At 41.9% G+C, this 144179-nt stretch overlaps 1 protein-coding gene, 1 long non-coding RNA gene and 1 other non-coding gene across 4 annotated transcripts; 1 reads left to right on the top strand and 2 right to left on the bottom strand.

The window, feature by feature from the left end:
* The first annotated feature begins 25628 nt into the window (after nucleotides 1–25628).
* Nucleotides 25629–140392, top strand: gfra2a (GDNF family receptor alpha 2a). Of its 2 annotated transcripts, XM_060931092.1 has the most exons (9): nucleotides 25629–26375; nucleotides 44400–44711; nucleotides 94484–94570; nucleotides 101357–101720; nucleotides 126788–126897; nucleotides 127345–127485; nucleotides 132531–132646; nucleotides 136828–136881; nucleotides 137206–140392. In XM_060931092.1, exons 1-9 carry the CDS (start codon nucleotides 26339–26341, stop codon nucleotides 137314–137316), a joined length of 1332 nt encoding a protein of 443 aa, XP_060787075.1. In that variant the 5' UTR covers nucleotides 25629–26338; the 3' UTR covers nucleotides 137317–140392. The 2 variants fall into 2 exon arrangements, with proteins under 2 accessions (XP_060787075.1, XP_060787076.1); XM_060931093.1 differs by lacking the exon at nucleotides 136828–136881.
* On the bottom strand, nucleotides 78211–78301 carry trnar-ucu (transfer RNA arginine (anticodon UCU)). The gene is given in 2 exon segments: nucleotides 78211–78247; nucleotides 78265–78301. It is a non-coding gene; the product is annotated as a tRNA-Arg (tRNA).
* On the bottom strand, nucleotides 96906–103026 carry LOC132892741 (uncharacterized). Its single transcript, XR_009655478.1, has 2 exons — nucleotides 102936–103026; nucleotides 96906–97623 (listed from the first exon to the last, which is right to left on the bottom strand). It is a non-coding gene; the product is annotated as an uncharacterized LOC132892741 (long non-coding RNA).
* Nucleotides 140393–144179: the final 3787 nt, after the last annotated feature.

Genomic DNA, 144179 nt, shown 5'->3' with positions numbered 1-144179 from the left:
TTTGCACAGCACTATATGGAGCCTCTTCTAAGGATATTTAAATACACTCATTATATTTAACCAGTGCTTGAGTTCTGTAATACATACCTTCATACTAATGCATTCATTAATAATTTAAAAAACGCTAATTAGTTATTAATGAGAGATAAAAAGTTGTTTCTGGTCCACTCACACGTGTGTGAAGTGAGAGACACAACACTGATCACATATCGACTTCACACACCTCATTTCTGTGTTCGAGCTGATGGAGTGAGACAGGCCAAGTGTTAATCTGGTCTCAGGGCACTGCTGGATTAGAAGGGTGTGCGTGTGTGTGTGTGTGTGTGTGTGTAAAGACTTAAAAAAAAATACCTACAAGGATTCACACAGGATCGTGACTGAGCAAAAATAACACATCTTGAGTGTTTTGCATTTTTCTACATCACAGTGAGAAACAGTGAGTGATAGTAAATAAATTCATTTCCCACCTGCAGTGTGGTTTACTGTGACTTCAACCTCACAGAACAACACTGCAGAGAAAGAACCACAGAACAAATAAAACATTAATAAAAAATAAATGAAGTAAACTTGAAAGGAAGGACATCACTCAGGAGCTGGAGATGGAAAGGTTTTTGGAAATGGAGTCAAGTCAGTATCGTGTTAAAAGAAAGAAAGAAAGAAAGCCTGAACTTCAAGGCTGTAGCAGTGCCTGATTCTGTGTCTCATCTCAACTCATCTCATCTCATCTCATTATCTCTAGCCGCTTTATCCTGTTCTACAGGGTCGCAGGCAAGCTGGAGCCTATCCCAGCTGACTACGGGCGAAAGGCGGGGTTCACCCTGGACAAGTAGCCAGGTCATCACAGGGCTCTGATTTTGTGTGTGTATTAAAAAGTTTTGGTTTATAAGCCTGTGCCACCTGTTGCCAGCAGGTGGCACAATGATGATGACTCGCTTTTGGCATGTGATTGTGTCCCATACCTGTGTGATTTGAACCTCATCTCATGACATCATCCTGACAAAATTTGGTTTCTGATATCTGATGAAAAAAAACAAAAAAAACAAAAACAGTTACTTCTTTGAGGTACTTCTCAAAACCTCACAAAATACAAAATATCCAACTTCCTGTTGGGCGGAGTTAATGGATGGGATAAATTTGTCTGTCTTAAGGAGACCCAGGAGCGCAGGTGGCCAAGTGGTTAGAGTGCTTGACCACTAAGCGAACGGTCCCCGGTTCAAGCCTCGGCTCGACGGGGATCTGGGGCTCGCTCCCTGTCCACCCAGCAGTGAATGGGGACCTGGTGGAAAAACACTGGGGAAGTCAAAGGCGGCGAGGAAAGGAACTGGCCACCCTACCTCACCATGCCGACGGCCTAGACAGAGTGTGTTCTCTAACAGGCACTCCCCCAACGTACGTACCCAAATGTATATATGGGACTCTTTGACTCGCTTGAAGGAGACCCATATGTCTGGTGCATGTAGGTGAAACTGGATGCCTGGAAATAAGAAAAAATTCAAAGGGGGAGCTGTTGAGCCTCAGGGTCACGCCCATGTCCAGAGCTTGAAGACCAGAGTTTCTGATCTTTGTGCCAAGTTTCGTGACTTTTCAGGTACACCAAGTATCGCAAAAAATGGCCAAAGTGTTGAAAAATAATGAAAAGACCATTAAGAAGAACAAATAATAAAGCATTGATCTGACCTCTAACTTTATACCCGACCTCCAGCTCTACATCCGACCTCCAACTCTACACCCGATCTCCAACTCTACACCCGACCTACAACTCTACACCTGATCTTCAACTCTACACCCAACCTCCAACTCTACACCCAACCTCCAACTCTACACCTGATCTCCAACTCTACACCTGATCTCCAACAATACACCCGACCTACAACTCTACACCTGACCTCCAACTCTTAAGTTGACCTCTGACCCTAAACCTGACTTCTGACCCTATATCTACAACTGTTGTAACTTCAAAACCTAAATCTAACCTCAGTCCTCAATGCCTTTGAGTTAGTCACGTCACAATAGTATAAAAGCTGTTAACTGCAGAATGCTGCTGAATTGTAGAGAATTGCATTGAACTGTAGAGAACGGTGAACTAAAAGCTGCAAACTAAAACTGAGACTGTCATAAAAATGGAAAAAAAAAGATCTCATGCATACATAGAACTAAAAAAGGGGTGTGACACGGTGGCTTCCTAATGGCTGATAATGTTCCCTAATGCATCGTGACTCACTCAATTTAACATACACACTTTAATGTGCACACACACACGCACACCCTGAATGCTGTATTATACAGTAAATCTGATATGGCAGGTGTGGGATTCTGCTGAATACTTTAAAGCACTGTGAGAAGAGGAAGTAGAATTATCACTTACAGTTCTGTGGGAGACAGAGTCCATTAGAAGGAACTTTTTATTTCATCAGTATTAATCAGAATTTCACTGATATTACATTGAAAATGAAAAAAAGCTTGATGTTGTCCCATTAGATTTCTGAATAAAACGATTCTTCACTAATGGAGATGTTAAACAGTTTCTCAAGCAGCCGCAGACAAAATTCTGAGAAATTATACTTCAGTGAAAGTCAAAAAGTCACTACTATTAAATCTTGTCAAGAATCAACAATGTACCGCCGTCCAGCCTACAGCTGAGCAGCTCATTTAGTAGCTGTGTAAGACATACCTTTGTTCATCTGGGTTCGAGATGATATTAGTAACCAGAGTTGCCAGAAGTGGAACCAGATGAAAATCTTTAGGCATTGCAAAATGGAGCCATTTTTACTTTTTCTCAGCCTTTGCATGGGGAAACAAGTATTTCACACATTTCTGATGAACAGATGTATTTTATCATTCTGATTATTTGCTCTAAAATAACAACTTGGTAGCCATGGAGTATTTTTACACAAGCCAAATCGGTTGTAGAAACCACATACCTGGCAACCCTGCCATCAGTGTTGCATTCAACTAAAGGTCAGAACTTGTAACTCAACTAGGGAAACCCCCTTCAACCTGGGAATTCAGGACAGTCTCGTCCACCTCGAGTTCAGCAAGTGATGTCAAATCAGCATGGCGGCTCACAGCGTCAACACTAGCCACAGTGGATTCGACATTTCCCTGGTCTGAAATAAAATACATCACTCATCACTTCTGAATACTCTGCTTAGTCTGTGTTTTTGTTTGTTACAGATGAAGTTTTTTGTCTTCTTTTACCTCAGGGTGCTCTGGTTTCCTCCCACAGTTTGAAGATATGTAGATTAGGTAAAATACCCAGCCACTGGGGTTGCACAAGCCAGTGGATACTTAGTGCCGGTTCCAAGCCTGGATAGATTGGGCAGGGTTCCATCAGGAAGGACATCTGGCATAAAAAAAACCCTAGGCCAAATCAAATATGCAGATCATGATGATCTGCTGTAGCGACCACTAATTGGAGCAGCCGAAAGGAGAACTACTGTAAGTACCTCCTTTTCATCTTCACTAATAACCTACAACCTCCACACACATCTGAAGATTGCAACTAGAACTTCTGAGCTTCTTTCTGAAGTTGCTGTTGTTCATTGATTTCAGTTTGGTGTTTAACACCATAGTCCCCTTCAGACTGGTCACCAAGCTCAAGGACCTGGGCTTGAGCTCCTCACTGTGCTCCTGGGTCCAGAGCTTTGTGACTGACAGACCACAGGTGGTGAAGATTGTAAACTGCACCTCCAGCACCCGAACTCTCAATATTGGCAACACCCCCTCCCCCCCAAAAAAAAGCTGTATCCTGAGTCCTCTGCTCTACTCCCTTTACACCTATGATTGCAAAGCTACACGCAGCTCCAACTTCTTCTTCTTCTTCTTCTTCTTCTTCTCAGCACCTTGTGGACCATGAGGTGAGCCACAGATCTTTCCACCTGTCCATGGCAGCACTTCCTGCGTCCTTCCAACTCTGACATCCCATTCTGTCCCTTTTTCTTTCTGCTGTTCTTCTACACGTTTCACACAGCTCCAACATCATTGTGAAATTCATGGATGACACACTGGTGGTTGGCCTGATCTCCAACAACAACCAGACAACCTCCATGGATGAGGTGGAGGTGCTGTCATCATGGTGTAAGGACAATGACATGGACCTGAAATAGGTGGTAGACTTCAGGAAGGAGAACTACACACCACTCAAGATCTATGGAACCCCAGTGGAGAAAGTGAGCAGACACAAAATGAAGTTCATATCTCTGATAACCTGACATGGTTTACACACATTACCACCCTGGTGAAGAAGCCAAGGAAGCGCTCAGATTCCTGAGGAAATTCAAGATCTCCAGAAAAATCCTACACCACCACAGTAGAGTCTGTGCTTTCCGGAGGCATCACTGCTATCAATGAGACAGTGATTGCAGCTGTCTGGATAAGAGAGTGATCCGGTGTTCTGAATGCATCACCAGGACATGACTGTACTGCCTCCAGAACATCTACACCAGGTGCTGCAGGTCCAGGGCAAGCCAGATCATTAAGGACATCCACCACCACAACCATAAACTGTTTCAGTGGCTGCTGCCCTCTGGCAAGCGTCTCCACTTCATCATGGCCAAGACGGAGAGGCTGAGAAGGAGCTTCTTCCCCCAGGAGATGTACGGACCAGAAACAATGCAAATGTTCCATTTGTATTGTAATGAAGTATTGTTACTAAAGTATTTTCTACTCTCTACCTGGGGTGAGTGTGAGAGCGTGAGGAACTGAGCTGGATATTCAGACAGAGAGTCTAGTTTAAAGTCCGTAGACTTAATAAAACCAGACTGTGAGGTTTAACGCACAGTCTGTAGTGTGAAGCTGGTGTGTGTGTGTGTGTGTGTGTGTGTGTGTGTGTGTGTGTGTGTGTGTGGTCTTCCTGCTGACAGAAAGTATTCGACTTGAGAGAACATGAGATCAAATGCAATGTTTGCGCCTCTTTACTCTGCCTCTCCGGCGGATGGTGTGATCACTCTGACAGAGAGATAACAAGGTCAGAGATTGCAAATTGGAATTTGTATGTGTGTGTGTGTGTGTGTGTGTGTGTGTGTGTGTGTGTGTGTGAGAGAGAGAGAGAGAGAGAGAGAGAGAGAGAGAGAGAGAGAGAGAAACAGACAGACAGATAGACAGAGACAAATAGAGAGAGAAATAAAGAGAAACACCTGCATGTGAAAGCACTCATGTTGTCCATTGTGAGTGTGATGTGACCTTGTGCCTGTACGGAGGACGAGTGGAGCTGAACAGAGAGGATGATGGGACTTTTGGCTCCTGATCCCATCCTCCATATGACAAAAAACGACATCTGCTGTGATTACGGCCGAGAAATGTCTAATCACTGTCTCATTCTGTGGTGGGTTTTTTTTTTCTGGTTCAGACAGAAATTTGCATATATACCAGATCACAAAACAGTCTCGACATCACGCTGGAAACGATCCTGAACAACCTGCTCTGCGTTTATAATCACGCTGTCACAAATACTACCTTATCGTTTCCATAGTAACATCTCACTCTCCGTGCAGGAGCTCGGACAGCAGAATGGGTTTAAAAAGTGACTTTTTGTTTTCTGTATTGAGATCGTGAGTTTGTTTAGCATTTATGGACGGAGTCTCCGGTGCCAGAGGTAAAGCTGGAACATCTTCAGGACAGAGGAGTTTACACTTCTTTGTGGTTCCTTTGTTACATGACAAGTTGCGTTTAATTTTTGTTTCTTATTAAGGAAAAAAAGAGGAGGTCGCAAGGTGGTAGTGTAGTGTTGTGGTTAGCACCGTCACCTCACAGGAAGAAGGTTCTGGGTTCAAGCCCAGCGGCCGGCGAGGGCCTTTCTGTGCGGAGTTTGCATGTTCTTCCTGTGTCTGTGCAAGTTTCCTCCAGGTGCTCTGGTTTCCCCCACAGTCCAAAGACATGCAGTTAGATTTACTGGCTACTCTAAATTGTCCACATGTGTGAATGGTTGTTTCCCAGGACCAGAAATGGGAGGGTTGTGGCAGGAGGGGCAACCAGCGTAAAACTACACTCCAATTAACATGACATATGGATCAATAGGGTCCATGTGGCAGCAATCCCACACACATAAGTAGGACAAGCTGAAAGAAGTGAGAAATTAAAGCGAGACGGCCTTTCAATTTCATAAAATCGGTGAAATTTAGTTCCGTCTGAAATGTGGTGATTGTGATATCTGTTTATTTCTGTAATATCTCACAAAATATCAGGCCATTCTGTGGCTGGGAAGTTATTTAATTTGAGGGGATTAAAGCAAATAATGTGCATGAAATCGCTCGCTTGGCGCAGTCAAGCAGACAGAGGAAGTCCGTGTGCGCATGCGCAGGTTTACCTTCTTCTTCTTCTTTTGGGTTTTACGGCAGCTGGCATCCACAGTGTTGCATTACTGCCATCTACAGGTTTCCCTTTGAGCGTGCACTGACAGTTCCATCATTCTGTCACTAAAAGAACAGCTGATCACACCGAGGTGCTCGCTGAGCGCCCATATTTATTAGTTTGGTCCTGCGTTTCCTTTCCTTCGTATATAACATAACGTCTTTTCTCCTCGCTTTCTGTTACTGTAGTCGCTCTTTCACGTTTCATTCGCACACTCACGTCCTCCATTTTTCTCTCCCGTTTCAAATTTGTATCCCATAATGCCTTGTGTGAACGGGGAAAGTCCACCACGGGATGCATGACGTAGTATCTGGTATTGGTTCATGATGAAGCAGGAAAAAATAGTGCAGAATTTAGGGCCATGTGGAGATAAACTCATTAATTGTTCTATTTTAAAAAACCTAATACAATTGGAAGTCTGTGATTTGAATTCAGTAGCTTTCGGTCACTAAACAAAAATAATTGGGTGTCAGGAAAATTCTTTTCATGACCTACACTTGAAAAATCTGAAAGTCAGTACAGCTTTCAGGAAAGAAAAAGAGACTGGTGTGGGAATGACTGTTTATAGCTGCTATAATACATTATTTACAGAGATTCCACAAAGGATAAGACGTATGATGAGTCATTGATTAATAAATAATGAATCAACTGTGGTATAAAACAGTGTGGAATTGTTTCTGTGAATGTGGAAAACTGCTGAATAAAACATGTGACATGCTGTTATAGTTCACTGCAAAAAATATGTTAGCAAGTCAAAATATCTTGAAAATAGTTTAAACGATCGAGCATTTCCTATTAGAAGAATACAAGACACCAATTCTGAGATTATTAAACCTAATTCTAGATTCCAACCGACTTATTCTAAAATGTCTCGTCAAGTAAAAATATCTGTCCATGCAGAAAGATAATTTCACTAGTGTTAACTAATTTGCTCCTCAAATTCAGTTTTCAATTTTTTTGCAGTGTACAGTAACAGTAACTCTGCCCTCTCTCTCTCTCTCTCTCTCTCTCAGGTACAGCTCTGCTTGGAGGAATATGACAGATCACTTTCAGTAACAGGACATGGCGTAAACATTACAGTCCAGTCATGTTCTTTTTACGAAATCAAATTCCCCCCTTGAACCTGATTGCATTTCTCCATTACGGAGTTACAGGGCGGTTAGCTGTTCCAGATCATCTTCGTTTGCTTCACAAATGCACCATTTCTCCGCCACTGACAGGACGGAGGGATATCAGAAGATCAGGAAGACACGCCTCTGTCCAGTGCCTGGGTTTATTTTGAAAACCTGAGATGTAAAATCTGTGTGTGATTCGATACATTCTGGTTTTGTGTGTGTGTGTGTGTGTGTGTGTGTGTGTGTGTGTGTGTGTGTGTGTGTGTGTGTGCGTGCGAGAGATAGAGGCTTGCATGTCTAAGGTTACGCATTTAGCATCTAGGAAACAAGAGGCATCTCCAAAACGCTCCGATAAAAATAAACCACTCAGCGTGATGCTGCGAAAGAAATCCTCAAACGTTTCCATGCAAAGTAGATCTTTTGTGTGTGTGTGTGTGTGTGTGCGTGTGTGTGTGTGTGTGTGTGTGTGTGAGATGCCTGCCGCTCTATTTATTTCATGCTTCCAGGAACTATAAGTAGACTTTTCAACATATTGTAAAAGTGCCTCATTAAAAACGATCTCTTGAAGGAATGAAACAGCAAACATCGAACCTCCCTGTTTGTTTTTTTGTTTTGTTTTTTACGTGCGTGAATTATTTCAGCCATTACGCTCATTTCGATTTGCTTAGTGCCACGTTGACATTTAGTTGTTTGTACAGATGCTTTTACCCAAAGTGATTTATGGAGTGTGGTAAAGTCCAGAGCTTTTACAGCAGAATGACGGTGAAGAAAACAGATACGGCTAAAAGGGAATGTTTTCACAACATAAAACTTTTGGCATTGCAGAAATAATAATGTCCAGAAAATCCTTCATCACAGTTGTGAAACATTGTTTCAGCAGCAATGCTTTGTCAGAGAAAAAGACAAAGGATCAAAAATGCTGCAGGAACATCACAGAACTGTTTAGCTACATCATCATTAAAGCATCACATTTCATTTTTTTTCAGTAAGAACTCATTTTATAATACTGTACCACGTCCTAAGCTCTAAATGAGCAATAATTTGGAGTTAATAAACAACTGTGGTTCTTTCAGGATTTGTTGGATAATTATGGTTCTTGGGTTTTCACTTGGAACTTGGAACCAAGTAGAACAGTTTCAGCAGGCTAAGAACTCTTAACTACCCAAATCACCCTCAAGGAACCCTTGAAGAACCATTTTTCTAAGAGTCTACCAAGGATCTTAAGTACATGACTGGGTTCTGAGTGTTTAAAGAGAAATAATAAGCAATGATTCTCAGGTAATTCTCAGGTAATACTGGTTTCCATAAGGGGTTCGTTGTGTAAATAAGGGCTCTGGGTCTACTTGGAATATTAGAAAACATTCTTGTCAGACTCTACCAATAAAATTCCATCTGCCCTGCTTTGGCCCCTTTCCAAGATAGATTGTGTACATGGGTGACAATACTTTCTGAAGCGCACCAGATGGGCTACAATCACCTATAGAGCGTCTTGTTTGGCAGGTGGAGCTTAGCAAACTGTTTCCTGAGTGTATTAAGGCAGGGTTACAGTGTATTTGTGGTGATACGGTACTTGTTTGGTGTCTATTTTGGGTTTAGTGGCCTTCAGAGAGATGATGAAGTTTTTAGTGACACTGTGGTGCTGGAATATTTCTCATCTAACAATAGAGGATGAAACCCGAACCAAGGACACAGACGGAGCTGGTGTACAGAGGGATATTTCTGTCTCGCCCACCATGGCACCAGCTGGAGAGCAAAGGGAAGGGTGAAGCAGACATCAGGGATGATGTGGGATTAACACACTGCCTGATCCATGGCGAGATGGATTAACCCCGTCTGCCTCGGCACTGGGGACTGCTTCAAAATAATAAAGAGCCTGGCAGATGGCTCTGGTTATGTGTCTTATCAAAATAACAAAAAATACAAGATTGCTTGCTTAGACAAGACACATTATTACTCAGGAATACACCAGGATACCAGAGTTGGCTAAAGGGGCAGAGCTGGAACTGGATAAAACTAATGTCTTCTGATGTAATTCTATTAGCACAGTGCTAAGAGTGCTCCAAAACAGCTTTACATAACCAACAGGAGGAAGAACCCTTGAGAGGAACCAGACTCACAAATGGATCCCGTCCTTTCCTGGATGACTATTGGGATCCTGATCACAGCCATTTATTCAAGTCTGAGATCTCAGTGTTATTAGAACAACAATTACACAACGTTGCCAGAATGTTTGTCTTAATGTTCCCAGAACGAGTGTCTTATACAAAAAACCTCCTCAGAACAACCAGAAAACCAAAACTTCATAGAACCCTAACATTCAGAAAATCAGCTCTGCCAACTAAGGCTACATCCACACGACAACGGCAATGAGATGTTATTTAAAAATATATCGCGTCCAAATGGGCAACGATCAGTAAAATATCAGGTCCATATGGCAATGCAACGCTTGCTGAAAACAATGCAATACACATGCCACACCTCTAGGGGCGCTGTAGGATGGTCCCTTCGGAGACACCAGAACAATAGAAGTAAGGACGCATGCGCATAAACTATTATGCGCGAGACTTCATATTAGCCACAAAGTCAGGAAAATCTGTTCGTAAAATTACATTATAATGACCAAATACAATGAAAAGTATTTTTCCAGTCTCACCTGTGAAAGGTAATCCCATGTGATCTCGTTTGGACGGCAAACCTGTTGGTACAGTTAAACGCAGCTAATCTTTATTCTCCGCTTTGACCTATCCAATATGGCGGCGAGGATGACGTATGATTCTACGCGGAAGGCGGCGTCTTTAATGGTCCGGAATAAATTGAATGCTACATGTTGATGGATTAATTTGCTCTTCTACGCCCTTTTTGAGGAATGTATTGTAGGACTTAAACCCACATCTGAAGAGGTGAGATCGCTCCTTTTTTTCCCTATTTTTGCTGGCGGGATTGACTCTGCCCTAAGGGCAGAGTCTCTCTCTCTCTCTCTCTCCCTCTCTCTCTCTCTCACTTTGCACCATTACACAATAAATATTCACAGTGAAAATATTTTGTAAGCGCGTTTCATGAACCAAGTTATAGGATTTGTTGACAACTCGCATCGAGTTCGTTACACTTCTACCCGGCGTGAAGCACTGACAGTCATGTGGTTGTGACGTCATCATAAACAAATCCGTTCTACTCATCCAGACGACTTCACAATGGCAACGTTGCCAGATCTTTCCACTCTGGAACCCGTTCTCAAAAAGATTGCGTTTTGGGCACGTTTTTGCCGTGTGGACAGGGCCTGAGAAGAACTATCTGAGTGCTAAACTCAGAATTTTTTTCGATCATTATAGATCACGAGAAGATTTGTAGATTGTTGAAGCTCATCAGAACATGAAGAATGTCTGTCTTCAAGTTTATATTATGTATATAAACTTTATTTCTCTATTTAGAACCGTTAACTGTTCTTGAGCTGAGGGAAATGGTTCTTCAGTAGTTCTTCAAGGATAATTAAGGAATCTTACTTAGAGTCTTCTCCTCAGAAGAAGGAAATGTTTTGTTGTGAATCATTTAAGGGTTTCTCCAGAAGGACAAACAAATGAACAAACAACCCTCAAGTGGTTCTTTTTAAGAGTTCTTTGGTTGTCCCTCTGAGGAACCCCTTAAAGGAATAATCCGGGGTGATATGCTTTCTAGGTCTATTTTCGCATTATTGGGAGTGCATATGTTGACTTGCTACCACAATCATGTCAATCAGATGTGTTTTGAGACAGTTCGTTTTTGCGATTTCAATCGGAAAGCACTAACACGGCAGTGCAAGGGGCATGTCTTTTTGCCGATACAAAACGCTAGTTTTAAAACCATTGCAAAGCTCAAAACAACATGACAGTTCTGTGGAAGTGAGTAGAGGGTTCCTACAAACAAATCGAAGTGTCCCTAGCTCTGCAAGTGCATGGACAGAGTGTGTAGAAGAGTAAATACAAAGCCAGTACCTTACCTAAAGTTATTCTTCTCCAGGCGCCATCTTCGGGGAAAGTCTGTAAAAGTTGAATGCCAAGTGCAGAGCCCATCCTGCTGGAAATGCACAACATACAATTGTGCATTTCCAGCAGGATGGGCTCTGCACTCGGCACTTGACTCGAGAACCATGGCCTCGGACTTGGAGGTGCTGATTCTCATCCCAGCCGCTTCACACTCAACTGCAAACCACCCCAATGCATGCTGAAGGTTCTGGTTTGAAGAAGCCAACAGGACAACATCATCCGCAAAAAGCAGAGATGAAATCCTGTGGTTCCCAAACAGGATTCCTTCCGGCCCCTGGCTGTGCCTAGAAATTCTGTCCATAAAAATTATGAACAGAACCGGTGACAAAGGGCAGCTCTGCCGGAGTCCAACATGCACTGGGAACAGATCTGACTTACTGCCGGCAATGCGAACCAGACTCCTGCTCCGTTTGTACAGGGACTGGACAGCCCTTAGCAAAGAGCCCCGAACCCTATACTCCTGAAGGACCCCCCACAGAATACCATGAGGGACACGGTAGAATGCCTTCTCCAGATCCACAAAGCACATGTGGACTAGTTGGGCAAACTCCCATGAACCCTCGAGCACCCTATGAAGGGTATAGAGCTGGTCCAGTGTTCCACGACCAGGACAAAAACCGCATTGTTCCTCCTGGATCCGAGGTTCAACTATTGGCCGAATTCTCCTCTCCAGTACCCTGGAGTAAACCTTCCTGGGGAGGCTGAGAAGTGTGATTCCCCTATAATTGGAACACACTCTCCAGTCCTCTTTCTTAAAAAGAGGGACCACCACCCCAGTCTACCACTCCAGAGGCACTGTCCCCGACCGCCACGCGATACTGCAGAGGCGTGTCAGCCAAGACAGCCCCACAACAGCCAGAGACTTGAGATACTCAGGGCGGATCTCATCCAACCCCGGTGTCTTGCCACCGAGGAGCTTGCAAACCACCTCAGTGACTTCGGCTTGGGTAATGGATGAGTCCACCTCTGAGTCATCAGCCTCCGCTTCCTCATTGGAAGACATGACCGTGGGATTGAGGAGATCCTCGAAGTATTCCTTCCACCGCCCGACAATGTCCCCAGTCGAGGTCAACAGCTCCCCATCCGCACTGTAAACAGTGTTGGCAGAGTACTGCTTCCCCCTCCTGAGGTGCCAGACGGTTTGCCAGAATTTCCTTGAGGCCGACCGATAGTCCTCCTCCATGGCCTCACCGAACTCCTCCCAGTTCCGAGTTTTTGCCTGCGCAACTGCCCGAGCTGCAGCACACCTGGCCTGCCAATACCCGTCAGCTGCCTCAGGAGTCCCAGAGGCCAACATGGCCTGATAGGACTCCTTCTTCAGCTTGACGGCATTCCTTACTTCCGGTGTCCACCACCGGGTTCGGAGATTGCCGCCACAACAGGCACCAGAGACCTTGCGGTCACAGCTCCGAACAGCTGTGTCTACAATGGAGGTAGAGAACATGGTCCACTCAGACTCAATGTCCCCCGCCTCCCTCGGAAGCTGGGAGAAGCTCTCCCAGAGGTGGGAGTTAAAGACCTCCCCAACAGAGTGCTCGGCCAGATGTTCCCAGCAGATCCTCACCATACGTTTGGGCCTGCCAGGTCTGTCTGGCTTCCTCCTCCGCCAACGGATCCAACTCACCACCAGGTGGTGATCAGTTGACAGCTCAGCCCCTCTCTTCACCTGAGTGTCCAAGACATAGGGCCGGACATCAGATGAAATGACAGCAAAGTTGATCATCGACCTACGACCTAAGGTGTCCTGGTGCCACATGCACTTATGGACACCCCTAGGCTCGAACATGGTGTTCATTATGGACAAACTGTGACTAGCACAGAAGTCCAATAACAAAACACCACTCGGGTTCAGATTGGGGAGGCCGTTCCTCCCAATCATGCCCCTCCAGGTGTCACTGTCGTCACCCACATGAGCGTTGAAGTCCCCCAGTAGAACAATGGAGTCCCCAGTCTGAGCACCTCTCAGTACCTCTCCCAGGGACTCCAAGAAGGCCGGATACGCTATACTGCTATTCGGCCCATAGGCACAAACAACAGCAAGAGCCCTCTCCCCGACACGAAGGCGCAGAGAGGCGACCCTCTCGTTCACTGGGGTAAACTCCAACACATGGCGGCTGAGCTGGGGAGCTATAAGCAAGCCCACACCAGCCCACCACCGCTCACCATGGGCAACTCCAGAGAAGTGGAGAGTCCAGCCCCTCTTGAGGAGCTGGGTTCCGGAGCCCAAGCTGTGCGTGGAGGTGAGCCCGACTATCTCTAGCTGGTACCTCTCAACCTCCCGCACAAACTCAGACTCTTTCACCCCCACTGAAGTGACATTCCATGTCCCAACAGCTAGCTGCTGTGTTCGGGGATCAGGTCGTCGAGGCCCCTGCCTTCGACTGCCACCCAATCCACACTGCACTGGCCCCCTACGGCTACCTCTGTGGGTGGTGAACCCACAGGAGGTCGGGCCCACGTCACCACTTCGGGCTGAGCCTGGCTGGGCCCCGTGGGCAAAGGCCCAGCCACCAGGCACCCGCATACGAGCCCCAACCCCGGGCCTGGCTCCAGGATGGGGCCTCGGCTGCGCCATACCGGGCGACGTCACGGTCTTTGTTCTTTTAATATCCATAAGGGATTTGGTGAACTGCTCTTGGTCTGGCCTGTCACCTAGGACCTGTCTGCCTTGGGAGACCCTAACAGGGGCGTAATGCCCCCAACAATGTAGCTCCTAGGATCATTCAAGCACACAAACCCCTCCGCCACAATAAGGTGGCAGTTCTAGGAGGGGACAATTAATGTTTTCCTTAGAAGGCATAATGGCTAATTAATGTATAATTCTTAAAAAATATAACTTACAGGGTAAATTGGATTGGTAAATAGGAAACGATGTGGGACATGAAAGAGGAATTAGCTTCTGGTTGGTTCAGCAGGTGGTTCAGCTGCTCGAGGTGAACTCTAACCCTGTGGACTATGGTGCTGATGAATAAAATTACTCATTATGCCTTCTAAGAAAAACAGGCGGAGCTAATTTAACTGAAATATAGACAATAGCATAAGCAAATGCATCAACTATACTCACCAAGGAGCTGCGCAAACAGGAAAACTCCACTGATTCCAAAGGAAAGCTCTGTGTGGTAGAACTACGGTTCCATTCCTAAGCTTCCATTTAAGCTACTTCTTTGGAATGATGTGAAAATTTAAGGTCTACAAACGTTTTGCACTTTTCATGTTGAGAAAATTCTTCATATTCTGTTCAGTGAACATCTGAACCACTAAATTTCCTCTAAAATCAAGTTGCATTGAACTGCACTCACAGAAAAACCTTCAGCATAGAAAAGTCCAATGGAACGGCCATTCAACTCGGAATTCCCAGTCAGGAATGTTGTCAATATCGAACTTCTCAAAGTTTTCTGATGTAAGGCAAGGCAAGGCAAGGCAAGTTTATTTATATAGCGCATTTCATACACAATGGCAGTTCAATGTGCTTTACAGAAGTAAAAACAAAAACAGTAAACAATAGAGAAATAAAATTACATAAAATAATTTTATTTTTAGGCGGCACGGTGGTGTAGTGGTTAGCGCTGTCGCCTCACAGCAAGAAGGTCCGGGTTCGAGCCCTGTGGCCGGCGAGGGCCTTTCTGTGCGGAGTTTGCATGTTCTCCCCGTGTCTGCGTGGGTTTCCTCCATGTGCTCCGGTTTCCCCCACAGTCCAAAGACATGCAGGTTAGGTTAACTGGTGACTCTAAATTGAGCGTAGGTGTGAATGTGAGTGTGAATGGTTGTCTGTGTCTATGTGTCAGCCCTGTGATGACCTGGCGACTTGTCCAGGGTGTACCCTGCCTTTTGCCCGTAGTCAGCTGGGCAAGGCAAGGCAAGTTTATTTATATAGCACATTTCATACACAATGGCAGTTCGATGTGCTTTACAGAAGTAAAAACAAAAACAGTAAACAATAGAGAAATAAAATTACATAAAATAATTTTATCTTTATTCTAAAATAATTAATTAAAAGAATTAAAAGAATTAAAAGAAAATAATAAGAATTAAACAATAGTAGAAATAAAATATTAAAATGCCAAAAAGAAAAAGAAAAAGGAGAAAAAGAAAGAAAGAAAAAAAAACTAGCAGAATAAAATAGAATAAAGTTAAAGTAAATTTAAAACATGCAGAGAAAGTAAAGATTATAAAAAATGTAAAAATATTAATTATTTAACAGAAAGCATCTGAAAACAGCTTGGTCTTTAACCTAGATTTGAAGCTGCCAACAGCAGGAGCATTTTTAATGTCCTCTGGCAGTTGGTTCCATAGCTGTACTGCATAGTAGCTAAAAGCTGCTTCACCACACTTTGTTTTAACAACTGGTTTTAATAGTAAATTTTTCTGTTGCGATCTGGTAGATCTGATTGGGTTAGGCCGCTGCAACATATCAGAGAGGTAATTGGGCCCTGTACCATTTAGAGATTTGTACACCAGCAGCAATACTTTAAAGTCAATTCTGTAGCTTACTGGAAGCCAGTGAAGGGACCTTAGAATCGGAGTAATGTGCTCTGTTCTTTTTGTTCGTGTGAGAACCCTCGCCGCTGCATTTTGAACCAGCTGAAGTTGTTTGATGGTCTTTTTTGGCAGGCCTGTGAAAAGGCCATTGCAGTAATCAACCCTACTAGAGATGAAGGCATGTATTAGTTTTTCCAGATCATGTTTTGACATAAGTCCTCTTAGTTTGGAAATGTTTTTTAGGTGATAAAATGCCGTTTTAGTGATTGCTTTCATGTGACTGTCAAAGTTTAGCTCGCTGTCAATGAAAACACCAAGATTTTTAACCATTTCTTTAGTTTTAATCCCTTTTGTGTCAAGAATAGTGGTAATCCTGAGTCTTTCATCTTTTTTTCCAAATAGAATTACTTCTGTTTTATCTGTGTTCAGCTGAAGAAAATTTTGTGACATCCAGCTATTGATTTGATCGATACACTGGTAGAGACATTCAAGGGGGGCATAATCATTTGGTGATAGAGCAAAATAAATTTGGGTATCATCTGCATAGCAGTGATACAAAATTGAATTTTTATTGATAATTTGCCCAAGTGGGAGCATATAAAGGTTGAAAAGTAATGGTCCAAGAATCGACCCCTGGGGGACACCACAGGTCAAGGGCATTGACGTTGAGGAACAATTTCCCAGGGTAACAAAGAAGCTTCTATCTTTTAAGTATGATTTTAACCAATTGATAACTTTACCAGTCAATCCAACCCAGTGTTCAAGTCGATATAGCAGTATGTTGTGATCAACAGTATCAAAAGCTGCACTGAGGTCCAGTAATACCAGGACCGATGTTTTGCCTGCATCAGTATTAAGACGTATGTCATTTATAACTGGGATATATATATATAGCTGGGATAGGCTCCAGCTTGCCTGCGACCCTGTAGAACAGGATAAAACAGCTACAGATAATGAGATGAGATGAGAATTTTATTTTTATTCTAAAACAATTAATTAAAAGAATTAAAAGAATTAAAAGAAAATAATAAGAATTAAACAATAGTAGAAATAAAATAATAAAATGCCAAAAAGAAAAAGGAGAAAAAGAAAAAGAAACCAGCAGAATAAAATAGAATAAAGTTAAAGTAAATTTAAAACATGCAGAGAAAGTAAAGATTATAAAAAAATGTAAAAATATTATTAATTATTTAACAGAAAGCATCTGAAAACAGCTTGGTCTTTAACCTAGATTTGAAGCTGCCAACAGCAGGAGCATTTTTAATGTCCTCTGGCAGTTGGTTCCATAGCTGTACTGCATAGTAGCTAAAAGCTGCTTCACCACACTTTGTTTTAACAACTGGTTTTAATAGTAAATTTTTCTGTTGCGATCTGGTAGATGTGATTGGGTTAGGCCGCTGCAACATATCAGAGAGGTAATTGGGCCCTGTACCATTTAGAGATTTGTACACCAGCAGCAATGCTTTAAAGTCAATTCTGTAGCTTACTGGAAGCCAGTGAAGGGACCTTAGAATTGGAGTAATGTGCTCTGTTCTTTTTGTTCGTGTGAGAACCCTAGCCGCTGCATTTTGAATCACCTGAAGTCGTTTGATGGTCTTTTTTGGCAGGCCTGTGAAAAGGCCATTACAGTAATCAACCCTACTAGAGATGAAGGCATGTATAAGTTTTTCCAGATCATTTTTTGACATAAGTCCTCTTAGTTTGGAAATGTTTTTTAGGTGATAAAATGCTGTTTTAGTGATTGCTTTCATGTGACTGTCAAAGTTTAGCTCGCTGTCAATGAAAACACCAAGATTTTTAACCATTTCTTTAGTTTTAATCCCTTTTGTGTCAAGAATAGTGGTAATCCTGAGTCTTTCATCTTTTTTTCCAAATAGAATTACTTCTGTTTTATCTGTGTTCAGCTGAAGAAAATTTTGTGACATCCAGCTATTGATTTGATCGATACACTGGTAGAGACATTCAAGGGGGGCATAATCATTAGGTGATAGAGCAAAATAAATTTGGGTATCATCTGCATAGCAGTGATACAAAATTGAATTTTTATTGATAATTTGCCCAAGTGGGAGCATATAAAGGTTGAAAAGTAATGGTCCAAGAATCGACCCCTGGGGGACACCACAGGTCAAGGGCATTGACGTTGAGGAACAATTTCCCAGGGTAACAAAGAAGCTTCTATCTTTTAAGTATGATTTTAACCAATTGATAACTTTACCAGTCAATCCAACCCAGTGTTCAAGTCGATATAGCAGTATGTTGTGATCAACAGTATCAAAAGCTGCACTGAGGTCCAGTAATACCAGGACCGATGTTTTGCCTGCATCAGTATTAAGACGTATGTCATTTGTAACTTTAATCAGCGCTGTTTCAGTGCTATGATTGGCATGAAATCCTGACTGAAAATTATCAAAACGGCTGTTTGATATCAAGAAGGCAGTTAATTGATTGAAGACAAATTTTTCAAGGATTTTCCCGATGAATGGTAGATTTGATATTGGCCTGTAGTTATTTAACACTGAAGGATCCAGATTATTTTTTTAAGAAGGGGCTTTACAACAGCTTTTTTTAGGGACACAGGAACAACGCTAGTCTCCAAGGATGTATTTATAATTTGAAGCACATCTGTAATTATAAGATGAAGAACAGACTTAAAAAAGTTGGTGGACAGAATGTCCAGTTCAGATGTTGAGGAACTGAGATTTTGTACAGTTTTTTCAAGAGTCTCATAATCAATTAAACAAAATTCTGACATTGTGTTAAAGTTATCTATCTGTGTCATTGGTGATTGCAGTTTTTCAATTTTTTGCAACTGAGATATATTATGAGAAATATTCTGCCTTATTTTATCAATTTTACCTTTGAAGAAGGATGCAAACTCATTGCATTTATTAACTGAGAGAAGTTCAGGTGCTAATTGTGGTGGGGGATTAGTTAGCTTCTCTACTGTTGAAAATAGCACACGGGCATTGTTCATATTCCTGCTGATGATGTTGGAGAAGAAAGACTGTCTTGCTTTACGAATTTCATAATTATAATTACAAAGCATCTCTTTATGGATTTGATAATGGATGTGAAGGTTAGATTTGCGCCATTTTCTTTCAGTCTTTCTACATTCTCTCTTTAACAGTTTAACAGCCGGGTACTGCTTCCATGGTGCTTTCTGCTTATCATTGACTCTTTTTATTTTGAATGGAGCAATATCATCCATAATTTGGGTCATATTTAAATTTTAAAATTCCAGTAAATCATCTACAGAGTCTGACATTTTGGTTGAGTTCTGAGAGAGCTTGCTCAAAAAGAGCACGTGTTGTCGTTTATGACTCTCCTACCTATAGTCGTTGAGCTATTCTGAATGTGAGGAGACATAGAAACTTCAAAGAAAACACAGAAATGATCAGATAAGGCCAGGTCAACAATAGTATAAGAAACAGTAAGACCCTTTGTGATGACGAGGTCAAGAGTATGACCACGAGAGTGGGTCGGTCCCTGTACATGTTGTACCAGGTTAAAGTTATCAATAATTGCAAATAGTTCTTTGGCATAAATGTTATCAGTATTATCTACATGCAAGTTAAAATCCCCAGATATAATAAGACAATCAAACTCTAAGCAAATGACTGATAACAGTTCACCAAACTCTTCAAGAAAGACTTTGGCTGAATGTCTCGGAGGCCTATAAATAGTTAATAATAATATGTTAGAAGAGCATGTAACAAGTGCACATAAGTGTTCAAAGGACATAAAATCACCAAGTGAGGATTGTTTACATTGAAAAGAGACTTTGAATATATTTGCGATCCCTCCATCTTTCCCTTGTCGGGTAACATTCAAAAAATTAAAATTTGGGGGAGCTGCTTCGATAAGGGTGGTAGCACTATTTGCTTGATCCAGCCAGGTTTCAGTTAGAAGCAAAAAATCAAGATTGTGTTTACAAATAAGATCATTAATTAAAAATGACTTGTTTAAAAGTGATCTAATGTTCAGAAGAGCTAGCTTTACAGAAATTCTAGAAGTAATATCTGCTTGTGCACTCTGATGCTGTTTTAAAACAGGAAGGAGATTAGATTGGTTCACCCCCAGGGTTAAATGTGCTCTATGTTTTCTGTTTCTTATCAACACAGGAATAGTGTCAACATCGGGTCCCAACTTTTTTTCAACATTACATCCATTTGCAGGGACCCAGAGTACATCAAACAAGACTTTCTAAATGTTCCATTTGGTTTGAGGGTGAAAGGATTGGAGATGACATGTATCTTTTGGATGGTGAAAAAGATTTGTAGCCAGCTGAAAGTCCTGGACAAACACAACTTTGATGAACTGGGTACACTGCTTGTCGCGACAGATTTGGGCTGGAAAAAGAAAGTGTAGCCATTGGGAGCAATTTTTTCATGCTATTTGGGAAATCCATCCGAGGAGAAGTGGAGTCGTCTGTCCTTGAATGTTGGGAGGCCTGCAAGTCAGATGTTTGTGTGTCCTTGATGACGACTTGCAAAGATGATTGTTTAGGCTTTGTAACTATGTCAGTCTGTGACATCTTATCAACTGTTTTCCTCGGTGCTGGCTGAGAAAAGATTGCAAGTTTGTAGTGGTCTGCTAAGACTTTGGCTCCAATCCAGCTGAGTTCAGTGCTATTTGGTTTGTAAAATTCTTTGCGATTCCAAAAAAGGTTAAAATTGTCTATGAAATTCATACCAAATGAAGAACAAGTTTTTCCAAGCCAGGTGTTAAGACTGAAGAGTCGAGAAAAAGCAAAACTTCCTCTCGCTGGGAGTGGGCCACTGATAAAAGATTGAATTCCAGTCTTATAGAGCTCAGAAAAAAGTTTTCTGAAATCATCTTGGACAAACAACTGTTCTCTAAAAACATCATTTGCTCCCACATGCACAACAATACGTTTAATAGTTTTATGCTCGGACATGAGTTTCAAAATGCTGTCTTTGGTGTCAGAGATGGATGCATTTGGAAGACAACAAATAATCATCTCATAACCTTTTAATTGTCTTACAGTGGAATCACCAAGAACAAGGGCTGTGGGATCAGGTGGTGTTACGAGCTGCTTTTTGCCTCTTCTCACAGCTCTTCGATCTTGGTGTGATCTCTTTTTACTATGTGTTTGTCCACTTGACAAATCCTCTTCCACATCCCTGAGGCATTCAAATTTGTTCTGAAGCCTTATGGGCTGTGGATTTTCCATAGGATTGTAGATCCTATTGTAATTTGTAGAACGAGCTGGTGTTGAAGTAATTACTCTTCTGTTTTTGGGCTTAGCACCCATCATTTGCCAGTTTTCAGTACTCACAGGTTGAGTTATGAATTCTTCCACTTGGTCTGCAATGTCCTCAGTCTGTCGGAGTGCAATCTCTGCATTCTCAGCCACTGTTTCAGTACTCCTTTCCTGAGATATTGCTTTTAATTCATCCGTCTTTGGCAGAGCATTAATCTTTGATTCCAGAATAGAAATCCTCTGTTCTAATTCCATGCATTTTCTGCAGGATTTTTTGCTTCCTGCAGAACTGTAAACACACCTGACATCACAATGACATGGCAACTAACACAATCTGTTTAATCTGTCTCTCTCAAAGACACGCCCACCTGTCTCTTCCAAAGACACATCCATCTGTCTCTCTCAAACACATGCCAATCTGTCTCTCTCAAAGACATGCCCCACCTATCTGTTTCTCTCAGACGTGCCCACCTGTCTCTCTCAAAGACACGCCTATCTGTCTCTCCCAAAGACATGCCCATCTGTCTCTCCCAAAGACATGCCCATCTGTCTCTCTCAAAGACACGCCCACCTGTCTCTCTCAAAGACATGCCCATCTGTCTCTCCCAAAGACATGCCCATCTGTCTCTCTCAAAGACACGCTCACCTGTCTCTCTCAAAGACACATCCATCTGTCTCTCTTAAACACATGCCAATCTGTCTCTCTCAAAGACATGCCCCACCCATCTGTTTCTCTCAGACGTGCCCACCTGTCTCTCTCAAAGACACGCCTATCTGTCTCTCCCAAAGACACGCCCATCTGTCTCTCCCAAAGACACGCCCATCTGTCTCTCCCAAAGACATGCCCATCTGTCTCTCTCAAAGACACGCCCACCTGTCTCTCTCAAAGACACATCCATCTGTCTCTCTTAAACACATGCCAATCTGTCTCTCTCAAAGACATGCCCCACCCATCTGTTTCTCTCAGATGTGCCCACCTGTCTCTCTCAAAGACACGCCCATCTGTCTCTCCCAAAGACATGCCCATCTGTCTCTCCCAAAGACATGCCCATCTGTCTCTCCCAAAGACATGCCCATCTGTCTCTCTCAAAGACATGCCCACCTGTCTCTCTCAAAGACACATCCATCTGTCTCTCTTAAACACATGCCAATCTGTCTCTCTCAAAGACATGCCCCACCCATCTGTTTCTCTCAGACGTGCCCACCTGTCTCTCTCAAAGACACGCCTATCTGTCTCTCCCAAAGACACGCCCATCTGTCTGTCCCAAAGACATGCCCATCTGTCTCTCCCAAAGACATGCCCATCTGTCTCTCTCAAAGACATGCCCACCTGTCTCTCTCAAAGACACATCCATCTGTCTCTCTTAAACACATGCCAATCTGTCTCTCTCAAAGACATGCCCCACCCATCTGTTTCTCTCAGATGTGCCCACCTGTCTCTCTCAAAGACACGCCTATCTGTCTCTCCCAAAGACAGGCCCATCTGTCTCTCCCAAAGACATGCCCATCTGTCTCTCCCAAAGACATGCCCATCTGTCTCTCTCAAAGACACGCCCACCTGTCTCTCTCAAAGACACATCCATCTGTCTCTCTTAAACACATGCCAATCTGTCTCTCTCAAAGACATGCCCACCTGTCTCTCTCAAAGACACATCCATCTGTCTCTCTTAAACACATGCCAATCTGTCTCTCCCAAAGACATGCCCATCTGTCTCTCTCAAAGACACGCCCACCTGTCTCTCTCAAAGACATGCCCATCTGTCTCTCTTAAACACATGCCAATCTCTCTCTCAAAGACATGCCCCACCCATCTGTTTCTCTCAGACGTGCCCACCTGTCTCTCTCAAAGACACGCCCATCTGTCTCTCCCAAAGACACACCCATCTGTCTCTCCCAAAGACATGCCCATCTGTCTCTCTCAAAGACACGCCCATCTGTCTCTCCCAAAGACATGTCCAACTGTTTCTCTCAAAGACACACCTCTCTCAAAGACACGCCCATCTATCTCTCTCACATGCCCATCTGTCTCTCTCAAAGACACATCCAGCTGTCTCTCCCTTTTGCATTATTTATTATTTGATAAAGCCTGGCTTTATGTGATTTGTAGCTTTTGTTTTGTGAAAGCGTGTTCGAACAGCTTTGCAAGTTTAGATTTGTAAGTTAATTCAGCTCTGTTTTTCCATCATTTCTATCAGCAAACACGACCACAACAGGTGACTTTCAGAGACAGTTGAAATTCCAGGACTAACCATACAAATGTTCTTGCTCTGAAGCTGAAGCAGTGGGGATCGTGTTTAGATCAGACTTTCTGAATTCGGAATACAATGGATTGCAGCATGTCATCACATCAGGACATCCCATAATCATGTGACTTTGGCTCCATCATTACAAAGAAAACAACAACAATGACAACAACAATGCAAACATGACTGCTATGTGAGAGTGTGATCTTCCTGCGAGATCTTACTGCAGCAAAACTATTCATTATAACAAGAAATGAAATGAAACAATTTCCAGAACCATCTCAGTCATGTCAGGAGATCTGTGTGATAATAACGAAAGAAGATGAAAAGAAAAGTAAATGCTAATTAATGAGAAAGTCAGGAGAAGTTGAAGAGTGAAGTGATACTCGAGGATAATCATCAAAACTCTCGATACTTTACAACGTCAAACCCTCATTGAATTTTCATCTGCAGAATTATAACTCACGCTGTTTACACTCTGAGCTCTCAGACACCTTAATAATTCAGTCTTCAGTGAAGGAAGGTGAGTTTATACTGAATCATTTGTTCAAAGTATCATCAGTACGCTGCCTGAATTAGCACAGTCACTGATGGGTGAGAAAGAAATCGTTTTATCCCACAGCACGCACTTCACTTCTGGAGCCTGAGTTCGCTGGAAGGGTGCCAATATTTCTGGAGTTGATTGTGTATATTGCATGTGAAATCTAAGCGTGGGTCGAATACACAACTATCAAACTCACTACACCTGAAATAAGTGCACTACATAGGGTAGATGACTGTCTCTCCTACACCCTACACCCTCTACAGTGCCCTACGGTAGATAGGGGATAAGACTGTAGCTCCTGCACCCTCTACAGTGCCCTAGATAGGGGATAAGATTGTAGCTCCTGCACCATACATTCTCTACAGTGCCTTCAATAGGGGATAAGACTGTAGCTCCTGCACCCTACACCCTCTACAGTGCCCTAGATAGGGGATAAGACTGTAGCTCCTGCACCCTACACCCTCTACAGTGCCCTAGATAGGGGATAAGATTGTAGCTCCTGCACCATACAGTCTCTAAAGTGCCTTCAATAGGGGATAAGACTGTAGCTCCTGCACCCTACACCCTCTACAGTGCCCTAGATAGGGGATAAGACTGTAGCTCCTGCACCCTACACCCTCTACAGTGCCCTAGATAGGGGATAAGACTGTAGCTCCTGCACCCTACACCCTCTACAGTGCCCTAGATAGGGGATAAGACTGTAGCTCCTGCACCCTACACCCTCTACAGTGCCCTAGATAGGGGATAAGACTGTAGCTCCTGCACCCTACACCCTCTACAGTGCCATAGATAGGGGATAAGACTGTAGCTCCTGCACCCTCTACAGCGCCCTAGATAGGGGATAAGATGGTAGCTCCTGCACCCTACACCCTCTCCAGTGCCCTAGATAGGGGATAAGATTGTAGCTCCTGCACACTACACCCTCTATAGTGCCCTGGATAGGGGATAAGATTGTAGCTCCTACACCCGCTATAGTGCCCTGGATAGGGGATAAGATTGTAGCTCCTGCACACTATACCCTCTGTAGTGCCCTAGATAGGGGATAAGATTGTAGCTCCTACACCCGCAATAGTGCCCTAGATAGGGGATAAGACTGTAGCTCCTGCACCCTACACCCTCTACAGTGCCATAGATAGGGGATAAGACTGTAGCTCCTGCACCCTCTACAGCGCCCTAGATAGGGGATAAGATGGTAGCTCCTGCACCCTCTATAGTGCCATGGATAGGGGATAAGATTGTAGCTCCTACACCCGCAATAGTGCCCTAGATAGGGGATAAGACTGTAGCTCCTGCACCCTACACCCTCTAAAGTGCCCTAGATAGGGGATAAGATTGTAGCTCCTGCACCCTACACCCTCTAAAGTGCCCTAGATAGGGGATAAGATTGTAGCTCCTGCACCCTACACCCTCTAAAGTGCCCTAGATAGAGGATAAGATTGTAGCTCCTGCACCCTACACCCTCTTTAGTGCACTGCATACGCGATAAAATCATGAAGACTGAGTTGTTGGTCCCTGACTGAAGCGCTGGAGTGAAGGGCCGCATGTAGTGCACTTTATGCTCGTTTGGGATGAAGCCAGTCCCTCCTTCAGAGGGAAGCGCGCGCGCGCACAGATCAGCCCTCCGCTGTGCGCGCGCCTCTGGAGCGGAGTTGCGGGTGCGGCGGTGAGAGAGTGGCGGCTCCGCGCTCGCGCTTCAGTCTACAACTGCGATTATTATTATTATTATTATTATTATTATTAATGAACGGAATTATTTTTGGTTGTTTGTATTTCTGCTGCCGGTGTGTGTGATGTGAAGGGGTTCGGAGCGCGCGCGGGTCATGTCCTGCCCTGTGGTGCGGATCGCGGCTCTTCATCCTCGGCATGCTGGGGATCCGAACCCGGGACTCAACCCTGCACCCTCCTGCTGCTGCTCCTCATCCTCCTCTTCCTCTTAAACAGGAATAAATATTTACACCAAGAAATAAAACAGAGAAAAGTTTACATCTTTATGGATTTATTACAGCGGGGCATGATGATGATGATGATGATGATGATGATGATGATGATGATGATGATGAAGGCTGCGCGCGCGCTGGAGGCTCCTCGGGATTTTTAACATTTTCAGCGCAGTTTCCGCTTTGGGGGAATAAACTACACAGAGTAAAGAGCCGGTGTGTTGAGATTTTGGGGGAATAAACTACACAGAGTAAAGAGCCGGTGTGTTGAGATTTTGGGGGAATAAACTACACAGAGTAAAGAGCCGGTGTGTTGAGATTTTGGGGGAATAAACTACACAGAGTAAAGAGCCGGTGTGTTGAGATTTTGGGGGAATAAACTACACAGAGTAACATCCAGTGTGTTGAGATTTGTCTCGCGCTTCCATCATGCGTCTGTATCTGTGCAGCTTGCTGCTCCTGTTAGGTGAGTGAACTTCAGAAGGACTTCCATCACCAACACACACACACGTACACCATGAGGCGGATTAAACACGACGTGTGTGTGTGTGTGTGTGTGTGTGTGTGTGTGTGTGTGTGTGTTTTTGTATCTTGGAGACAAAAAAAAAAGTCCTCAGACAGAAGGAGAGGAAGGAGAGGAGAAGAAGGAGAGGAAGGAGAGGAGAAGAAGGAGAGGAAGGAGAGGAATCTGAGGAGAAGAAGGAGAGGAGAAGAAGGAGAGGAGAAGAAGGAGAGGAAGGAGAGGAGAAGAAGGAGAGGAAGGAGAGGAGAAGAAGGAGAGGAAGGAGAGGAATCTGTGAGAGGGTTTGACCTTGTGGGGACGTTCAGTAGGTCCCCATGAGGAAAACTTTAAAACAGAGAAACGGTTGGGTTTCAGTCCCTGAGCTGAAGGTCAGTGTGAGACTCAGATGGGGTTTATGAGCTGTTAATGATCAGGTCAGTGGAAGGAGCTCAGAAGGAGAGAAAAACAAACACGTGTGTGTGAAGTGATTTGAGAGGCACAGTGTAATGATCAAAGTCAAAAAAGTTAAACCACAGTGCACCTGAACATAGTGTGTGTGTGTGTGTGTGTGTGTGTGTGTGTGTGTGTCCATTTCCGTTCCCTTTCTGGTGTTTAATGCAGAGACAGTCTGAGTGAACACAACTGTGATCAAGGTCACCCTGCACACTGTAAACACATCGACTCCATACAGTGGAGAATTAACACTTACATTGGAACAGATTAGAGTGTTCATTCAACACTGACAGATTAGAGTGCTAATTCAACACTGTGAAGGATTAGTGTTAATTCAACACTATAGCTGATTAGAGTGTTAATTCAACACCAACAGATTAGAGTGTTAATTCAACACTGTAGCTGATTAGAGTGTTAATGCAACACTGACAGATTAGAGTGTTAATTCAACACTGACAGATTAGAGTGTTCATTCTACACTGCAGCTGATTAGAGTGTTAATTCAACAGTGATGGATTTGAGTGTTAATTAAACACTAACAGATTAGAGTGTTAATTCAACACTGTAGCTGATTAGAATGTTAATGCAACACTGACAGATTAAAGTGTTAATTCAACACTGACAGATTAGAGTGTTCATTCTACACTGCAGCTGATTAGAGTGTTAATTCAACACTGACAGTTTAGTGTTAATTCAACACTGTAGCTGATTAGAGTGTTAATGCAACACTGACAGATTAGAGTGATCATTCAACACTGACAGATTACAGTGTTAATTCAACACTGCATCTGATTAGAGTGTTAATTAAACACTGTAGCTGATTAGAGTGTTAATTCAACACTGACAGATTAGAGTGTTAATTCAACACTGACAGATTAGAGTGTTCATTCAACACTGACAGATTAGACTGTTCATTCAGCACTGCAGCTGATTAGAGTGTTAATTCAACACTGACAGATTAGAGTGTTAATTCAACACTGACAGATTAGACTGTTCATTCAACACTGACAGATTAGACTGTTCATTCAGCACTGCAGCTGATTAGAGTGTTAATTCAACACTGACAGATTAGAGTGTTAATTCAACACTGACAGATTAGACTGTTCATTCAACACTGTAGCTGATTAGTGTTAATTCAACACTGACCGTTTAGTGTTAATTCAACACTGTAGCTGATTAGAGTGTACATGCAACACTGACAGATTAGAGTGTTAATTCAACACTGACAGATTAGAGTGTTCATGCAACACTGTAGCTGATTAGAGTGTTAATGCAACACTGACAGATTAGAGTGTTAATTCAACACTGACAGATTAGAGTGTTCATTCAACACTGTAGCTGATTAGAGTGTTAATGCAACACTGACAGATTAGAGTGTTAATTCAACACTGACAGATTAGAGTGTTCATTCAAGACTGTAGCTGATTTGAGTGTTAATTCAACACTGACAAATTAGAGTGTTCATTCAACACTGCAGCTGATTAGAGTGTTAATTCAACACTGACAGTTTAGTGTTAATTCAACACTGTAGCTGATTAGAGTGTTAATGCAACACTGACAGATTAGTGTTAATTCAACACTGACAGATTAGAGTGTTCATTCAACACTGACAGATTAGACTGTTCATTCAACACTGTAGCTGACTAGAGTGTTAATTCAACACTAGCTGATTAGAGTGTTAATTCAACACTGTAGCTGATTAGAGTGTTCATTCAACACTGACAGATTAGAGTGTTCATTCAACACTGACAGATTACAGTGTTAATTCAACACTGCAGCTGATTAGAGTGTTAATTCAACACTGTAGCTGATTAGAGTGTTAATTCAACACTGACAGATTAGAGTGTTAATGCAACACTGACAGATTAGAGTGTTCATTCAACACGAACAGATTAGTGTTCATTCAACACTGACAGATTAGTGTTAATTCAACATTGACAGATTAGAGTGTTCATTCAACACTGACAGATTAGACTGTTCATTCAACACTGTAGCTGACTAGAGTGTTAATTCAACACTGTAGCTGATTAGAGTGTTAATTCAACACTGACAGTTGAGTGTTAATTCAACACTGTAGCTGATTAGAGTGTTAATTCAACACTGTAGCTGATTAGAGTGTTAATTCAACACTGACAGTTGAGAGTGTTAATTCAACACTGTAGCTGACTAGAGTGTTAATTCAACATTGTAGCTGATTAGTGTTAATTCAACACTGACAGATTAGAGTGTTAATGCAACACTGACAGTTTAGAGTGTTAATTCAACACTGTAGCTGATTAGAGTGTTAATTCAACACTGTAGCTGATTAGAGTGTTAATGCAACACTGACAGATTAGAGTGTTAATGCAACACTGACAGATTAGAGTGTTCATTCAAGATTGTAGCTGATTAGAGTGTTCATTCAACACTGTAGCTGATTAGAGTGTTAATTCAACACTGTAGCTGATTAGAGTGTTAATTCAACACTGTAGCTGATTAGAGTGTTAATGCAACACTGACAGATTAGAGTGTTAATGCAACACTGACAAATTAGAGTGTTCATTCAACACTGTAGCTGATTAGACTGTTATTGCAACACTGACAGATTAGAGTGTTAATTCAACACTGACAGATTAGAGTGTTCATTCAACACTGACAGATTAGACTGTTCATTCAACACTGTAGCTGACTAGAGTGTTAATTCAACACTGTAGCTGATTAGTGTTAATTCAACACTGATAGCTGAGAGTGTTAATTCAACACTGTAGCTGACTAGAGTGTTAACTCAACACTGTAGCTGATTAGTGTTAATTCAACACTGACAGATTAGAGTGTTAATTCAACACTGTAGCTGATTAGAGTGTTAATGCAACACTGATAGATTAGAGTGTTCATTCAACACGAACAGATTAGTGTTAATTCAACACTGACAGATTAGAGTGTTCATTCAACACTGACAGATTAGACTGTTCATTCAACACTGTAGCTGACTAGAGTGTTAATTCAACACTGTAGCTGATTAGAGTGTTAATTCAACACTGACAGTTGAGTGTTAATTCAACACTGTAGCTGATTAGAGTGTTAATTCAACACTGACAGTTGAGAGTGTTAATTCAACACTGTAGCTGACTAGAGTGTTAATTCAACACTGTAGCTGATTAGTGTTAATTCAACACTGACAGTTTAGAGTGTTAATTCAACACTGTAGCTGATTAGAGTGTTAATTCAACACTGTAGCTGATTAGAGTGTTAATGCAACACTGACAGATTAGAGTGTTAATTCAACACTGTAGCTGATTAGAGTGTTAATTCAACACTGTAGCTGATTAGAGTGTTAATGCAACACTGACAGATTAGAGTGTTAATGCAACACTGACAGTTTAGAGTGTTAATTCAACACTGTAGCTGATTAGAGTGTTAATTCAACACTGTAGCTGATTAGAGTGTTAATGCAACACTGACAGATTAGAGTGTTAATGCAACACTGACAGATTAGAGTGTTCATTCAAGATTGTAGCTGATTAGAGTGTTCATTCAACACTGATGGATTAGAGTGTTAATTCAACTTTCTCTTGTTGTCTTTCAACTCTCACCTTTCTTTCTCTTGTTGTCTCTTTCTCGTTTTCTGTCTCACTCTTTTGTCGTCTTTCTTTTTGTCTCTCTGCTTCTCTCTATCCTTTTAAGAGTCTATCTCAGTTGTCTCTATATCCATCTCTCTCTATTTATCCCTTTCCATGTCTGTCTCTTTCTGTCTATCTTTTTGTTTTACTCTGTCTGTCCGTCTGTTTGTCTTTCCTTCATAAAGACATCAAAGTATCACTTTTTCTAATTACTTCCTGTTTCATGTTGGAGGAAGATTCAGTGTAATGACCTCGTCATCCCCTGTTCTTTTCCTAATTCTTTCCTTTCTTTCTCTTTCAGAAACTGTAATGAGGCAGTGTTTATCATCACATCATATAAACTCCATCACGCCTGTCTCACTCTCTGTCTCTCTGTCTGTCTCTGACATTAATAAGCACTCAGGAAACCAAAAACAGAGACTGACTGTCTATCTCTCCCGTCTCTCTCCCTCTCTGTCCATCTGTCTCTATCTCTTTCTCAGTACTCACAGAAAAGTACATTCAGTCCCTCTCTCTCACTCTCTCTCTCTCTCTCTGCTTTCACTTTTCTATATGTAGACAGAAAATGTCATAGGTATTATAGTATATTATTCTGTCTCTCATTCTGTCTTTCCATCTGTCTCTCTGTCTGTCCATCTGTCTGTCTTTCTCCTCTATATGATATCTGTATCTATTCTCAGACTTTTTCATCTCTTCATCTCTTCATTCAAGTTTGACCTTATCCAGATCCACTTTTCTCCATCATTATTAATTTATTAGCCCGGACCTGTAGGTGTCACTAGCGTCTCGTTTCCGCTCCTCACTTCTTCCCGACCTCAAGCTGGAAAAGATCGAACTTTTTTTTTTAAAGAGTGAAAAATATGAAAAATATTTAAGAAACAGTGAAGAACTGCCCAACTTTGGAGTTGTGTGGGGTTTAAGAGTTTGGCCAGAAATAAAACACACGCTATTTTACCTGTAACTCGCAAGCTAAGATCATTGTACAAACTGCCTGATTAAATCATTACAGCGTATCAGAATAGGCCACACCCCCTACCTGAGGGCTCAGGAAACTTTTTAGCTCTGTGAAGGGGCGTGGCCTTTATGGCACTAAGTCTAAGAGAAGGGGTGTGGCCTTTGTGGCACTAAGTCTAAGAGAAGGGGTGTGGCCTTTGTGGCACTGTCTAAGAGAAGGGGTGTGGCCTTTGTGTCTGCTATCTAAGAGAAAGAGACATGGCCTTTTATTCTGTATATATAAGAGAAGGAGTGGCCTTCCTGTCTGTCACTCATAATGAACGAGGTGTGGCCTTTGTGTCGTTCAGTCATAATGAACAAGGCGTGGCCTTTGTGTCTGTCAGTGTAAAAAAAATAGGTGTGGCTTTTGTGCACTGAGTCGAAGTGCAGGAGGTAAGGCTTTTGTACAAGTGAATCTAAGAGATGGAGGTGTGGCCTTGGTGTCTCTCAGTCATATTGAAAGAGGTGTGGCCTTTGTGTCTGTCAATGTACAGTCATGTGAAAAAATAAGTACCTCCTAGGGAAATTGTAGATTTTTTTTCCTCAACCTATTTAAACAAGCAAACATTTCACTCTCTTTGGTACAGAACCTCCAGATAAAGGTGATATGCTCCAACAAATGACATAAAATTCACATTTTGTCATTTTCATAATTTAAATAAAAAAATCAATCAAAAAAAGTAAGGACACCCTGGAAAAAGTAAGTACGCTCTTACATTTATCACACTTTCAAGTCCATAAAATTAGACTCAGGTGTTCCAGATTAGGTGCCACTGATTAGACGCTCCTGCAGGTGGAACCCGTCTTATTTAAACCTGACATCTCGGGCCTGCTTTTCTCTTTGCTATTGAAATGTACGGTATGGTGTCATCATGCCAAGATCTAAAGAGCTCTCTAAGGACCTCAGAAACAAAGGTTGTGGATGTGTATGAATCTGGCAAGGGATTGAAAAAGATCTCTAAATTATTAGAAATAACCCATTCCACTGGAAGGAAAATAATCTACAAGGGGCATAGATTTCAACCAACTGCCAATTTGTCCAGGACTGGCAGCAAATTCAGCCCGAGAGCAGACTGTTTGATGCTAAAAGAAGTCTCCAAGAACCCCAACATTTCATCACTGGATCTGCAGGTAACCCCTTGAAACTGTTGGTATGAAAGTGTATACATTCACTACAGTGAGAGCGGATAGGGACGCGAAGCTGAGCGGCAAGTGCAAAGGTGGGGGACTCGCACTGTTTATTAACACCAGATGGTGCAACCCGGGACACGTAAACGTTAAGGTGATCATCTGCTGCCAGGACATTGAACTGTTAGCGGTGAGTCTCCGACCGTATTACATGCCTCGGGAATTTACACACGCCATTTTCACCTGTCTTTACGTTCCTCCGCGTGTGGATGCGCAGGCAGCGTATGACATCATTCACTCTACCATAGCAGCGCTGCAGACACAACACCCCGAGGCTTTCTTTGTGATCTCTGGGGATTTTAACCATGTCACTCTGGACTCCACTCTCCCTGCCTTTCATCAGTTTGTGGACTGTCCCACTAGGAAAAACAGGACCATAGACCTATTGTATGCCAATGTAAGGGACGCATACAGGGCAATCCCACTACCGCCACTGGGGAGATCTGACCATAATCTGGTTCTCCTACATCCTCAGTACAAATCAATGGTTCTGAGGCAGCCCACCACCATGGGCCTGGTCTCCCAAGGCAGAGGAAACTCTTAAGGACTACTTCAAGATGACCGACTGGAAAGTACTGTTAGACTCGCATGGGGAGGACATTGAGGAGGTGACACACTGCATAACAGGCTACTTGAACTTTTGCAGGGACGTTGTTGTTCCCACAAAAACTGTATGCTGCTTTTCAAACAACAAGCCCTGGATTACCAGTGAAGTTAAGGGCCTCCTCAACCAAAAGAAGAGGGCGTTCAAAGATGGAGACAGGTCAGAGCTGAAGCGTGTATGGGGGAACTCAAGGTCCGGTTAAAAGAGGCCAAGGAGTCATACAGGAAAAAGGTGGAACAGAAGCTGCAAGAAAACAACATGAAGGAGGTCTGGGATGGGATGAAAACCATCACAGGCTACAAGAAGAACAGTGGCAGCTCAGCAGATGGGGGCATGGACAGGGCAAACCAGTTTAATCACTTCTTCAACAGGTTTGATTGTCCTGCCCCTGCTGCCCCCTCCCCCCCTCCTCCTTCAGCAGTTGTCACCTCATCACCATCACCGCCAGATCAGCCCTCACCCCCACCACCAACATCATCAGCATTAGAGCCATCAACACATCCTGCAGACAGAATACACATCCACTCCCCCAGTCCCCTCATCTTCACTGCAGACCAAGTCTGGAGAGAGCTGAGGAGACTCCACCCCAGGAAGGCAGCAAGCCCGGACAAGGTATGTCCCAGGATGCTGAAGGCCTGTGCTGCCCAACTGGGGGAGCCCCTCCAACATGTATTTAACCTGAGCCTTTGCCTCGGGAGAGTTCCTGTCATGTGGAAGACGTCGTGCCTCATTCCAGTTCCTAAGAAAACACATCCAAAGGAACTGAATGACTACAGGCCAGTTGCCTTGACATCACACGTGATGAAGACCATGGAGTGACTGCTGCTGAATTTCCTCAGACCCCAGGCCCACCATGCTGAGGACCCACTGCAGTTCGTGTACCAGGAGAAGGTGGGAGTGGATGACACCATCCTCTATCTTCTGCACAGGACTCACTCTCATCTGGACAAGGGGAGCGGTGCAGTCAGGATCATGTTTTTTTACTTCTCCAGCGCCTTTAACACCTTCCAGCCCCTTCTACTGAGAGATAAGCTGCAGGATATGGAGGTGGACACACATCTGGTCTCCTGGATCAGACTACCTCACCGGGAGACCACAACACATCAGGATCAGGGACAGCATTTCTGACACGGTGATAAGCAGCACAGGAGCACCACAGGGGACTGTGCTCTCTCCAGTTCTGTTCACTCTCTACACATCAGACTTCAAATACAACTCGGCGTCTTGCCACATGCAGAAGTTCTCGGACGATACTGCGATTGTGGGATGTGTTCATGATGGACAGGAGGAGGAGTACAGGAGCCTGATACAGGACTTTGTGTTGTGGTGTAAATCCAACCACCTGCAGCTGAACACTGGCAAAACAAAAGAAATGCTTGTGGACTTTAGAAGGTCTAGGCCGACTCTGCAGCCGATCTCTATTGAGGGGTTCGATGTGGAGATGGTCAGGACCTACAAATAGCTGGGTGTACATCTGGACAACAAGCTGGACTGGACAGTGAACACTGACACCCTCTACAGGAAGGGTCAGAGCAGACTGTGTTTCCTGAGGAGGCTTGGGTCCTTCAGGATCTGCCGAAAACTGCTGCTGATGTTCTACCAGTCTGTGGTAGCCAGTGTCCTTTTCTGTGCTGTAGTGTGTTGGGGAGGCAGCATTAAGAAGAGAGACGCTGGACGGCTCGACAGGCTGGTGAGGAAAGCTGGCTCTGTGCTGGGAACTGAGCTGGAGTCCCTTACATCAGTGGCAGAGTGTAGGGCCCTGAGCAAACTGCTCTTAATCATGGACAACGTTCACCAACCTCTGCACGGCATCATCAGCAGGCAGAGGAGCTCGTTCAGTGGCAGACTGTTGTCCCTGCCCTGCACCAGGGACAGATTCAGGAAGTCTTTTGTCCCTTGGGCCATTAGACTGTTCAACTCCTCCTGGCTCAGCAAAAATAAGACTCTGTGACTCTGCTGTACTCAGGACTAGTTACACTGCTCTTTCATGTCCATTGCACTTTTCTGCTGCTTACATAGATGTACATTATATGCATAGATGGGTATATACAGATATTTGTAGATAAGCTGGTATGTTGTACTTTACCTTATTATATACTTTATTATTATATACTGTTATAATGTACCTACCTACTTATAAATTATACATACTGATATATATATATATATATATACTAACTTAATATTTATATACTAAATATTATATATCGTATACTATCACACTATTACATATACTATATGTACTGATATATACTTTAACTATGTTTATCATGTACAACCCCGATTCCAAAAAAGTTGGGACAAAGTACAAATTGTAAATAAAAATGGAATGCAATGATGTGGAAGTTTCAAAATTCCATATTTTATTCAGAATAGAACATAGATGACATATCAAATGTTTAAACTGAGAAAATGTATCATTTAAAGAGAAAAATTAGGTGATTTTAAATTTCATGACAACAACACATCTCAAAAAAGTTGGGACAAGGCCATGTTTCCCACTGTGAGACATCCCCTTTTCTCTTTACAACAGTCTGTAAACGTCTGGGGACTGAGGAGACAAGTTGCTCAAGTTTAGGGAGAGGAATGTTAACCCATTCTTGTCTAATGTAGGATTCTAGTTGCTCAACTGTCTTAGGTCTTTTTTGTCGTATCTTCCGTTTTATGATGCGCCAAATGTTTTCTATGGGTGAAAGATCTGGACTGCAGGCTGGCCAGTTCAGTACCCGGACCCTTCTTCTACGCAGCCATGATGCTGTAATTGATGCAGTATGTGGTTTGGCATTGTCATGTTGGAAAATGCAAGGTCTTCCCTGAAAGAGACGTCGTCTGGATGGGAGCATATGTTGCTCTAGAACCTGGATATACCTTTCAGCATTGATGGTGTCTTTCCAGATGTGTAAGCTGCCCATGCCACACGCACTAATGCAACCCCATACCATCAGAGATGCAGGCTTCTGAACTGAGCGCTGATAACAACTCGGGTCGTCCTTCTCCTCTTTAGTCCGAATGACACGGCGTCCCTGATTTCCATAAAGAACTTCAAATTTTGATTCGTCTGACCACAGAACAGTTTTCCACTTTGCCACAGTCCATTTTAAATGAGCCTTGGCCCAGAGAAGACGTCTGCGCTTCTGGATCATGTTTAGATACGGCTTCTTCTTTGAACTATAGCGTTTTAGCTGGCAACGGCGGATGGCACGGTGAATTGTGTTCACAGATAATGTTCTCTGGAAATATTCCTGAGCCCATTTTGTGATTTCCAATACAGAAGCATGCCTGTATGTGATGCAGTGCCGTCTAAGGGCCCAAAGATCACGGGCACCCAGTATGGTTTTCCGGCCTCCAGATTCTCTGAATCTTTTGATGATATTATGCACTGTAGATGATGATATGTTCAAACTCTTTGCAATTTTACACTGTCGAACTCCTTTCTGATATTGCTCCACTATTTGTCGGCGCAGAATTAGGGGGATTGGTGATCCTCTTCCCATCTTTACTTGCCACTCCAAGATGCTCTTTTTATACCCAGTCGTGTTAATGACCTATTGCCAATTGACCTAATGAGTTGCAATTTGGTCCTCCAGCTGTTCCTTTTTTGTACCTTTAACTTTTCCAGCCTCTTATTGCCCCTGTCCCAACTTTTTTGAGATGTGTTGCTGTCATGAAATTTCAAATGAGCCAATATTTGGCATGAAATTTCAAAATGTCTCACTTTCGACATCTGATATGTTGTCTATGTTCTATTGTGAATACAGTATCAGTTTTTGAGATTTGTAAATTATTGCATTCCGTTTTTATTTACAATTTGTACTTTGTCCCAACTTTTTTGGAAGCGGGGTTGTAATATACGATGCTTTTTATCTACCATATACCACTAAACATGCTGCACATGTATGTAACTGTCCACAAAGTATTTGCACTGCTCATTACACGCTTATTTGCTCTGTGACTGGTTACTGCCAACTGCACGACCTCACTACCTCCTATACTGAGAGCTGTATATTCTATTACTTGCTCTTATTGGTAACGTTTTATTTCTTTTGGTATTTTTTTTTTTGTATTTTAGTTTTTTATACGTATAATGCTATTTAGTTTTTGTATTGATCTTGTGCAATGCGGAAATGTTACTGGATACCTTGAATTTCCCTCTGGGATTAATAAAGTATCTATTTATCTACATTAACTATTGGAAAGAGCTTGGACAAATTTGTCCTGCATGGGAGGCGTGCCAGGAAAAAGCCTTCACTCTACAAAAAGAATGTTAAAACAAGACTACACTTTGCCAATGAACATCTCGGTGAAGACCAAGCCTTTTGGAATCACGTGCTTTAGACAGACAAATCAAATGTGTGGCGCAGGCCAAAGACGGCTTTTCAGGAGAAGAACCTCATACCACCTGTGAAACACAGTGGTGGAAATGTTATGGTTTAGGGTCACTTCGCTGCCTCAGGGATTGGGACACTTGCGTTCATTGAGTCACCTCTGAATTCTGAATCATATCAGAGTGCTTGAAGATACTTTGAGGCCATCTGTTCAAAAGTTGAAGTTGAACCAGAGGTGGACCTTTCAACAAAATAATGATCCTAAGCATATAAGCAAATCCACCAAGGAATGACTCAAAATGAAGAAATGGAGGGTTATGACTAGGAGGCTGAGTCAAAGCCCAGATTTGAACCCCACTGAAATGTTGTGGGGAGATTTGAAAAGGGCAGTAGGTGCAAGAAAACCCTCAAACATCTTGCAAGTGAAGGAATTTTGCATGGAAGAGTGGGCAGAAATTTCAGCAAGCTGATGTCAGAGACCGATGGACCATTATACAAAATGCCTACAGGAAGATATTTCTGTTAAAGGGGGCAATGCAAGCTTCTGAAGCCAAGGGTGTACTTACTTTCTCCACAGAAGAATATTACCTCTGTTGATATTTTTTTGAATAAATGATTGAAATAGCTCATTTTCTTTGTTGTTTTGTTCATCACCTTTATCTTTCAGCACTGTATCATTTTACATCTTCAGGGGAAAGTCCGTAAAAGTCGAGTGCCGAGTGCAGAGCCCATCCTGCTAGTGCATTTCCATCCCGCTGCACTTGGTAGGGCTGGGTATCACCAGATACCTCACGATACGATACTATGGCAATATTTTGCCCACGATAACGATAATATCACGGTACAGCGATTCTGCGATAATCGATATATTGCAAGAAATTTCAACCACATCACGATATCTGTGTCACTGAAGAAAATCAGAATTTATTGACCACTGTAAAATTACATTTCACATACATAACTACACACTCTTGCCAGACATATACAGTGGGGCAAAAAAGTATTTGGTCAGTCACCAATTGTGCAAGTTCTCCCACTTAAAAAGATGAGAGAGGCCTGTAATTTTCATCATAGGTACACTTCAACTATGAGAGACAGAATGAGAAAAAAATCCAGAAAATCACATTGTCTGATTTTTAAAGAATTTATTTGCAAATTATGGTGGAAAATAAGTATTTGGTCAATAACAAAAGTTCATCTCAATACTTTGTTATATACCCTTTGTTGGCAATGACAGAGGTCAAACATTTTCTGTAAGTCTTCACAAGGTTTTCACACACTGTTGCTGGTATTTTGGCCCATTCCTCCATGCAGATCTCCTCTAGAGCAGTGATGTTTTGGGGCTGTCGCTGGGCAACACGGACTTTCAACTCCCTCCAAAGATTTTCTATGGGGTTGAGATCTGGAGACTGACTAGGCCACTCCAGGACCTTGAAATGCTTCTTACGAAGCCACTCCTTCGTTGCCCGGGCGGTGTGTTTGGGATCATTGTCATGCTGAAAGACCCAGCCATGTTTCATCTTCAATGCCCTTGCAGATGGAAGGAGGTTTTCACTCAAAATCTCATGATACATGGCCCCATTCATTCTTTCCTTTACACAGATCAGTCGTCCTGGTCCCTTTGCAGAAAAACAGCCCCAAAGCATGATGTTTCCACCCCCATGCTTCGCAGTAGGTATGGTGTTCTTTGGATGCAACTCAGCATTCTTTCTCCTTCAAATACGACAAGTTGAGTTTTTACCAAAAAGTTCTATTTTGGTTTCATCTGACCATATGACATTCTCCCAATCCTCTTCTGGATCATCCAAATGCTCTCTAGCAAACTTCAGATGGGCCTGGACATGTACTGGCTTAAGCAGGGGGACACGTCTGGCACTGCAGGATTTGAGTCCCTGGCGGCATAGTGTGTTACTGATGGTAGCCTTTGTTACTTTGGTCCCAGCTCTCTGCAGGTCATTCACTAGGTCCCCCCGTGTGGTTCTGGGATTTTTGCTCACCGTTCTTGTGATCATTTTGACCCCACGGGGTGAGATCTTGCGTGGAGCCCCAGATCGAGGGAGATTATCAGTGGTCTTGTATGTCTTCCATTTTCTAATAATTGCTCCCACGGTTGACTTCTTCACGCCAAGCTGCTTACCTATTGCAGATTCAGTCTTCTCAGCCTGGTGCAGGTCTACAATTTTGTTTCTGGTGTCCTTTGACAGCTCTTTGGTCTTGGCCATAGTGGAGTTTGGAGTGTGACTGTTTGAGGTTGTGGACAGGTGTCTTTTATACTGATAACGAGTTCAAACAGGTGCCATTAATACAGGTAACGAGTGGAGGACAGAGGAGTCTCTTAAAGAAGTTGTTACAGGTCTGTGAGAGCCAGAAATCTTGCTTGTTTGTAGGTGACCAAATACTTATTTTACCGAGGAATTTACCAATTAATTCATTAAAAATCCTACAATGTGATTTCCTGGATTCTTTCCCCCCATTCTGTCTCTCATAGTTGAAGTGTACCTATGATGAAAATTACAGGCCTCTCTCATCTTTTTAAGTGAGAGAACTTGCACAATTGGTGGCTGACTAAATACTTTTTTGCCCCACTGTATTTGTCTCAATTCCACTGCTGGCAAAACCAAGAGTTGCTTCACTACAACATACAGAAAATTCCCATTTCTGTGCTAGTATTCTCAACTTTTCTGTAAGCATGGACACATCAGTGCTGCTTAACAAGCAGAATCAAATTGTTTTATGAAAACTTAAAACTTGCACTGCAGACTGCACAGACATTTCAGTGCTAACACTAATATCAATTTGTTCTTTGTAAACTTGAGAACATATACCTGAGAACATTTAACTTGTGCTTATTTTGCAGGAACAACACACTGTCTGAAACACATTGAAAAGTGCAGTGGGCATCTTAGACCCCGTCCACACGTAGCCGGGTATCTGCTAAATCGAAGATATTTTTCTACGTTTTGGCCTGTCATCCACATGAAAACACATCAAAAACGAATATTTAAAAAAACTCCGGGCAAAGTGAAGATTTTTGAAAACTCCGTGTATGCCTTTTCGTGTAGACAGAGATAACCGGAGGTTTGCGTTTTAGAACGTCACAATCTGCGCCAAAAAAATGACAACAAATCTGCCCTGATGTCAAACGTGCGACCTTTGTTTACTGCAGAAGCCAGATTAAGCATGGACTTAAGCTAGCCGCACACCACGGCGATCCACGCGGTACCGAACCGACCCATTTCAGAGCCGACTCCCGACAGGGCACGCACATATCCCCCGACTGTTGACGAGTGCAGTCGCGATTGAAGCGACATGTGACAACTTAATAGCTTTGTGATTGGCTATTGGATATAGTTACTGTTAAATCCAACACTTGAAGATGCTACAGGCTGAATTACAAATGACACAACACGGAATATGTAGCGCACTATCTAGGCTGCATGAGCTATTATTCCCAACCTTAAATAGTGCACTTATATAGGGGAGTTAAAGCGATTTGGAATTCAGCCACACAACTTGAGCAGAGTGGCTTTCCAGCCCACTGTGTCTATGGATAAAGCTTCAGTCTATGGAATTACAGTATATACCTGCATTAGGTGCTACCGACACGCATTTCTCGCGCTAGAAATTGTGTTTAATGATGTCACGTGTTATATGCGAAAGATATGATTGGCTATTGCTAGCGACTCTCGCCGATCAGTCTGGCTCCCGATTAGTTTTTCGAATTGGCTGTGAGATGAGTCGGTACCATCGAAAACTAGTCTTTACGCCTGACTCGCGACTTCAGTTGGCTCGGTACGCTGAAAATCGGCGTAGTGTGCGGCTAGCTAAAGAGTAATGGATCGGAGTAGTGCCTTGAAAGCGTTAATTATTGTGCAGGTGCTATTTACATGTTTAATTTTAGAAGCCCAACTACTGCTCCAAGAGCACAGGCGATGTGATTAGGGGGTAGGATTTGGGGAAATAATGCCATCTACAGGTTTGGAATGCTTATGAATGTGATTGAAAACGCAGATGTTCGGTTATGTGTGGAAGGGATTTTTTTCGAAGACGAGGTGGTGTGGATAAAACATTTTTATAAACGGAGGGGGGGAAAATGTTCGGTTTTAAAAATACCCGGCTACGTGTGTACATGGCATAAGTCTCCCTGAGCACAATTATGAAACAAAGTGCAGTGTGGGTCACTGTCCACACACTGAAACTGAACTGAAACCTCAGTGAATCATGTTTCTTCTGAACTTAGAGTAAATACTCAAAATAAAATGCAGTGTTTCACACACACTAAAATTGAAAATGCAAGATAAAGTGCAGCTTCTTGCCTTTGACCTGAAATGACAAAATTAAGTTCACAGTTACAGTAAGTCACACATCACTGAAGTAGACGGGAGGACTTTGGCGCTGTCCAGTGTAGTTTGCTTCGGGTCGGGTTTCGGCGGCTCCGGCTGAGGTAATATGTCGGGGTGGTGTTGTGCTAAGTAAGTTCGCAAGTTTGTTGTGTTACCTGAATATCTAATTGGAGCGAAACAGGTTTTGCAGAGTGCATACTCTTTGTCCGGCTCACTGTTTTTTTCTCCTTTCCTTTGGAATCCAAAGTGCCTCCAAACATCTGCCTTAAAGTTCGGCGGCGTCTCTAGGTTTACGTTAACAGCCATGCTTGCTTGTTTTTTTTCCTCACTGCAACCGCCGGGGAAAAAAGAGAAGATGAAGAGTGCCTTGCAGTGAGGGAGTGGCACAGCGACACCTCGCGGAGCGGAGGTGCGGAAGTCGTACTGGATTTACAACCCGTCTGAAACATGATTTATTATTTGAAAAAATATCGATATTCAAATTTTGAGCATCGATATTGAATCGGAAGACAAAGTATCGCGATATATCGCCGTATCTATATTTTTGCACACCCCTAGCACTTGGCACTCGACTTTTACGGACTTTCCCCTGAAGATGGCGTCTGGAGAAGAACAACTTCAGGTAAGGTCACTGGCTTTGTATTTACTCTTTTACACACTCTGTCCGTGCACTTGCAGAGCCAGGGACACTTCGTTTTGCTTGTAGGAACCCTCTACTCACTTCCACAGAACTGTCATGTTGTTTTGAGCTTTGCAGTGGTTTTAAAACTAGCGTTTTGTATCGGCAAAAAGACACGCCCCTCGCACTGCCGTGTTAGCGCTTTCCGGTTGAATTCTCAAAAAATGAATTTTCTCAAAACACATCCGATTGACGTGATTGTGGTAGCAACTCAACGTATGCACTCCCAATAATGCGAAAATAGACCTAGAAAGCATTTCACTCCGGAGTATTCCTTTAACGGTGTCCAGAAGCGCCGTCGACTTCTCTGGGCTCGGAGGCGTCTGGGACAATCACACAGTGGGAACGTGGATTGTGGTCAGACGAATCAGTATTCCAGGTCTTTTTTGTAAGAAATTGACACCATGTGCTCTGGACCAAAGAGGAAAAGGACCATCCAGACTGTTAGCAGGAACAAGTCCAAAAGCCAGGGCGTGTCATGGTTGTGTCAATGCCCTTGGAGAAGGTAACTTACACTTATGTGATGGAGCAGTAATGCAGAAAAGTACTCTGAGATTTTCGAGCAACATCTGCTGCTTTCAAGACGACGTCTTTTCTAGGGAGATTTCAACAAGACAACGCAAAACCACATTCTGCTCACATTACAGAGGTGTGGCTGTGGAAGAAGAGGGTGGAAGAAGAATACAGTACAGTGATGACCCCGTTCTGGTGCACACCTTAAGACCTGTTTACAGGAAGAATGGAACAAAATAACACCTGAAACACTTCATCACTTGGAGTCTTCAGTCCATAAACACCTTTTAAGTGTTGGGAGAAGGAACAGGAACATTATAAAGTGGGAAATACTTTACTGTCCCAACTTTTTTAAATTAGTTGCAAGAATCAGAATTGAAATGTGTTTATTTTGGGAAAAATAATAAAATTCATGAAGTAAAACACAAATAATGTGCTGCTGTGTTGATCTGAGTGAAATACAAGTCAAAGATTATTTCCAAATCACTGTTTTGAGTTTTAATTTCAATTTCAACACACCGTCCCAACTGTTTCTGATTTGGGGTTGTAGACACGACCTTTCTGTTTGTCAGTCACATTGAAGGAGGCGTGGCTTTTGTGCAGTAAGTCTCACAGAAGGAGGCGTGGCTTTTGTGTTTGTCAGTTGAAATATACAGAGACGCTACAGTGAGGCTATGCAATGTGTTTATTGAGTGTGTTTGTGGACTGTGTGTATGGAGTGTATGGAATATGTGCTCACAGAATGTACATATAGAGTGTGTGTATGGAGTCTATATATTGAGTGTGTGTACACAGTGTGTATATAGAGTTTGTATATTGAGTGTGCCTGTGATGATCTGGCGACTTGTCCAGGGTGTACCCCGCCTCTCGCCCGTAGTCAGCTGGGATAGGCTCCAGCTTGCCTGCGACCCTGTAGAACAGGATAAAGTGGCTACAGATAATGGATGGATGGATGGATGGATGGATATTGAGTGTGTATAGAGTAAGTGTATGGAGAGGGTGTGTATATGGAGTGTACATAGAGTGTATAAATACATATAAGTACATCGAGTATAGACAGTGGGTATAAAGAGTATGTGTATGGAGTGTGTGTGTGCATGGATGATTTATCAATTATCACCATATATAGTCATAACACACGCTATACACACTCCAACAACTCTTTCTCTTCTCTTGTTTTATATCTTTCTTCTCTCCTGTTATTCTTTTCTTAACATGTCTTCTTTTCTTTTCTTCCTGTTTATTTAAATCCTGTTATTTACTTCAGTCTCTCTCCTCTTCCTCTTCTTAGACGACCTGTCTGTCTCCGTTTCCTCGTCCTTGTCCTCCTTCTCTTCCTCGTCCCCCGCGCCGGACATTGTGGACTGTATGAAGGCGAGTGAGTTGTGTAACCTGAGTCCCCAGTGCAGCTCTCGTTATCGCATCATGAGGCAGTGCCTCGTGGGTAAAGACTGGAACTCCATGTTGGCCAGTAAGGAGTGCCAGGAGGCGCTGGAGTTCCTGCAGTCGATGCCGCTGGTGGAGTGTCGCTGTAAACGAGGGATGAAGAAGGAGATAACGTGCCTACAGAACTACTGGCTCATCTACATGGGCCTCAGTGAAGGTACAGTACACGCTCGCTCACTCGCTAACTTCCTGCTGAGGAGAAACACTTTGTTTTTCTTCTTCCCTTTTTCTCATTAATAATATTCTCTCTTCTTTTCTTCTTTTTTCTTCTTGTGTCCTTCACTAAATCTCAGAGTCTGGACTCGTTCATTGATTTCCAGCTGTGAGCTTCTTTGTGAATTTTTACCTCATTAGTGTGAGAGGAAATTGGTTTGGGCGTAAAATTGGTTAAATGAACCAAAACATGTCTATATGTATTTCTCTTTAGCTCATGTTTGACACCCACACCAGTGTTGCTAACTCTTTTCAGGGGAAAGTAGCTAATGCATGCTTGAAGATGTACCAGATGATGTCATAGACTAATTTGAATATTCATTGAATCATTGTAATCATTTATGTATCAGTATAAGTTATATGAAGAAGATTTTCTGAAGGCAAGGAACAAATAAGGATACAATGAACAAACAAGTGGACAAACGGTTAGTGATTGGTCATCGAAAATAATCACCAGTGATTGGTCATTTGTGAAAATGATGATCAGTGATTTGTTAGCTTTAATAATGGTGATCAGTGATTAGTCATTAGGAAAATGGTGATCAGTGATTGGTCGTCATGAACGGTGATGGTAAATGATTGGTCATTGGGGAAATGGTGACCAGTGATTAGTTATCTGAAATAATCATCAGTGATTGGTCATGTGGGAAAATGTTGATTAATGATTAGTCATTGGGAACAATGATGATAAGTGATTGGTCATTGGGAAAAATGGTGAGCTGTGATTGGTCGGCTAGAATAATGGTGATCAGTGATTAGTCATTATGAACAACGGTGGTGAATTATTGGTCACTGGGAAAATGGTGATTAGTGATTAATTGCTGGGAACACTGGTGAGCCATGATTGGTCATTGGGAAAATAATGATCAGTGATTTGTTATCTTTAATAATGGTGATCAGTGATTAGTTGTTGTGAACAGTGATGATATATGATTGGTTCTTGGGAAAATGGTGATCAGTGATTGGTCAGAATGCCAATTAAAATGCAGTTCTGATGTAATGTCCCTCAGACATCCTGACTGAACAGAAGACAGTTATCGGTTTGTCGCTGTCTCATGCAGTCACATGCTGTTCATCAGTTTGGTCCACTGAGAATCCAGGAGAGATGTTTTTGAGTCTGAGGTTTTATAAATAATAAGCCTTGATGCGAGCGTGTATGTGCAGTGGATTAGATGTGTGTGTGTGTGTGTGTGTGTGTGTATTCCAGTGCCCCGTGGTTATGGGTTTAATTCCAGACTGCAGTGTGTATAGCGTTTCATTGATTGACCTGGTTTCTGCAGCTGTAGGAATTGCACTGACTCTCCTGTACACAATACTGTCAGTGTTTAATCAAACACAAACATAGGACATTACTGAGAATAGTTTAAACCACTACACCACTGTGTGGGCGGCACGGTGGTGTAGTGGTTAGCGCTGTGGCCTCACAGCAAGAAGGTTCTGGGTTCAAGCCCAGCGGCCGGCGAGGGCCTTTCTGTGCGGAGTTTGCATGTTCTCCCTGTGTCCGCGTGGGTTTCCTCCGGGTGCTCCGGTTTCCCCCACAGTCCAAAGACGTGCAGTTAGGTTGACGTGGGGCGGCCTTGGGCTGAGGTGCCCTTGAGTGAGGTACCGAACCCGTGACTGCTCTCCGGGCGCTCTGGTGTGGCTGCCCACTGCTCTGAGTGTGTGTGTTCACTGCTTCAGATGGGTTAAATGCAGAGGATGAATTTCACTGTGCATGTGATGAATAAGGGTTTATTTTTTTAAAAGTATTTTTATTGTATCAGTTATAATGAAAAGATTAATTGACTCAGAAGGCTGAATGAGAGAAGAGCGACTCTCAGCCATGACTCAGTGATTCACTGATTCAAATACTGACTCAAATACTGAATGACAAGAATGAAAAAAAAAAGATTCACTGATTCAAATATGACATGTTGAACAACAGAGGAGCGAATCTCTGTCATGACTGAATGATTCACTGATTCTTAATCTGACTCGCTGAACATGAGAGGACTGAATCTCAGTAATAACCAAAAGATTCACTCAAGATTCATTATAGTCGATGCAAATATGACTTTCACATTTCACAGATGTGTAAAAAAAAAAAAAACGCAGGTCATTATAGACTGCAGTGTATAATCTGACTGATTTGTTCATCTTAGTGACTCGTTTAAAAAGACTGAATCATTCGTTACTGAAACGTCTTCTTTCTTCCTCATTTTGCTTCCACTTCAACTCTTTATCCACTCAAGCTCCACTCTTTCGCTCCATCCTTCTGTCCATTCAGCAAACATCTGCCTTTCTCAGTTTGACTAATTGCTCAGTTTTGCTAATTATTTACACATAACTACTTTTAATAAGGTTTTATTTTTATATATTTGGGAAACATTTCTGATTCCTCCGGATCCTCTCTGGAGCTGATTAGCATGCTTCCCCAGTATACAGTGGTAATTTCACCAATTTGGTAAACATTCATTTGTAAATTGCGCCTCTCGTTGTGATAATTATTAAGAAATCCAGTCTTTTTTCTAGCTGTGTTTAAGATGTCATGACAAACGTGCTGTAATTATTATAAACAAGTGCCAAAATGTTGACGGTGTCAGTGAACTGCAGGGTTTCCCTGTGTACGAGTCATGCTCAGTTTTTATATTCTGTCTCCATCCGTCTTTCAGTCTGTCTCTCAATCTCTTCATCTCTCAGAGCATCTACCTTGAGCATCTCATTCATTTATCTATCCAACCAGCTTCTACTCTCCATCCATCCATCCATCCATCCATCCATCCATCCTAATGCCACATCCATCTTTCACTTTATTAATCCATCTATCTACCTTTTCCAGTCCCCCATCAAGTCACCCTTCCATCATCTCTCCAGGTCATCATATCTCCATTGTTTCTGCACCTATATTTACTTTCATCCATTTATCTGTCCTCCTTCATATTCCACCATCCATCCATCCATCCATCCATCCATCCATCCATCCATCTGTGCTTATATTTATTAACCATTATTCCCCAAATCCATTTATCCTAACCATCCATCCAGACTTCCAACCATAATTCCATCCATCCATCCACTCATCCAGACATTCAAACAGTTTATCAATTCTCACTCTAGCTATCCATCCCTGAACCCTCATCTGTTCTTCAAATGTTTAATCCCTCTTCTATGTCTACTCCTAATCCATCCATCCATCCATCCATCCATCCATCCATCTGTATAAATATGTATATAATTGTAGTCATCCTTATGTCATTTTATTCATTCATTCATCTGTCTTCCACCTCCTCCATCCATCCATCCATCCATCCATCCATCCATCCATCCATCCATCCATCCATCCATCCATCTCTTCAACCATTCTTCTCTTTTCACCCTTTAATACCCAAATGCATGTACCATTTATCTTTTACTGCCTCCCTTCATGCATTTATCAATCCATCCCTCTATCCATCCATGCATCTACCCTCTAATCTTATATCCATCTATCCTTCTTTCAGTCTGCTCCTCCATTCACACACACATCCTTCCATCCATGAATACTGCCTGCTAATCCAGTGGGAGTTATTAGAAGTCCAGATTTATTTTACCCATGCATCTACCTATGACCATATATGGGCTTTATCATATATATCATCTATCAGTCCTCTCAATCCATTTACCCATCTGTCCCTCTGTTAATCCACTTCTCCGCCTTCCAGCCCATCACCAAAATCTATACCTCCGTCTTTCACTGCCTCCCGTCATGCATCCATCTATACATGGATCTTAAAAATTGCAGAGTGGACCAGAAGTGCGTAGTATGAATGCCTGCTGTGGGCACTGCAGCTTCTCTCTCTCTCTCTCTCTCTCTCTCTCTCTCTCTCACACACACACACACACACACACACACACACACACACACACACACACATTTTTCTTTGCTTTGGCTGCTTCTGGAGTACTTGTGCAGAACCTGGAGTAATGAATTGAGCTGCAGTGAACCAGGATTTACTTACAGAAGTAAATGGAGTTTGGCGTGAAGGTCTTTCTGCCATCTGCTCAGAGATAAACGCTGTGGGAACGAGGGAACATGCTCGGAAAACACACACTTTGGGAAAAAAGAAGAGATAGACAGATAGATAAGAGGATGGAAAGAAAAAAGAGGAATGTCTGAATTCAGATTTTCCTATGAGCACTTCTACATGGACTACAATTCCACTCCACCCTGGCTCTCCATCCATCTATACTGAACATTCATTCATCCATCCACCCATCCATCTATTCATCATTGGCTCCAGCATCTACAGTTTCCATCCATCCATCCATCCATCCATCCATCCATCCATCCATTCATCCAACCATCCATCTATTCATTTTTGGCCCCAACATCTACAGTATCCATCCATCCATCCATCCATCCATCCATCCATCCATCCATCCATCCATCCATCTTTTGCCCTCACCATATACAGTATACATCCATCCATCCAACCACCCATCTGTCCATCTTTGGCCCCAACATCTACAGTATCTGTCTATCCATGCATCCATCCATCTGTCCTTCTTTTGCCCCACCATATACAGTATCTGTCCATCTGTCTGTCTGTCCATCCATCCATCCATCCATCCATCCATCCATCCATCCATCCATCCATCCATCCATCCATATATTTTGCCCCACCAAATACATTATCTTTCCAACCATCAAATAACCCAATTTACTCACTTACACAGCAATGTTTGACATAATTAGTATTCCATCCATCCATCCATCCATCCATCCATCCATCCATCCATCCATCCATCCATCCATCCATCCATTAATTTGTCCATCCATTCATCTTTTTCCCCTTCATTTACCTGTCTGCCCATCAAATCACCAAACAATCCATCTGTTCCTTCACTCCATTTTCCCACCCATGCATTCGTTCATCTATCCAGCCATTAATCTCGCTCCATCCATCCATCCATCCATCCATCCATCCATCCATCCATCCATCCATCCATTTTATGTTTCTACACATTTAGCACCCAGTGTTCCTTTCACTCCATTACCCATCCATCATTGACAGGCTTCCTTTTGTTATCCATCCAATCATTATTCATTCTTGCTTGGGTTTATCCCTCCATCCATATGGACCCTTACTCATCCATCTTTATTTCTCTAACTTATACTTTGCTTGTCTATCTGTTCACCAGATATCCTTCCTCCACCATCCTTCATCTGTCTACTTATCCTCCTCTCGTGTAGCCATCCCTCTGTCCACTTATTGACAGAATCTGTGCTCGATGATGGAGTAGGCAGAAAAACACACGTCTTGACCTCGGATTTATAAACTATCACTTTTATTTTTAATGCTTCATTTCCACATTTATTCATTTACACAGAAACGCCACTTGCTGTCTTGCTCCTATTCGAGTCGAAATGTCACTCAGCAGCCTCGTGTCTTACATCATCCCAGTTCCCATGGCTACACGTCTCCATGTATGTGATAAATATGTTTTTCACCCTTGTTGAAATTAAATGGCTGTAATTCCTCATGGTTCTCCATCACTGGCGTTTCTTCTCATTACCGGAGAGAATTCACTCATAAAGAATGTTAGCAAGACTTGCACTGTGGCTAATTTTACTGTTTCGCATGAGCATGTGAGAGCGCTTCATGTGAAAGGTCATCCCTGTATCAGATTTCTCCTCCTGACTGAGAGACTCGATGCCTTTTTCTGGGCCAGAAATCAACAGAAGTATTATTATGGGATGGAATGTATTTCACTCTGCTTTTCTCTGTTAGCGTGTGATCTTCAGGTCTTTGTGCTCATTATGTTCAAGTGCAGTCAGTCAACCTCACTCACTTCATGTAGTGTAAAACTTCTTTATTTAGACTGGTATAAAAGAAACTTGATCACTGTAGAGTGTATAGTGTAAAAGTAGTATAAAACGGGTTTCACTACATGAAGTGTAAAGTAGGTCTAGTTCACTGGTATAGTGTTAATGTAGTGTAAATTAGGTATCACTTAGTAAATGTAGTGTCACTTAGGTCGAGCTCACTAAATGTGTAGTGTAAATCAAGTATTACTTAGTAAACTAAGAAACCTTTATTCATCACATGCACACTTCAAGCACAGTGAAATTCATCCTCTGCATTTAACCCATCTGAAGCAGTGAACACACACACACACACACACACTCAGAGCAGTGGGCAGCCACACCAGAGCGCCCGGGGAGCAGTCAGGGGTTCGGTACCTCGCTCAAGGGCACCTCAGCCCAAGGCCGCCACGTCAACCTAACTGCATGTCTTTGGACTGTGGGGGAAACCGGAGCACCCGGAGGAAACCCACGCAGACACGGGGAGAACATGCAAACTCCACACAGAAAGGCCCTCGCCGGCCGCTGGGCTCGAACCCGGAACCTTCTTACTGTGAGGCGACCGTGCTAACCACTACACCACCGTGCTGCCCATAAACGAAGTATAAAACAGATCTAGTGCTCTATATGTAGTGTAAAATAGGACTAGCTCACTAGATAGAGTGTACAAAGGACTCGTTCACTAGATATAGTGTAAAATAGGACTAGCTCACTAAATGTAATAATAATAATAATAATAGGTTCAATTTATATAGCGCCTTTCTAAAAACTGAAGGTCGCTTTACAATTATAGACAGAAGGAAAAAAAAAAGTCCACCAAATAGGGGTCAGGATGTCATTCCAGTGGTGTAGCGGCCACAGTCCCACCAAAAGGTGCACGAAAACAAGTCCCCCACCGCCAGCACAGCCGCCGTGACGCCGTGAGCAACATCGTTCGAACACCACACCATGGATCCACAAAGCGAGCACAGAAGCACCACCACACAGAGCGCTGGTGTGTCCCAAACTGCCTGCACAGCCGCCGCGACGCCACCGAGCAACATCGCTCGGAACATCACGCCAAGCATTAAAGCACAGAGCGCTGGACAACCACGATGTTAAAATGAGCAACGAGCTCACTGCAGTCCATAGCTAGGAGCACAGGCATCACCCACAGCGAACCAAGGCCTGGAGGGAACCGACGCCCAAAACTGGGTCCGGAGCTACACCACAACCGGCAGACAAAAACACTCAAACAAACAAACACAGAAAAAAGAAAAAAAAGTAAAAATAAAAAAGGAGAGAACATAAAATAAAATAAAAAAGCTCCGGTGAGAAGCAGCAGCCAGAATGCGCACGACATACTCTCAACCGGAAACGGAAATGGGGGAAAAAATGTAGTGCAAAATAGGACTTGCTCACTAGATATAGTGTAAAATAGGACTAGCTCACTATAGGTAGTGTAAAATAGGACTAGCTCACTAGATATAGTGTAAAATAGGACTAGCTCACTATAGGTAGTGTAAAATAGGACTTGCTCACTAGATATAGTGTAAAATAGGACTAGCTCACTATAGGTAGTGTAAAATAGGACTAGCTCACTAGATATAGTGTAAAATAGGACTAACTCACTATAGGTAGTGTAAAATAGGACTAGCTCACTAGATATAGTGTAAAATAGGACTAGCTCACTATAGGTAGTGTAAAATAGGACTTGCTCACTAGATATAGTGTAAAATAGGACTAGCTCACTATAGGTAGTGTAAAATAGGACTAGCTCACTAGATATAGTGTAAAATAGGACTAGCTCACTATAGGTAGTGTAAAATAGGACTTGCTCACTAGATATAGTGTAAAATAGGACTAGCTCACTATAGGTAGTGTAAAATAGGACTTGCTCACTAGATATAGTGTAAAATAGGACTAGCTCACTATAGGTAGTGTAAAATAGGACTAGCTCACTAGATATAGTGTAAAATAGGACTAGCTCACTATAGGTAGTGTAAAATAGGACTTGCTCACTAGATATAGTGTAAAATAGGACTAGCTCACTATAGGTAGTGTAAAATAGGACTAGCTCACTAGATATAGTGTAAAATAGGACTAGCTCACTATAGGTAGTGTAAAATAGGACTTGCTCACTAGATATAGTGTAAAATAGGACTAGCTCACTATAGGTAGTGTAAAATAGGACTAGCTCACTAGATATAGTGTAAAATAGGACTAGCTCACTATAGGTAGTGTAAAATAGGACTTGCTCACTAGATATAGTGTAAAATAGGACTAGCTCACTATAGGTAGTGTAAAATAGGACTAGCTCACTAGATATAGTGTAAAATAGGACTAGCTCACTATAGGTAGTGTAAAATAGGACTTGCTCACTAGATATAGTGTAAAATAGGACTAGCTCACTATAGGTAGTGTAAAATAGGACTAGCTCACTAAATGTAGTGTGAAATAGAACTAGTTCACTAAATGCAGTATAAAATAGGAGTAGCTCATTAAATGTAGTGTAAAATATATTATATTTACTTCTTCTAAGAAATTGGCCTTGTGTATTAAATGTAGTGCACATCAGGTCTCGCTCACTTGGTGTCCTGTAAAGGTTTGTTTTTAAAGCAGTAGTGTTGTGTAAAACAGTTTTATTACTCTATTTAGTGTAAAACAGTCATCAGTCACTGGGTGTAAGTCATAGTCAGTTCTGGTGGTTGTTTGTTTTTTGCTCGACGTTATTGTCTTGTAAATGATGTGGGAAGGTGAGTATGATGAACTCCTGAAGGAGGCACAACTGTGAAAAAGAAAAGAAAAAAACTCACATAATAGACCAGCTGAAGACTTTTTTTCTTTCTCTCCGTCCCTCCTGGATGAGGACACTCCGCTCTCTCCTGACTTTGATGCTAAAACCTGACAGGCAGCATCTTTCAGCCGCATCCCGTTATTACCTCCATGACCAATGGCTGCAGTCAGAGTGTGTAACCTCACTCATTCACTCTCATAACGGCATCATGGCCAGCAGGGGGAGAAAAAAAACAAAAAACCAGGAGGAAAAAATGATCCCTCCATCCTCTACTCAGTCTGTAAATTTACACTGCATCCAGAATGCTTTCCAAAAGCATGAGTCAGGTGGCGAGCGATACACACCCACTCAGAAAATGTGTGTGCGTGTAGAGGAGAAATATGATGACAGATCTGCGTATGAATCTTTTTTAATGATTTCTATTACTGTAAGAGCAGGTGGAGGGAGCACAGGAGAGACGAGGCACTAGGGGGCGTGTCAGCACACTTTCCGTGTTTGTGATGTAGCAGTGGAGTGGAGTGGAGTGGAGTAGGTGGAGTCTAAAACATGTTGAGCACATTATCCATCATGTAAACACAGATCTCATGTATCTGGTGTAAAGTTAAGTACATTTTACACTACACCTAGTGAGCAAGCCCAAGTGAGGAAAACACCTAGTGAATAAAGCTCTGGAAAAAAATATATGCCTAATCTGTATGCATGTTGTAATCAACAACAACAACAACAACAACAACAACAACAACAACAACAACAAATAGTATTCACTAAGTACAGTGGAGAAACAGGTTGGATTTCTATAGTGTAAATGGTGTAGTGTAAAATAGTCTAGTTCACTTGGTGTAGTGTAAAAATAAAGTCTTGCTCACTTGGTGTAGTGTAAAAATAAAGTCTTGCTCACTTGGTGTAGTGTAAAAATAAAGTCTAACTCACTTGGTGTAGTGTAAAAATAAAGTCTAGCTCACTTGGTGTAGTGTAAAAATAAAGTCTTGCTCACTTGGTGTAGTGTAAAAATAAAGTCTTGCTCACTTGGTGTAGTGTAAAAATAAAGTCTAACTCACTTGGTGTAGTGTAAAAATAAAGTCTAGCTCACTTGGTGTAGTGTAAAACTAGATCTAACTCACTTGGTGTAGTGTAAAATAAAGTCTAGCTCACTTGGTGTAGTGTAAAACCAGATCTAACTCACTTGGTGCAGTGTAAAACCAGATCTAACTCACTTGGTGTAGTGTAAAACCAGATCTAACTCACTTGGTGCAGTGTAAAACCAGATCTACCTCACTTGGTGTAGTGTAAAAATAAAGTCTAGCTCACTTGGTGTAGTGTAAAACCAGATCTAACTCACTTGGTATAGTGTAAAAATAAAGTCTCGCTCACTTGGTGTAGTGTAAAACCAGATCTAACTCACTTGGTATAGTGTAAAAATAAAGTCTCGCTCACTTGGTGTAGTGTAAAACCAGATCTAACTCACTTGGTGTAGTGTAAAAATAAAGTCTTGCTCACTTGGTGTAGTGTAAAAATAAAGTCTCGCTCACTTGGTGTAGTGTAAAATAAAGTCTAACTCACTTGGTGTAGTGTAAAAATAAAGTCTTGCTCACTTGGTGTAGTGTAAAATAAAGTCTAGCTCACTTGGTATAGTGTAAAACTAGATCTAACTCACTTGGTGTAGTGTAAAATAAAGTCTAGCTCACTTGGTGTAGTGTAAAAATAAAGTATAGCTCACTTGGTGTAGTGTAAAACCAGATCTAACTCACTTGGTGTAGTGTAAAATAAAGTCGAGCTCACTTGGTGTAGTGTAAAACCAGATCTAACTCACTTGGTGTAGTGTAAAATAAAGTCTAGCTCACTTGGTGTAGTGTAAAACTAGATCTAACTCACTTGGTGTAGTGTAAAATAAAGTCTAGCTCACTTGGTGTAGTGTAAAACCAGATCTAACTCACTTGGTGCAGTGTAAAACCAGATCTAACTCACTTGGTGTAGTGTAAAACCAGATCTAACTCACTTGGTGCAGTGTAAAACCAGATCTAACTCACTTGGTGTAGTGTAAAAATAAAGTCTTGCTCACTTGGTGTAGTGTAAAACCAGATCTAACTCACTTGGTTTAGTGTAAAATAAAGTCGAGCTCACTTGGTGTAGTGTAAAACCAGATCTAACTCACTTGGTGTAGTGTAAAATAAAGTCTAGCTCACTTGGTGTAGTGTAAAAATAAAGTCTAGCTCACTTGGTGTAGTGTAAAACCAGATCTAACTCACTTGGTGTAGTGTAAAAATAAAGTCTAGCTCACTTGGTGTAGTGTAAAATAAGAAGTGGCTTATTTGTTGCAGTTGTTTTACCCATAATGCACTGAAAACATACTTCAGTTGTCTGATATGTAAATAACTGATGTTGAACTAAAGTTCTGACGGAGTGTAAATGAGAGCTCGCTGACTTGGTGTTGTGTAAGACCAGTGTCTGCTCACTCGGCAGTAATAAAATGGACGATTGGAGCTTTATTGGGGTTTATTACCTTTACAAACTCCGACACGGAAGAGCGGTGACGCTGATGAGAAGCTAAAAGCTAATACTTTTGCTTCTTCATCCATGTGAACACAGTGATTTCACTTTCACACCTCAGACTGGCGAACATGTTCAAAAGTGTATAAACTTTAATTATTCACTGCTCTGCACATCGAGCCATAAGAAAAGCGAGTCTGAAAAGTGACGTTCCGTTTGAAAGGATCCGTGTTTCTGGAGCGTGAAGGAGTCAGAAGAAGTGAGTTTGTAGGAGCAACAGATGCCATTGAGTAAAAAAACATCAAATAAAAATGAACACCAGCTGGCGATGTGCAACCAAAACGTGTAGTGGAGAGAAACATCAAAAATGTTTAAACAGACCAGTTCAAAAATAACAACAATCAACAACCGAAAAGATCTGGCGTGGTGTAGTTTTTATGGAAGGAGTCTCCAGTGTCAGCGCTTTGTAACACTCGGAGGTAGTGATTAAGCATCTGGGAGTTTTCCAATACACTTATCGGTTTCTCAGTAACAACACACCACTCCATCGCTCATTATTTTACTATAATAGCAACACACACACACACACACACACACACACACTTTATTCCAAGCTAGCAGAAGTTATGTGATAGCCTTGGATTTTTTTCTGGCTACACGAAAGGGTTGAAGAGTTTTTCTTTAATGTATGCTTTAATATAAAGAGTCTACAGTGTGTATAACCTGGAAATCCTGGAAAATGAAGTTAGAGGTAAAACTATCAAGAACTATTGAGTGGAACATTTTCATTGATCGCAGGAGACTGAGAAGCTGAGATGTGATCCACACAAACACAGATATTTTATCTAATCGACTGCATTTGAGTTCAGGAGACATTGTTTATTAGTTTTTTGGCCAAAGTATTCTTTTACTATTTACACACACACACACACACACACACACACACACACACACACACAGAGTGCACACATGCTTCAATTCCATTAGAGAAAGCAATGAGCTCAAACAGGCTCACAGCCTCCAAGCAAATCAAATTAATATCAGCTGTTAAAATTGATTGTGCTGAGAGCTGAGATTATTTCTGCCACTGCACTCCGTCCAAACCTCTGACATTTCTGACACTGTAGAAATAAATAGTAAATATTCACTTCAGAATAAAAAACAAAATGTCTACGATAGTAGGTTCCCCAGGATACTCAGTGAGATGCAGTGCACTGTTCGTGTTTAGATTGTTTGTTCTAGTGTAAGATGAGGTCTGTCTTTCAGTGAGTACTATAAAAACACACCTAATGGTTCAAATTTACAGATTTACACTGAAGATTTACAGATTATTAGATGACCTGAGCCGATTTACAGACTTAATGTCCAGGTTTACAGATTTATTGTGCAGGTTTACAGATTTATTGTGCAGGTTTACAGATTTATTGTGCAGGTTTAGAGATTTACAGGTTTACTGTGCAGGTTTACAGGTTTACTGTGCAGGTTTACAGATTTACAGATCTACTGTGCAGGTTTACAGATTACTGTGCAGGTTTACAGATTACTGTGCAGGTTTACAGATTACTGTGCAGGTTTACAGGTTTACTGTGCAGGTTTACTGATTTACATATCTACTGTGCATATTTACAGGTTTATTGTGCAGGTTTACTGATTTACAGTTTACTGTGCAGGTTTACAGGTTTACTGTGCAGATTTACAGGTTTACTGTGCAGATTTACAGATTTATTGTGCAGGTTTACTGATTTACAGGTTTACTGTGCAGGTTTACAGATTACTGTGCAGGTTTACAGATTTACAGATCTACTGTGCAGGTTTACAGATTACTGTGCAGGTTTACAGGTTTACTGTGCAGGTTTACAGATTTATAGATCTACTGTGCATATTTACAGGTTTATTGTGCAGGTTTACTGATTTACAGTTTACTGTGTAGATTTACAGATGTACTGTGCAGATTTACAGATTTATTGTGCAGGTTTACTGATTTACAGATCTACTGTGCATATTTACAGGTTTATTGTGCAGATTTACAGATTTACAGATCTACTGTGCAGGTTTACAGGTTTACTGTGCAGGTTTACAGATTATTGTGCAGGTTTACAGGTTTACTGTGCAGGTTTACAGATTACTGTGCAGGTTTACAGGTTTACTGTGCAGGTTTACAGATTTACAGATCTACTGTGCAGATTTACAGTGCAGATTTACAGGTTTATTGTACAGGTTTACAGATTTGCAGATCTACTATGCAGATTTACAGATGTATTATGTAGGTTTACAGGTTTTCTTTGCAGGTTTCCAGTTTACTGTGCAGGTTTACAGATTACTGTGCAGGTTTACAGGTTTACTGTGCAGGTTTACAGATTATTGTGCAGGTTTACAGGTTTACTGTGCAGGTTTACAGATTACTGTGCAGGTTTACATTTTACTGTGCAGGTTTACTGATTTATAGATTTACTGTGCAGTTTTACAGTTTACTGTGCAGGTTTACTGATTTACAGATTTACTGTGCAGATTTATAGTTTAATGTGTAGGTTTACAGTTTACTGTACAGGTTTACAGATCACTGTGCGGATTTACAGTTTACTGTGCAGGTTTACTGATTTACAGATTTACTGTGCAGGTTTACAGTTTACTGTGCAGGTTTACAGATTTACTATGAAGGTTTACAGATTACTGTGCAGGTTTACAGTTTACTGTGCAGGTTTACTGATTTACTGTGCAGGTTTTCAGTTTACTGTGCAAGTTTACAGATATACAGTTTACTGTGCAGGTTTACATTTTAGTGTGCAGGTTTACTGATTTACAGATGTACTGTGCAGGTTTACAGATTTACAGATCTACTGTGCAGATTTACAGATTTATTGTGCAGGTTTACTGATTTACAGATCTACTGTGCAGATTTACAGTGCAGATTTACAGATGTATTATGTAGGTTTACAGGTTTTCTTTGCAGGTTTCCAGTTTACTGTGCAGGTTTACAGATTACTGTACAGGTTTACAGGTTTACTGTGCAGGTTTACAGATTACTGTGCAGGTTTACATTTTACTGTGCAGGTTTACTGATTTACTGTGCAGTTTTACAGTTTACTGTGCAGGTTTACTGATTTACAGATTTACTGTGCAGATTAACAGTTTAATGTGTAGGTTTACAGTTTACTGTACAGGTTTACAGATCACTGTGCAGGTTTACAGTTTACTGTGCAGGTTTACAGATTTACAGATTTACTGTACAGGTTTACAGTTTGCTGTGCAGGTTTACTGATTTACAGATTTACTGTGCAAGTTTACAGTTTACTGTGCAGGTTTACAGATTTACAGATTTACTGTACAGGTTTACAGATTTACTGTGCCGATTTACAGTTTACTGTGCAGGTTTACTGATTTACAGATTTACTGTGCAGGTTTACAGATTTACTATGAAGGTTTACAGATTACTGTGCAGGTTTACAGTTTACTGTGCAGGTTTACAGTTTACTGTGCAGGTTTACTGATTTACTGTGCAGGTTTACAGTTTACTGTGCAAGTTTACAGATATACAGATTTACTGTGCATTTTTACAGTTTACTGTGCAAGTTTACAGTTTACTGTGCAGGTTTACATTTTAGTGTGCATGTTTACTGATTTACAGATGTACTGTGCAGGTTTACAGATTTACTGTGCAGATTTACAGTTTACTGTGCAGGTTTACTGATTTACAGATTTACTGTGCAGGTTTACAGTTTACTGTGCAGGTTTACTGATTTACAGATTTACTGTGCAGGTTTACAGTTTACTGTGCAGGTTTACTGATTTACAGATTTACTGTGCAGCAGTGGCGGCTGGTAGTCTTTCAAACAGGGGAGGCTGGTCGGTTACGATATTTCCAGATTTTAAAAGAAAAAAGAACAAACACATCAATTTTGCCCATACTCTTGCCTCTGATCTGGCTGATTGTTGGCAGGGTCACAAACTGTGAAATAACAGGTTCTTTTGGCTCATTAGCCTACTGTCCAATATACATGATGGTGGTGTTGGGGGGGGTATATTTTAACATTTTATATTTTAAAATTGTGGCATGTTGTTTAAAAATTGATCATTATTGAAAGCAGCTCTTTGTCAGGAACCTCAGCAGTAACAGCAGAGTGTTCTGGAATAGGCACAAGCACTGACCTTGGGGAGCCAAACATAGAGCTGGGGGCCACACATTTCATTCAATGACACTTTCCCTATATTTTACTTATTTTGACTGAGAAATGTTTTATTGACAATTTTGATAACCCTTCACTTTTAATCCAGGTCTGTAGTGTGAAATGTTCTCGGCTGTGTTTTTGTTTAAAAATGTTTTCCAAATTGTAGCTGTGTTTAATTCATATCCAGAAAAATATATATTCCAATATAATATACTCAGCATAAACATTTTAAATAGATTCTATATTTTTGGTCCATCCATGACATATTACTAAAGTAGCCTATTTACTGTTGTTGATGTGGGTCACTTGCTGTTAGCCAATTCACTTTCTCGTACCAGGAGAGCTGAAAGGAACGAGTATTATTCCCTACCTTTTTCACCAAGTCAATTTGAGGCGTTGGTCTACCCTGCTCTTTAATTTTAATTTTTTCCTCGAAAGGAAGACTGGCAAATGGCTTCGCCAAAATTAAATCAGCAATGCTTGGCATCCGTGCGCAGCTTTCTTGCTAGCTGACTAGCCCCCTCAAGTTCAAGTTCAGTCACTCAAATAAACGAAATTTCTGGAACTAAGATAGCAAACTTGACAACACTATATTTACACTTTATTTACAATGAAAATATATACAAACTAAAAAAGCTGGTAGAAACCGTATGTAATGAATGAAATCGAAATGTAAGCTGATCTCTTACAATACACCACAGCACTTGCGAATCCGCATGGGGCTGAACTGAAATTCACCGCTGCCTGTCTATAGTTGAAACAAGCTGTCAATCAAAGAAAATATCCGGCCGCTTTCACCAATCACCAGTCTCCTCACGGAAACTGCCATGTCCCTCCCACTGTGAGGCTGGGAGTCCGTGGGCGGGCATTTTCGCAGTATTTGTCCAATAATCGTCTTGCATTTTGAGATTGAAAAGCGCAGAGCTCCCAAATGCCATTGAAGTCCACTGAGGCTGGGCTGCATCGCGCTGTCACGAGGGGGGAAAACTCACACACACATTAGGCGAACTGGGGAAAGTTATAATGGAATGATTTCGCACTGTAGTTGGGTTGAGCGCATATATTTCTATGATTCTGGATCTGAAATAGCACATTGCTATTTCAGATCCAGAATTTTTAGAGGAGGCTGAGCCTCCCTCGTTGTCTTAGAGCAATTGCCCATGCTGTGCAGATTTACAGTTTACCGTGCAGGTTTACAGTTTGCTGTGCAGGTTTCCAGTTTACTGTGCAGGTTTACAGTTTACTGTGCAAGTTTCCAGTTTGCTGTGCAGGTTTATAGTTTACTGTGCACGTTTACAGATCACTGTGCAGGTTTATAGGTTTACTTTGCAGGTTTCCAGTTTACTGTGCAGGTTTACAGTTTACTGTGCAGGTTTACAGGTTTACTTTGCAGGTTTCCAGTTTACTGTGCAGGTTTCCAGTTTACTGTTCAGGTTTACAGATCACTGTTCAGGTTTACAATTTACTGTGCAGGTTTACAGGTTTACTTTGCAGGTTTCCAGTTTACTGTGCAGGTTTACAGTTTACTGTGCAGGTTTACAGATTACTGTGCAGGTTTACAGTGTACTGTGCAGGTTTCCAGATCACTGTGCAGGTTTACAGGTTTACTTTGCAGGTTTACAGTTTACTGTGCAGGTTTACAGTTTACTGTGCAGATTTACAGTTTACTGTGCAGGTTTACAGATTACTGTGCAGGTTTACATATTACTGTGCAGGTTTACAGTTTACTGTGCAGGTTTACAGATTACTGTGCAGGTTTACAGTTTACTGTGCAGGTTTACAGATTACTGTGCAGGTTTACAGATTACTGTGCAGGATTACAGATTACTGTGCAGGTTTACAGGTTTATTGTGCAGGCTTACAGGTTTTCTTAGGAGGTTTACAGATTTACTGTCTAGGTTTACACTATAGGTGTCGTCTGGATGTGTAAGAAATGAAAACAAAGAGTCAAGATAGCGGCAAGTTCCAAATCTCTTGCAGCTAAAAAGCTATTAGTGCCCCCTAGTGTTCCATTGTAGCTCAACTGAAACAGAGTTCACTGTATCATATTATGAATAACTAACACCTCTTATTAACCAAGTATGATTCTAGTTATCATTCCTTCTGCTCTCAGCCAATCAGAGCACACTTTACTGCTCTCCCATTAGTGACGAAAGATCAACTGTCTTTGAGAATCGATGAAAAAAAAAGAGACGTAGTAGATTCAGAGTTTCAGCTGCTTCCTTATGTACTCATCAGTTTTAGTGCAATTAAACCGTCCAAAGCAGTGCATTGTGGGTAAAGAACAGCAGCCATTCCCTGCAGGGCTGTGCACAAGCAGCAGCCCGGGAAGATTAAATGAAGTCGAGTGCACAAGGGCTGATTAACTGAGCTGTTCGGCCTCGTCACAAATCTCCTGCTCGCCTCGATTTGCTGCCAAAGAAAAAGCAGACAATGACAAAAGATTTCAATTACATTTATTCCATGGAGGTCACTGCGGAATCAATAAATTAGAGCCGAACGCCGCACAGCGAGCGGCAGTGATTAAGTTTATTAAAAGAGCAGCGAGCAAATATTTTACATAAATCTTGTTGACGTGAACATTTGTGTTTCTTGTTGCACAGCACATAATAAAACCTGCGAGAGCATTTTTGTTTTTTTGGTTTTTTTTGTGAGATTTTCAACATGATGAATGATGGATGGTGAATTCTGAAGCAACAAAGCAGGTTTGCTCCTGATTAAAGTTTGTTTATGGCTGTGAACTGAGAACTCTGAGCTGCGTCTGATTGGAATTTTTTTTTCCATTTAGTTATTCGGTAGATTTTTTGTCTCCAAAGCAGTTACTCTGAGGTGGATTCCAGTCGGAGCATTTACAGGAGACGTTCAAGTGCTGAAAAATCCCACAGAAACATTTGTAGAAATAAAAAATAGAGAAAGTAAGCTGAGTGTTATATACAAGCAATCAAACAAAAAAAAAGAATCACATGCAGTATTTTTTTCCACAATTTCCCTCAATATTTTATTTTACAAAAATTTCTTTTTTTTTAATTTCTATTCTGTCTTCTGGGTTTTCATTTTATTTTCTAGAATTTTTGCCATATTATTACGTTTTATTAGGGTTTTTTGGGGTTTTTTTGTGTGGGGGTGTTATTTACTTTTACCATTTTCTTTCAGTTTTTCTTATCTTGTTTTACCATGTTTTCCAGGTTTTGTTTTGTTTTTATTTCATCAGGTCAGGTTTTTATTTTTAGGTCTTTTCCGGAGTAAATAAAAGGCAAATCACAGCTCCAAGCTCATCAATATGTTTTCGACACCATGTTTTGTTTCTACTGACCTGCCATATTTGTCAAGTTCCTTTAGCCATTTGTCCCACTGTTTATTTTTAATGTCTTGGTCAAAATGTTTAATGCTCTCTTTTTGCACTGATTTCAAAATACCGTGGCATATTTTTGGGAAAATATTTCAAAAATTACACAATTGAATCCAGCGTTAAGGATGACTAAACACGTGTCAATATCAGAAACACGGGCGGCACGGTGGTGTAGTGGTTAGCGCTGTCGCCTCACAGCAAGAAGGTCCGGGTTCGAGCCCCGGGGCCGGCGAGGGCCTTTCTGTGCGGAGTTTGCATGTTCTCCCCGTGTCCGCATGGGTTTCCTCCGGGTGCTCCGGTTTCCCCCACAGTCCAAAGACATGCAGGTTAGGTTAACTGGTGACTCTAAATTGAGCGTAGGTGTGAATGTGAGTGTGAATGGTTGTCTGTGTCTATGTGTCAGCCCTGTGATGACCTGGCGACTTGTCCAGGGTGAACCCCGCCTTTCGCCCGTAGTCAGCTGGGATAGGCTCCAGCTCGCCTGCGACCCTGTAGAACAGGATAAAGCGGCTACAGATAATGAGATGAGAATATCAGAAACAGTCAGAATTTATATTAAGACGCATTAACAACCTGAGTATTGCTGAATAACAGTAACAAATATAAAACACTATAGAAACCTACTGTACAAGCGGCAAAGTATTTACATTTGCAAAAAAATCAGAAATTACACAGACGGTGAGCGTAAAAGTTTCACGATTTTATTTTGATGGAAATCCATTTTTCCATCTGAAGACGAACCCCCATGGTCTTTGGACAGCGTGAGGAAACCAGAGCTGTCGTCTTCCAGGTTTCCTCTTTTTGATTTTTAATTTTTCTTGTGATGTGTAAAAAAAGTTTTCTTTCTCTGAATACAAACTTTGATCCCTAGTTTCTGATTAAAGACGCTGATGAGACAGTCGAGGAAAAAGTTTCCACACTTCACACGAAACAAACACTAAATCTTCTGATCAGCTTGTAGAAAAATAAGTGAGTTGTCTGTTATTGATCTGTTCCTCGGTTCTGCTGTGAACACACCTGCGTGTTGTTCTTTCTGTGTGTTTCTGCGTTTCTTTGTGGCTCATTATCATGCTGATTTCCCCGGAGGTGTCGAGTCCGAGTCATAGGCTGAGCAAAGATAAATGGATTTGTATTTCTCTAATAAACGTGCTGAGGGATAAGTGCATACACGCTTTAGCGTTTTTTCCAATCATCGCTCGGTTGTCTGCCTCTGGGGACTCGAGATGTCTTTATCAACAACTCAAACACAACACGGTTTCAGAAACACCGAGGAAACGCCACTTCCCGTGTGTGTGTGTGTGTGTGTGTGTGTGTGTGAGGATCAGAATTGTAGCTTGTTCAGCGTCGCTGCTATTGAGCGTATCGACTGGTGCGAGTGCTTGGCTTTGGCTTTTTCCAGCTACCCTGCTGAGCCTGGGCACTTTTCTCAGGGCTTGTTACAGTTCTCTCTCGTGTTCCTGCAGAAAATTCCACAATCCAGCAGAAAATATCTCGCTCACTAACATTATATGGTTTGTACTGTGACTTTTTACTCTTTATGTGGAAAAAATCAGCAAGAGGAAATGGACATGGTGCCACGTTGACGGCTGTTCAGTTGAAAAGTGCAAAGAGAACAAAGGAAACATGTGGAAGTCATCAAAAGAGCATCAGCCAATCACATATGGTAGTGTGTAGAGGTAGTGTGTAGTGTATATGGTAGTGTGTAGAGGTAGTGTGTAGTGTATACGGTAGTGTGTAGAGGTAGTGTGTAGTGTATATGGTAGTGTGTAGAGGTAGTGTGTAGTGTATATGGTAGTGTGTAGAGGTAGTGTGTAGTGTATACGGTAGTGTGTAGTTTATAGCAGTAGTGATAGTGTGTAGTGAATAGTGTGTAGCTGTAGTGTGTAGTGGTAGTGTGTTAGTGTGTTGTTTATGGCAGTAGTGTATAGTGGTAGTTTATAGCAGTAGTGTATAGTGATGGTGTGTAGTGTATAGCGGTAGTGTGTAATGTGTAGCAGTAGTGTATAGTGGTAGTGTAGTAGTGTATAGCAGTAGTGTGTAGCAGTAGTGTACAGTGGTAGTGTGTGGTGTGTAGCAGTAGTGTATAGTGATAGTGTGTAGTGTATAGCGGTAGTGTGTAGTGTGTAGCAGTAGTGTGTAGTGTATAGCGGTAGTGTGTAGTGTATAGCTGTAGTGTGTAGCAGTAGTGTATAGCGGTAGTGTGTAGCTGTAGTGTGTAGCGGTAGTGTATAGCGGTAGTGTGTAGTGTATAGCGGTAGTGTGTAGCAGTAGTGTATAGTGATAGTGTGTAGTGTCTAGCGATAGTGTATAGTGTGTAGTGTATAGCAGTAGTGTGTAGCAGTAGTGTATAGTGATAGTCAAATCAAGTTTCAAATCAAGTTTATTTGTACAGCGCTTTTAACAATAAACATTGTCGCAAAGCAGCTTTACAGAATTTGAACGACTTAAAACATGAGCTAATTTTATCCCTAATCTATCCCCAATGAGCAAGCCTGTGGCGACGGTGGCAAGGAAAAACTCCCTCAGACGACATGAGGAAGAAACCTCGAGAGGAACCAGACTCAAAAGGGAACCCATCCTCATTTGGGCAGCAACAGACAGCCTGACTATAATATTAACAGTTTTAACAGGTATAACCCTCAACTGTCCTCATGGGGCCGTCCTTCACAGGAGTGGGGCGATAAAACTCCGACCAGACACAGGGCACCAGGATGGATCAAGCAGGTCCAAGGGGCAGAAGAGGCCAGCATCTCAATCCCAGGATCAACATGTAACTCAGAGGGACAGATGGGGGGGGAGAGAAAGAAAACACGTTGTTAGGTATGCCCTAAAAATGACAAGTATTAAATCTGTGTGGTAGGCTCGCAGAGACGAGAGTCTTTACATCAGGCATGACGCACAATGGCATGTTAATATGGTAAAAAATATATGATGACCTGCTCTGGCTGGATGCTTGATTGGGTGATGGGAGCACACTCCTCAGCAATGATGAGATGCAGATGGGACCCTTAGGCCTGGCCAAGACAATTCAGTTACATTTCACCGGGTCTGGGACATGCGACAGAACGTCTGACGGCCGATTCCCTGCAGGCTACGATAGCCAGTCGAGGTCCCCACCGTCTCCACCAAAAGATTTCCTGTTGACTCCATGTAACTCAGAGGGACAGATTTGGGGGGGGGGGAAGAGAAAGAAAACACAGGTGGTTAGGTATGCCCAATGTCACCTGAATAAGTAGGAACAGTATACATATTGCACCGAGTACAAGCAGGGACTATAGTGATAGTGTATCGTGGTAGTGTGTAGTGTATAGCAGTAGTGTGTAGCAGTAGTGTATAGTGGTAGTGTGTAGCAGTAGTGTATAGTGATAGTGTGTAGTGTCTAGCGATAGTGTATAGTGTGTAGTGTATAGCAGTAGTGTGTAGCAGTAGTGTATAGTGATAGTGTATAGTGGTAGTGTGTAGTGTATAGCGGTAGTGTATAGTGGTAGTGTGTAGCGGTAGTGTATAATGGTAGTGTCTAGCGGTAGTGTCTAGTGGTAGTGTGTAGCGGTAGTGTCTAGTGGTAGTGTGTAGCGGTAGTGTATAGTGGTAGTGTCTAGCGGTAGTGTCTAGCGGTAGTGTCTAGCGGTAGTGTATAGTGGTAGTGTGTAGCAGTAGTGTATAGTGGTAGTGTATAGCGTTAGTGTATAGTGGTAGTGTGTAGCGTTAGTGTATAGTGGTAGTGTGTAGCGGTAGTGTATAGTGGTAGTGTGTAGCATTAGTGTATAGTGGTAGTGTGTAGCGTTAGTGTATAGTGGTAGTGTGTAGCGTTAGTGTATAGTGGTAGTGTGTAGCGTTAGTGTATAGTGGTAGTGTGTAGCGGTAGTGTATAGTGGTAGTGTGTAGCGTTAGTGTATAGTGGTAGTGTCTAGCGGTAGTGTATAGTGGTAGTGTATAGTGGTAGTGTATAGCGGTAGTGTATAGTGGTAGTGTGTAGCGTTAGTGTATAGTGGTAGTGTATAGCATTAGTGTATAGTGGTAGTGTGTAGCGTTAGTGTATAGTGGTAGTGTGTAGCGGTAGTGTATAGTGGTAGTGTGTAGGAGTAGTGAGGATGAGGTGAGTGTGAAACAGAGCCCCCTGTGTGTTCAGTGTGTGAAGTGAAATAAAAAGTGGTGATTCTCAGACGCTGCACTTTCACACATTCTCCTCCACTGAGTCTCACTCATCATCAGCAGCAGCACACAGCAGTGCGGTTTAAACACGCTGCGGTTCTGCACACAGCAACCCTGAGAACCCAACTGGGACCAGAACTGCTTCAGTACCACGTGCTGTAGTTCCCTGATCTGAGGAGATGTTCACTATCACACAACAATTCCTGAACATGGTGCCAAGCTGCAGAGAGAGAGAGAGAGAAAGAGAGAGAGAGAGAGAGAGAGAGAGTGATTTGTTCTCAATGAACCTTAAAACTCCATGAGCTCAAACATCTGACAGGTTAAAAATATGCATCAAGGAAATTATGGGGGAAATGAAAGAAGGAAGAAAGATAGAGATAGATCAACGGACTGGGGAAAAGATTATGAGAAGATAAAAATAAATAGAAAGTAAAAATAAGAAAATAAAAGAAGAAAGCATGAAAAATTAAACAGTAGAAATAAAACCTCAGAGAAAGGAAGCAGAATGTAGAGACAAAATGAAAAATGGGTATCAGTGAAAAATTCTCTACTACTTCGAGTCAGGAAGGAATTAAAAACAGAAAGAGAAAAAAATAGAATCTGTACCTGAAGAATCCTCCATCGATGATCCCCTGTCATCACGGAGATGAGAGTTTACGCTTCTGTACTCGCTCGCAAGCTCATTCCCTGAGTGTGGAAGTCTTTTAGCTTGTTCAGTTGATATTCCGAGCAGTTTTGATATTTTGATCCATGGATCTTGATAATGGCTCCGAGTTGGTTTGGTGAACATCGTTTTCTTTGTAGTAGATGTGTTCTCAGTTCTACATACATGAGCAGTATATTTAAGGGATTGTGCATCAGTGAAGCTGCTCACAGTTTGAGTCCCAACAATCTTCCTGATTTGCTTGTTGTTGTATGCGTAGCTATAAACTGCATCAGTACCTTCGTTTTCGCTTCCATCCGCCTCTCACCACCCTTCTCAAACGCTGGGTCCAACACACTTTAAGCTTCCTCTTCTGTTCCTCTTTAGTAGGATACCATGCTTGTGTCCTGTACGTTAACCTTCAACACACAAAACTTTCTCGTAGCTTTCCAACAAGTCTGCATATTTGTTCTTATCGGTTAGAACATTGCGGAATTCAGTAAACTTTGCCATTGCTCCTTCAATACGATAATGGGTGAAGAACGCTGCTTTATTGTTACTAATAACTTGGCCAAGATGTGTAAATTGCTGAACGTTTTCTATTGCTTCATCTCCAACACTGATGAGAGAATATTTTCTAGGAAGATCATCATTGTTAAATACCTGTGTTTTTTTTTGTTTTAATTATATTGTTAACCGGTGTGAATGTGAGTATGAATGGTTTTGTCTCTGTGTGTCAGCCCTGCGATGACCTGGCGACCCTGCACAGGATAAGCGGCTACAGATAATGGATGGATATTGTTAACCCAAACCTACCGCAAGTAGGTTCTCGGCCTCAGGAACAGATTTGCAGTAGAGGACTACATCATCGGTGTCGAGTATCCATCTGATCATTTCTGTTTCTCTCAGTTTTCCATGATTCTCCAGAAAACCTAAAGCAGCTGGCTAAAATAGTAGTAGGCGGCTCTGGAATTTGCAGCAGTAATGCTAGGGGGGTCTGGGGGCATGCACCCCCAGAAAATTTTGAAATTTACATGCCTTCTGGTGCACTCTCAGCTAATAAATTACTAACCATTTCTCTGTTAAATAATTGCAAAATCTGTATGAAATTTCCTTCAGATGCATGTGCTTGGCTTTCTCAGTCACCCTCTGTAGTATGCTGCCTGGCTCGGTAACATAACTACATATGCTACAGCGTGGTCATGTGGTCCGGTTCAGCCAATCAGAGCGCAAGAATCGATCAACAAATATGGCGTCACTTCCAGCCATAATAGACCCAAATCAAACACAATTTCATGGTGGAATAATTGGATTTGCAACAAATTATGGAAAGTGGAGATGATATAAATTGCTTTAACGTTGAAAGGCAAGTTTTAATTTTTTTCTGGGATCAAGTAGCTGATGCAGACCATCTGTGTAGGCAGAGAAAACCATGGGTGGATGTCTCTGGTTTTCCCCTTCCTCTCTGTTCTCTATTAGTACCCCAGTGGGGATATTGTATTCAACTGGAACACCCCAGTCACCTGGCTAGGCTTGATCAATCTTATGAGCAGCGACTTTTAGTACATAATCAAAGTAATAATTAAAGAGGCACGGCGATTCTTGGCCTTCCTGTCTGCATCCAATGAGCACGTCAAACTTTGATTTTGATCCACGTATCGAAGCAGTTGTTCCCTCATACAGTTTTCGTAATATTGCTCTGAGATGTTTTCCTCCAGTATGTAATTTCAGGACGCGAAATAGAAAGTCTCTTGGAACATGATCATATGCTGCTGTCAGGTCGATGTATTATGGACTTATTGACTGAGTTAGGTCAGGCCGGACAGGAAAATATTTTGCTCGAAGTCATGCCGTACAGACCGGTCCATACAAATGACCAAGAGCCAAATATTTTCCCGTCCGGCCCGACCTAATTCAGTCAATAAAATTTTATCATATGACCTTTTTTAACTAACATACACAATGGAAAACACGAACAATGGTGTGTGAAAAACGACTCAACTGAGCAGAGTGAAAGTGAATTTGATTATCCAGATGATTTATCAGACACTGATCGATCTGAACAAGCTGAAATTGTCGAAGAAAATGAAAAAAGGTACTTTCGAGTGAAGAAATTCACTTGTTTATACAAGGACAACAACAAGAAAACACCGTAAAAAAAAATTAAATATGACATGAATGTTTTCAAAAGATTTCTTGCTGAAGTTAAGGAGGAAAGAGACACAACAGTCGTCCCCTCTGAGGAGCTCAACAGCTTGCGATGTCGTTTCTGAATACAAGCGAAGAAAAAAGAAAATTTAGACAACAAACCTGACACTTTGTCTTCCTTTTTGCGAAGTATTCAACGCTACCTTGACAACAACAGTAAGCTAAACATCCTGAAAGACAAAGACTTTAAAAAATCCAGGGAAGTCCTGAAGTCCAATCGCAGAGACCTCAGAAAAAATGGAAAAGGAAACAAACCAAATGCCACAGAACCCTTGACTGGTGGAGATCCTGATCATATTTTTGAAGAAAACCAATTTAATAAAATTGTTAAAAATAAAAAAAATAATAAAATTCATTTTCATCGTGCTCAGTTGTGTCGCTCATTTTTCAAAGTAACAACTCAGAGCAAAATGAAAATGGCGGACGCGAGGGAAACAGGTCGGGGCTGCATATGGCTTTTTCCGGACCAGATTCAAAAATCTGTATCTTCCCAGTCACATGACTTTTCACAATGGGTTTATTAAAAGCGCGCGCGGGTCTGTACGGGTCATATGATAAACAGCTATTATAGTCTCATCATATTTCTCAATAATGTTTTTGATGATGAAAATGCCATCAGAAGTGGACCGATTTTGGCGGAATCCAAACAGTTCGTCACCAGTTTGTTGTTCATCTGCATCTTTCAATCTAATAATTATTTTGGCAGGAATTTGGCTCATATTTGCACTAATGGAAATCCTCTGTAATTTGCTGCAAGACTCATGAGACTGTTTTTTGAAGAGCAGGTTATCTTGCAGTGAAGCCATACTCATGGAACTTTTACTAATGTCCATATCAGCATGAGAAGACGTCATATGAGACCCACCAGGTTTTTGCTGTTGTTGTATTTTCAGCCTTCAGTTTTTACATCCGTTCCGCTGCTCTTGTTGTTCTTGAAGGAGCATGGTACATTTTAAACTTCCTCCTCAGCAGGTGTTTCCTCATGAACATGGACAGGTTTGTCATTCAAATGAGGGAACTGATCAGGATTCTCAAGTTCAGGTGGAAAAGTGGAATTTCCCATGAAGCAAAATGATTTTCAAAGTGTGTTTTCGATTTCTCACTGGATGAGATTGCACATTTTGAGACGGTTTTGAAGACATGATATTTTTTCACCATACTGAACTCCTTTTCATCATCTCTTGCAAGGATGGAAGCCATGGCCAAATGGTTAGAGAAAAAGCTTTGGGACCAAAAGGTCACTGGTTCAATTCCCTGAACCAGCAGGATTAGCTCAGGTGCCCTTGAGCAAGGTGTCTAACCCCCAGCTGCTCTGGCAAGAGTGGTGGTGTCTGATTAGCCAGAGAAAAAGTGATGATGTGATTATCAGTTTGGGTAAGAACCTGGCTAAAACTAACTTGCAAGGGCAGCACTATTAATGTTCATGATAGAACTAATTTTTAGGAATGTTCTTGTCTTTTCAACGATTTCCTTTTGCAGTTTTCTCATTTGTTGGTGCTTATTACGTTCATATAACTTGTTAATTTGTTCCTTCAATACATCATCTTCCCACAGTTCACTTTTCTTAATAGGATCAGTTTTTGGACATACACTATTTATACTTAACTGTTGTTACGATGTGGTCAGTAAACTGCTCAATAATCATCTATATTCACACCTTCCAACTTGGTATCAAGACTCAGCGTAAGTTGCTCTTGGAGGTTTGGGTTGGTTCTCAGTGCTCGAAAATCTGTTAATTGTTTTGGCTCCATTGAGCACTGTCTGCTGATTTTAAGGTGAAGGCCTCCTTTTCTAGAAGGGAATTCAATGTTCATTACCAACAGTCTATGATCAGTGTCAAATAGATTAGATTCTTTAGTATAATGATGTGCGTCCTCCGGGATTGAAGATGACCATGACTTCAATTTGGGGGGTGACTGTTGTTGGTCCGGAGATGACTGATGAGGCCAATCCAGGCTTTGAAGGTACATCCACATGTCGTTGCTCCACATGCCAAGGTTGAGTACCTTCATGATCTGTTTGTTGTATTCCATCCGCTGAGTGAGATCCCTGCCAGCCGCGGTGTGCTGGCTAGGGTGAAGTGAAACAGGCTATGTTCAGGGCAACTTTTCTAGCCCTTTCCTCCATGGAGGTGTGTAGAGCGAATCCTAAACAGGTATGCTCAGACACCCAGGAACTTTGTTCCAGCAGAGAGAGACCCTATACCCTGGGCCACCTGTGTGCAGGTTCGTGACTATAGCTTCCAGTGTTTCCGCACCTGCTGCTTCGCCACTTGCCCATCGCCACAGGACATGACTTTGAATTTGAAGTCATAACTTGCGTATGACTTGGATTAGAGCGAGGGAGAATTGTGCAGCCATCAGTCTCACTCTCTCGTCCCGACCTCACTGAGTCCAGGGGCAAGACAAAATCAGGACGGCTGGAGCTAGGTCGAGATGCAGTGGATGGCCAACAGTGTTCTACATGTTGCACTGTGCTCTGATCGCGCTCCACAAACGCTTTGCTGGGTCCGCCTTCTTGCCCATTGAAAAAACAGGTGGTGGTCTCCTCCGTGCAGTCTGCCGAGTCCAGTCTTCGGTTGTAACCCTGATCAGGAGGAGCGAGGGGTTGCTAGTGCTTGCTCAAGGCACCACCACAGGCTAGTGGAGGGGAGGAGACGCCCTACTACTCCATTGCATGGCGGTCAAGGACGGCACACGCCCGTATACACCTGACATGACTGAACAAATTTTGACACTCATTTAGTTGTACACATACGGTATAACCTATTCGTTTCCGTAATCCTGTTGCTGCACGTCGCCATGTTTCACAATGTATTCTCTTGGCTCTAAACACTGAATTCGTGATCATAAGGTTATGTTTTAAGCACCATTGATGAAATCTTTCACCGCTGCCATTCATTTTGATTCTATCGGAGTTGTTCCAACCCAATATTCTGTCCCAGACACCCGTTTCTTTGCTTCTAGATGAAATTTTTGCATTGCATTGCATTGAATTCTCCAAGTGCAATAATCTTATATTTTGGGTTCTGATCAAGAACATCCTTCGCCTTGGTCAGTGCATTATAGAACGATGGTATCTTTCACAGTATCTGACACTGAAGAGTCAGTAGGTGCATAAGCATTTAAAACTGCAAGCCTCATGCCTTTGACGGTGATGTTAGCTGAATTATTCTTGCAATATGGCGTTCCTTATGATCTTCCAACACTACAGGAGGAGAAATTATTATGGCAACACCGTGTTCGGATTTTCTCTTGTAACCACTCCATAGATTCATCATCGAGCACCTTTATTCCACTGGATGTTCTCCTCACTTCATCGATAATTAGAGTTTTTGCTGCTTGTACAATGGTTATAAGCTAGATATCGTCCTGTAGCGTTCAAACATTGTGGCGATTCGGATATTATTCACTGAAATTGTACTGGCATTGTTCAAAGATTTTGTTCTTGTATCTGATCTCTTGGTGATCAGGGACAAGCTGCGACAGCCAGAAGCATACTTTTCGACTTCAGTCTGGCTGGTCACTGAGGGACACGTCTTTTGTTGATGATGTGGTATGGTATACTTTTGGTCGACATTTCTATATGCTTTTTTAAAAATAAGGAAAGAAATAAGTTGTCATGAAATACCCACAAACACAGGAGTTAGTTCCACCAGATACTGAAGAGATGCACCCTGGATTTGTAGGGTTTACTAGAGCCTGTTTTAGTTAGCTGGAGCACAGAGCCCTTAACTGCCAACACTGAGTCTGTTCACCTTGGTTGAACCTGTGAGGAACTTAATCCTGGATAACATAGCATTACATTGCATTACATTAATGGCACTTTGCAGGCACTCGTATCCAGAGCAACGTACAGCATATGCAGAGCAGCCTGGGGAGCTGTTGTGGATTAGGTGTTTTGCTCAAGGGCACTTCAGCCATTCCTACTGGTCCAGGGAATCGAACCAGCAACCTTTTGGTCCCAGAGCTGCTTCTCTAATCATTAGGCCATGGCATCTCCCTCAGTGTAACTCTGTTACCACCACTCCACCAACTATGAGGCCAGCAGGATGGGTTTGAGATGGGTTTGAGAAGTAAAGGAAAGAAGATGAGATAGATAGATAGATAGATAGATAGATAGATAGATAGATAGATAGATAGATAGATAGATAGATAGATAGATAGATAGATAGATAGATAGATTGATGCCTGCGTTTTCTCTCCATATGCAGGATAACACCAATGAGGTATAATGACGATGGTGTGAGGTGGAATGTTTTCCTGCTGAAAGGACAAATCAATTCTCCTTGACATCTAACACTGATGATCAGTGTGTGTGTGTGTGAAACAGAAAAAATCAAAAAAGTGTGATGAAAATCTCATCTCATTATCTGTAGCCGCTTTATCCTGTTCTACAGGGTCGCAGGTGAGCTGGATCCTATCCCAGCTGACTACGGGCGAGAGGCGGGGTTCACCCTGGACAAGTCGCCAGGTCATCACAGGGCTGACACATAGACACAGACAACCATTCACACTCACATTCACACCTACGCTCAATTTAGAGTCACCAGTTAACCTAACCTGCATGTCTTTGGACTGTGGGGGAAACCGGAGCACCCGGAGGAAACCCACGCGGACACGGGGAGAACATGCAAACTCCACACAGAAAGGCCCTCGCCGGCCACGGGGCTCAAACCCGGACCTTCTTGCTGTGAGGCGACAGCGCTAACCACTACACCACCGTGCCGCCCCGTCATGAAAATCTGAGTCCAACAAATAAGTGCTTTAATCCTTGAGAGGTGGTTCAGGCAATCTTACAGACATAAAGAACTGGAAGCAGGTGGGCGTGGCTAATGTATCTGGAGCAGCATGTGGGCGTGGTCTGGGTTTTATGAGAACAGGTGGGTGTGGACTCCGTGTAAAAGCAGGTCAGTGTTTCTTAAAGAGCGTATGGGTGTGGTTAGCTTTTATGTGAACAGGTGGGTGTGGTTTGAGTTTTTGTGGCAGTGTGTGGGCGTGGTCTGAGTTCTGTGGTGTTTTGGAGGTGTTTGACTGCAGTACTGTACAGCGCTGTGTTTAAAAGCATGCAGCAGCTGTTAGAACAGAGGAAATAAAATCTGAAAGTGTGACATCTCATAGGAAACAGACACTTTACAGCTTTACATGTGCAGCGGGGAATCTGTCAGTGTGTGACGTGCACGAGTGTGTGTGTGTGTGTGTGTGTGTGTGTTTCTGTCTTACTCTTCAGTGCAGCAGTGTTCTGCTGTCAGAGAGAGAGAGAGAGAGTGTGTGTGTGTCCTCCCCGAAACCACCCATACACAGGAAATATGATAAGTGAGAAATAAAGATGTAGAACTGAAACATAAAATCAGACATACAGGGAAAAGAAAAAAGGGAGAGGGAGATGGACGTGTGCAAAAGTTTACACACCCTTAAAATATTTTAATGCGAGTTTGTGTTCCTGGAAAGCATGCTTTACATGAAATATAAATAAGTAACATAATACATATGTGTTATTTACCAGCTGGGAGGTCCGTATCGTGAAATACCGTGACCGAGGTCTTGAAAGTACTGAGCGAGGCCCTCTGGGCCGAGGTCAGTATTCAAGGCCGAGGTCACGGTATTTCACCATACGGACCGACCTTAAGCTGGTAAATAATATATTTATTTTGTTCTTTACCAAATTCTAACAGAAAACGAGAGCGCCCGAAAGGGAAAACCGAGCTGAGCCGCCATTTTGAATGCTCATTCACGGCTGTAATGCAAATTGCTTCCTCCTCGGTATACAAGTGCACTTCCATGGCAGGAAAAAAACTACATTTTGCCACCTATGTCGTCCCCTATTTATACAAATAGGAGTCATTCAGGATTCAGCCATGTTTTTGCTCGGTAATAGCAAATTACAGGTTTTAGCTTTCTCCTGAAATATTTTTTTATTTCTTCTTCCTCAGGGTAGTAAAACTCGCTTTCGCTGTGAAGACTGTCGTTATCGCTATCCATGCTGTAAAATTAATGCTATTCTCCTGAGAAATGCGGGCAAAAATGTATAAGATTTTTGATAATCTTATAAATAAATATTATTTAAAAACGATAAGTGCTGACAAAAAATGCAACTATGTTTGTTGTTGTTGTGAACGAGCGAGTCGCCAGAGGTCCGTAACCGGGGTCCGTAACTGGCGTCCGTACCGTAAGATATGGACCCGCTCGCCAGCCAATCAGAGCACAGGATTTGGACTGCGAAAAAAATAAAAATATTTAGAATGAATAGTTATTCCCCGAAATTGAGTTGTACATGAGCTGATAGCCGACGAGGCGCGTAGCACTGAGGTATACGACAAGATTGAGTGGAATAACTGTTTTATTCTATCCACATTCACTGGATTTTGAGACACAGAGCATTTTTATTTTTTGCACATTCGATAAATAAAACCTCTATACAAAACGTCCGACAAAATCATTTCCGCTTAAAATCTAAACAAACCGTCAAAATGACAGGAGCGATTTGTGAAAAATGCGATAATAATACTTCTTGAAAAATAAAAAAGATATGTTCTTTCCATCAAATACTTTTAGTCCATATTTTGTTGTTTTGTTGTTGTTGGTTTTTTTTGTAATTTTGGGGTTTTCTTCTTCTTCAAGGTTTTTTGGTGGTTGGCAAACCAACTTAAATGTGCATTATCGCCACCGACTGGGCTGGAGTGTGGAACAGGTGCTATTGGGGGGGGGGGACTATATTCTTTTAGCTATTTCTGTTTCTTTTAAGTACTCAATAACCATTTTTGAGGTTTTGTTTTCAAGTAGAGTTTTTATTTTGTCCTTGGTTGCTTCAGTAACACACTCCGCCATTTTGTTTTTCTCTACTCACGGTTTATGAGCTGATATCCTAGTAGTAGAGTAGCCAATCAGAGTATGTGATTGCTCATATCCAGTGAATGTGGAGAGAATAATCTGTGATATAAATCTAAAAATATCACCACAGTGCTGAACCTAGTTAGATTCATGTAAAAGAAGAAAAAAGAAAAATATAAAGGTAAAAAGAAAAATAAAAGAAAGACACCGGATCGTTGTTATTTGTAAAATTCAATTCATTAATTTAAGTTATTTTTTTTCCACGCTGGTTGTTCTGAATGTTTGTTTTTTATATGTGAATCTGTCTCATATTGTGGCTGATGTTTTCTTTAAACACTGATTTTTTTTTTAAACACGACTCAGAAAGATGGTTGGGGGCACAAACTTTTGTGCAGGTTTATAAAGAGACCTGCTGGTTAGAATGACTATTGAAATGGTTTATTATATTTTATGCTGTATGTTGTAGAAGTGGGTTATCTGACGATATAATATTAATATAATAATAAATTATTCTACAAGAGACTTCATGGGTTAGTATTTTCTCATCTCATCTCATTTCTTCTGCTTTATCCGGGGCCGGGTCGCGGAGGCAGCAGTCTGAGCATGGAAGCCCAAACTTCCCTCTCCCCAGACACCTCGGCCAGCTCCTCGGGAAGAACACCGAGGCGTTCCCAGGCCAGCCGAGAGACATAGTCCCTCCAGCGTGTCCTGGGTCTTCCCCGGGGCCTCCTCCCGGGGGGACATGCCTGGAACACCTCCCCAGGGATGCGTCCAGGAGACATCCGAAAGAGATGCCCGAGCCACCTCAGCTGATTCCACTCGATGTGGAGGAGCAGCGGCTCTACTCCGAGCTCCTCCCGAGTGACTGTGCTTCTCACCCTATCTCTAAGGGAGCGCCCAGCCACCATGCGAAGGAAACTCATTTCGGCCGGCCGCTTGTATCTGCGATCTCGTTCTTTCGGTCATTACCCAAAGCTCATGACCATAGGTGAGAGTCGGAACGTAGATTGACCTCTGGTGGGACTTGAACCCACAACCTTTGAATGGCTTTTCTGATGACCCTAGAAGTCCAACACGCTATCCATTGCGCCACAGAGCCCATTTTTTTAACACCTGGGGTTAAGGGGTTCTGCAGAGGAGTGGTGCCTTTCCGAGATGGCCTTCTGTGGCGTCCTCGACTGGTCTCCCTGCACCCAGCGATATGTGAAGCGCCAAACTATAGCCTCTCCATATTGAATGACCGTCTGTGTGTGGTGAAGAGCCACATCCTTCTTGAGGTAACCCTGTTAATATGCATGGGCATAGACAAAACACAGCTGATCTAGAGGAGTAAACCTTGAACAAAAATCCTACCCTTTTCCATGGGTAGCAGTAGTTCCAGTGGCATTCATTAAAAAACCAATGATACTGTGTTGAGAATGCAGTGGCCTCGCAGATGACCATACCTGGCAATGGGAGGGCACAAATGCTCCAGATAGCAGAGAACTATGGAATGGATCACACTATCCTAAAGTGTGTTAGAGGCTGGCGACTTCTAGAAAACATAGCTAACAATCCAAGAATAAGTGATTTGTCAAAATATGTTGAATATGGCTACCGCGTACGGGGGAACCGACGGAACTGCTACCGCATACGGGGAAACCGATGAAACAAACACAAGACAAGCTAGAAGGATACTCAGTCCTAAGAAAATCACGAGGCTAGGCTTCTGGAACGTAAGAACACTAAATCTTGTTGGTAAAGATGAACTTCTTGTTGACGAGTTAGACAAGTACCGTACAATATAGACATTGCTACAATATCGGAAGTGCGTTGGACAGGATGCGATGAAAAGGTTGTAATGTCGTCTAACCATACGTGCAGTTACACTATCTTCTACTCAAGAGGAAAATCACATCATTATGGTGTAGCTTTCGCAATACGTACACAGTTTAAATCTGCCGTTTCCTCATTTCTTCCAATCTCAGATCGCATAGCGGTCTTAGAAGTATCAGGACTTAGACCGATCTCCATCTTCTCTATATACCGTATGCTTCCACAGATGTCAGCATTACAAACAAAAAGGATAAGTTCTACAATGACCTACAGCGAGAAATAGCCAAAGTACCTCAAAACAACATAATCCTCATAGCAGGCGATTTCAATGCAGAAACAGGTGTAGCACCCGTAGCAGATGTCATCGGCAACTTTGGCTACGGCACTTTGAACAACAATGGTGAAAGAATGCTAACATTCTGTGAACACAATCAGTCAGTAGCAGCAAACTCGTGGTTCCGTCACAAAAAACACCTCCAACGCACATTTGAATCAAATGATGGTAGAACAATTAAGCAAATTGATCATCTACTTGTGTCAAGGAGAGATCGTTCGACTGTAGAGGATATTAAAGTCAACCATAAAGCTGACATTCTATCAGATCACAAGCTAGTACTTGCAAAACTACGACTTCATCTGAAAGTAAGGAGATCCTCTAAACATGAACCAGCAAGAAATCTCAAGGTATTAAAAGACGAACATGTACTGGAGCAATTTAATTGAAAACTATCGAACAGATTCTCTGCTCTTTCTGACCTAAATGAAAACGATGACACTAATATAGAAACCGCTTGGGAGGGAGATGAAGGATGCTCTGAAAGAGACTGTTAAGGAAGTTGGTCCAAAAAAGACAATCAGATCAAAAAAATGGATATCTTCATGGACTCTAAATAATGTGCAGAAACGTAAAACTACAAGAAACAATAGACAAAAGCGATTTCCGCAAAGAGAGATCAAAAGAAATCTTATTGAGGATGAAGAAAACTGGTGGATATCAAAAGCTGCAATAATGGAGGAAGCTGGTGGAAAGGGAGATTCTAAGACTCTATTCCGGACCATAAATGAAGTGTCAGGGCAGACAAGATCGAGAATGCCTGCAATATTGAAGGATGAAAGCGACCGTCTGCTGAAAACTCCTGAAGATCGCCTTAAAGGCTGGACACAGTATTTCAGTAAGCTATATAATCGACCAGACCCACTTGAACAGGACTCAGAACTTGATAATGCTGTCCCTGTAGATAGTTTTCACTGATGTCACAGCATTCCGGGGAACGCCCTCCAGCTGCCATATTGTGGGGCAAACAAAGGACCATCGCCATTACCGGCTACGTTATCTCGGATGAATTTATGAAGTTATATAGTCAGTTTTCTAAAATAAAGATCAATGTCGGCAAAATCAAGCAAACGGAAGTATATGGATACATTGGACGACATCTCACAACAACGGTATGCAGCCAAACTGGCCTTGATTGGGGGAATTGACCCCTACGAAGTGGACAAAGATGCATTTTCAAGTGACTATGCAGGGCTGCCATCCATATCGTACCCTGATATTGTGAACTATTTCGTGAATAGTAAAAGTGCCTACACACTTGACGACCTCAAAGCATACAAGTCGCTAGAGTCATACAATTATTTTGTCTGTGGCTGGGTCCGTGAAGTCCACCATATAAAAACAAGTGACAGTCGTGTCCTAATTACAGCCAAGGTATGTAAACGTTGGAATTTTAGAGCTCTCAACACTGCATATAAATATGTGTGTGTATAATCAGGGCCGCTGACAGCTTTGGCTGGGCCCGGGACAAAATGCTCTGAATGGGCCCCCCCTGCTCGTTCAGCCTTTCTTTACTCTGCTTTCGTGTGGGGCGGGGAGACACGAGACAACGGCACAGTAAGCCAATCAGAGTAGATTTGGACAACATACGTAGCGCCTACTGCACTACTGCGCGCTCTTTCAATCGGAAGACCCAGCGATGGCGAGCGGTCAGCCCAGCACTGCGCTTTCACATTGGAAATACAGCCAGGACTTTTCATTACTTGAAATAAAAGGCAAGAGTGTTTACGTGCAATGCACATTATTGTCGAGGAACAAAGCATTTGTCCTCGTCAGTGGCCAGTAATTAGTAACATAATTTGAATAACTACAAAAATATATTACATTTGATAGATGTCTTATCTCACATTGTCCCACAAAAATATTAATATATTGTAGATAACGTTACTAATTGGTTCTGTTAAGTGTCCATTTCAGTCATTAAACACATTTAACATTCACTTTTATTATGATTACACTAATTGAATTTGATTTTTTTTGAGGGGGAAGAAAATGTAACGGAATAATTACTTTCCCTGGTAATTAGTTACTTTTATGACAAAGTAACTACTTTACTAACTCAGTTACTTTTTGGGAAAAGTAACTATAACTAATTACTTTTTGAAAGTAACGTGCCCAACACTGGTCTTACCTGGCTCAGCTGCCCCACTGCCTTTGCTAGTACCTGCTGCATCATCTGAATCTTTTTTAAAATATTTATGCAGTGAGCCCCTGAGTCTCTTGGTTTCTTCCTCTCTTTTTCTCTTTCCTTTTCTTTTCTGTGCTCCTGACTTGTGCATGTTGGCAAATGGCACGCACGCTGATTGTCGAAGCGCTATGATCGAACAATGTCGTTTTTTTCCCCTTAATCAAAGAGTCAGACCAAACCATTTTGCATTAGGGGTGGTAGGGGGTTACTGACGCCTTTTTCAAAGACAATAAAGGCAAAAGATCTAGAAATCATTTATTGAATGCAAATATAGCACATTTCTCCCCCAAATCAACACATTTTGAAATGAAATAAAATAATCGCAACTTCATGAGAGCCCAGTTCTGCCCCCCCCCCCCCCCCCCCCCCCCCATTCCTGGGCCCGGAACAACATACCCGTTTGCCCCCCCCCCCCCCCCCCCGGCGGGCCTGTGTATAATATCGAGTTGATTTAAGACTATTATGAATACTGTGCAATATTACTTTGCATCGGAAAGCTGCGCACATTTGCGCGAAGCTGCGCAAATGTGCGCAGCTTTCCGATTCACTGTTTTTTTTCTCATCCTTATACTTCCTATGTTTCATGGACTGTAACGGATTTGCTTATTTAGTAATTTTAATACAGAATTTACTTTGAAATTATAATCAGACACTCCAACGCCCCCCCTAAAAAAAAAATCGGATCTGCACGATTCAGCCGTGAAAAAGGCGGCATCTGCCAAAAGGCACACTGTTTGCATCTCTGCATACAGAATAGACCTAAAATGTTTTTCAAAAATGACCCTTGCGTGAGTGAAGTGACAAGTGTCAAACAGAAACGTGACAAACGAGCGATATTAAGTGTACATTACAATGTAAACGTACACTCAGCGGTTCCAGTTAGGCATTCTCCAGAGATTGTTCACACGATGTTTTGGTTTCCAAAAACAAACTTAAACACAATTGATTGTTTATTTAAACAACTTACCACTTATAAAATGATCGGAGCAGACTTTGCTGTGTTTGGAAGGCTGATAATCCTTGCGGTTGATTCTCACAAGCCATAGATTTCTCCTTTGTATGCTGAGTTTCACTTCGGTGAAAGTATTCGGTGAAAGTTTCACTGAGTTTTCATCAGTTAATGGTCAATGGCATCTTTTGAAAGACAGCCTCTTGGAGGTTAGTGACAAAATCTGTGGCTTCACCAAAAAGAACATCTGGAGAAAGCAAACCTGGTGGTGGGATGACTCAGTCAGCTCAGCCATAGAGAAGAAGAGGTGTATGTGGAAAGCCTGGAAGAATGGAGGTAGTAAAGATGACTACTATCATGCCAAGTGTGCAGCCAAGAAGGCAGTCTATGCAGCCAAGAAGAGGGCTGAGGCTGAGCATTTTGCTAACATAGAGAATGGCAAGGAAAGTATCTTTCGAATTGCCAAGCAGATGAAGAAGGAAAACCAAGATGTGGTCAATGTATGCTGCATTAGAGATGATCATGGGAATCTTGCTCTCAGCACTGAGGCAAAGGCAAAGGCTTGGAAAGACCATTATGAGCACTTGTTAAATGTGGAGTTCCTCTGGTCTGTTGATGACCTGCCAGCAGCAGAACCTGTACTTGGTCCCCCTATCTTTATTAGTGCTGAGATGGTTGCTGAGGCAATCAACAAGATGAAGCAGTGCAAAGCCCCGGGACCCAGTGGTATTGTGGCTGAGATGTTAAAGGCCTCCTCTGAAGTCAGCTGCCCAATCCTCTGTGACCTTGCAAATGCAATTATTGCAGAAAAAGAAATTCCAAGTGACTGGAACATGAGCCATATCATCAATTTGTATAAAGGCAAGGGTGATGCTTTAGAAAGAGGAAGTTATCGTGGGCTCAAGCTAACAGAGCACTGTCTAAAGGTTATTGAAAGAGTGCTGGAGAAGATAACTCGCAGTCTTGTGGAAATAGATGAGATGCAGTTTGGCTTTGTGCCCGGTAAGGGCACAAATGATGCAATTTTTATCCTGCGCCAACTGCAGGAAAAACATCTGGAAAAAGCCAAAACCCTGTACTTAGCCTTTGTTGACCTTGAAAAGGCTTTTGATCGAGTTCCACGTGAAGTACTATGGTGGGCAATGAGGCAACTGGGTATACCGGAATGGCTCGTCGGCACTGTCAAAGCAATGTACTCATTTGCTACAAGCAGTGTCAGAATTGACAATTTATACAGTGAGAGCTTTAAAGTCCAAGTTGGTGTCCACCAAGGATCAGTGCTGAGCCCCCTCCTGTTTATCATTGTTCTAGAGGCCTTGTCACAGGAGTTCTGCACTGGATGCCCTTGGGAGCTGCTGTATGCTGACGACCTGGTACTTGCCTCAGACTCCCTAGAGGGTTTGCAACAGAAAGTGAGCTCCTGGAAGGCAGGCATGGAGTCGAAAAGCCTCCGTGTTAATATGAAGAAAACCAAAGTCATGATCTCAGGCATAAACCTGGGTACACTTAAAGATTCTGGTGGATACCCTTGTGGAGTATGTAGGAAGGGAGTTGGGGTGAACTCTATCCTCTGCACAGGTTGCTCCCACTGGATTCAGAAGAAATGTAGTGGTATCCGTGGTAGACTGAACCCTGATCCATCTTTTAGATGCAACCGGTGCCTAGGAACAGCTCGTCCCATTGATGGTAGACCATGCACTTCAGTAAGAGTCGATGACCAAGATCTTGCTGTCGTGGATTCCTTTTATTATCTGGGGGACAGCATATCTGCAGAAGGTGGCTGTGAGGCTGCCACTGTAACTAGGGTCAGGGCTGCGTGGGGTAAATTTAGAGAGCTTCTACCACTCCTCTGTTCCAGGAGTCTGTCTCTCAATACACGTGGCAAAATCTACAACAACTGTGTTAGGGGGGCATTGCTTTATGCATGCGAATGCTGGCCCCTGAAACAGGCAGACTTGGCCAGGCTCCAGAGGAATGAAAGAACCATGCTTCGCTGGATGTGCGGCATCAAACCAACGGACGACATCCGAACCCAGGACCTCCGCCAGTGGTTGTACTTACTGTAGAAGATCTTGCTGATGCCATTCGACGGAAGCACCTCAGGTGGTTTGGCCACGTCCAGAGGAACAACACCTGGTTGAGTCGTATATACACCCTGGAAGTCGATGGATGTAGGCCACCTGGGCGACCTAGAAAGAGCTGGAGTGAGGTGCTGAAGGGAGAGCTGAAGGCGTTGGGACTGACCCCGGGCGATCCATATGATAGAGGGTTGTGGAGGAGCAAAACCATGCAACGTCATACCCACAGTTCAGTGGTCCAGTGACGTAAAATGGATAGTGAGTGAGTGAGTGTTCGGAATCAATCAATCAATCAATCAATCAATCAATCAATCAATCAATCAATCAATCGATCAAGGTGATATCATATCACCAATGATTTTTAATCTTGTGCTGGACTACATCATGTTCAAGTCGATTCAAGAAGATGATGGTGTAATAGTTGCTGAAAATTTGGTTGCCTCAGATTTTGATTATGCTGACAACATTGCCATAATACAGCCAGATGAAAGAACCACTCAACTTCTTCTTAACAGAACATGCCACCACGCCGAGAAATTAGGTCTCAGAATTAAACCTAGCAAAACCAAAGCGATGTCGATTCATTTAGAAAATCCATCTTTAACTGTGTATGATGAAGAAATCACAGTTGTTGAAACATTCACTTAGCTGGGATCTGTCATATCAGCCACTCAAATAACACTGACTGAGGATATCACCAATCGAATTGCAAAAGCATCTGCAGTGTTTGGTCGTCTGAGGAAAGGAATCTGGTCAAGAAACAACATCTCTATTGCCACAAAAATGAAAGTCTAGAAAGCAGCTGTTCTGCCAACCCTTCGTTATGCCTCAGAAATGTGGTGTATGACAAAAGCTGATGCGCAACGACTTGAGGTCTTTCAAATGGCATGTCTGCAATCCATAGCTGGCATCAGCTTACGATCTCACATCAGAAATATGAGCATCCAAGAAATGTGCTGCAACCAGCCAAACATTGAAGTGATAATCAGAAAAAATAGATTGCGATGGCTAGGACATGTGGCACGTATGAAAGATGGTGCATTCTGCAAAGAGACTTGGAGAAGTAAGAGACCAAATGAATGGAGATGCACAAGAAATGTGCCAAAGAAGACATGGAATAAAGTTATCGCTGAAGACCTTGAAGCGATGAAAAGAAGATATGGAGCTGCTAGATGGTATCGAGAACAAACATCCATCATTTGTGAATTAGCTAGTGATAGGCAACATTGGATACAAATTGTTTCATCTTTGGGACAGGCGACAGCTGTTTAAAAACGAGCTAAAGCCTTAAGTACAAGTAAGTACAAGTAGATTGACTGGTAAATCGAGAGCTTCGCCTTTTGGCTCAGCTCCTTCTTCACCACGACGGACCGGTAAAGTGACCGCATCACTGCAGAGGCTGCACTGATCCGCCTGTTGATCTCACGCTCCATCCTTCCCTCACTCATGAACAAGATCCCGAGATACTTAAACTCCTCCACTTGAGGCAGGACTTCTCCACCAACCTGAAGAGGGCAAGCCACCTTTTTCCGGTCAAGAACCATGGCCTTGGACTTGGAGGTGTTGATTCTCATCCCAGCCGCTTTACACTCGACTGCAAACTGCCCCAGTGCATGCTGAAGGTCCTGGTTTGAAGAAGCCAACAGGACAACATCATCCACAAAAAGCAGAGATGCAATCCTGTGGTTCCCAAACAGGATTCCCTCCGGCCCCTGGCTGCACCTAGAAATTCTGTCCATAAAAATTATGAACAGAACCAGTGACAAAAAGCAGCCCTGCCAGAGTCCAACATGCACTGAGAACAGGTCTGACTTACTGCCAGCAATGCGAACCAGACTCCTGCTCTGTTCGTACAGGGACTGGACAGCCCTTAGCAAAGAGCCCTGAACCCCATACTCCTGAATCACCCCCCACAGGATACCACGAGGGACACGGTCGAGTGCCTTCTCCAGATCCACAAAGCACATGTGGACTGGTTGGGCAAACTCCAAAGAACCCTCGAGCACCCTATGAAGGGTATAGAGCTGGTCCAGTGTTCCACAACCAGGACGAAAACTGCATTGTTCCTCCTGGATCCGAGGTTCGACTATTGGCTGAATTCTCCTCTCCAGTACCCTGGAGTAAACCTTCCCGGGGAGGCTGAGAAGTGTGATTCCCCTATAATTGGAGCACACTCTCTGGTCCCCTTTCTTAAAAAGAGGGACCACCACCCCGGTCTGCCACTCCAGAGGCACTGCCCCCAACCACTACGCGATGTTGCAGAGGCGTGTCAGCCAAGACAGCCCCACAACATCCAGAAACTTGAGATACTCAGGGCGGATTTCATCCACCCCTGGTGCCTTGCCTCCGAGGAGCTTGTGAAGTCACTCACAAGTGACTTCGGCTTGTGTAATGGACAAGTCCACCTCTGAGTCATCAGCCTCCGCTTCCTCAATGGAAGACGTGATGTTGGGATTGAGGAGATCCTCGAAATATTCCTTCCACTGCCGGACAATATCCCCAGTCAAGGTCAACAGCTCCCCACCTGCACGGTAAACAGTGTTGGCAGAGTACTGCTTCCCCCTCCTGAGGCGCCGGACGGTTTGCCAGAATTTCCTCGAGGCCGACCGATAGTCCTCCTCCATGGCCTCACCGAACTCCTCCCAGTTCCGAGTTTTTGCCTCCGCAACTGCCCGAGCTGCGGCACTACCCGTCAACTGCCTCAGGAGTCCCGGAGGCCAACATGGCCCGATAGGACTCCTTCTTCAGCTTGACGGCATCCCTTACTTCCGGTGTCCACCACCGGGTTCGGGGATTGCCACCATGACAGGCACCGGAGACCTTGAGGCAACAGCTCCGAACAGCCGCGTCGACAATAGAGGCAGAGAACATGGTCCACTCAGACTCAATGTCCCCTGCCTCCCTCGGAAGCTGGGAGAAGCTCTCCCGGAGGTGGGAGTTAAAGACCTACCTGACAGAGTGCTCGGCTAGACGTTCCCAGCAGACCCTCACCATACGTTTGGGCCTGCCAGGTCTGTCCGGCTTCCTCCTCTGCCAGCGGATCCAACACACCACCAGGTGGTGATCAGTTGACAGCTCAGCCCCTCTCGTCACCCGAGTGTCCAAGACATAGGGCCGGAGATCAGATGAAACGACAACAAAGTCAATCATCGACCTCCAAACTAAGGTGTCCTGGTGCCACGTGCACTTATGGACACCCCTATGCTCAAACATGGTGTTCGTTATGGACAAACCGTGACTAGCACAGAAGTCCAATAACAAAACACCACTCGGGTTCAGATCGGGGAGGCCGTTCCTCCCAATCATGCCCCTCCAGGTGTCACTGTCGTCGCCCACATGAGCGTTGAAGTCCCCCAGTAGAACAATGGAGTCCCCAGTCTGAGCACCTCTCAGTACCTCTCCCAGGGACTCCAAGAAGGCCGGATATTCTATACTGCTATTCGGCCCGTAGGCACAAACAACAGCAAGAGCCCTCTCCCCGACCCGAAGGCGCAGAGAGGTGACCCTCTGGTTCACTGGGGTAAACTCCAACACATGGCGGCTGAGCTGGGGAACTATAAGCAAGCCCACACCAGCCCGCCGCCGCTCACCGTGGGCAACTCCAGAGAAGTGGAGAGCCAGCCCCTCTCAAGGAGCTGGGTTCCAGAGCCCAAGCTGTGCGTGGAGGTGAGCCCAACTATCTCTAGCCGGTACCGCTCAAGCTCAGGCTCTTTTCCCCCCAGCAAAGTGACATTCCATGTCCCAACAGTTAGCCGCTGTGTTCGGGGATCAGGTCGTCGAGGCCCCTGCCTTCGACTGCCACCTAATCCACACTGTACCGGCCCCCTATGGCTACCTCTGTGGGTGGTGAACCCACAGGAGGTTGGGCCCATGTCACCGCTTCGGGCTGAGCCCGGCCGGGCCCCATGGGCCACCAGGCGCTCGCATACGAGCCCCAACCCCGGGCCTGGCTCCAGGGTGGGGCCCAGGCTGCGCCATACCGGGCGACGTCACGGTCCTTGATTTTTTTATTTCCATAAGGGGTTTTGGTGAACTGCTCTTGGTCTGGCCTGTCACCTAGGACCTGTCTGCCTTGGGAGACCCTAACAGGGGCGTAATGCCCCCGACAACATAGCTCCTAGGATCATTCAAGCACACAAACCCCTCCACCACAATAAGGTGGCAGTTCTAGGAGGGGGGGGTAGTATTTTAAAAAATATTAAAGCATTTGCTCCCATGTGGTAGAAGAGAAATAATAAATACAGAATACAGAGTGGGTAAGAGAATGACTTAAAGTGAGGAAAGAGAAACAGACATGTAGAAGGAGTTGGAGCAAACGAGAGAGAGAGAGAGAGAGAGAGATTATTATAGACAGAAAGACAGACAGAAAGTGAGACAGTAGTGGTTCGCTGTTGGTGATGAGAATGATCTGTCTCTCCTGATGAGCGTCAGAGATCACGTCCTGCTGAGATGATTGGAAGATAGGGATGGAAAAGGATGAGAGAGAGAGAGAGAGAGTTCTCTCAGTTTGAAATGTCACAGCAGTGAGGACACGGTATGCTAACACTAATACACATTAATACACATACAGAGTCTCTCTCTCTCTCACACACACACACAGTTCTGTCTCAATCAGTAGCACTCTTCAGTTTTCACTAAAACATCGTCCCTTTATAAAGAAACGCACAGTGGTGTGTGTTCTCGGTGTGTGTTCTCAGTGTGTGTTCTCGGTGTGTGTTCTCGGTGTGTGTGTTGTCATTATGTGAAGGAGTGTGTGCACCTTGAGCTACGAGTCAGTCTACAAAACCTAATGTTATCTGGAACATCAGATTTTAGCTCTTTAAATGTGTATGTGAATGTGCTAACCGCTAACTATTCAATTAGCCAGCATGAATTTTCACCTGTACAACATTTTCTTTTCTAGAAACTGTCTCGAATATTTTCACTCTTCTGTCCTACTCGCTAAGTGTCCTGATTTCTCTACAGGGCAGCCACATGCTAAGTAACTTCTAACAACTCGATTAGCTAGCATTCTGGTGTCTAGCGACAGAGCTAATGGTCATTATTTAGCATCCCTCAGGCTTGTAATACAGACTGCTATTTTGTTGACTAGCTAGCAAGATATTAGTTAGCGATGTTCATTAGCAAAAAAAAAAATGACGCATGGTTACTTACACTGCTTAAAAAAACAACTGTTATCATTTCTAAAAATTGTGTTAGCTAAAAAGAAATGCTAGCTAGCTTATGATTAGCTTGATATTAAATACACTGTCTGGGGTTACGATATAATTATCAAAATGATAATATTGAGATTTTGCTAATGATATAATTTTTTTACAGGAAAATTCAATTTTGTGGGCGGCACGGTGGTGTAGTGGTTAGCGCTGTCGCCTCACAGCAAGAAGGTCCTGGGTTCGAGCCCCGGGGCCGGCGAGGGCCTTTCTGTGTGGAGTTTGCATGTTCTCCCCGTGTCCGCGTGGGTTTCCTCCGGGTGCTCCGGTTTCCCCCACAGTCCAAAGACATGCAGGTTAGGTTAACTGGTGACTCTAAATTGAGCGTAGGTGTGAATGTGAGTGTGAATGGTTGTCTGTGTCTATGTGTCAGCCCTGTGATGACCTGGCGACTTGTCCAGGGTGAACCCCGCCTTTCGCCCGTAGTCAGCTGGGATAGGCTCCAGCTTCCCTGCGACCCTGTAGAACAGGATAAAGCGGCTACAGATAATGAGATGAGATGAGAATTCAATTTTGTGTATATATGTGTGTGTGTGTGTGTGTGTGTGTGAGAGAGAGAGAGAGAGAGACAGAGTACACATTCGGGCAAGATTTGTGCACTGATGTGTGCTGATGACATAAAACCTGGCATACGTGGGTGTGTGTCCTCACACACACTTGCCCTGACAATATAACTTTCCCTCCGTTGTTCTTTGCAAACATCACCTTTATACACACACACACACACACACACACACACACACACACACACACTGTGTAATACCCCACAGCTCTTGCAAAGTTGCTGTATCTCTAGTTTCATTTGTTCCAGTGTTGTTGAGAAGCCCTCCAGTCTCCCCACACACACACACACACACACACACACACTCTCTCTCTCTTCAGAGGTCTGAGATATCTCAGCAGTGCTGAGGTCTTCAAACACCAGTGAGATGGTGAAAGCTGCAGGAAGAACAGGTTTAATGTTAACATGAGTTCTGACTTTACTTAAGGAAAGAATGACAAGCTTCCTGAAGGTTCTCAGGGTTCTTCCGTACACTTCACCGTGAACAAATGGATGTCTTTTTGTAGTGGGAAAGATGTGACTTTAAGGAAGACACGTACGGTAGGCGTGCTTTCTAGTGGGACAGATGGGTGTGTCCTTGAACAAGACTGATGTGTTTTTGGGAAGAAGGGTGTGCCTGAGTGTGGCAGATAGATATATCTTGGAGAGAGAAAGATGGGTGTGGCCTTGAATCGGACAAATGGGTGTGACTTTGAATGAGAGTAGGACAAGTCTTTGAGAGTGACAGATGGGCACGTCCTTGAAGGAGAGTGTGACAGATGGGTTTGTCTATGAGAAAGAAAGTTGTGTTTGTCTTTAAGCAAGACAGAATACGTATGGGCGTATCTGAGTGGGACAGGTGGGTGTGTGTAAATGGGACATATGGGTGTGTCTGAATGGGACAGATGCATGTATTTAAGTGGGACAAAAAGGTGTGTCTGAATCAAACAGATGGGTGTGTCTGACTGGTACAAAAGAGTATATGTTTGAGCAAATGAGAATGATGTGTAGGAAAGGTGGGCGTGTCTGAGTGGGACAAGTGGGCATGTCTAAGTGGGACAGATGGGTGTGTCTGAGTGGGACAGAAGAGTATATCTTTGAGCATGAAAGAATGGTATGTCTGAGTGGGATAGATGGGCGTGTCTGAGTGAGACAGATGGACATGCCTTTAAGCAAGAAATATTGGCCTGTGCTAGTGTGAGACAGATCCTCATCTCTTTGAGTGAGACAGATAGGTGTATCTTTGAGTGGCACAGATGGGCATGTCTTTAGATGAGTGCAGGACAGGGTGTCTTAAAGAGAGACGGAATGGTGTGTCCTTGAACAAAAGTGTGACAGATGGGCATGATTTTGAGTGGAATGAATGGGTTTGTTCTTGAACAGGACCAGGACAGATGGGTGTGTCCAAGAATGAGAGTCACAAATGTAATGACTTTGACTAGGACAGATGGGTGTGTCTTTAAGAGAGACAATAGGGGGAGTTGTTGAATAAGAGTGGGACAGATGGGCATGATTCACAGTTGGGCAGATGGGTGTGTCTTTGAGAGGGACAGGTGGGCATGTCCTTGGATGAAAGTAAAATAGATTGGTGTGCCTTTAAATGGAATAAGTGGCTATGTCTTGATGGGTGTGTCTTTGTGTGGGCATTATGGGTGTGTCATTAAGTCAGAAGATGTCTTTGAACAAGAGTGGGACAGATGGGTGTGTCTTTAAGAGAGACAATAGGGGGAGTTCTTGAATAAGAGTGGGACAGATGGACATGATTCACAGTGGGACAGATGGGTGTGTCTTTAAGCAAGACAAATGGGCATGTCCTTGAATAAAAGTAGGACACGTAGCTGTGTCTTTGAGCGATAAAGATGTGCATGTCTGAACTCCCGCGGGAGAGACGGATGGGTGTGTCGGAATGAGAAATATGGGCGTGGCTTTGACCTCAGGCTAACAATTTAGCCAGCTGGATAAGAGCTAAAAGTTTCCTCTGTACATTTTTTTACACTATACTCTACTTCACACTGAGCATCAAAAACGAGTGAATGCGTTCTACAGAGATCAGAAAGAAAAAAGCCTTTTCCTCCACATTTTCCAATAATTACATTCCCAAAAAGCTGAATCTGTTTCTCTATTTCTTTAAGCGCTTTGTGTGAAATGTAGTCAAAACAAAAGTGAAGAAAAATGAGGTAAGCTAATAACCTGAGAAGTCGCTGCTCCCTCATGTGCAGCACTGAAAGAAAAACGTCTGGAAATAGTTTCATATTATAAGTCCCAGAACTGCCATTCATTACAACACACACACACACACACACACACACACACACTGGTTCTGTGGATCAAAACTCCTCAGAAAGAGAGAGAGAGAGAGAGAGCGCGAGCGTGCAGCTTTGCTAAATGCTAATTTATACATTCTGACAAGAACTAGTTTGACACTTTTAGAGCTGGACGTATTTTTCTCTCTTTCTGTCTACTGAACGCTAGAATGTTCCAGAACAAGTGCAAATATGACCATAAACCAGTGTTTGACTGGTGTAACGTTAGAGATAGCATTTACCTCAGATTACAATCATCATGGTTGCATCTCAAATGCTAATCTGTGATAAGAGTTTTGCGTGAATGTGTGATTATTTTTTCAGATACTCATGGTTGTTGATAAAACTGAGAAATGTGTGGTTTGGAAAAGTGGAAAGAGAGCGCTAATAACCTTTTAGTTGACTAATCAGGTAACTAGCAGTTAGTGAATGAGATGAGAGCATAGCCCCTTCGCATGTTTGTGAACAAACCGCCCGTTGCCAGGATGCGCGCGCAGCCTGGACCCAGAAACAATGGCGCTGCCCATAGACCGGCATTATGAGCGGTCAGATTATGCCAAACAATTGTCGTTACAAGATCGAGAATGCTACATAAATAAGTTAACTCTAACAAGTGGACATCGCCTACCGGATCCGCATTTAATTAAAGAGTGGACGGACGATGTTAGTAAGTTCCCTGGTATACAATGGCCAGATATATACTCGTACCTTATTGACAAGACTTCAGTGTACACCCACGAAAAACTTCGTGCCTACAAGTCTTTACACGCATATGATTATGTTATGTGCGGGCATGTACAACTTGATTAACAATGGGACATTCATATTCATTTTGTTTTAATCAAATTATGCCAGTGATGTGATGGCAATGTGGCTTTAGCTACAACAGCAAATCCCAACACTAAACAGCAATTTGCAGGAGGTGATGGCATGAAAGGAATGATAGTGTAAAGAGTGCAGCTAAGAGAAATCAGAGCTGCGTAAAAAGCGAGAGGCAGAGAGCAGAAATGAAACTGAACGGGGCGGGAGCTAGGTTAGAGCAGTCAGCGTAAGTTGGCATTTAGAGCGAGGGCACACAATTTTACCTTTCCATCCTTGCTTTAAAATTGTGATTTTCGGCAGACACAAATAATGACGGCACAAAATCTGGACTGCTTGAGTCAAGCGAGACCTCTCCTACAAACAAAACTGCATGCAAAGCTAAGTTAACATGCTAACAATATTCATTACATTGTGTAACTATGACCCAGCTAATCAGACAAACGTTACCAAAGTATTTTGCGACATCAATAAACGAAGACTAGAAAGAATAAAAAAGAAAGCTTTAATAAATAGCCTGATCTTACCTGTGATGAAGTGGGCGCTGCAAACCCGCGCATTTTTGATGGTGCTTTCATCCCAGTCTACACGTTTGATGGCTTGTAGTCATAGACGTCGGCGATTTTTCTGGAATGGGTGAGATCCTGCTGGAATTCTGAACATTTTAACCCCATCACTGCTACGATTCTGACACCCGACAACACAACAACGAGGCATTTCTGAGTCTCTTTTGGGTCCAGGCTGCGCGCGCAATTTCCGCTTTCGTTATGAATGACGTTTACTGCGAAGGGGTCTATTGGAGAAAGAGTTGCTAGTTAAGCGTTTATGCTAGCATAGCTTAATAGCTTAGTTAGTGTGTTTTTTTAGTGGCTAACAGTTAGCATGTGAGGTTACAAACAAAAATTAGACAAAATAATGATTCTCATGCGCTAGCATAAGAGGCCATGTGTATATTATTTCATGATATATTTATTTAATGCAAGCTTGAAAGGTTACAAACGCTAACACAAAGGCTAATGTGATTTTTTTTGTAATTTTTTTCAGGAGAAGATTTCTATGAAGCGTCTCCGTATGAGCCTCTGCCTCCTGTCCGTCACTCTGATGCCTTCCGCCTGGCCTCCATCATCTCTGGTAAACATCCATCTATCCATCCATCCATTATCTGTAGCTGCTTTATCCTGTTCTACAGGGTCGCAGGCGAGCTGGATCCTATCCCAGCTGACTACGGGCGAAAGGCGGGGTACACCCTGGACAAGTCGCCAGGTCATCACAGGGCTGACACATAGACACAGACAACCATTCACACTCACATTCACACCTACGCTCAATTTAGAGTCACCAGTTAACCTAACCTGCATGTCTTTGGACTGTGGGGGAAACCGGAGCACCCGGAGGAAACCTCTGGTAAACATTTTATGGCTTATTTATGTACACGTACTGTGTATATATACACCATTAGGAAGAGTGTTTTCCATTAAATTACATTACAGACCAGTAGAAACACTACCAAAACCATTTCAAAAACTAATAATTTTATCAGCAGGTAAGTTAGCTAGCTTGAAAATTTAGCTAGCCAGCTTCCTCTAGGTCATTCTGCTGAAACGATACAGTGCATTAGAGATCTCTACTCATCGCTAAGGGTTTCTAATGCGATTCTGATGGTCTACAATGGTAGTTTAATGTGATCTGCTGTTCCTAACAGCTTCTAATGGCTTCTCGTGGTCACCTGTCCATGAGAGAAGATGCTATTGAGCTTTGGTGACATTTAATATTGACCACTAAAATCCCAAATGGAAATCCTGAGGAGTGTGATGGAAACCATTCGAGAGCTTCCTAATGAACTGTAACGATGTTTTGAGCAGGGTTATAAAGCTGACGTAGCTAGCTAATATTTGCAGAGTAAACTGGATTGCTAGTTTTGCAAGTTAGTTAATTTCTGCTTTAAAACAAAGCAATAATTCGTGGTTCCTAATGGGTTTCTGATGGCCTTTAATTGTAGTTTAATGGTATGTGTAATGGTTCCTGATGACATATCTGATTTTAGTCCCATGCTAATAATTTATATAAATGTGTTCTAGCGATATTTAATTAATATTTAACCAGAAAATTGCTAATGGAAATCTTTAGGAATGTAATGAATAGCATTTTTAAACTTTGTCAGATAAATACTGTAATTTATTAAGATTATAATGCTAGCTGGTTAGCTGATTTTTGTAATCTAGTTAAATGAGCTAATTTTTTGTTGGGCGGCACGGTGGTGTAGTGGTTAGCGCTGTCGCCTCACAGCAAGAAGGTCCGGGTTCGAGCCCTGTGGCCGGCGAGGGCCTTTCTGTGCGGAGTTTGCATGTTCTCCCCGTGTCCACGTGGGTTTCCTCCGGGTGCTCCGGTTTCCCCCACAGTCCAAAGACATGCGGTTAGGTTAATATGGGGCGGCCTTGAGCGAGGCACCGAACTCCCAACTGCTCCCCGGGCGCTGTTAGCATGGCTGCCCACTGCTCTGGGTGTGTGTGTGTGTGTGTGTGTGTGTGTGTGTGTGTTCACTGCTTCATATGGGTTAAATGCAGAGAGGAAATTTCACAAGTGTGTGATGAATGAAGTTGTGCTTTCTTTCTTTTTTTCTTTTCTATAAATGATGTGTAAATTTTGTAACGATTATGTGATAAAAACTTTAATCACACATGAAGTGTCATGTAAACTGTTTGGCTGCTGTTTTTATTTACGCTATGTAAAACCTAGCCTAATTTTTATTTTTATTTTTTTAACTCTTGCTCGTAAATGTATCTAGCTAATTCAGATAGCCAGCGGTACCGTTATGTTTATATACCTACCCCCTCGATCATTACTAAACTATTATATTGTGTAATTAAATCCAGCATCTTGTACTAAACATATACTAAGTCTAGTTGAGATGTCATAAGGTCATAATTAACATAAGCCCCGCCCTTCTTTGACCAGGGGATATTTTTCACCGTGTAAATGCAGGACGTTCAGGAGTCGTGTGCTTATTTTAGTCTGTTTTAAGGTGACTGATTTAATCTGACTGAATAAAAACCCTGAAGGTGTTTGACACAGTAAATAAAACCAGAATCTGATTCACCGAGACAGATTCCACACTTTCCACTCCCACGCCATTTTTTATTCATTCGTACTGTGTTTATTCAGTGCTTACAGAATAACCTCGGAGCGACAGAGATCAGGGTTGCCAGTGCCTCTAAGACTCGCGCTGGTTTGTTGTATAAGAGCATATTTAAAATTTTTTGGGTTTATTACGCTGAATTAGAATGAGCCAAGGCCGGGAAATGAACAGAGAGCAAGCATAAAAGAGAAATCCCAGACGGCCGGAGTTGGAGAGCTTTAATTACAGAAAGTGGAGTTTAGAGCAGCCGTTCTGCTTTATTAGCTCTCCCTTTGAGTCGAATATGGAGGGGGAAAAAAAAGAAGCTTAATAAGCACAAAGTGTCAAGTGTTAAAGTCTAAAAGTTGATGTTTATTATTCAAGAGCAGGGAAACAGTAATCTCACCCTGAGCCGCTGGATCGGACCGAGATCAAATTTGAGATTTGTCCTGATTGTGTAATGAGAGTGACTATACAGGATTTGCTGATGTTACTCCAGGATTGTGTCTTATGGGCATGTCTCAAGCCATAGTGCTGTAAATTGTGGGTGTGGCCACCCCTTTATAATACAAGCCAAATATCTACAAGACAGACTGAGGACATTGCTGTCTCTGACAGTCCTAACTGGATTTTTTTTAACTTGCCTTATATCAGACACAATATACTTATATTAAGAACAAAAATGTAAATTTTTTGTATTTTTAGATCATGAGATAATGAGGTAATTTGATAACAATGCAACGAAATAATGATATAATGAGACAACAAGACTCCTCATTGTAGGCCTCAAGCTGGACAGGAGAGGCCTGGGTGTGGGCCTCGGTCGTGGGTGGAGAGGCCTGGGTGTGGGCCTCGGTCGTGGGTGGAGAGGCCTGGGTGTGGGCCTCGGTCGTGGGTGGAGAGGCCTGGGTGTGGGCCTCGGTCGTGGGTGGAGAGGCCTGGGCGTGGGCCTCGGTCGTGGGTGGAGAGGCCTGGGTGTGGGCCTCGGTCGTGGGTGGAGAGGCCTGGGCGTGGGTTGATCATCACCACTGTCTCGCTCTCAGCCAATCAGAACTCACCATGATGAGAACTGGTGAAAAAACAGGAGACAAATCTACTTTAAAAAAGTTTTCTTTATAAAGTTTGCAGATGTGCCGTTGTGATTTCACACACTGGCCAGAGGGAAATGTGCAATTCCTTTATCCAAACCAGACATCTGTGTGTGTGTGTGTGTGTGTGTGCGCGCGCGCGTGTGTGTGTGTGTGTGTGTGTGTGTGTGTGTGTGTGTGTGTGTGTGGTCTGTTCTTCCTGAATGTATTGGGACTGTATCAACACTAACATACTGAGATTTTCTCAAAGTGGGGCAGGTGTGTGTGTGTGTGTGTGTGTGTGTGTGTGTGTGTGTGTGTGTGTGTGTGTGTGAGAGAGAGAGAGAGAGAGACTTGACTTCTTTCATGGATGCTTTCACATGGACATAACAACTCTATTAATGTTATCAGGAACTCTGTCTGTCTGTCTGTCTGCCTGTCTATCTGTCCATCCATCTGTCTGTCATTATCAGTCTGTCTTTCTGTCGACTTTTTTAAACATCTGGGTATCTACGGTATCTGTCTCACTCTTTTTCAATCAATCAGGCTGTCTCACTGTCTCTGTCTGTCTGTCTGTCTCTTTTTTCTAATTGTCTGTCTTTCAATCTCCATCTCTTTTATCTGTTTCATTCTTTTAATTATTGCCTGCCTCTCTGTCTCTTTCTGTCTCTTGGGTTTTTTTTCATTGTTTCCCTCTTTCTTGCTGTCTGTTCTGTCTTAGTCTATCTATCTTTCATTGTCTGTCTCTAATTTAAAGTCTGTCTCACTCTCTGTCTGTCTCACTGTCTGTTTTCTGTTATCACCAAACTTCCTCCTCAATATAAATATATACATTATATAACAAACTGTATTATATTTTATTTAGGTATTCTGCAGTGAGGTCAGCACTGGGTCTGTGTGTGTGTGTGTGTGTGTGTGTGTGTGTGTGTGTGTGTGTGTGTGTGTGTGTGTGTGTGTTCAGAGAGAAAAATAAAGAAGGAGAAAATGATGGATGTTTTCAGTGTAATCTCCTCCGGCCATCTGTGGCTGTGCATTTGGGTCAGCTGGAGTCCAGGAGAAGAAAATAACGCAGGAGAGGAAGAAGAAAGGAGGAAGTTAAAGCGATTTATATCTCCCCAAGTGGAGCAGGAACATTCTCCGAGTGAGGAGTGACGAGTTTCATCAGGATGGTTATATTTTTAATTGATAATAAACCAAAAAAATTTAAAACAACCTCAAAATTGTCTTTGATTCATTTTGAAGAATCTGTAATTAAACCTCTTCAACATTTAAAAGCTCCTCACGAATTCACTGAGGTTCTGCAGGACGGTGGATCTGATACTCAGGGAAGAAAAAACAAACCTCAGTGACGAGTTCCTCAAAGCATTCAGTGATGTCTCTCGTGAGGTGGTGCATCATCATTCTGGACGTGTCCATCTGAGTGTGAATAAACTGTACAGATGAGCTAGTCGCTCAGAAATGATCCTCAGATACACGTCTCCGGAGCCTTCTAGAAACCTCATATGTCTCATTAGTCCACGTGAGGATGTCTGTGGAACAGGTTACTTCCTGTTCTCACTTGTTATAGCAGCGATAAACACTCATCCCTCTTTATTCTCTCTAAGGAAGTTGATCAGACAAAAAAACTAAGCTTGTTACCAAGGAAACACAAAGCTTATAATTCGTCATACTTTTATCAGTTTATTTTTACATCGATACCACAGCACAGGGGAATCCTTAAATCTGATTGGTCAGTAGATGTGCATTATTTTCTTATAAGAACGCAGGTTTAGATTAACGATTAACGCGCTCGTCAGTGAAGCTGCAACTTGCTTTACTGTTTATCTGTAACACGACAAGCTGCGTTTTAGAGAGAAGAAAGAGAAGTGGTGAGGGAACGACTGTTTATCGTAGCTATAACGTAAGTGAGAACGGGAAGGAACTCGTTTTTCTCGGATGTTCCACAACATTAATGAGGCACTGCAGAATTAAATGAGACGATTCTGCTATGATGAAACGCACCGATGCTGCTGTTAATGTTGACAAAATTACCATTTTTAGAAAAATTGGCATTTTTGGGGTTAAACTCATCCTGAACTTTGCAAGGCCGATGCTGATGTAGAGTCGAATGTTTGTTAATTCTCTGCATCATGAAATTTAATTTAAAAAATGTTAACACCCTCTAATCAGAGGTGGACGGCCCACTTCCCCCAGCCACGCCCTTGAGTGGGAGTCTGGGAAACTGTCACTCATTTTCAAATATATGCTAATCAAGGCTCACTGAGCAACTCCTGCCTCACACAGCCACACCCCCTCCCCACCACACCCACACCCCAGCCACTCCCCACCATGCCCACACCCCAGCCCCTCCCTTGCCCACTTTTTAGGATTTTTCAAAGAGTGTGTGAGTGTGTCTCCGCTGCGAGGTCTATATTAGCCCGTGTGTGTGAGAAGGAGTCTCCGCGATGGGTGTACACTAGCTGGATTACTTTAAGTGTATTTATTAACACGCAGATTATTTTCCTGCTGGTTTACAGTAAGCAGTTTTGATTATTAGCCCTTTGTTTGTAATTACGAGGTGTGGAGTGATATTTAACTGCACTCTCTGCAGGGGCTCTGAGAAACCATCTGCTCAACGCTACACCAACACACAAACTAGTTTATCACACACACACACACCACAGTTATAAACAGCAGAACATGTCCTCCATCGTTCTTTATTTCATACTGCACTTTCACCCTCACTGACTGTGTTTTATTCCTGAAGAAGAAGATTATTTGTTACATGCACACTCAATCACACAGTGAAATTCATCCCCTGCATCTGGGGCAGTGAACACACACACACACACACACACACACAGAGCAGTGGGCGGCCACACTACAGCTCCCGGAAGCAGTCAGGGTTTAGGTACCATACCTTGTTCAAAAGCACTTCAGCCCAAGGCCGCCCCGTGTTGACCTACTGCATGTCTTTGGACTGTGGGGGAAACCGGAGCGCCCGGAGGAAACCCACACAGACACGGGGAGAACATGCAAACTCCACACAGAAAGGCCCCCGTCAGCCACTGGGCTTGAACCCAGAACCTTCTTGCTGTGAGGTGACAGTGCTAACCACTACACCACCATGCCATCGTTTCCTCTGTCACATCCTTTCGTTATTGGAGTTGAGTTAAATAGATTAGCGAATGGATGGATGGATGGATTGATATATGAGAGCTTGAAGAGTAGATGGACTGGATGGATAAATGATGGCTTAGTAGAGGATTGGAGTTTAAATGGATAGATGTGGGATTGAAGAATGGATGGATTGATTGATTGATTGATTGATGGGCAATTAAATGGATAGAGTGAGGAGTGAGGGGATGTAGAGAGGGATCAGTGAAATGGTGAAAGGGAATTAGATGTTGAATGGATGGATGAATGAAACCTCTGATTCTAAGAGCAGACTGAAAGTAAATGGCTGTTTTTGGGATAAACGGTAGGAGGAATAGTGGTCTGGATGAAGAGATGGGTGGAGGACTGGAGATTAGATAATGGATGGCTGGATAGATGGATGAATTGGAAATTGAGAGGATGTGTGGATGAGGGATTGGAGCCTTGGTGGATGGATGGATAGATGGATGGATGGACATGTTAAATAGTGTAATGTGCTGTGACCTTTATAGTAACATCATATAAGTTAACTCATGAAGAATTAGTAGTTTTGAGATGATTCTCCTAACCTCCCTCTCTCTCTCTCTCTCTCTCTCTCAGGTATGAACGCCGGTACAGGCAAAGCTCAGTCTCATTGTTCTGATTCCAGTCGTACCTGTAACCAGTGTCTGGATGCTACGAAAGCATGTAACCTGAATGATAACTGTAAGCGTCAGCGCTCCAACTACATCAGCATGTGCACACGCAATGAATGCAACAGGAAGCGCTGTCACAAGGCATTACGTCAGTTCCTGGAGCGAGTGGAGTCGCAGTACAGCTTCGGCCTGCTGTTCTGCTCGTGCCAAGACCAAGGCTGCGCTGAGAGGAGACGCCAGACCATCGTCCCCGCCTGCGCCTACACAGACAAGCTCAAACCAAACTGCCTGCAGCTGCGCAAGACCTGCCGCTTCGACACACTCTGCAGGTAAACACACCTGTCTGTGTGTGTGTGTGGGGGGGGGGGGAGATGAAAGACTGCATGGAAAAGTCTGGAAAGTGTGGAGGGGATGCTAAGATGAGGTGGGAAATGGATAGACAGATTGATGAGTTATTGAATGTGTAGATGGTGGGTCAGTGAATGATTGGGTGGAGTAGTTAATGGAATGGATGGATGGACCAATGGATAATTAGAGAGAAGATGGATAGATGGAGGAAGAGATTGATGGAAGTATAAGATATTGGTTGAGTAGATGGTAGATGAATAAATAAAAGGTGGAGCAGTGGAGGGTTAGAAAGCAGATGGATGGAAGGATGGACAGATAGACGGTCAGATGGATGGATGGAGGAATGCATGGACAGATGATGAAGAGTGAAAGAACAAAAAGGGAGCATAATGCAGAAAAAGTGTCACATTAATAAGGCTTTAAATGCATGTGTTGGTAATTATACCAGATTTTAGCAAAATCCCAACTACAGTTCCAAAAAATTGTCAAAAACAACAACGCTTGAATCGTTCCAGAAACTGTTTGGACACAGGAAATGGTAAATGCACTTTTATAATTCTGTAGAGTATGCAGGATTTTATGTACACCACCTGGCAACCCTGTTAACACAACTTAAAAAAGAGCAAAGGACGCCATGTTGACTCGCCGTGGTGCTGTGAGTGGTTTAGAACAATCCGAGGGTGAGGCCAAAGAAATCAAAGGAAATAAAAATCTGATGAAATGTTATTAGACGGCTGTAAATGACGCTTTGTAGATTTGGGGACGACGTTGTTTAAGTTTGTTCCGTCAGTCACACTGGAGAGAAGAACTTTCCAGAAAGCTCCACATGGTGTCTGGTTCAGGAGCGGTGAAGAAAGTTATCTCCTGAAAATTTGCTGTTTGGAACATTTATTTATTTTTATTTATTTTTATTGATTTATTTGCTGATGAAAGGCTTTTGTCTGAAACACTGGAAACTTTGTATAAAACTGAACTGATATACACTGTGTGTGTGTGTGTGTGTGTGTGTGTGTGTGTGTGTGTGTGTGTGTGTGTGTGTTTATTGCTGTGCTGTTGGATAAATATCCTCTTTTCTTCGAAGACATGAGTGTAGTGTAAAGCCGAGTATCGCCTCTTGCTGTGTGTGTGTGTGTGTGTGTGTGTGTGTGTGTGTGTGTGTGTGTGTGTGTGTGTGTGTGTGTGTGTGTGATACTCACTCTGCTGTAATCAGCTCAGTATCCGAGCAGCTGTCATCGCAGACAGAGACATCGTTCAGCCTCAACAAGGCGACGCACCATCTGACAGTTTACACACACACACACACACACAATATATATATATATATCAGGGAATAAATTATAGTAATGTAAAGCGAGGCTGATTGTTTTGTACTTGTTATAAATGAAGTAGTATTTAAAACAGCAAATATGAAGCCCCGCCCCTCAGCCAAACCCCATACACACTAATCCTAATCCTAACCACACCCCCTCATCCAATCCCCGCCTCATAACCCCACCCATCATCCTATGAAACGTGTACAAAAATGATGAAGATAAATAAATAAATAAATAAGAAATTAAAATTATATATGAAAGATTTAAGTATGAAACAATTCTTAAAAATTTGTTAATAAGGCCAAGAAAAAATAATTGTTTGTTTCCGGTTACCCGACCGACCGTTTAAAAAATGCCCCGACCCTAGACTTTTTTGTTAGACGTTTAAAAAGAAAATGTATTTTCGCCGACCAACAATACATTTTGAAAAAAAAAATATCTGCATTACGATTTGCATAATATTGTCGATCTGACAAGTGACTAATTCTAAAACGTATATATCGGACAAGAAACACTCATTGATTTCTCACGGCCTCAATCTGACGTCATGACCTCTTTCTGGGAAACTCCGGCTTGTGTTGTACACAACGCTAGGCATCATGGCGGCCAACGAAGTGTTCTCGATTACCGTGATCGGTTGCGACCACATGGAAGATTGTAAGACAATAAGTTCATTTTATAAGTTTTCAACTGTAAAAGAACTCTACGAACATTATCATCCTCCGCTGGACGAGTCATGCAAACAGTATACACACAGCACCCAGGCTAACGGCGGTATCGATATCACGATGTTCTTTGTATTCATATTAAACATACAAGTTCACAACATAGTGTTCCTAATAAAGTTAAGGTTCAACATTTGTAGTTGTTATGTTTATAGTTCCTTTAAGCGTCCGAGCACTCCATATTTTATCCACGGGCTCCGAATCCTGTATTCCACAAGCTTCACTGGTTTTCTTAGGCCTGGTTCTGGATGGTTGAGTCACAGAATGACACTTCCCCACTATGTGCCACTGTTTGTCCCACACCTAAAATTTATTTAAAAAAAAAACCTACCTACCTGGTATTTTGTGTGATAAAAAAAAAATAAAATAAAAAGACCTACCTACCTACCCTATTTTTTTTCAAGATGTAATAGGAAACAAACTATTTTTTCTTGGCCTAATATTAACAAATTTTTAAGATTTGTTTAAATTAAAATTAAATATTTGTTAATAATAATAATAATAATAATAATAATAATAACAGAAGAAGACAAAGAAAATAAGTCGGATTTACAGAAGAAATTAAGGAGAAAGAAAAATGAAAGTTTTTATGAAACAATAAAGAAAGAAAACATAGACAAGAAAATAAAAAACTAAAGAATGAAAACCATAACATCATGAGAATATAACAGGAAAGGAAGGGGATCAGGTGGCAAGGTGGTGTAGTGGTTAGCACTGTCGCCTCACAGCAAGAAGGTCCGGGTTCGAGCCCCGTGGCCGGCGAGGGCCTTTCTGTGCGGAGTTTGCATGTTCTCCCCGTGTCCGCGTGGGTTTCCTCCGGGTGCTCCGGTTTCCCCCACAGTCCAAAGACATGCAGGTTAGGTTAACTGGTGACTCTAAATTGAGCGTAGGTGTGAATGTGAGTGTGAATGGTTGTCTGTGTCTATGTGTCAGCCCTGTGATGACCTGGCGACTTGTCCAGGGTGAACCCCGCCTTTCGCCCGTAGTCAGCTGGGATAGGATCCAGCTCGCCTGCGACCCTGTAGAACAGGATAAAGCGGCTACAGATAATGAGATGAGATGAGATGAGGAAGGGGATCAGTCCTACAGAAAGAAGTAAACATATGAGGGAAAAAAAAGAAAGTCAAATATTAAAAAAAGAAAGTCAAATAAAAAAAGAAATTCAAATATTAAGAAAAATATTTTTAAAATAATAATTACAAAAAAATATAATATAAAACAAAAATGGGATAATGTAAATAAAGAAAATAAGTACTTATGGAAATAAAAGTAAAAAAAAATACAGGAGAAAAGAGACCTGAGGAACAAAGCTGAAAAATGTCAATTACAATAAAAAAGAAAGAAAGAAAGAAAGAAAGAAAGAAAGAAAGAAAGAAACTTACCGTAATATGTAAGAAATAAATAAAGAAAAAAATGAAGGAAAGAAAAATTACAAGCAAGAAATAAGGAAGGAAGTGAGGATTAAAGAGAAGGAGGTTAGAAAGAGTTTAAGTAAAAAGTTAGTTAAAAAGCTGTTTGGAGGGAAAAGAAAGAAAAAGAAAGCAAGAAAAGATCAGCAATAAAAATGTTAGATTAGAAACATTATTGTGTAGAAAAAAGAAAGAAAAATGAATGAAGAAATGAATGAATGAAGGTCATTAAGAGAAAAAGTGAGAGGATGAGTGATAGCGTCAGTGTAAAAGAAAGAAAGCTCGGTCAGGGTCAGTTTAAAAAGTCAAATGTAAGAATGAAATAAAAAGTGAAGGAAAGAAAAGACGTGAATGAATGCAGTCGGAATGTAAATCATAACTGTGAGTAAAATATAAATCAGTGTGTTTTAGATCAAAAACTCAGATCAGGTTTATAACATCGTTAATGAGGCGAGAGAGAAGGTAAGAGTCAGGTATTAATTATAAACATGGAATAATTTGAAAATAAGAAACTGTGAAAGAGAGAAAGAAAAACAGATAAATAATAAATAATCAGGTAAAACTTTATCACCAGTCCATTTAAAGAAACATTTTAAATCTAAACATTTATGAATAAAAATGAGAGCATGAAATAATAATCAACATTTATTAACTCTGTGTGTGTGTGTGTGTGTGTGTGTGTGTGTGTGTGTGTGTGTGTGTGTGATTAAACTTTCACAAAGTTTGTCCTGCAGCAGTTTGTTTAATTAAACACACACACACACACACACACACACACACACACACACACACACACACACACACACACACACACACACACACACAGTGTGATGGAGAATTGTTTATGGAATAGCGAGCGCGTGTGACCTCATCATTTATCACAAAAACTAATACAAACTCTTTATTAGTCGATACATACAAGTCACAGATTCGTTAGTTAAGAGTCAGGTGTGTGTGTGTGTGTGTGTGTGTGTGTGTGTGTGTGTGTGTGTGTGTGTGTGTGTGTGTGTGTGTGTCAATAAAAATCATTTAAAAAAGTCAATAAAAGTAGTGAGAAGTGTGTCGTGTCCTGTAACAGAGTGAAAGTAGATGTTTTAAATTTACTGGAGTGAGAGTGAAGTGTTACACGGTATAATCCCTCCTACAGGTAGAATTTTTCAGAAAATGTTACTCAGGTCCATTTAATGGAGTGAACATAACGAGTTACTGCCCACATCTGAGTACATGTTCAAGGAAGAACTGAGAAAGAAAGAAAGAAAGAAAGAAAGAAAGAAAGAAAGAAAGAAAGAAAGAAAGAAAGGAGAAAATGTTGGGAAGTTTTATATATATATATATATATATATATATATATATATATATATATATATATATATATATACTAGTGCATCTCAAAAAATTAGAATACCATGAAAAAGTTCCTTTTTATTCATAATTTAATTCAAAAAGGTAAACTTTCATATATTCTATATTCATTACATGTAAAGTGAAATATTCAAAGCCTTTTTTGTTTTAATTTTGATGATTATGGCTTATAGCTCATGAAAATCAGAAATCCAGTATCTCAAATTATTAGAATATTCCCTAAGATCAATCAAAAAAAGGATTTACAATACAGAAATGTCCAACTTCTGAAAAGTATATTCATTTATACACTCAGTACTTGGTTGGGGCTCCTTTACCATGAATTACTGTATCAGTGCGGTGTGGCATGGAGGTGATCAGTCTGTGGCACTGCTGAGGTGTTATTGAAGCCCAGGTTGCTTTGATAGTGGCCTTCAGCGTATCTGTATTTTTGGGTCGGGTGTTTCTCATCTTCCTCTTGACAATACCCCATAGATTCTCTATGGGGTTCAGGTCAGGCAAGTTGGCTGGCCAATCAAACACAGTAATATCATGGTCAGCAAACCATTTGGTAGTAGTTTTGGCACTGTGGGTAGGTGCTAAGTCCTGCTGGAAAAGGAAATCAGCATCTCCAAAAAGCTCATCAGCAGATGGAAGCATGAAGTGCTCTAAAATCTCCTGGTAGATGGCTGTGTTGACTTTGGACTTGATAAAATACAGTGGACCAACACCAGCAGATGGCATGGCACCCCAAATCATCACAGACTGTGGAAACTTCACACTGGGCTTCAAACACCTTGGATTCTGTGCCTCTCCACTCTTCCTCCAGACTGTAGAACCATGATTTCAAAATTAAATGCAAAATGTACTTTCATCTGAAAAGAGGACTTTGGACCACTGAGCAACAGTCCATTTCTTTCTCTCCTTAGCCCAGATAAGACACTTCTGACATTGTCTCTGGCTCAGGAGTAGCTTGATATTAGGAATGCGAAAGTTGTATCCCCTTTCTTGAAGATGTCTGTTCGTGATGGGTCTTGATAGACTGGCACCAGCCTCAGTCCACTCCTTGTGAAGCTCTCCCAAGTTCTTGAATCAACTTTTCTTGACAATCCTCTCAAGACTGCAGCCATCCCTGTTGCTTGTGCACCTTTTCCAGCCACCCTTTTCAGCAATGGCCTTTTGTGGCTTACCCTCCTTGTGGAGGGCATCAGTGATCATCTTCTGGACAACAGTCAAGTCAGCAGTCTTCCCCATGATTGTGGTTGTGTGTACTGAACTAGACCGAGAGATACACTGTGTTCATACTGTTTTACTCAAACTCGAAATGAAATATTCTAATATTTTGAGATTTTTTGTTTTGTTTTTTGTACTGTATGCCATACTGATTAAAATTAAAATAGAAAAATGCTTGAAACATTTTAGTTTATGTGTAATGAGTCTATAATATATAACATTTTCACTTTCTTAAATAACTGATGGAAAATATTGAACTTTTTCACAATATTCTAATTTTTTGAGATGCACTAGTATATATCAGTTGCCCCCTAAAAATGAAAAGTTCCTCTGATCATGATGCATTTTTGTTTTTATATTCCTTTTGGTAAGAAAGCACACTGGGTGAAATATTTTGACAAAATTCAAAAGTTTAATGGCGGCACCAGGAGCTCAAAGTTATGGAAAAAGCTGCTATTTTATGACTTTTATGACAAAATTTCGATCACTTTTCATGAAACATTATGGCACCTTATAGAGTATACCAAATATCTTAGATACACATTTTTAGTCCATATTCTAAATATATTATCAAGCACAGTTTGAGTTTTAGCTGTTCATTGAATCATTGTTCAACTACTTTTAAACAATACAAATGTATTATGAATCACATTAATGCTTCTCAATCCCTTGCAAAGGTTCTTAACATGATCTCTGGGTCACAAGAAATCAATAAATGGAGTCCAACATTGTGATTCAAACCTTACGCGAAAACATAAAATAAGCGTTTTTTTGGCAAAAAATGAACCTCATGGTGCCACCATTAGACTTTTGAATATGGTCAAAAAATTTTACAGGATGTCTTTATTGGTGAAAAGGAACACCCAAACAAAAATGCATCAGATTTTATGAAAGTGAGGGCAACTGATGCACCCTAATATATATATATATATATATATATATATATATATATATATATATATATATATATATATATATATACTTTTTTTTTATTCTAGTATATAAGAAAGTAAAAAAATGAAGAAAAAAGCAGAATGATGAAATAAAAATACAAACAGCAAAGTATATAAATATAAAGGAAAGAAAGAAAGAAAGAAAGAAAGAAAGAAAGAAAGCCTGTCTTTCAGTACAGAGGTTCACAGATAGAAATTCACAGATAGAGGTTCAAAGAAACAAATGAGAAAAAATTTTAAAAATAAAATATTTTAATTATAAAGTCAGAAGGGAAGAAAAATGTTAATGAGATAGATAGATAGATAGATAGATAGATAGATAGATAGATAGATAGATAGATAGATAGATAGAGTTGTGCTTGAAAGTTTGTGAACCCTTTAGAATTTTCTATATTTCTGCATAAATATGACCTAAAACATCATCAGATTTTCACACAAGTCCTAAAAGTAGATAAAGAGAACCCAGTTACACAAATGAGACAAAAATATTATACTTGGTCATTTATTTATTGAGGAAAATGATCCAATATTACATATCTGTGAGTGGCAAAAGTATGTGAACCTTTGCTTTCAGTATCTGGTGTGACCCCCCTTGTGCAGCAATAACTGCAGCTAAACGTTTGCGGTAACTGTTGATCAGTCCTGCACACCGGCTTGGAGGAATTTTAGCCCGTTCCTCTGTACAGAACAGCTTCAACTCTGGGATGTTGGTGGGTTTCCTCACATGAACTGCTCGCTTCAGGTTCCACAACATTTCCATTAGATTAAGGTCAGGACTTTGACTTGGCCATTCCAAAACATTAACTTTATTCTTCTTTAACCATTCTTTGGTAGAACGACTTGTGTGCTTAGGGTCATTGTCTTGCTGCATGACCCACCTTCTCTTGAGATTCAGTTCATGGACAGATGTCCTGATATTTTCCTTTAGAATTCGCTGGTATAATTCAGAATTTATTGTTCCATCAATGATGGCAAGCCGTCCTGGCCCAGATGCAGCAAAACAGGCCCAAACCATGATACTACCACCACCATGTTTCACAGAAGGGATAAGGTTCTTATGCTGGAATGCAGTGTTTTCCTTTCTCCAAACATAACGCTTCTCATTTAAACCAAAAAGTTCTATTTTGGTCTCATCCATCCACAAAACATTTTTCCCATAGCCTTCTGGCTTGTCCATGTGATCTTTAGTAAACTGCAGATGAGCAGCAATGTTCTTTTTGGAGAGCAGTGGCTTTCTCCTTGCAACCCTGCCATGCATACCATTGTTGTTCAGTGTTCTCCTGATGGTGGACTCATGGACTTTAACATTAGCCAATGTGAGAGAGGCCTTCAGTTGCTTAGAAGTTACCGTGGGGTCCTTTGTGACCTCGCCAACTATTACACGCCTTGCTCTTGGAGTGATCTTTGTTGGTTGACCACTCCTGGGGAGGGTAACAATGGTCTTGAATTTCCTCCATTTGTACACAATCTGTCTGACTGTGGATTGGTGGAGTCCAAACTCTTTAGAGATGGTTTTCTAACCTTCTCCAGCCTGATGAGCATCAATAACGCTTTTTCTGAGGTCCTCATAAATCTCCTTTGTTCGTGCCATGATACACTTCCACAAACGTGTTGTGAAGATCAGACTTTGATAGATCCCTGTTCTTTAAATAAAACAGGGTGCCCACTCACACCTGATTGTCATCCCATTGATTGAAAACTTACTTACTTACTTACTTACTGCTGCTGTCGTGGGTAGACCCACATAGCGCCAACACAAACGACCGCCAACTTTTCCTGTCCTGCAACGCCACCATAGCCTCCTCATATGTTAGGGATTGTTGAAGGTCTCTAGTGACCGCATCGCGCCAACGCATACGCTGTCTGCCTGGGCGCCGGCGTCCTTGAGGTGCCCAATAAAGAAGTCGGCGTGGCAGGCGTGTTGGAGGCATGCGCATAACGTGCCCAAACCATGATAGTCGTCTTTGTCGAAGGATGTTCGTTAGAGGAACCTGTCCAGTTCTTTGGAAGATCTCCGCATTGGATTTACGCTCTCTCCAGGAAACACCAAGAGTTCTGCGAAGGCATCTAGTATGGAAGGCCGATAGTCGCTTCTCTTGCTGCACTGTTGTGTTCCAGGCTTCGGCTCCATACATTAGGATGGTAATTACTACGGCCTGATAGATTGCCATTTTTGTGCGAAGCTGGATGGACTTGTGGCACATGATGGGTAGAAGTTTATTAAAGGCGTTCGCTGCTTTCCCTATACGGTTGTTAATCTCTCGGGTTAAAAACACCTGACTCTAATTTCACCTTCAAATTAACTGCTAATCCTAGAGGTTCACATACTTTTGCCACTCACAGATATGTAATATTGGATCATTTTCCTCAATAAATAAATGAGCAAGTATAATATTTTTGTCTCGTTTGTTTAACTGGGTTCTCTTTATCTACTTTTAGGACTTGTGTGAAAATCTGATGATGTTTTAGGTCATATTTATGCTGAAATATAGAAAATTCTAAAGGGTTCACAAACTTTCAAGCACCACTGTAGATAGATAAATAAATAGAGCTTTGTGGGGGGAAATTGAAGCAGGAAAGAAAAATAAATAAGCAGAGATAAAAACAAGAAGAAGGACAGAATTTAAAAACAATCAAGAAAATGTCTCCAGAGGTTTTAGTAAAGAATCTGTTCACTAAGAAAGTTCAAGAAGGTGTTTCAGGAAGTACTGAGGAGTCCATCAAAAATAAATAAAAAAAAAAAAGAAAGAAAGAAAGGAACTGTATGAAAAAGCAAAAAAGAGAGAGAATTTATATGTAAAGGAAATTCTAAAAAAAGTGTTTTTAGACAGAAAGAAAAATAAGATTAAAAAGAAGAGAGTGAAGGAGACAGAAAGAGAGAAGGAAGAAAAGCAACAGAGGAAAAACGGTAGAAATGGTAAGAGTCCAAAAAGAGAAAAGAAAAACAAATAAAATGAAATAAAATAAAAAGAAATAAAAAAATAAAGTATTTTGTAATAAAATATTTCTCCAGCAGTAGTAAAATATTTCTCATCCTCAAGCAAATGTGATGTTTTTCTTTCATTTAATTTCATTTTCTTTCTTTTTTAAAATAATTCAATTTCTTTTCTTTCTATTTGTTTTATTTCTGTCGTGTTTAAACAGCCGCAGGGTCGAGTTCAGACTCACACAGTTTTCTTCCTGAACTTTTTACGAAGATGGCTCTGCTACTGCACGCACACACACACACACACACACACTGCCTGGGGCCACACCATATGTTCACACACAACCCTTCCAATTAACTGTTGATGGATTCGCCTGGTTCTCTCTCTCTCTCTTTCTCTCTCTCTCTTTCTCTCTCTCTCTCTTTCTCTCTCTCTCTCTCTTCTCTCTCTCTCCCCCCCCCCCAGTGCTGCGCTGAAGGACAAACGACTGCGATCTCTCAACACATCCAATAAACAATGTCACTGAGGCTGTGTGTCTCGCTGTTCCTCTGTGAAAGGTGTCGTGTTCGTCAGAAGATGTTGATTAATTCTCTGGATCAGCAGCTCCGACAGTAGCACACATTTATATCAATGCACTCATTCCAATAATTATGGTTTCTATAGTAACAGCTCATTCACATAATAATAATAAATATATTTATAAAATCGTTGAAGTTTTCTGAAAGTAAGGAGAAGTTTATGTCAGTTTGATGGAAGGAGTCTCCAGTGTCAGCACTTTCTAACAGTGATATGAAGATGTGCGTTTTGCACAGCAGTGACAGGAGAAAATATGGAAACTGTTTTTTTTTATTTAACTCCTCTCTTTTGTTTGTCTTAAAGGAGCCATGTGTGATATTTGCGCTCTCTGCTGGCCACAAACTGAACTGCTGCCATGATGAAAATGTAACAATCCGACCCCTTTTAACCTCCAAACGACCTCACTTCCTGTGTTAAAAATATGAGCTCCAAATGTATTGCATTTTAAGGAAAAGGGGTGGAGCTTATTTATGTAAGCAAAACTCAAAAGAAGAGATCCAAAGCAGTGTTGGAAGTAAGGCATCATTAAATTTCAAAAAACACATTTTGGTGTTCGATCTGGCTCACATGACTGAAAAGCATCACTGTTTCTGTATTATTGATTCTGATTGGCTGAGGTTCGCGTTCGTAGCGTTCTTCACAGCTGATTCGCTCTCAGTAGAACTGGATGAGTTTGAGATTCTGAAGTCCAGACTGAAGCCGTTCCAGCTCTGAGCTCATCTCCAGGTCACCGTGTCTCTGTACCAGCATGGATCTGATAACCTTCCAGAATTTTCTCAGCATGCGGCGGGACGAGAGTGGGAAGTGACCCAAAACCATCGCTGGTTAAACCCACGGAGAAGGGATTTACTTACACACAGCTATAATGGAAAACTCGGCAGGAAGACACAGGGGGCGTTTACTTTCGCTACAAAAGAGAGAGGATTGCAGGTGTGATTTATTTGGTGCCTGGAATTAAATACGGAGTTATTCTAAGCAGTGCACGGCTGCTAACGGTAGCTACAGTTCACTATTATTATTAGTAGTATTATTAGTATTATTATACTTCCACATGGGAGTCAGTGGCAGCCACAGAACACTTCATACATTATTTATGAAATTTGTTACAGTAATAGACGACAGACTCAGCTACCGACACACCAATTTTGGTGTACACCCCTCAAGCGCTCTAGCGCCACCAACAGGGCAAATTAGGTCAGTAAGATTATTGGACTTTCACCAGTTTGAATTTTTTACATCTTCACATTCAGATTTTCTCCAAAGAGCACACAATTTGAATAACAGCATCATGAAACCAACCTGAACAACCTGCTTCTTGAAGATTGATTGATTGATCGATTGATTGATCGATTGATCGATTGATTGATTGATTGATTGATTGATTGATTGATTGATTGATTGATTGATTGATCGATTGATTGATTTTTGCTGTATGGCACACTTTGTCCATTAAACACAAATTAATTTGACAAATTTGATGGTAAAGTCACCAAACAAGAAGTAAGGACGTTTCTCAACAGTGCTTTTATTTATTGACACCAAACTTGGCACATCTATTTAGCAACATGACCTGATTTGAGAGGCCTACTGAAAACAGGAAGTGAGGCAATATCTCATGCCTATCTAATGTCATGTAATGGAGGTGATGGATGGATATAAGCACTGGAAGATTTTATTAAACGCACGCAAGCAAACAGATTCAAAATAGTCATCAACGGTAGAGTCAATAAACAGGCAGCAGTCATCCAAGGCACAAACAGGATATCCAGGACCGAGACAAAACATAATCCAGAAAACGGAAACAAATTCAGAAACCAGAATATCAGTAAGTGTTTGGACCCCTTAATCGCTACTCTACTTGAATACAGATTGATAAGTAAATAAGGAGAAGAAACCAAACTTCATAGCGTGTATTTGGGATTGGTTGTACAGAAAGTTTGGAAAGTCTTGGTGTAAGTATGTGTTCAGTGTATCAGTGGAATTGACAAGCGTGTACCAGAGAGCCATTAATTTCACATAATATCTGGAGAGAATGGGACTGCCACTCCAGAGCCGCACAGCCCGGCCAAATGATAGTGTTTTAAACGGCAGTACTGTGTTTTTTCTTCCTTTTTTCTGAAGTGCGAGTGTGAAAGGGACTGAGGAGGCAGTGGGGGGCAGAAAGGCTGTAATTTGAGCAGCGAGCATTCTGCTCCTGGATAATGGCAGCATCTTGCTGAGAGACAAAATGCACTTTATTCTTCATTGCTGAGAACTTTCAGCCTAAACACTGAAATCACAGCAGTTTTATATATACAACCCCAATTCCAAAAAAGTTCAGACGCTGTGTAAAACTTCATTAAAAACAGAATGTGAAGATTTGCAAATCATGAAACTCCTATATTTCATTGAAAATAGTCCAAAGACAACATATCAAATGTTGAAACTGAGAAATTTTGTTTTTTTGAAAAATATGTGCTCATTTTGAATTTGATGTCAGCAACACGTTTCAGAAAAGCTGCGACGGGCAACAAAAGACTGAAAAAGTTGTCATGTGAAAAAAAAACCTAATTTGGTTAACGGAACTACAGACAAGGAACTTTAGAATTTTGGAACATTTGCTCTGCGACTGAGGGGCGGGGAATCCATGGAGGTTACAAAAAAAATCCTGTAAAAAAAAATCTAGATTTTGTAAAGATGTTACGATAACGTTCCTAAAAACCTATAGTGTACATGTGCATTTGGTGTGTACATCTGTGAAACCGTAATAAATATGTTCCCCAAATTTCATTTTAATATCTTTTTTTAAATGTATTTCTAACAAGTTTATGTCGTAAATTTTACCAGCAGGTTTCTCCATTTCTGACTTTTTGTAAAATATAAAATCTGACTGTTTCAAATGTCCAGTGGTCTATTGGTCAAACTTCTTGATCTGTGCATCATTGGGAAGCTTTTTAACGGCACTCCGTGAACACAATAACTCAATTTTTAAAAATTGACCCATGTGAATGGTTTTCTGTGCTCACTCTAGGACCCAAATTGTTTTAGCGAAAAGTGCTAAAGACTCAAATTTTTCTTTAGCAATTTGCAATTTCACTTAGCAAGAAATGCTAAAAGAACAATTTTCTTTTTAGCAAAGTAATTTTTTTTAGCAAGATATGTTATACTTCTAAATATTTCTTGCACTGACATAATATTGAAAAATGAATTGTTATTGTAGTTTGTTGGTGTTTCAATAGTGTTTGCAAGCTTGTTTCCTGCCTTTATCTTTCCATGTTCTTGATTTATGTTCATAGCATGCTTATTTATTCTTGAATCCTCTTATTTTGATCATTTCATCAACTGTATATATGTAATGAAATTGTGTGTTTAATTTAACCCGCTTAATCTGGTTTATGGAGTCCATATTTTTCATTATAATTATATCTAACATGGTGGCACGGTGGTGTAGTGGTTAGCGCTGTCACCTCACAGCAAGAAGGTTAGGTTAGGTTAGGTTAACTGGTGACTCTAAATTGAGTGTAGGTGTGAATGTGAGTGTGAATGGTTGTCTGTGTCTATGTGTCAGCCCTGTGATGACCTGGCGACTTGTCCAGGGTGAACCCCGCCTTTCGCCCGTAGTCAGCTGGGATAGGCTCCAGCTCGCCTGCGACCCTGTAGAACAGGATAAAGCGGCTACAGATAATGAGATGAGATGAGATGAGATGAGATGAGATGAGATGAGATGAGATGAGATGAGATGAGATATCTAACATCTGGTGTGATGTGCTTTGCATTGTTTGCCATCTATGCGCCTTTTAGCCCTTAGTCACCCTCTGTAGTATGCTGACTGGCTGTGTAACATAACTGCATGGTGAGTGGCTTCCAACTCTATCAGGGATTTATCACACCTATGGGTCATGTTTAAATTTGAACTGGCCAAGTTGGCCTGGCCAACATCAGTGTCTGACTTGACCAATATCAGTGGCTGTCCTTGCTAAATTAATTTTATTTTTTATTTTATCTTTTTCAAAATTCTATTTTAACATCTCAACCACTGGTATTGCCTCGTGCGTGTGTGTGTTTTCATTATTGAGATGTGTGTATGTATGTGTGTGTGTATAATTGGGATCCGTGTGTGTGTTTAGGGGGAGGGGGGTGTCTTTATGGGTAGGGTGAAGGGAGCTCAGGGAGTTAAAATCAATGGTTGTTTCTTATAAATTAATCTCATAACCCAAATATAACGATATTCACCATTAATTTCTCAAATGAAACACTTGCAGTCAAAACTTTGAACCATGTGCGTCAAAACGCTTTGAAAACAAGGTGCACTTGGTCGATATATCCTGGTTCATCTGTAAGTTCTTCCAAAGTTCTGTCAGGGTTGATATTATGTAGAAAATACATCTTTAGAATGGTTATATCGTGTTTTTATCCCTAACTGAGAAAGCTAACGGAACATTCTAATATGTTATCTCACTTTTTAGATAAGTTTGTCATACGTAAAGTCGGATAATTTATTTTAAACAAACCTCGCTATAATCTTGTTCACTAATGAGCGAGAATTGCCGACATTATCAGCACAACTCGGAAATTGATCATTTTATATGTAAGGTCCAATGCTACAGAGACATAATATAAACATAGCCGCCGCATTGAGCTGGTGGCCCGTTGCTGGGATACGTCAGAGTGTCCGCCATATTGGATGTGGCAAATCTTCCCCGTAAACCAATGCAAGTAAATGGACTGAACTTCATAAAGCCCCTTTCTACAATAATATTTAACTCGATGCCTTTTATTCACCCATTAAAGGAACAGTCCACCGTACTTCCATAATGAAATATGTGGCAGATCACAGAATCCAGGGACACATGTCGGCCCGGGGGCATTCTGAGTTATTGACAGATTCAGAAAGTACAGTTTCTAAGCTTTCCAATGATGCCTTCCATGTGGAGATCTGACAATATTTGAAGAATGTGTGGCCTTTTGAAAGTGTATACTTCTTAAAACAGGAAAGGGAGAAAATCGCCCTCAAAGTTTTCCATCTCAGCTACTCTGGGTGCAGGGCGGGCACATAATGGTGCTCATTTGCCTGACATTAAGGAAAGCCCTACCCCCTACGAGCTAGCACGATGCTACTTTCATGTAAACAAAGATCACCACGTCAATTTTCCTTCCATGCAAAGTATGCCCAACACAATTATGAAGTACAAAAATAAGTCCTAAAGTATACTTTAACGTTTTGTGGTTGAAAAATTACTCACACCGTAAGAAAGAAAGATAGCACGATGATGACACAACTAACACAGCACTAGTTTCATGTAAAGCCTCGGTCACAACCGGCTGTACAGTATGTGCTCCGACGGCCGGTCTACATGCAAAAAACGCAAGAAACACACAGAGAGCGTGCATGAAACGCACAAGAGCGCGCGTGTGAAAAGCACGAGAGCGCGCGTGTGATGTGCTGATTTTTGAGCCGCAGACCGGCCGCAGAGGTTCTTTGTCATGTCAAACAAACTCTACGGGCGCTTACGTTTTTTTCAGGTTGCAAGACAAACTTACGGCCAACGCGTGTCTTTCTCCGTGAACAAAAAAAAAAATGCAGCGATTTGGGAAACGCCAAAAATCACACGGCCAAAAAATCGTACGTCCGGTTGTGACCTAGGCTTAACCAAACCACAACACTCTCCGTTACGTGCAAAAATAACCACACAGCCTTAGATTAATAAACTCACCCCATCAGAAAGAGAAACGGCGCCTTGCACACACCAATGCCTCCGATGGAATGTAATCCTAGAACGGTCCGTGTATCATCCGATCATTCAAGTATTCCATTCAATCTGGAAAACGAGGTTGCGGGTTTTTTTTGCTAGAAATGGTGATCTCCGATGTAAATACCGTGTGTCTGTTTGCTTCGCGGTGTTTCAGCTCCTCTGCGCTCTGTTTAGTAACTCATTCCATAGTGAAATCACACGCCTGTATGCAGTTAAGTAGCCATGCGCTCAACTCGGATCATACAGCTGATTCGCGAAAAAAAACCCAAAAGACTTAAATCATCATGTGAATGGCCCATATGGTAATTTACCCACACCCCCCAGCAGGCTACAGTCCTGACAAAAATGAGACAATTTGCAACAAAAAATATATGCTTTTCCAACAAAACAATCTATTATCTGAAATACTGATTGCATTCTTCAAGATCTCAACTTGCACATGATGGAAAAAAACAAAAATCACAAATTTTGAAAAAAAATGCTTCTTTTGCGATTATCTCAGATTCGTTTCGGCCGACATGTGTCCCTGGATCTGGTGAGGGGTCACATATGTTCTTCTCTGAATTGAGACGAGCTGCTCCGTACCTCTCCGAGCTTTGCGCGACCTCCCAGTCAGTCAGACGCGCTGTCACTCCTGTTAGCAATGTAGCTAGGCTCAGTATGGCCAATGGTATTTTTTGGGGCTGTAGTTAGATGCGACCAAACTCTTCCGCGTTTTTCCTGTTTACATAGGTTTATATGACCAGTGATATGAAACAAGTTCAGTTACACAAATTGAAACGTGGCGATTTTCTATGCTATGGAAAGTCCGCACTATAATGACAGGTGTACTAACACCTTCTGCGCGCTTCGGCAGCGCATTGATACCTTCACTCCTGTTTTCCCCCTCTCCCCCCTCTCCCCCGCCCTCCTGACTAGACTGTGTTCCAAGGAGTGCAGGCTACTTGTCTTGGTGGTCACGTTGGTTGTATTGATGGAAGTTAGGGGGGGTGGGGGAGAGAAAAAAAAAACAGGAGTGAAGGTATCAATGCGCTGTCGAAGCGCGCAGAAGGTGTTAGTACGCCTGTCATTATAGTGCGGACTTTCCATAGCATAGAAAATCGCCACGTTTCAATTTGTGTAACTGAACTTGTTTCATATCACTGGTCATATAAACCTATGTAAACAGGAAAAACGCGGAAGAGTTTGGTCGCATCTAACTACAGCCCCAAAAAATACCATTGGCCATGCTGAGCCTAGCTACATTGCTAACAGGAGTGACAGCGCGTCTGACTGACTGGGAGGTCGCGCAAAGCTCAGAGAGGTACGGAGCAGCTTGTCTCAATTCAGAGAAGAACATATTTCATTATGGAAGTACGGTGGACTGTTCCTTTAACACACACACGTATATATTTGGGAAACAAACAGGCATCAGAACAACACATATCACTTTTAATGTGATGGTTATAAATAGTGTGCGAAATACCCGTCAATATTCTGAATGAGCGCCAAACTGAGTTCGGCCAGGTTCTAACGTCATACCAAAACAAAATACATCACTGATTCCTTCACATTCAGAAAGGTTAAAAACATTCACCGTACGTTCAAAAACGTTCCTCATAGTGTGGCACTGTATTCTCTAATTCTCACTGCTTATAACTCTACACCCCCCCGGTGGAGATGAGCTGGGAAACTGAAGACTGAAGGAACAGTGTTGAAAAGTATTTTTCCAGTCTCACCTGTGAAAGGTAATCCCATGTGATCTCGTTTGGACGGTAAACCTGTTGGTACAGTTAAACGCAGCACATGAATGAGGCATCTTTATTCTCGGCTACTGTCTAGACGCTATACCAGAGACGGCTGAAGAATCTCCACTTTGCCACATCCAATATGGCGGCGAGGATGACGTATGATTCTACGCAGAAGGCGGCGTCTATGTTTATATGTCTATGCGCTGCTATTGGAAGACGTAATTTGCGGTCAACCAATAAGAATCTTCGAAACTCGGGGGCGTTGGTTATAAATCAAAACATCGAAGATAGACACGAAAGGTACTGTTCATCTTGAGAAATCGCAATTGTTTGATGGATTTTGCTTAAACTTTAAATGACTTTCGCATAAAATGCGAATACAGATGATTTTCTTTTCGCAAATTGGAATAAAACTTCGCAGTTTGCGGACGAGCGAGAGGCTAGCGTGAGCCCAGGTTTTGTAACACACACACACACACACACACACACACACACACACATATATATATATATATATATATATATATATATATATATATATATACACTCACCAGCCACTTTAATAGGAACGTGTTGTTGATTGTAAGATCCCTGTTCTTGGCTGCAGGAGTGGAACCCAATGTGTTCTTCTGTTCTGCTGTTGCATGCTGAGATGCTTTTCTGCTCACCATGGTTGTAAAGAGTGATTATATGAGTTACTCTGTCCTTCCTGGCAGCTTGAACTGCTCACTCTGTCCATTTTCTGATCTCTGACCCTCTCTCATCAACAAGGCGTTTGTTTCCACCCACAGAACTGTCGCTCACTCACTCAGTGTTTTTTGTTTTCTGCACCATTCTGTGTAAACTCTAGAGACTGTTGTGTGTGAAAACCCCAGGAGATCAGCAGCTTCTGAAATACTCAAACCAGTCCATCTGGATCAAACCAACACCCATACCACAGTGACAGAAAGAAAGTCACACTGTGAGATCACAATATTTCCCATTCTGATGTTTGAACATTGTGAACATTAACTGAAGCTCTTGATTTGTATCTACGTGAGTTGACGCGTCGTGCTGCTGTCGAGGGATCGGCTGATTACAGAACTGCAGAGAACAGCAGGGGGATGTAGGGGTGTTCCTAATAAAGTGGCCAGTGAGTATAGACTATAAGTTTCTTTCTCTGTGGTTTCTCTCTCTAGATGTCTAAGATGTATTATTAACACTTACTCCTCAATAAAGGATGATAGATTTCATTCAAAGGAAGAAAGCTAATAAAAGTAAACTGACCTTAAATGGCGATGTGTGAGAGCGAGGGACGTTAAACAGCAAGGAATCATTTGATTATCTTCATTGGATTCAGTCTGATTTCAAACTGCCACCATTTTAACACCAAATGTTTCAGACGCTGAAACCTTCTCATGACCAGTACTGTGATTAATACTTTATTGTTTCTGTGGTAACAGGGACTTGTACAATGGACACTGCACGTAAACGGTGATGTTTTTGACGTCCAAGGAGGAAGATTCCCTTCACATTCCCTCCTGTGTGCTCAGGAAATCTGAATTTCCCAAGAGCTCCAACTTCTCCGAGCTTCAATTCCATAGCTCGGAGTTATCCTGAAGGAGAGTTCCGGAATCGCAGTTTCATATTACTTTTAAAATAAAATCAACATCATTTTTATTCAATCATTTTAAACCTGTTTGGTCCACAGGGAAGTCGAGCAGTGCTACATTGCCGAGAGCGTACATTTTTTTCCGACGGAGAGTTAGCGTCAACATTCCGCCCTGGGATGTAGGATGTTCCCAACCTGCACTACGACACGATGTAATTCAAATTCAAACTCAAAAAATTCTGGGAGAAACTCTTAAGAAAGACAAAGTGGGAATTGGAATCCGTTTGATTGATTTTTCCGAATCAGAGGTTGGAAACTTCTGAGTTTAGCGAGCGAGACATTCCCAGCCTGCGTGTCGAATAATGGAATATGGAATCAGATCCGACCATCATGTTATGGAGAGAAAAATGATTTCTGTCTTCTGTGGCTGGAAAAAGTGCAACGTTGAAAAGGTTACAGACAGAGTTCATTAAACACTGAGTGTTAATTGAACATCATGGGTGTTAATTAGGTACTTAATTGCACAGTGAAGGTATCTATTTAAAAATGCTATCATGTTAATTAAAGAGTTAATCAAACATTAACTATCAAACATATCTGCTAATTATAGAGTTAATTATACACCTGGTGTTAATTGTCCATCACGTCTTAATTACACGCTTACCTGAGCACCTGTTAATTAAGGGGTTAATTGAATATGTGGTGTTAATTGGACATCACAGGTGAGAATTACAGGTGTCTATATTTTAAGTACAGTTAATGGAGCACGATGTTAACTGAGCTGTGTGGATGTTAACGAGGCATTTCATCACTATCGGTGTTAATTGAACAGTTAATTAAATATAATGTTTTAAATAAATAGTTTAGGTGTTAATTAGTGTTCATTAAAGTGTTAATTAATGAGACATTTCATCACTGTTGGTGTTAGTTGCAGACTGTAGTCTAAGGGATTGCTTCAGTCTGTTCTCACACACACACACACACACCACACACACACACACACACACACACCACACACACGCGCTTGTCACAGACGGTTGAGCAGCTGATCTGTTAGAGAAACAAATCCGACACCCAGTCAATACAAGGCTGTGTGTGAGAGAGAGAGACAGCGAGAGAGAGAGAGAGAGAGAGAGAGAGAGACTGTTTATTGCTGCTATCATTTAAGTGAGAACAAGAACTGACTTGTTTTCCAGGAACATTAAATGCAACTGTAAGCAGATAAAAGCAAGCAGTCGAACAGCAGCAGCCGCGCACTCGGAGTTATTACTTACACTACGATATGTTTATGATGTGATCGTGCACTAAAGGGTTAAACGTTACAGATCCAAATCACACTCACTCCGTTATTATTCTGGAATGGATTTTTGGGGGAAATTATAAGTGGAAAACAGCTGCGTTTGGGGAAAATGGTTCAAACCACATGAAGTTGAAGTACTTCTGAGTTCTCGTCATTATCCCGAGCTCTGTGGGACATAAAGTGTCCTGATTGCCTGCCTTCGATTTGAAACACAGCCACGTAGCACTGCGGATTTCCCTGAGGTTATCGCCAACATACAGTTCAGAGACGCTTAAATCACGCTGATTAACTCCCAGGTTTTAAAACACATTTGCATCACAGATGGAGAAAAATAAAGACCTCAACTTCTCATAGTTTGTAATTAAAAAGAGACTCGTGTCATAATTTTCATTTGCGGTTCATAAAAACAAACAACAAAGCTTTCAGAGTATTCAGTGATATTGCAAATGATGTACTTGTGACATTACCACTTGTATAACATCCTTCAGACGTAAAAGTAGAGGAAATAACACACACACACACACACAGGAAATAAAAAGTTTTAAAATTTACCAGGAACTTCTCAGGATGCCAATACATGTGACACATGAATTTGTTAATAATTGATTGATAGAGTTACTTTATATGTATAAAATTTATCTTTAGATTTATTTAGAAGTTTATGTAAGATTATGCAAATTAACCAGAAGGAAAGTTTCAATTTTAAAAAAAAATCAAAGGTGCCAATAATTATGGAGATGAATATACATATAGTATCTCATCTCATTATCTGTAGCCGCTTTATCCTTCTACAGGGTCGCAGGCGAGCTGGAGCCTATCCCAGCTGACTACGGGCGAAAGGCGGGGTTCACCCTGGACAAGTCGCCAGGTCATCACAGGGCTGACACATAGACACAGACAACCATTCACACTCACATTCACACCTACGCTCAATTTAGAGTCACCAGTTAACCTAACCTTCCCCCCCCAATCTGTCCCTCTGAGTTACATGTTGATCCTGGGATTGAGATGCTGGCCTCTTCTGCCCCTCGGACCTGCTTGATCCATCCTGGTGCCCTGTGTCTGGTCGGAGTTTTATCATCCCACTCCTGTGAAGGACGGCCCCATGAGGACAGTTGAGGGTTATACCTGTTAAAACTGTTAATGTTATAGTCAGGCTGTCTGTTGTTGCCCAAATGAGGATGGGTTCCCTTTTGAGTCTGGTTCCTCTCGAGGTTTCTTCCTCATGTCGTCTGAGGGAGTTTTTCCTTGCCACCGTCGCCACAGGCTTCATCATTGGGGATAGATTAGGGATAAAATTAGCTCATGTTTTAAGTCGTTCAAATTCTGTAAAGCTGCTTTGTGACAATGTTTATTGTTAAAAGCGCTATACAAATAAACTTGACCTGCATGTCTTTGGACTGTGGGGGAAACCAGAGCACCCGGAGGAAACCCACGTGGACAACATGCAAACTCCGCACAGAAAGGCCCTCGCCGGCCCCGGGGCTCGAACCCAGACCTTCTTGCTGTGAAGCGACAGCGCTAACCACTACACCACCGTGCCGCCTACATATAGTATACTATAATAAAATACTTTATACTGCATGCCAAAAGTTCTAAAAACAACAGCTTTCCGAGAAAAACCTAAAATGAAACACAGAAAGCATGTGATGTCACAAGTGCCTCATTTGCATATCACTCAGCAACACAAATGATCAACATACTGTAAGATTATGCTAATTAACCAGAAAGAGTTTTTTTTTTTTTTAGAAAGTGCCAATAATTATGGAGCTGAATATATAATAGATGCATGTATGTATATGTGTATATTATATAATCATAGTGGGGTGGCACGGTGGTGTAGTGGTTAGCGCTGTCGCCTCACAGCAAAAAGGTTCCGGGTTCGAGCCCCGTGGCCGGCGAGGGCCTTTCTGTGTGGAGTTTGCATGTTCTCCCCGTGTCCGCGTGGGTTTCCTCCGGGTGCTCCGGTTTCCCCCACAGTCCAAAGACATGCAGGTTAGGTTAACTGGTGACTCTAAATTGACCGTAGGTGTGAATGTGAGTGTGAATGGTTGTCTGTGTCTATGTGTCAGCCCTGTGATGACCTGGCGACTTGTCCAGGGTGAACCCCGCCTTTCGCCCGTAGTCAGCTGGGATAGGATCCAGCTCGCCTGCGACCCTGTAGAACAGGATAAAGCAGCTACAGATAATGAGATGAGATGAGATATAATCATAGTAATAATAATACAAAATGTTAAAAACATCAAGAATTTTCCTAAAAAGGAAAAAAGACACAAAACATATTAGTTATGAGGTCACATATACCTCATTTGCATATCATTCATCATTCTGTTGATTTGTTGCTTTTATTTGATTAGTTATAAATCATTTAAACCCAAAAACGAATGAAAGTGAAGGACAGAAACCCACCCAGCTCACGTCTCCGGTTGGTTTGGGTTTTATTTGGTTTTATCCTGGAATAACAAACGAGGAGACAAAAATCACTTTGCGCTGTGAGGGAAGGCTGAGACCTGATTATTGCTGACAGCAGCATTTTCTCTTTTATAAAACATCCCCCGAGGCGGCATGAAACGACCCGATGTGAAGGTACACCGTGTTTAAGTTGGAGTTCACAATGAGTTGTTAAGAAATCTGATCAGCTGAGCCGTTTCGCAAAATGACACGGAGAAACTCCGACCGACCGCACGCCGACTTCCTGCTGATGGATTACATCTGTAAGTGTGTGTGGGGGGGGGCAAAAAAGAAAACTTTAACCTCTGTTTTAGGAGAGAGAGAAATTTGGTGGCTGTTAGTAACACCTGTCCTGCGCTGTTTGACAGTTCTCTGAAACAAATCATCAGGGAGAGAAAGAGATCGATTTCATTACCAATTTTCATCTTTCTAAAGGTTTCGTTGGTGAAAGTCACGTTGCAGAATATAACAACCCATCTGAGAGACTTTCCACGTCACTGTCGGTGCTTGCGGGTGTGGCCCGTTCAGAGGTTTATTTGTTTTTTTTGTTTTTTTAAACTATTTGATGTAACTGAATGGGAATTAAACCCAGTTAAGAACTAGACACGATTCATTTCCAAATGATTCAGACTGAGTCCGTACTGTAAAGAAACAGGTATCGGTCACTGAGTCATTCCTTTCATTCCTGTACATAGCAAGAATCAGTTTCATGATCAAACAGATATTTTACCGAGTATTCAGTGAGTTATGTGAATCATATCTGTAATAATGTATGATCCGATCAAAGCCACTTGATTCAGTGAATCTTTTTAGTAATGACCAGGATTAGCTTGTTTCTCTCAATGTGTGAATCAATGTTTGAATCAATGACTGAGAGTCACTCACTCATTTCTCATTCACCAAGTCAGAATTTGAATCAGTAAATTTCAAGGTCATGACCAAGATTCACTCCTCCTTCGTTCACAGCGTCAGTGTTTGAATCATAGAATCTTTCAGTCATGACAAAGATTCACTTTCTCTCACAGAATGAATCAGTGAATCTTTCAGTCATGACTGAGAGTCACTCCTCTATCATTCAGTGAATCTGTCAATTTTTCAGTCTTGACCAAGACTTGTGTTTCTGATTTAGTGAATCAGTGCGTGATTCAGTGAATCTTTTCATCATGACTAAGATTCACTCCTCTCTCGTTCACAAAGTCAGTGTTTGAATCACTGAATCTTTCAGTCATGGAGAAGAATCACTTGTCTCTCGTTAAGTGAATCCAATGTTTGATTCAGTGAATCTTTGGGTTATTATCAATATTTGCTCCTCTCGAAAAATCAGTGTGAATCAGTGAATCATTTTGGTCATGTTCATGATTCAGTGGAATACATCTGTTTTATTCAGTTAATATCTATTCATGTTTAGTGCTTTATTATTTTATTATTTTATTATTAGTTTCTTTTCCTTTATTTATCTGTTTTTCGAGATAATTTTTATATTGTTTTGTTTTGGTAACACTGGTAAACAGTCATGGCAATAAAAGCACGTGTTCTCTGGCTGCAGGATGAATGAAGCCCGATCTCTGAAACCCACCGAGCTCACAGGGTCCACATGCTGAGAGAGAGAGAGAGAGAGAGAGAGAGAGAGTACAATAACTTAATGTGTAGAGAGAGTGTTCATTCACAGTGACTACACACACACACACACACACACACACACACACACACACACACACATACACGTCTCTTGACCTGTAAAACATTCCCAATATGTGTGTTTTCTAGGTCCAGACTGGCGGATTTCCATACACACTGTCAGATGAGTGACGAATTCATCAGCACCTGTCCAAACGATGACTACCAGGCCTGTCTCACTGCCTACACCGGCCTCATTGGTGAGACAGACAGACACACCGAAACAGACACACAGTGAGACAGACAGCTGCTGTTCATAGGAAGTCAGTATTTGCTGGTTGCTGTTAAGCGAGATAACATGACATACAGACAGTGAGACAGTAAGACAGACAATAAGACAGGCAGAAAGTGAGACATAAAGATAGTCAGATAGTAAGACAGACAGTGGGACAAACAAAACAGTGAGATAGGCAGAAAGTGAGACAGGAAGGGATTGAAACAGACAGACAATGAGACAGGCACACATTGAGAGTAGGACAGACAGTGAGGCAGTAAAACATTGAGACAGACAGAAAGTGAGTCAGTAAGATGGTGAGACAGACAGACAGTAAAGCAGACAGTGAGACAGACAGACAGTCAGACAGATATGATGTTGGAGTTTTCTCACATCTCATCGATGTGTGGGTTTTTTTCTGCTCCTCTCGAAGGGACGGACATGACTCCTAACTATGAGGACGCTAATCACACGGACTTCTCCATCTCGCCGTGGTGTAGCTGCAGGAACAGCGGAAACCAGGAGGAGGAGTGTGAGAAATTTCTGCGGGACTTCAGAGAGAACACCTGCCTGCGTAAGAACCACATCAAGAAACGAAGCACTTTATTAAAGAAAAGAACCTGTTCCAGAACCACAATCATTACTGTATTTTCTCCTTTGATCAGTTTGGTGTCACTCTACACCATAAGCCCCGCCTCCTACAGTTTGGTGGTGAAATTGTATCAAAAAGCAGGAAGTGATGCAGATGATGATAATAGCATTTCAGATTAAACTAAAAGCTCTGTGAATACGCTGTACACTTTTACTGCTAACTTACAACAAGCTAATCGTTCAAGTAAAAGAAAAGCTAGCAAAAGAAAGATTACCAGCCCAGTGAAAGCTACCGCTAGCAAGTGAATTCTAACCTAGTAATAAAAATTCTCACACCACAAATTTTTTTTGTGAACCAAATTGCTATGTTGGTGTGGATGGGTGACGAAAATACAGAGAAAATGATAAATATGTTTGTAAATGTGTGGGCGGGGCCTGAATGGAATAGGATTGTACAAAAATACAGAACTGTTTTTGATTGGTTAAACCGTCAGACCTGTAATAAATGCATCCATTTTGGTGTGTAAAGGCCTGCAGGAGTGTGCAGAACCCTGTTAAAAAGAGCTGAATGTGTTACACGTCCCTCATGACTTCACCAAGTGACCAGTGAAGTTGTTGTTGTAGCCACGCGGGGGATAATTATATTCCTGGATTTGCTCTGCTTCTTTCCTCCGTCTGACAGCCGGATATTCCTTCTGGACCTTGCGGCTGTAATGGTATGGAAGCGTAATGGATCATATCGGTTTAGAAGTGAGGAGCGGGACATGAGTGTGTGTACTCAGGGTGTGTGTACTCAAGGTGTGCTTGTTAGGAGAAATCTGAGCTGATGTTAATTTCATGGGTCAAACAGTAAGCTAACAGGGTGAGACAGGCAGCTCCATAAACAATACCCAGGAACAACAGACAAAAATATCATATCACATTTCTGCCAAACTCATCACACAATGATCTCCCAGCACTACAATAGTGCTGCATCTCTTCTTTCCAAAAAAAACCCTTTCATATTAAATCTTATGCTTATTAACTTTATTTTATATATTTGAAATGACATATTTATTTTAAAACATTATGTATTTAAGATTGAAAGGAGGAAAAAAATTATCTGTAAAAATTAACATTTTACAGTTTTACAGATTAAGTACAAAATTGTAATGTCAAATCAGCTACTTCTAGTCAGTTTACAATTATCTAAAAAAAATCCAATCTCAGATGAAACAAAATAGACAGTATTTGGCTCAAATTTGACACAGCAGGAAGTTTAGCTTCATCTCATGTCTATGTTAAGTTCATATCTTTTCATAAAAAACTGAAACAGCCCTAGCTTCAGTACATACTCCTAATGAGTCCAATAACGATCAGGAGCTTGACCCAGGACCTGAACCCAGAACCTGGTGTAAAGCAGAAGGTAGCTTCTAAAGATCTAGTTAGAACCCACTAGATTAAATTAGATAAAACTTTATTGATCCCTTTGTGAGGGTTCCCTCAGGGAAATTAAGATTCCAGCAGCATCATTACAGATAAACAGAGAAAAGAAATAGAGAAAACTTCTAGATAAATTAAAATAAATTAAGTATTTACATATACAAATATAAAAATAATAAGATACGGGGAAGGGGGGGAAGGGGGAGAAGGGGGGGCGGCGGCAGGAGAGATATTGCACTTTATATTGCACATTGTCCAGTATTGCTTTTTGTCAGGCTAGGCTACTGCTCCTTCCCGTCCTCTGTCCTCCTGTTACCCCTCCTCCCCCCCAGAGAGGAGTTGTACAGTCTGATGGCATGAGGGAAAAGGAATTTTTGAGTCTGTTCGTCCTGCACTTGGGAAGGAGCATTCTGTCCCTGAACAGGCTCCTCTGGTTGCTGATGATGGTGTGCAGACGGTGACTGGCATCGTCCATGATGTTCAATACTTTGTCCATAGACCTCTTCTCTGCCACCGTCACCAGAGAGTCCAGCTTCAAGCTGACCACAGAGCCGGCCCGCCTGATCAGTTTGTCCAGCCTGGATATGTCCTTCTTGGACGTGCTGCCCCCCCCCAGCACACCACGGTGTAAAACAGGACACTGGTGACCACAGACTGATAGAACATCCACAGGAGTTTCCTGCAGATGTTAAAGGACCGCAGCCTCCTAAGGAAGTATAGCCTGCTCTGTCCCTTCCTGTATAAATGATTGGTGTTGCAAGTCCAGCCCAGCTTGCTGTCCAGCCACAGCCTGAGGTACTTGTAGGAATCCACAGCCTCCACCTCGACTCCCTCGATCAGAACTGGTCGTGACCTTGGTCTGGACCTCCCAAAGTCAATGACCAGCTCCTTGGTCTTCGAGGTGTTGAGCTGCAGATGGTTCCTGTTACACCACACAGCAAAGTCCCTCACCAGGCTCCTATACTCCTCCTCTCTGTCGTCACTGATACGCCCAACGATGGCTGTGTCATCGGCAAACTTCTGAATGTGACACAGCTCCGAGTTGTAGCAGAAGTCCACGGTGTACAGGGTGAAGAGAAGAGGGGCCAGCACCATGCCCTGGGGTGCTCCGGTGCTGCTAATCACAGTGTCAGACGTGATGTCCTTCAGCTTGACATACTGCGGCCTGTCAGTGAGGTAGCTGGAGATCCAGGTGACCAGGCAGTGGTCATGTGGGTTTCCATCAAATCCACTCAGTATCCACTCAGCCTAAGAAGTACAGTTTGTGGTCTCAAGGATGAACAACACCACGACAGCCTTAAAGACGTTTGAGTCACCAATGTGCCTCAGAAGACCCTGACTGCTTCAGGCAGTATTGCTCTGTTAGGGACCATTGTGCTGCTCCCAGTCTGGACAGTGTTAGTCAGCATGACAGATTCTGTAGAAGAAATTGGTGCATCATTGCTGCAAAAAGCTGTTCTGTTTAGCAAAACCTGACAACTAATCAACAATCTGTATGTAAGCAAGATATCATCTGCATATCTGGACCAACAGCTCAGTCTTTCTAACAGAGATGTTTCCCAATTTAGGTCTTCCATTATTTCCATGTACAGCATGGCCAAGATTAGGTAGCTTGTGAGTTTGAATTCCAGTAGCACCACCAACCTGCCACTACCAGGATGCTGAGCAAAGCTTTTAACCCTTAAACTGCTTAAGAGGTGCTGTTACATGTCTGTCCATGCACTATTACCCCAGTTTGTTAGCAGGTTGGGAGTTATATGCAAAGAAAATAATTTCACTCTGTTCTACTCATAATAGTGTCTTTGAAAGAAAGCAGATCTCTCGACCAGATCCTTCAAAGGCACTGATCAGACTTTGTATGTTTACATCCCAAGACTACCAGAGAATCTTGAATCTGTCTTGGAATCTTGAACAAGGCTCTTTAACCTTTCTCCTGCTCCAGGGACACCATATCATGGCAGGCTCTGTGTTCTGACACTGGCTTCCTAACAAGTCGGGATATGCGAAAAGAATTTACTGTACACTGGACTCTACATGAACATGTAACAATAAAGTCTGTCTGTCCATGAAAGAAAGCAGATCTATTTTATAGACCAGATCTTGGCGGTTATTACCCTGCCCTTTGCCCCTGGCTTCTGAACAAGCTGGGGTATGCAAAGGAAAGAATTTCACTTTCACAATTTCACTGTATGTTTCAATGTGACAGTGAAGGCTGTCTTTGCAAAAAACCACATTTATCGATCAAATCCTTGTACGAGATGACTCAGTGGTTAAAGTTCAAATGTAGTGACCAAGAGATTGTGAGTTAAAGTCCCACAGATACACTGTTGTACCCTTGATCAAGACACTTGCCCCTTCATGTATCGTGGCTGACCCTGCTCTCTGACCCTGACTTCCTAACAAGTTGTGATATACACAGGCAAGAATTTCACTCTATTCTATTTGTATCTCTGACAGTAAAGTCTGTCTTTGTTGTCTGTGAAAGACCCACCAGTGGGGTTTTCCCGGGAAATTCCTACCATTCAGTCGATTTGATGAATGAGCTCAAACACGTTGAGAAACACATTCAGTCCAGTTTATTGAGTTTTAAACATTACAATAACCTTCAAGTATCAGATTTATTCCTCTTTAGTCTATGATTAGGGGTAGAATCAAAGGAGCCAGAGCAGGAACTCAAGGAACAAAGGTTCTGGGTATGTCTGTGAAGGTTCTCAGTCATCCAGGTCATTGTAAACCATAGGTGCTAAAGAAGGCAACTGGACTTGCATGAAGACGTTTCGCCTCTCATCCGAAAGGCTTCTTCAGTTCTGTTTGACTAGTGGGGAGTTCCAGGTATTTATCCTCTAGTGGACCAAAAGCAACCCTAAGGAGAGTCGTTGAGGTCACATGGGTCATTGACCCTCTCAGTCATCCTTTAGGTTGTTAGGGTCACTGGAGGCTAGGTGTGAACGGTAACTGGTTCTGGGTAGGGATGATACCAGTATCAGTAGAGAATGCTGGAAAAAAGAATTAATCCGATCACAAACTTATCCTGAAATATCACAGAACTGCTTGTAGCGCAATACAACATAAAAAGGTGACATAAAGAAGGTCATGTGTTAATAACAGTTACCATAACATTAGTGAATATCTAACTTGAAGGGCTTACTCAAGCTGAAGGAGAAATAAACTTGGAATGGCTTGCATGTCCTGACTCTGAGCACTCGTTTTAAAGTTTTATCGAATTAAACTCCATTGTAACTGTGCTCGCAACGTCCTGCTGTGATGTCAGCATGTCAGCCAGCATGTAAATTATCACAGGAGTAATGAAGATGTGTGAACTTTACATCAGTGTAATGTAAAGTGATGTAAAGAAGGTTACATGATAATAACTAGAGTCGCGTGTTACCATAACAACATCAAGTAGCTAGTGGTTAAGAATTGCTAACATGTCAGACAAGAAACACAAACCTGCACAGTTCAGTTTGGGATCAGAATGGTATTAGTATTAGCCAGTACTCAGGGTTCCAGTATTGGTTCCATTATTGGTTTTGGAAAAGAAAAGTGGTTTCCATGTCGAGTTCTCGGTTGAGCTAATCTAGGATGTACTTTTGCATCTTTCCACAGGTAATGCTATTCAGGCGTTTGGGACGGATGTTCCAAAGACAACAGCATCAACAAACCCCAATGTCCCTCGCGCCAACCCTACTACATACCCCAACATCACCGAACCTGATTATAAGGTGAGATCAGCTTTTAAGGAACCAGTTTTTAAACACATCTAATCCGGGTTTATCCAAGACGGTACCTTTCTCACACGAACTGATGTGCTTTGGAACGTATTGACCCTGTTATTGATCCACCTAATGCTTGGTCTGTGATTCTGGCTCTGATTTCGTAACACTGTCATTGTATTTCTCTGCATTTTCCACATGATGCAACTGACAAAGGATTTGACTTTTTGTTACCTCAACTGTGCATGAAATAACAAACACGTGAAAGAAAAGTACTTTGTGACCAGTTATGTCTTAAATTGTAAGCTTTCTTGTTTTCTGGCTGGGAACAAGGAGGGAGTGAGTACGATGGTGGAAAAGTGCCAGCTGTTGCCAGGAACAAAGGAATAAACAAATTAGCTGGGGGAGATTGCTTTAACAGGACCAGTAGATCATCATAAAAGCTTGTTAAAATCTTTAATACAAGGATTATTGACTAAGACCAGGTCTAATCGAGTATGGAGAAAAATCCAATGCCAACTACCGGTACATGACTGGTCTCTGACCTACAAAAGAAAACACACCGTATGTGTTTAAACTAACAATTAAAATCATTTCAAGGGAGATAATAATCATCTTCTTTACAACTGCTTCCTCGTAACACTTTCATACACGAACATGGCATCTCATTAAAAAGAAAACATATTTACACACTGAATAAGCATTTCCCCGGTGACACAGCGTATTCAGTCAGTACTGTGTGTACAATTTGAGAACTAATCAAGCCACGAATGCAAAACAGACTCGTAGATAATGAATGAATTGACATTTGGTCCATTGTTTCTGCATTGTACCCAGACAAACACAAAACACACTCCTTTTTTCCTCTGGTGTTTGCTTCACCTGTCGGTAAACAGCCATCCTGCAGTGGCGATAGGCCTCTAATTAACGTCTAAAAGAGAAACGAGTTAAAGAACGAGTGCATAGGAGAACAATACAAACAGGAAACTGCTGAAAAATGTGTCCTTTCGCCAAGCCTCAGGAGACGGCACGATAGATGCCAGTATTGACTCCGCGGTTGTGTGTCTGGCCCACAATTTATGGCAGATATGGTAATTAGCGAACGCAGGACAGAAGAAGCATTCATGCAGGAAGTTTATAATTAGAGATAGCCTGGAGGGAGCCGAGTACAGCCATTTTTTAAATTTCCTGCCGCAATTCAAAAGCCTGTCAGTCGCGCATCAAGGATTCAACTCAACACAGAGTCTCGTAAGTCTCCCCTAGTCCTGCTCAGATTTTTAAAGAGAGAGAGAGAGAGACAGAAAAAAACTTGCAAAAAATCATGCTTCTGTCTCATCTTCCTTTTGACAAAAATCTCTGAAATAACGTTCCCTTCAGATGTTTCTTTTCACATCGTGCCCTCTTGAGAACGCATCACAGCCTGGAAGTATGTCATTGTAACTGTGTTATCTCACTGTGGGAGCTTAAAATCGTAATATTCATAAACATAACACCATCACGCCTCTTAAAGTCCCACTGAAATAAAAGAATTGTTGTTTCTACCCAACCTGTACCTGCACTTCAGTGTTATAGGCACCAAAAATACTTCAGGGATTTGTAACTTTACAGTTCATCATTTCTATTAAATCAGTACAAATGTTATGATGACTCATTCTGTCTTAATCTCATGTCCATCCGAGTAAATGCTCTCTAAAATACATTCACTGGCCACTTTAATAGGAACGTGTTGTTGATTGTAAGATCCCTGTTCTTGGCTGCAGGAGTGGAACCCAATGTGTTCTTCTGTTCTGCTGTTGCATGCTGAGATGCTTTTCTGCTCACCACGGTTGTAAAGAGTGATTATATGAGTTACTATATCCTTCCTGGCAAAAAAAAAAGCTTGAACCACCTCGAATCTGTCCATTTCCCTCTGACCCTCTCTTATCAACAAGACGTTTGTTTCCACCCACAGAACTGTCGCTCACTCACTCAGTGTTTTTTTGTTTTCCGCACCATTCTGTGTAAACTCTAGAGACTGTTGTGTGTGAAAACCCCAGGAGATCAGCAGTTTCTGAAATACTCAAACCAGTCCATCTGGATCAAACCAACACCCATACCACAGTGAAAGAAAGTCACACTTCACTGTAAGATCACAATTTTTCCCGTTCTGATGTTTGAACATTGTGAACATTAACTGAAGCTCCTGATTTGTATCTGCGTGATTTGATGCATCGTGCTGCTGTCGAGGGATCGGCTGATTACAGAACTGCAGAAACAGAACAACAGGGGTATGGGTGTACCTAATAAAGTGGCCAGTGAGTGTATTCTGTATATACCCCACCCATGGGGGCGTGTCTTGCTCTACAGCAGCAGCTCATTAGCATTAAACATGGTTAGTATATGTTTTTGGCTGTTTTCCTTCACACTATTCCCTTTTCCAACCTTCTGAGTTTATTTGCTTGGAAGAGGGTAGAGTTTGTCCAAGTTGGCTGTTTGGTGTAAATCAGTCAAACTCTTTAATGCAGCACTTCCTGTTTTAAAAGGAAATACGTCAGCATACAGGATCAAATCATGGCTCCCAAGATGTTGTGGAATGTCTTGCCTTCATCTACAAGATAAACTCTTCCTCGTTGGGTTGTTCACATGCTGCCGATTCTGTAGAGGCTTTCAGCCGAGTGTGAAGAACACAACAGGCTTATGCACGTGTTAATGTGTGTTTGGAGGAAAGAAAGACAATGTGAGACAACGACTGAATTAGCGGAGATGTCAACGAGCTCATAACACACTTCACTCTAATTCATTAACATTCAGTCGCCATTCTTCCAGTCTGCCAAACTGTAGCTCCAGTGTTTACAAACGGAATATTTACAAAGAGGTTGTGCTGAGAATCCAGTTCAGTTCTCTGTGACGCGCACATACTGTACAGCATATAGAAAGCAGACGCTCGTCTACCCTCTCCACAGGTTCACTGTTAAATCCTTACCATCATAAACCGTTATGCAATCGCATCTGGCAGATGTCACTTCCTGTCAGATAGCAGAGCGAACGTGTTTTTAACAGCGCTTACATAAAACGCTCAAATTATTGGAGAATCGCTGCTCTAATGGCTCCCATTGTCTAAGATTTAATAAGCCAAAGATAAGACGAGAGAGAGTATGATGGATGGACAGATGATTTTCAGAGCTGAGAGCGCATTACAGAAAATTCACTTAAGATCTGCTCTGTGACATTAATTTGACGTTTATAGAGAACGATGGAGTTCGCAGTAACAAAAAAAAATGTTAGCAGGCTGGGCATTTTATTGTAGAGATTAAATCTAACTAGCATGCTAGCAAGCGCGCTAACTTCCGGTAAGCTATTGTGTGCCATGCTGTTATTATTTTATTGCTAGTTTATGCTAAGCAGTGCACCAGAGTGAAAAGAAACAATCATAGTGATGTCATACAAGCATGTTTCTGATAGCACCATAAATAAAAACAGTTCCTATGCTTTCTAGCAAGATAACTAATATAACAGGGTTTATAACATTTCTGTCAGCCGGAGGATACGACTTTATAATCTCTCTTCTCAGGTTTTTGTTTTAATTCGCTTGGGTGTGAGGATTTTATCAAAGCAAGCAGAGAAAGAGCTAATTAGCGGTGTTGAAGCACAGCGCTTGCTCAGCGTATGCTCTATTTTAAGGTGTGTAGAGACAGTAATCTCCGCTAAGCCTCAGTGGTCTTACTGCAAATGTCAGCGTGACTCATATCTGATGTACAACAGCGCTAGCTGAAAAAACCTACCAGTGTAAGACACGTCTAATCGAAAAGCACTTTGTTGGAGCTGGTAAGACCACGTGCTTTCATTGTTCACTACCTGAGTGATAGAAATTAAATTAAAAACTTTATTCCGTTTTTTTTATCCGGAAGAGACAATTAAAGCACCAGACACTTTGTAAGTGTGTCATAAGGATTGTATCGAGTGCGTACGTTTCGTAGTTGGTGTTTAACATTTGATTAGCTAGCTTGTATTAATAGAAAACTAGGAAAAGTTGCAATAAGGTTAATAATTTCAGATTTAACCAAAACACTTTTGTTAGCATCTAAATGAAATTGTAAAATAGTTAGCATTAGATAACAAAGCTAGTAGCATTCACAAAATACGTTTGCCTAAGAAGTAAAATAAGTGCTTAGCTTCTGATTGATTTTTTCTGCTTGTCCTTCATTATTCAGAACAATGGCCTCAAGTGTAGCACCTCAAAAGGCTTCATCTGTGAGGAAAATGAGGTAAATAATTGGTTTAGATTGGAGAAAATGTGTACTTGAATTACGTTATTTTGTTTCAAACAGATTTTGAATTAAGTACAATTTTAGTCAACAGCATATACAATCGTTGTATCACGTGAATAGACAAGTATGCTTATAAAATAACTAATATAACTAAGCTAGCATGCTAGTAAAATGTAGCTTCCTAGGTAATATTTTTGTTTAGAACTTCTTTTGGATCAGTTCTTGGTCTTGGGTTAAGACTTTTAGGCTTCTGCAAAATAGCTAAGTGGACTGATCCAAATCCTTTTTGTTTGTGCTGATTCTGACTTTTCTGTCTTGAAGAATGAGACGAGACCTGATGTGATTCCCTTAAACTGGAGTGTCAGACTGAAGCTCTACACTGAGGCCTGGATGCTCTCGCTGGTCTTTGCTTTAGGAAACATGGCCCTCTGAGCTTCAACTGCACCTGAGGTCTTAACCCTGAGGGACTTGACTGGACCCTCCACCAAAATTGCTTGTCTGTCTGTCCTCTCTATATTGCAGCGTTACTTCTTACCAAAAAAATTAACAAAAGAAAAGTAAAGTGTGAGAAAAGGTGCATATCTGAGATGAGTGCAGAACAATAAGAGAAAAGTCACTGATTGATGATAGAGGAAGTTGACCATGATGACCTTGTCTTGATATTAAGTGGGATGAACTGATTACAAAGACTCCCTTGCTTTAAATTTTGCTAAGTCTGTACAGCGTCCTGTCTGAACCCCACCATTTGACCAAATTGGGGTTCTAAGAACCCCCAACTTTGTGGAGAAAAATGGGATTCTGTTCTATAGTTCTACTCTGTGAATCACCTTGAGGACAAAGAAATCATGCCTTTCTGGCCATCTGCAAGCTTAGATTAACTTTGAGAAATGTGTCGCTGCCATGCTGTTACACAGGGATTCTACCATTCTGAGAAAAACAGGGCTTTGTCTTGACCCTGAAAAGTACCCTTGAGGAACACAGAATGCTGTCATGCCTTTATACCTGGACAAATAAATCACGCTGACATCACTATTTTTGAGGGATATATCTCTGCACCGTACCTCCACCCTGAATCACTCCATCTTCAGTAACAACTTGAGGTTTCAAATTTACCATCTTACACCCTGGACCCCACATCTTTGAGAAAAACAGTGATGGGTGCAGTCATACCTTTATACCTGGATTCCACTGTTCCCAGTAAAACAAGTTTCTATTCTGACCCTGTCCACCACCATCTTTGAGAAAAACAGGGTTACATCAAAGCCTCACAAATTTGGCCATGGAAAAATGGAGATGTCCCAAGATTTTGAACCTACCATCCTGAAAAGCATCAGATATCATCATACTCTTACCCCCAGATTCCACCATTTGAAGAAAAATAGGGTTCTATCTTGACCCTGAAAGCCACCATCTTTGAGTACCATCTTTGATCCCCATCACTGTTTTTCACCCTACCTCAACCCTAGATTGCATCATCTTCATAAAAACAGGGTCACGTAATGCCCTCGTCATGCATGGACACATCCATCTTGAGAAACATGGGGTGCAGTCATACTTTTACACCCAGATTCAACCATTTGGAGGAAATCGGGGTCTTTCCTCACCCTGAAAACATCTTTGAGTCCCCATCATTGTCTGGAACACATTGTCTGTGTTTCAAAATGATGTTAAGCCCTTCCATCCTGGGCATCACCATATCCTGTGGAAAACATGGGTCTATCCTGATCCTGATGTTGAAAGCCACCACCTTTGAAGAAGACATCATTTCTTTTCATCCCACCTCCAACACTAGCTTGAACCATCTTCAAGAAAGCTTGAGGTTACAAAATACTACAAAGCGATTTTTTTCCATCCAGGACACCACCATTTTTGAGAAACACAGGGTTCCATCATGGCTGTGCAACCTTCTTCAACTGGCTAGCTTTGTGGAAAATGGAGTCATCCCATTATTTTGACTCCATCTTTTTTTGAGAAGTCTTTAAATTCCCTGGATTTCACTATCTGTGAGAGAAACTGAGGCAGATGTTGCACTTTCACCTGGACTATACCATCTTGGAGAAGAATTGTTTGTACTCACACCCTGCGTTCTTCAGCTCCTGACATGTTCAACTCTGACTCCACTATATTTGAGGGAACTGAAGTTTCATCAAGATGTTAAACCCTGAACTTTTGGAATACTTTATTCATACTTATAATGTTCCATCCTTCTTTTGCACATTTGCTATTCTCCTTTTTCTGAAAGGTTTTAGATTTTTCTTTAATTATTCTTTTTTTTCTCTTTCGTCACTCACTTTTTGTCAGTTGGGAGTAATTACCTTCATCGTGGTGCCTTTTTTCCCATGTGAAGTATCTGAAGTATAAATCTGTAACCTGTCGACACGATGAGCGAGCACGTCGTTGCTAACAGCTCTCTCAGTCCTGTTATACACTTTCCTGACAGATTCAACTCAGAGAAAAGAAAAGAAAGATGAAAAAGTACTAACTAATCGAGAGGAGTGACCACTTAAAGAGAACTCGTTCCAGTTTGAAGTGGGTTTGTGATGCTAATAGGACGCCCACGTGTATAATTTTATCCTTTGAAATATGATTTTCTTCTTTTAAATTGTACATAATTACAATGTGAAAGTCTTTGAGTCAAGAACAATGATTGTAGTGAACATTGTTATTATTATAATTCTCATTCTGGGGTGATTGAAGGGAACAGACAGGAGCACATACAAGTATTAAGCGCTGCATGTTCTGACTGGATTCATCTGGATTTCCTGAAGAGTTGACAAAAAAAAAAACACAGGAACAGGAAGTAGTTTGGACACAATTTCATAAGTTTGGTCATTGTCACAATACCTACAACCAAAGGATGTGTAAACCGAGACAGTGTCACACGTCAGACTTTTGCCTGCTGAAAGAAGTTCAGGATGTTGTCGTCAATCGAAATTATTTCATGTATCGTGGAACAAACACTCGTGCAAAAGCAAGTGCAACCCAGGAAACGGATTCCCAATCACACAAGTTACGAACTGCACAAACTGCTTTCATGTCATGTCATGTCATGTACCGTTCCTACAGAAAGAAATAATCTTGTTGTGTTTCTCCAGTTGCGTGCAATCTATTACGTGGCCTTATTTTTTTCGTCATAGTTCACGTTGGAGGGAACTCATGCCAGAGACGCAAAGTACACTGGGTAACAAAGAGAAGACTCACACATTGGTCTGTGTCATAACGAAAGGAATTGAAGCAATTCACATTGATGTAAATATCAATATTCAGAAAACTAAGAAAAAAACTAAGAAAAAAATACAGAACAATTACAAAAAGGGTTCATCTTGATGTCGCAAGCATATGTATGTGTTTAATTGATGTAAGCTAATGCTCCGTTCGACAGCACCGAGTCGACACAGCGTGTACCGAGGAATATTTTAACAGGAAGTAACATGTTTTCTGTTGCCACGGCAATGGATTGAGATAAAAAGCTTGCTTTGCAGAAATGAAAGTATATTGAAAAGAATGAAATGTCCTTTTTTCCATTATATTAAAGTGATAATTCATTTATAACTTGTGTACACCATGAATTATTTGTTTATGATTGAAATGTGATTTTTTCAGTCTTTTTTTGTTTGTTTGTTTGTTTGTTTAAAAAAAAATCACAATCAAAACATTAACATGACCTCAGTTGGAATGACAGCATGTTCCACCTCATGTTCAAGAACTTCTCGAAGATGATCGAACATCTCAAAGTCAAACCAATAAAATTCATGTTTCAAACCAAGCTGCTTTGGAACTCACGCGAACGTGAAACCCGATTGCTTTCGATTGTCCTGTTGGTTGGTTGGTTGGTTTGTTCGTCTCTGGTTCATATTCACATCACCCTTTTGATGCAAAGTGGGCATGGCTAATTTCAAATAAAGCTTGTGTACCTTAGTGCTCAGTAATCACATGGATGATGTCGCTGATCACTAGTGAGTGAAAGCATAACCTCACACCTTTACACACTTTATTCACATTAACAAAAATGTACATTTTTGTCCCGGAAGTTTTCTTGATGGCTGAAGAAACATCTGTTTATACCACAGCGCTGCTGAATTCTGGCTTCTGATTGGTCAGAAAGTTCTGATTAATCTCATCGTTAATACCTCATCCTGAAAAAAAGGATGATGGATGACAAACTGATGTGTCCCGAATCAACGAAGCTGGCATCCTCACATTAATGCAAATCTAATTAATCAACCCTGTAATGCTGCGTTCTGATTGGCTGAAACATTAATAGATTTTTGGTTTCTGATAAAAAAAAAAAGATGTCTGCGTTGGTTGTGAGATGGATTACACATTTCAGAAGCTCTTCCTTCCTCTACTGCTGTGGGAATCATGACTTGGATACGTGAAGCTGTTTGGCGTGTAGTGAAACACACACACACACAAATGCACATCAGGGTTAAAATATGAGTGAAATGAGCTGACTTTGATCTGACAGCCACACAAACTGCACAAAAATGAGCAGAAGAGATTACTTAGTATGTATTTTACACACACACACACACACACACACACACACACACACACACACACACACACACACACAGAGAGAACATTGTGGATGTTGTGTATCTGAGAAAAGGAAGATAAGGTAAACATGAAACATGTTGAGTAAGTGTAACATGATAACGCTTATCTTACTGCATTTCAGCTGGACAGGATGCTCCAGTTACACACACACACACACACTCTCTCTCTCTCTCTCTCTCTCTCTCTCTCTCTCTCTAAATGCTAATCAATTATTGAGGCACAGTGAAAGGAGAAGACGTTCTGCAGATGGCTTCAAAAGCAGAAGGTTTCCTCTCATCTCCTTGTCCTCATTAGTGGACGCTGGTGGAAATGAGGGCATGCAGCGTTTCTTTATGAAGCTCCTCAGCGAGACCTGAACCCACTAACCTGAGAGCCAACACCTATTTATAGAACAAAACGACTTTTAACAAGGAATAAAACTCCTGCGTGGAGCAGCACCATTTCCACCACAAGACACATTGCGTACAGAACACAGAACATTACAAAACAGGAAGAGGAAGTAGCATGGACATAAGAAGGAGGAAGAGGAAGCAGTGTGGACACAGGAATGAGGAGGAGGAAGAGGAAGTAGTGTGGACACAGGAAGGAGGAAGAGGAAGTAGTGTGGACCCCAGGAAGGAGGAAGAGGAAGTAGTATGGACATAGGAAGGAGGAAGCAGTGTGGACTCAGGAAGGAGGAAGAGGAAGCAGTGTGGGCACAGGAAGGAGGAAGAGGCAGTAATGTGGACACAGGAAGGAGGAAATAGTGTGGGCACAGGAAGAGGAAGCAGTGTGGACACAGGAAGGAGGAAGAGGCAGTAGTGTGGACACAGGGAGGAAGAGGCAGTAGTGTGGACACAGGAAGGAAGAAGAGTCAGTAGTGTGGACACAGGAAGGAGGAAGAGGCAGTAATGTGGACACAGGAAGGAGGAAGAGGCAGTAATGTGGACACAGGAAGGAGGAAGAGGCAGTAATGTGGACACAGGAAGGGGGAAGAGGAAGCAGTATGGACACAGGAAGGAGGAAGAGGAAGTAGTGTGGACACAGGAAGGAGGAAGAGGCAGTAGTGTGGACATAGGAAGTGGTTTGGACTATGAAAAGAAGACCAAATTGCTTCCTCTCTCCAAACCATTTCCTCTTCCTGCATCCCACCTACTTCCACTTCCTTTTTATCTCCTTCCTTTCTTCTATCCTTCACTTCTTTCTTGTCTACACTTCCCAGATAGCATTACAGTCCGCGGCTGATGTTCTAAGGTCCGCATTGGCTCTGTCTGACAGGCCAGCCCTTTCCCCGGATCAGCGTCGGATGTGAGCAGAATGATACAGTGATAGGTTTATACACCCGCGGGGCGGGACCGCGTGGGCACTCTTCAACAGTTTCAACAGACACCAACAATTTCAACAGTTTCAAAAGCACAGGCGCGCTCTTTAACGGTTTCAGCAGACACCACTTCAGTCCAGTCCCCTCGCTGTATGCAGCACTTGGCTGACTTTTTCGGTAAGTGCCTTTTCGACATTAAGTTGTTTAATGATACGATTCTTTTAGATGAATAACCATAATATTTTATGGAACAAAGCTAAGGTTGTTTGGGATAAGTTATTTTGTGTGTGATTGTGTTTGAATCATGCCATTTTGAGAACTGATAAATGTTTTTCATCTTCAGGTACAAGGCGCTGAGCACGAGGGGCTGTAGAAAGGGGCGCTCTCTGAGGGCGCACATTCACGTGTGAAGACTTTGTACCAATACCATACACTGCCATTTTCTTTCTTTCTTTCTTTCTTTCTTTCTTTCTTTCTTTCTTTTAATCCAGTTTTTAAAGCCATGGTTCACTTGACATGCTGGGCCTGTGTGAACTTACAAGCCTGGACTGTGAACTTGAGTACATTTTGGTGTGAAAGCCATCTGTTTTATATCCATGTTTTACTTGTATGGTGTTTATAATGCAGTCCAGCACTTAATCCATGTTTTACGTATATGGTGATGTATACGATGCAGTTCAGCACTTTGAACATTGTTGACATTGTTTAACTTTTTCTTGCACTGTTCATTATTGCACTGTGCCAGAAATTTTGTGAGCTGATACCAATTACCACTGTGAAAATAGCTGATCTACAAAGTCACATGTTCACATGTCAATAAAAGCACTTTGTGATTGAAGATTTTTCTTAACATTTGTCTTATTAATGCTAATGAAGCAAACTTGGGGGTTGGGGTTCACCTCAGACGGTTGTTGTACATATCTGGACTACATCCGGCACTGATCCAACTCCCATCCATTCCTGATTTGGGCAGTGCAGAGAGAGTTTTTTAGTGATCCATGCCGGACCTGGCCCACGTCAGGTTCCAGATCCAAAAATTGTATCTGTGCCGGATACGGGGCGGAGAGCAAAAGTTATGTGGGACGGATCCGTTTGCTGTATTCAGACCGGACTTTGGGGTACATCCGGTGCTGATCCGGCTCAGATCAAATTGCTATCTGGGTTTCTGTTCCAGTGTACAAACCAATTCCTCTTCCTGTTTCCAGACATAGGAAGATATCACTGGAAAACATTAAAGGGGAAAACTTAATCTTATTCACTTCCTCTTTCAGTGCTGAAAATTCTCCCTCATCCAATGAACAAACTATTTCCTCTTCCTCCTTCCTGTTTCCAAACCGTTTCATCTTCCTCCTTCCTGTTTCCAAGTCATTTCATCTTCCTCCTTCCTGTTTCCAAACTGTTTCATCTTCCTCCTTTTGGTTTCCAAACCATTTCC

The sequence above is a fragment of the Neoarius graeffei genome, chromosome 10, assembly GCF_027579695.1.
Source record: "Neoarius graeffei isolate fNeoGra1 chromosome 10, fNeoGra1.pri, whole genome shotgun sequence".
In the NCBI taxonomy this organism is placed as follows: domain Eukaryota; kingdom Metazoa; phylum Chordata; class Actinopteri; order Siluriformes; family Ariidae; genus Neoarius; species Neoarius graeffei.
Note: the sequence above shows the minus strand (reverse complement) of the source record. Positions and strands in the feature narration are given on the sequence as shown.

What these genes read in the sequence shown, in the direction of transcription:
- gfra2a (XM_060931092.1), top strand. Translation starts at nt 26,339, where the DNA reads ATGCGTCTGTATCTGTGCAGCTTGCTGCTCCTGTTAG. An exon ending in CCTGGCCTCCATCATCTCTG is followed by an intron (nt 94,571 to 101,356) that starts GTAAACATCCAT and finishes TCTCTCTCTCAG; the next exon opens with GTATGAACGCCGGTACAGGC. An exon ending in CGCTTCGACACACTCTGCAG is followed by an intron (nt 101,721 to 126,787) that starts GTAAACACACCT and finishes TGTGTTTTCTAG; the next exon opens with GTCCAGACTGGCGGATTTCC.